The following is a 136,348-nucleotide window of genomic DNA, read 5'->3' on the forward strand; positions in this document are numbered from 1 at the left end:
AGATCTTGGGAGATGGGCCAGTCCTTGCTGACAGACAGCCTCCCAACCTGAAGCAAATACTCACCAGCAACCACACACCACACAACAAAACACTAACCCAGGAACCTATCCCTGCAACAAGCCCGTTGCCAACTCTGTCCACATATCTATTCAGGGGACACTATCATAGGACCTATTCACATCAGCCACACTATCAGAGGCTCGTTCACCTGCACATCTACCAATGTGATATATGCCATCATGTGTCAGCAATGCCTCTCTGCCATGTACATTGGCCAGACAGGATAGTCTCTATGCAAAAGAATAAATGGACACAAATCAGACATCAAGAATTATAACATTCAAAAACCAGTTGGAGAACACTTCAATCTCCCTGGTCACTCAGTTACAGATATAAAAGTGGCAATAGTACAACAAAAAACTTAAAAAACAGACTCCAATGAGAAACTACTGAATTGGAATTAATTTGCAAACTAGACATCATTAAATTGGGCTTGAATAAACACTGGGAGTGGATGGGTCATTACACAAAGTAGAACTATTCCCCCTACTGTTACTCACATCTGATTATCACTACAAAAGTTTTTTTTTCTCCTGCTGACAATAGCCCACCTTAATTGATTACACTCATTATAGTTGGTATGGCAACACACCTTTTTTCATGTTCTCTGTGTGTATATATATAATCTTCCTGCTGTATTTTCCACTACATGCATCCGATGAAGTGGGTTTTAGCCCATGGAAGTTTATGCTTAAATAAATTTGTTAGTCTCTAAGGTGCCGCAAGTACTCCTCGTTCTTTTTGCTATCACTGACAGTAGCCCTTATGAGATACTTTGGATGCTACCACAATACAAATAAATACTGATGATAATAATTCATAGGCAATTATGAATAACCTTATCATCAGGGTTATTTCTAATCCCAAAGAATTAGTCTTACTCCCAGCCAGTATGTATATTTTCCACATGTGTACAAAAGATCACAGATGTAGTACAGAAATATTTGAAATGGCTTTTCTTTTTCTTTCTTTGTTTGTTTCTTTCTTTAGAATTGTGCCTGGAACAGTTAGTTATACAATGGAATTAAATATTTTGATATACTATAAAAATGAGAGATGCTCCCCTACAGTTACTTTGTTTATGTTTAAAGATAAGAAGGCAATAAAAAAAATCTTTAAAAGGTAAATATTTGTCTTGCGGAAAAGGAAAAATACTAATTTATCATAACTTTTGCATAAACTCACTATTTTTATTGCTTGAGATTAGCATTGGTTTGGTTTAATTTTATGCATATCTTTTATATCTGGAGAAAGCTATATTTGGCTTCTTACATGGGCACCAACAGCATCTAAGGCCCGGATCCTGCAAAGATTTATATACTTGCTAAACTTCATGAACTGAGAGTAGTCGCATTGAAGTAAACAGGACTACTCAATGTGCAAAGTTAAGCACGTGCACAAATTTTCACAGGATCAGACCCGCATTGATAAATTAAGCTCTAAATATATTCAATCTTCTGAAAATCTGTATTTCCACAGACTTTACATAGAGGAAGTATGTTCAGGTGTTCTCATAACACTTAAGGCAGAAATAGAAAACACATTTTAACTATGGCTAATGGTCATTAGTTGCCTTATTTTATTAGCGTTTGAGGAACTGAAAAAAATTCACTGAACTCCTGGCTCCAGCTCAAAAAGGGGAGGAGAATTCAGTAGTGGCCCACAATGTCTAAGTTCTTGAGATTGTGTTTTGAACTCTATTTTCTTTCCATAGTGCAGCAATGCACCATCTCAGTTTCCTTTGTTTTGCAGAGTAATACAATAACTTGGTAGTATGTTCAAAGATGAACCTCAGATCAATTGTTTTGAAAAGAATATAACACAAACTGGACACATCTCTGGAACGTTAGAAAGGAATAAATATTGCCAGGCACATTTGCAGTGAGTTTAAAATATCCTGAACATAGTCACTGCTCACCCTGAAGTTAGCTTAGCATTATTCACAGGGTTTATTCAGTGATTAATTTGTGAAATTCCTGAGGGGGAATGGAAGGGACCACAAAAAGAGTTTGGAAGTTGTGGGCAGAGGTAATTTTTGTCTTGAGCTTTAATGATAATGCAAAGCACATGCAAATACAGAAGAGAGCATGGAGGAAATGCATGCATCCTCTGTCTGGGAAGCGGTTGAAAATTTAGATCCCAGCAACATGTAGTTTGGTGGAGGAGGGGAAAATTTCCCCAATTTTCTCCTACAAGCAAGTGGCTGGCTTTAGGACTGTGGTACAGCACATACACATTTTTAAAGAGTGATGTAAGTGAAATAAAACTAGCCCAACAAAAGCCACTCTCAGACTGGAAGTGTCTTGTAATCTGGATTTAACGCACTTCTCTTCATCGGTTTGATTTGTTTCATATGCTGAGGGGAGGAAGGGGCACGAGAACAATGACAGGCCAGTTGTAATCCGGAGCCGGACATCCAGCTCTCTCCTACTACCCTCCCACTCCCATCCTGGGTTGGGGTTGGCCGGTAGGAGACACCCAGGAATTATAAAAGTGCATATGTCCCTTTAAGGTTTGCTTTGCTCCCTGCAGACTTTAGCCTAAACACTGAGATCTGACTTTATTTGTACATGTCTCTCAGCTCTGGGATCCTGCCACGCGGGGGTTTCAAAGGCTCAGAGACCGTCTGGGGTTAGGGGGGCGGGTGTGTGTGTGTGGGGGGGGGGGGACAAACTCATCTTGATGTGAAGAGAAAACTTGAAGGGATTGAAACAACAAACAGGAAATGCCTAGCCCGGCTGCTGCTCTTGCAGATGCAGAGGGGACCAGAGGCAGTTGCAGCGCACTGAGCTCTTCTCCCTAACAGGCACCGTGTGAACGACCGAGCTAGCCCAGGGGATCTGCTCTGCTGCCCCCCGGCCCTGTCCTCCTTCACGGGCTATCCTTGCCACTGCAGCCATGGGCTCCCAGTCCCTCCGTAGCAGAAGCCCAGGTGTCGCTGTCCCATGCGGGATTCTGACAGGTGAGAGAACTCTCTCTCTTTCCTTCTTCTCTGAAGACTCAGATCTGCCAAGTCTCGCTCTTCTGCAGGGAGGCTCCCTTCTTGGGGAGGATGAATCTCTCAGGATATGGCACCAGAGTCGCTTCAAATCTCTGCATCCATCATCCCTAGAAACCTCACTCCGCTCAGAGTGCCCCGGTTTAAGAGAGCTGGGTTTTTAAGAAACGTTTCCTCGCTGGGCGTCAGTCTCCTTTACACCCTAGGATCTCAGGAAAATACTCAAAAAGCAGGAGGGATGGGAGACAATACAAGTAGAAGCTACTGTGCGAAGGGTGGGATATGCAGGAACAACATTTATGAGAGTGAACTTTTTTCTTGGTTTCTGATATGGTTGACTGCAAAGGGCAATGTTAATTGTTCACACTGTGGAAGGCAAAAAAATGTTACAGGGACGATAGCTCAGCCCATTAAGCATGTAGTATTTCCATTTAAGGACTTAATGTTGTTGGGGATTTCTTTTGTTTTGCACAAAAGCGGGGGAGGCAATTCAAGTACTGTGTGGACAACAATTTCTGATATGTTGGGGGAGTTGTGGCTAAAGCGATTGTATTTGGAGAGAGAAAATTCAAGGAAATGGAAATGAGTTGAGGAAGTGCAAACATTCACACAACTGTGGAATTTGGCTTTCTGGGATACAGTTTTCTTACAGTGTGAGCAAGGCAAAATAATTGAGCTGATAAAGTCTGAAATTAACCAATAAGCAGGAAGAAATAAGCTTTATATAAATCTTCCAAATGGAGAGTGACAGGGAGTGGGGGAAACGATAAGATCATTTATATTGTTGAAAGTATTTTGTAATTCTTTTCTTCACTTTGGGATTGTTCTGAAGCGAGATTCGTGTAGAAACCTGAACAAGTGTAATAATCTAGGTTTATCAGGCAGTTGACAGGTAGCACTTTGCAAATGTATATCACATTATTATAACTATCTCCTAAACTATTATTGCATGATCCTTTCCCAAATCCTTATACTGTACTTGGTTTTGTGCAAGTGATGGTGGTGTTTCTTTGTGGAGGGGGGATATGCAGCTGCAGCAGTTTGAAACACTTATCTCTGGACTCCTTTTCCATCTGGAATTGAAAAGTTAAAACTTGTATTGGCTACAGATGATTCAGCAAGAAAAGTGCAAATTTAAATGAAGTCAAGAACTGCAAAAGTTAAGGTTCTTTCATATATGTGCAACCTGGACAAATTAATAGTGTGATTATCTTAACTTTAATTGCCTAACTTTTATCTGACAATTATAACAACATTGCATACACAGAGATTATTTTAATATCAAAACAATGAGGCTTCCTCAAATTTCACCCTTACTTACTCTCAATCTGCTTCTACATAGCCCCTGAGCCTTCTCTCTACTGGAGCTCTCTCTCTTCATGGGCATATTAATGTATTCTTATTATTTATTAACCATGTTTATTATGGTAGTTCCTAAGGACCAACCAAGAATGGTCTACACAGAGTAGAAGTGAAAACACAGAGTAGCAGACAGTTCCTACCCAGGAGAATTTACAATCTAACTAGACAAGCTAAAAACACAGTTTGAGAGAAAGTTATATAACAAAACTATCCCATCCCTTCTTTTCTTACCCCTTCACTACCTCTTCTCTGTTCTTTTCCTCTTGTCCATAACAATTTCTCTATCATTTCTCAGCTGCTCTCCCCATAGCTTTTTGCATTCAGAGACCTCTTTCCCATTCAGGCCCTTCTGTCTTGTTCTAGACTGTTGCAAGTTCACAATTCCAAGATACACTGGTCACAACCCTTCTTCCTACCAGTGTCACCCCAGTCTTGCCTGGAGTCTGCTTTAGCCAGCTACTCTTCATACAGGTTCTGATCTAAGATTAGCAATGAAAAACAAGTTGATGGTGCAACTTTGGTTTGACTAAGGAGAGTTGGGTGACCCAACCGCAAACAAGATATTATCTAATCATAAAGAGGAAACTTTAAAAAATCATGTTAACACACACTATATGCACCTTTATCTTTTTTTATTTTATTTTTTGTACTGCTCAGAGAGCTTGAAAATCAAGTACTGAACTGCTGCATTTAAAAAGAAAATAGAACCCTTTAACTTATCTAGGAAAACAAAACAGCTGCATGCGTGTGTTACCTCTGTGTGCTGCCCCAGCTCTGCACAGATCGCTGACACAGCAGACCCCGAGAGAACCCCCAATGACCACAGAGTCTAGTAAGGTACGAAGGCACTTCGGCCAGGTTTATTGTCAAACAAAGCACAATGATAGTTCCCTCTAGACTTTACTCTACAGGACATACTACGAATATGTGCCCCTTGGCAATGGACTCAGCTCAGTCAGTGGCGGGACTTTCCACTGCCCCCTAGGCTGGACAAAGACACTGCCCCAGGGATGCATTCTTATACACAGGTACAAACAAGTTACACATCACTCCTGACGTATTGAGGTGCAACCCCTCTACGTAACTAGGTGCCACCTCTCACCTTGTACATGTTGGTTCGAACAAAACAACTCTATCCATCATATTATCCTTTTGGCCCTGTCATTGGGATGGGTCAGCCTGTTCCTTGTAATCTGTGTGGAGTGTACAAGTATGTGAATGTTCTGATATCTGGTGTCCAGTACCTTTTAGGTATGTCTCTTTTCGCAGCATCAGCCCTTTCCTTGCCAGCTTCTGTGAGCAGGGCCTGCCTCTGGCTCACAGCTTAACTTTGCTTTATGTTAGCAAAGTCTTGACCATTACTTTAGTTCAGGTCTTAGGCTTCATACCAGGCCTCTGATACCAAGGTTTATATCTCAGGGCCTCCTCTTACTACAACAGGCAAAATAATTTGATATGTTGGGAAGTCAGAAAGTTGACAATTACTTTATTTAAAATTGAAATCTGCTTAAAGAGACACTCTCAACTTTCAGAGTGGTAGCCGTGTTAGTCTGTATCAGCAAAAAGAATGAGGAGTACTTGTGGCACCTTAGAGACTAACAAATTTATTTGAGCATAAGCTTCTGTGGGCTAAAGCCCACTTCATCAGATGCATGCAGTAGAAAATACAGTAGGAGGTGTGTGTTAGTCTCCCTGCCAGTTTATGTGGTTTTACAATCAGAATTTCCTATTTTAAAATATATATATATTGTTCTCTCCCATGTCGGCCACAAAAAAGACCTACACAAATAACAGGGAAACTGTTTAAATGACTGTGTTCAATTCTACAGGCATTATGCTTGTGCTTAATTTTACACAAGCAAGTAGTGGCAAGAGACTAGATCCTCAGTTATGTAAACTGTCATAGGTCTTCAAAGTTTAAAACAGGTGAGGATCTGCCCATAGACTTTAATAGGATTACTCACATAAAAAGGTTACTCAAATGCTTAACTATTTGCAGGATTGGGATCTCTATGGGACAACAGTGAATTTGATAACAGTTGTCAAATACAAAAAATAAATACATTGGAAATACATAGCAAAATATTTCTTTTGGTTATAGTAACCTGAGATGATTAAGAAATGGCACACAATTTTCAGATAGAAATATGACATATGTTGACAATGTCTCTTTAATTGTAGATGGGATCATTATAGTTTAAGGTCGCTATAAACGTAGTTATGGATCATTGTTCCTAATTTGTATAAAGTTTTCAATTTTTTGCTTGAAAAAAGAATCCAGTATCGCTAGAAATGTCTGCTTCTCTCCACTGCACAACAGAAGTGGATTACTGTATATGTGTTGAGTTGCAATCTCTCTTGTAGTCACTATGAAACGTGGCAATCTTTAGTTTAGCAATGTTTAGTTTTGACACACAGAACAGGTCAAAATTTGCATGAACTGAGTATTTATCTATTATTGAGAGATATTCGGCCCTCTCCTGTCCTTTAAGATGCAGCAGTTCCATTGACATCAGTGGGACTGCTGGTCTGAGTAAAGATTACAGGACTGGGCTCAAAGAGTAAAGGAAAGATCTCTAATTTGAAAATATATAATAATACATATAGTTGAGCTGTCAAATAAAAGAGAAGACTTACATTTATGCAGCAAGAAGAAAGTATAAAATCCTTTTACACTTGTTAGTTAAGCGCTACTTATAGCTAATTTTCACTTGAGAACAGCATGAGTCTTGCATTTGAAATTGTGTATATCTTAAGCAGCACAAAGAGGAAAATCCAGCACTCAGCCTGTGTAACTGGCCATGTGCTGAGGAGATGCACAGTGTTAGAGAAGGAAGAAATTTTCTTCCCCCAACCACAGTGCAGCCTCTTTAGATTTCAAAACAACCAGTTATTACGATTGAAAAGATGTTAAACTAAGTGCTTAGGGGTGTTTCAAATTGTGTTAATTAACTCAAGTTGCCTAACTTGATTTTTAAAAAGCACTTTTTTGCATGGTCACTCAACTCCCAGTGATAGAGGTGACCTCTGCAGGGCTTTCACCTAGTTCTGGAGGTGAGCAGTGGAAGGACACACATGCCTTGCCCAACCATATTCTCTGTGGCATGCTGCTCAGCGGCCTCATGCCAAGCAGGGCTCAGAACCATGCAAAGGATGCACACCCCCTATCTGGGTTCCCATATCCAGCCTTGCTCTGGCACAGTGGAACCACACCTATCCAAATGCACAGGAGCCTCTGCAGCTTCAGAGGAGGGAACCTGATTTGTCACAAGCTACCAAAAGCAATGTCTGAAAAATGTGTCACAAAAATCAGCATAATAAATCTCTGAAAATATTCCCTATTCCAATATGTTGGATAAATAATTGGCTAGCTGAAGTATTTAGAGCCCCCACAAGGTCTTATGCTAAAATATAGAAGCATTTTTAAAAGTGAAAAAGAGAAGCAATATCAAACCTGCAATGCAAGGGAAATGAGAAACTCTCCTCTAGTTTCAGGAAAATGGATATCCCATAAATATTAAAAAAGGTGGGAGGAAACTCCTAAAGAAAAACTGAACACAACCCCCACCTAGATTGTACAATTTTGTAATTGAAAAGAATGAACCAATATAAGACCCAATCCTAACTGTTACGTCTGTGCTTAACTTTACACCTCTGAGTAGTGCCATTAACTTGTATGGGATTACACATGCTAATAGTTAAGCACATATGTAAGTGTTTACAGAATAAACCCCATTAAATAGTATCCTTTGCCTTTGTGTGATACTTAGGACTCAGTCTTAGGAATTTAGGAATTGTAATACCAAATCAGAAATGAGGTCCATCTTCTCTATATTTTTCTCCAACAGCAGCCAGCACTAGATGCTTCAGAGGGTGTAAGAACTCCACAGCAGCAGATGTGGGATAATTTGCCCCCCATTCGGTCTCATCCTGAGCTCTAATAGAGATTGGTTTAAACCTTGAAGCATAAGGTTTAACAAACCTCTCAGATTTTTTGCTATTCCTTATAACTCTGGAGATTCTGATCTGTATAAACATCCCATCCCTTTTTGAATCCTGCTAAATTCTTGTCCTCAATGACTTTCAAGAGCAGAGAGTTTCAGTCTAATTATGTGTTGCGTGAAAAAATATTTCTTTTTATCAGTTCTGAATTTGCCACTTTTTTATTTCATTAGATGTTCCCTTGCTTTCGTGTTAGGAGACAGGGAGAAATGAAGCACTGTTCATTATTTTATATACTTCTGGCATGTCTCCTCTGATTTATCTCAGTTCTAAATTAAATAATTCATTTCAATCTCTCTTCATGAGTTTTTCCATGCCTCTTAGTCATTCTCATCACTCTTCTCTGCACCATTGATGTATATATAAAGGGATTAAAATACTTTTTCTATTGTTCTCCCCCCGCCATTCCTTATGCAACCTAACATCATTTGCATTTTTGACTGCAGCTACACATTGAGCAGATGTCTACAGCGATACCCAGCATCCTTTCCTGAGTTGATACATTTAAGTTAGAAGCTTCTAAGGTGCAGTAGTTTACATTGTCTCCTGCACTGGTATGATTTTGATTTGTCAACATCAAACTTCATTTGCCATCATGTTGCCCATTCATCTACCTTGTTGAGGTCTCTGTCAAGTTCCTCATAGTCCCCTTTGGTCCTGATCTAACCTAAATAACTTTGCGTCATTTGCAAATATTGCCACCTCACTAGCCACCCTACCTTTTCCAGGATCTTAATATAGTAAACAACACTGGACCTAGTACAGAACCTTGAGGCACACAGCTATTCACTTTTGGCTATGATGAAAATTGACCTTTTAATCCTTTTTGTCTTCTAGCCAGTTTTTGATAGATGACATTACTTCACCACAACTACTTAGCTTCACTAATAGTCTTTTCTGAGGGACCTTGTTAAAAGTCTTTTGATACATCTAAATAAATTAAGCGGGTTTTCCTTATCTACTACTTTAATGATGTATTCTAAGAGATTATTGAGGCATCGTTTTCCATAGCAGAAACCCTGTTGGCCATTTTTTCCAATACTGTTTAAAAGATTCCGGAATTCAGGGGGGAAGAGAGGGTGTGTGTGTGCGTGTGATGTAGCACTGTATACATGGCAAGAGAACCAAGACAGCTAGAAAATAAAAGCTAACTTCTACTAACCCTGATATTTTATTCACAGACAAGTTCTTATGTAAATGATCTGCACTTAATATAGTTTATCTTGCTTCTTCCAGCTCAATGGCTTTCAATCTGTAGACTGCTGGGGAGGTCTGCAGACTATGTCTAAGATTCCCAAAGGGGTCCCATCTCCATTTGAAAAGTTTTAGGGGTTCACATATGAAAAAAGATTGAAAACTATTGCTCTAGCAGGCCAAATGCTGCTTTTTAACATTTCCAAAGACATAGTTTCATCTTTCTCTCAGAGATTTCGAGGCCAGAAGGGACCAGTGTGATCATGTCATCTGACCACCTGTATAATACAAGCCATAAATATAGCTTCATATTTACCTGTCTTCAAATTTGGCTTGTTGTGGGGACTGTAATATTGGCAGCTTGTAAGAGCCCAAGAACTGCACTCAGGAGCCTTGGGTTCTCTGCCACTGAACTACTGGATAACTTTGGGCAAATCACTTCTCTGCACCTCAGTTTCCCCATCTGTGAAATAGGGGTATTGATACTAACCTCCTTCGTAATGTGCTTTGAGCGCTATTGATGGTAAGCGCTGTATAAAATGTAGGTATTATTACTTATCACTATTAAAGGGAAGAGCCAGCCAGTGGCTATGCTTGTGTGCCCGACTGACCAAGCCGTTCCTCTAGCTTTGTGCTAAAGGGAAGTGGAACAGAGCAAGGCCGTGCACCCGCGCAGGCCCGGCTCTCTCGCAGGGCCAGAGATGCTCCCTCCACCAGGTATCGCAGCCCTCGCGGGGCCCGCACTGCTCAGGGGCAGGAGGCGGCAGGGCGCCGACTGCGCTGGGAGCGGGGGCAGGGGGGACGCGCTGGGTCAGGAGCCCCGTGGCGGGCAAGCGCAGCCCCCTCAGAACAGCGGTGCTAGGGCCACGTGCACCACCCTGATCCCGCTTCCGTCTGTGCCGCGACCACCGCCCCTGCCTCGCTAGCAGCCAACCCCAGCCCCGAGCGCCCACCCCAGCCCTGGCCCCGAGCTCTCTCCTGCTGGCCCAGGCACATTCCGCGCATGCGCTAAAAGGGCGGGGGAAGCGTGCAATCAGCGTCGGCGACGCCGGTATTTTTGTGCGCATGCGTCAGTTGGGTTCGCCGCCGGCTCCCCCAGCCAGTTTACGTAAGTGCGCCGGAAGTAGTCTCAACGTCGCCGCTCCGGGTCGGCAGTGTACGCATGCGCTGTGGGAAGGAGCTGCTTAGCTGGCGCGTACGCGAGGGGGACTATGCTGTCGCCGGGCTGCTCCCGACTGTGCCTTGTCCTGTCCCCAGCCAGTGCGCAGGCGCGTCCCGGTGTCGCTGCCGCTGACTGAGTGTGGATTGTCGTCAGGCGCCGCTCGGATCAGCGGAGCGGTCAGCCCGTTAGCGTGAGGGGTCCGGCGCCAGGCAGCACCTCCGCCGCCCTCTGCAGGGCCTAGAGCCGGCCGGCCCCGTCCCACGTGTCCCCTCCGAGAGGCTTCCGCCCCCGTCCCCTTCCCGCCGAGAGGACGCAGGGTCCCCAGGCCGTGTGAGGCCCCGGGCGTGGGCTGCGGAGCCAGCGCCTGCCCCGAGTGCGGGGCGCCGCGCTCTCCCGTTTCTCGGGCAGGCCGGACAGCGGCAGGATGAAGCTGGTGAGGAAGGACATCGAGAAGGATAACGCGGGGCAGGTGACCCTGATCCCCGAGGATCCCGAGGACATATGGCACACCTACAATCTGCTGCAGGTGGGCGACAGCCTGCGGGCATCCACCATCCGCAAGGTGCAGACCGAGTCCTCCACGGGCAGCGTGGGCAGCAACCGCATCCGCACCACCCTCACCCTCTGCGTGGAGACCATCGACTTCGACTCGCAGGCCTGCCAGCTGCGGGTCAAGGGGACCAACATCCAGGAGAATGAGTACGTCAAGATGGGAGCCTACCACACCATTGAGCTGGAGCCCAATCGCCAGTTCACGCTAGCCAAGAAGCAGTGGGACAGTGTGGTGTTGGAGCGCATTGAGCAGGCTTGCGACCCAAGCTGGAGCGCTGATGTGGCAGCAGTGGTCATGCAGGAGGGTCTGGCTCATATCTGTCTTGTTACCCCCAGCATGACACTGACCCGGGCCAAGATTGAAGTGAACATCCCGAGAAAACGAAAGGGTAATTGCAGTCAACATGACCGAGCGCTGGAGAGATTCTATGAGCAGGTGGTGCAGGCAATCCAGCGTCATATCAACTTTGAGATTGTGAAATGTGTTCTGGTGGCCAGCCCGGGGTTCGTAAGAGAACAGTTCTGTGACTACATGTTCCAGCAGGCAGTCAAGACTGACAACAAGCTGCTGCTAGAGAACCGGTCAAAATTCCTTCAGGTAAAATAGATAAGTAACCCTTAAATCGGGAAATCCAAAAAGAGTGAAGAGTTATACAATGTGACAAAAAGGTGTTATAAGTAAAGTGACATTAACACAAAGAAAATTTAGGCTGACCATCAAGAGAAATGTATTTTTGGTGGGATCTTAAATGATGGGCTAGTAAGGAATGTAGGTGTCCTTTTGTTTGGGACATTTAAATCTAGACTAGATAAAGCAGTAGGTAATTAAATGCCATCTCCCCCCCCCCCCCCCCCCGAAAAAAACAAACAAACAAAAAACAAAAACTTGATAGGGGCTCATTAAGATGGCAAAAACTACAACAGTTGGAAAATTACATTTCCAGCAGGAATGTCAACTCAGTCCTGTTGTGTCAGGCCCTACCAAAGTCACGGTCCATTTTGGTCAATTTCACGATCATAGGATTTTAAAAATAATAAATTTCATTATTTCAGCTATTTAAATCTGAAATTTCACAGCATTCTAATTGTAGGGGTCCTGAACCAAAAAGGAGTTGGGGGAGTGTCGCAAGGTTATTGTAGGGGGGGTTGCGGTGGTACTACTTAACTTCTGCAGGGCTGCTGGTGGTGGTACTGCCTTCAGAGCTAGGCAGCTGGAGAGCAGCAGCTGCTGTCCGGGAGCTCAGCTCTGAAGGCAGAGCTGCCGCCAGCAGCAGAGCAGAAGTAAGGATTGCACGGTATGGTATTGCCGCCCTTGTTTCTGCACTGCTGCCTGCAGAGCTGGGACCTCAGTCAGCAGCTGCCACTCTCTGGCCATCCAGCTCTGAAGGCAGCAGCACAGAAGTAAGGGTGGCATGGTATGGTTTTGGTATGCCATCCTTATTTCTGCGCTGCCTTCAGAGCTGGGTGCCCAGCCACCAGCTGCCACTCTCTGGCCACCCAACGCTGAAGGTAACGCAGAAGTAAGGGTGGCAATACCAGGCCCCCCCTCCCCCAATAGCCTTGCGACCCCCCCCTGCAACTCTCTCTTGGGCCAGGACCCCCAATTTGAGAAACGCTGGTCTCTCCCGTGAAATCTATATAGTGTAAGGTAAAAGCACACAAAATACCAGTATTCACGGTGGGAGTCCAGATTTCACAGTCCGTGACACATTTTTCAAGGCTGTGAATTTGGTAGGGCCCTAATCATGAGTGTTTAATGACAGATTTATTGCTGCTGTAAAAAAAGCAAACAAAAACATACCTGTAACTGGCAGGACTGAGTTAACATTGCTGTTGAAAACTTTAATATTTGTTTCTCTTGGCTTTTGTTGTCTGCATGACCTTAAGGTTTCATTTACTGATTATTTTTCATCTGACTTCTTGGGTAATTTTTAAAGGCGAATGGAAAAAAATAAGAAAAACCAGATCTTATTGGCTTCCTGCGTTTACTACTTCTGGCTTCCTAGATTAAGCAGGTCTTTAATCCAAAATCAAGCTTCCAAGCCTTTGGAGATCCCAGTGCATTAAAAATAGATTCAGAAGTATGAAACCGGCATTTGTTTTAACTCAGTGTTTTAACATGGATATGTATCAGGTTTTATCTGATTTTCAGTGATGACCACCATGTGGAGCAGGGTCCAGTCACTGCTGAAAAGTGCACGCTTCCTACATCTGCAGCATGTGCAATGTATGCCTCTTCTGAAGCATATATTTGTAGCCTTAGTAGGTTTTTCTTTTCTGAACAGTTGGCATATCGTTTCAGAGATGTAACTTTAGAGAGAAAAACAACCCAGCTTTCTTTTCTTTTTTCTTTTCTTTTTTTTTCAAATGTAGCAAAAGCACTAGTTCCTATTGAGGATTACTCTGATATCTAGTTTCAGATGTATTTTGCTCTAGGCCAGTGCTCTAAATCCCAGCGTGTTTAAAGCAAATCTTGAATGATAGAAACATTTTTTTCTATCCTTGCTACATTTAAAGATAGCCGAAGAGATTTTGTTCAATATTTCTGAAAAAAAATCACCTTGAGAAAAAGACTGACGATGGAAAATTTCAGTTCACAAGTGAAACATATAAGACTAAATAATCAGCATGGACTAAATGATCCATTTTTTTCTTCTATCTATAACACTTATTATTGTAGGTCCACTCCTCCTCCGGACATAAGTATGCGCTGAAGGAAGCTCTTTGTGACCCAGCTGTGGCCAGCCGTCTTTCTGACACAAAAGCAGCTGGTGAGGTCAAAGCCTTGGATGACTTCTACAAGATGCTGCAACATGAGCCTGACCGGGCTTTTTATGGCCTCAAACATGTGGAAAAAGCCAATGAGGCCATGGCCATTGATACCCTGTTGATCAGTGATGAGCTCTTCAGGCACCAGGATGTGGCTTCTCGCAGCCGATATGTGCGGCTGGTAGATAGTGTGCGGGAGAACATGGGCACAGTGCGCATATTCTCCAGCCTCCATGTGTCTGGGGAGCAGCTCGGCCAGCTGACAGGGGTAGCAGCTATCCTGCGTTTCCCTGTTGCTGAGCTCTCTGACCAAGAGGAGGAATCCAGTTCTGAAGAGGATTGATGACAATGGCTCACTCCACCCTCCCCTCATAGCATAGTAAGACTAAAATGACAGTCATGGCACTTCCTTTCCAAATACTGCAAGCAGATGTGCCGTGGCATGCAATTTAACTTTTTGAGAACAATATTTTTTAAGGTGTCTGGTTTTGTTCAACACGCTCTACTGGATAGCCATATGTATTTGCACTTGCTGTGGTAATGATGATGATGGGTATACTATAGGTTGGGGTTGACCATTGTTTGCACAAACTACACTCTGGATCACCAAGAGCATAACAAACATATAAAAGTCTCTGATTTGGTTCCTGAAAGCTGCTGATTAGGTATTTTAAAGAAGATGAGTTTCTTTGCCTTTTGGTGAATGTACAAAAAAGGATAATAAATTAAGGGGGAAAAGACACTAAAATGTCACATTTTTCTGCTTTAAATTATGTGCTTGCAAACAGTACTGCAAAGTATGGAAAGCAACGTGTTAGGTATCATATAAAGTATACTGATACTTTTCAATGAGCTATCCAAGGCTTGCCCATCTGAATGGCTATGTTGACAACTTGGTCAGGAACCCAGAGGTTATACCTTACTGATGTAAAAAGGAGTAGATTGTAGTAGGGATGGGAAGAATACCAGATGTGGATCTGTCTTCATCATGAGTCCAGCCATTTGGCTGAATTTGGCAATATTTAATACCATTCTATCAGAAATGGAAACTTAAAAAAAAAAAAAAAAAAAAAAAACCCTGAATTGACAGTATCCCTTTAGACATGATGGCAACTTCAGGCCAAGGTGCGAAGCTATATGTACCATGCTTTTAACATTTCTTTAAATGCACTACCTCACATCCCTGTCATGTGAGCTCCAGAAAATTGTACTATATGCGATAAATCAGATGCTCCAGCTTTAATTAACTGTGTTCTAATGAATCAGCGTTAGGATAATTTGGGCCTGATGCTGCAAGCCCTTACTTGCATGAGTAAGGTTTCCAGAATTAAGTCCATAGTTTCCCCAGGAATCCTTTCGGCAATAGATAAAAGGCTTGCATTACAGTCTCATAATCTGGTATTCTCATGTTTTTAAAAACAGGTATGTACAATACAATTCCTCTTGGAAATAGAAGATCTAATTAGAGGCAGGACTTTGGCCTTTTTGAAGATAATGATGGTTAGAAAAAGTTAACTTAGTTATTTCCCAATTTTATTTAATCTATTTATCCATATTTATTAAAGGTGCTCAGAATTGAGGTGATCAAATGGTAATCCAGTATTTCCTGGAGCTTTTAGTTTTGAAAAAAAGTTTAGCCGGAGGAGGGGTAGGGTGATGAGGAGGTGGAATCTTCAGAATCTGAAACACCATTAAGGCAGTGTTTGGGGCGGGGTGGTGGTGGTGTCAAGAGTAATAGTGTAATTTTTACATATAAATCATCAGTTTTTATCAGGATGTCAGGCAAGGCATAGCCGCAAATTTAGGCTTTTTGGTTTTGTTCTTTAAATACTAACTGTTAAAACTCAAGTTTGGGCAGCCCTTGAGTTATAATTTGAATTAACTTTGCAGTGAGTTGTAGTGGTCTACTTTGGAAATCTGATTATAGAGATCTTGGCCTTAGAGCCCAATCATGCAAGGTCTTGAACACCTTCAGCTCCTATTGTATGTTTATCTGTTTGAAGAATTATAAGTAATCACTGAAATTTTCTCTAACAGTTAGCACTGTTTCACTTAAAAAAAAAAAAAAAAAAAAGGGTGGGGGGACATTCTTGTTGAAAGATTGTAGTTTATCTGGCAAGATCCTGAGCCACTAGCAAGGGTTGGAGTGCCCTCAGCTTATATTAAAGTCAATGTGATTTGACAGATACTCAGCACATGGCAGAACCAAGTTGCAATAAATAGTCTTAAATCTGACAAGTTAGTTTTATAGCACTAAATGGTTTCACTGTGTCTAAATACTGCATAAGTATTTTCTCCCTTGAGATCGCTGTATTAGGCCTGTATGTTGGTAAGCAAACATCATTGGTCATTATTAAATAATGCAATAATTTTCAGGATAACTCTATTTATAATTAAGACCAGATTGCAGCACTGAGCTTGTATTTGGCATGGATAGCTTAAAATATCTTTGCATTGGTATAATTTGTTGAATTTGCTATCCCAGATTGTGGGACAGAAGGGCTTGCTGGTTGTTTCTCATGCATAAAAAAATGAGTTCATTTAAAAAAAAATTAAGGGGTACTACATTTTTTAGCCTTTTGTAGTACATGAAAGGTACAAAGTCAAAATACTGCAATTCCACATTTCTATACTATGTGCCTCTAAGTGTGACAACATGTACTGTATTGTCAAATACAGCTCTTCAAATAAATAACCAATATATCAGCTTTTTGGAAAGGTATAATTCTCAGAAGTGTGAGAACTTACTTTTGCAGTTCAGTAACACTTTATAGTGATTTTGTTTCTCTGCAATATTTCTGTTTAAGTTTAGAATTGGAGTTCTGCAGTGAATGAAATTTATAAAAACATAGATTTTTCTTTTAACTGTTATTGCAGTGCCACTAATTTACTGGAAGAAATATATACTTCCAGAAAACAAGACACCTGTAAATTTGTTCATAAACACTTCTGCAGTGTAATCAAACTCATAAATGATACACAAGTAACATGTAGAAAATGCATCAGGTTTCAGGAAAAAGTGTGTGGAATCATCCTCCAAGTAGATACAGTAATGCAGACCCCCTACACTTGACAGAGTTCTATTGAAGCTGATAACTTTGCAAGTATATGTGCCAATATGGAAAGAACTCTTCATCAAATACCTCTAACTACAAAAGGTAAGGCCTTAAACTTATATAAACCATATACAGGGATACTTCATCCACCACTAGAAGTCAGCAAGTGTTAAACAACACAGCAGTATTACACTACAACTTAGGACAGGACATGAGTACCTTTTCTAGCCAAAACTGCAATGGAAGTAGAGATCCCTGTGCTAGGATTGGGCCAGAACATGGAGGGCCCCACCCTTAAACTTATGCCTTTGGGTTTTCAGCAGTCACAAAGAGGACCTCAGTATTGCCTTTCTGAAAGAAGAATGAGAAGTATAGACTTATATTAACTCTATATAATATGGTTTATGCTGTGGTTACCTTATTGATCACTACTCTCCCCGGATCAGCTGTGACACTTCTGAAGTATATAGGACTTAGCATAGAGGAGTTGGGTGTAGCATGCCTGCTTGTAGGATTGTCATGTTGTGACCTGGCCTATGCTTAACATTAAGCCTGTCAGTAGTCCTTATTTTGATCTGGCAACCCCTGTTCCTGGACTGAATAATTCACTTGGGAAGAACCACTGCTGATCTCAACATGCAAGTGTTCTGGGATTTTCAATATGAAATTTATCATAAAAATATAATATGATCAACTAAAAAATAAATCCACTTGATTATATATCTTATTTTATTTGCTTTGTAACAGCTGTTTTAGAGAAGAACATGATTAACACAGGCAATCATTTATCTTTTTATTTAGCTTTGAGCAGTTTTTTTGCTCATTTAGGCTATTTAAATAAAATGCTATTAATTATAGACATATAAAGGTTATTTTACTAAACTTAAAACACATTTATAGAGCAGTATTACTCAGACCTCAGTGGTTCAGGAGCCAAATTAGCAATCAACATTACCCAAAAGAGCCATTGTAGTGTGAATTCATTTTATATATAAAATACACACACCACACACACACACACTTACAGCAAAATGAGTAAGTATTTTATCAACTACAATTGGTTAATAACATAGTAAAAGCATCCTGATTGGTTAATAACTTAGAATGGTTAATAATTAAATCACACTCTGTTTTAATGCATCTCCTGCAGCTCTTTGCAACACATATTAAAGAGCCACTTGCAACTCTTGAGCCTCAGTCTGAACCGTCTAATTTGAAACATCCACTTAAAAGGTAGACACTAAATCTAGACCAGGGGTCGGCAACCGGTGGCTCGCGGCTCGCCAGGGTAAGCACCCTGGCGGGCCAGCCCGGTTTGTTTATCTGCCGCGTCGGCAAGTTCGGCCGATCGCGGCTCCCACTGGCCGCGGTTCGCGGTCCCAGGCCAATGCGGGAGGCAGGAAGCGGTGCGAGCCGAGGGATGTTCTGGCCGCGGCTTCCTGCCTCCCGCATTGGCCTGGGACCGCGAACCGCGGCCAGTGGGAGCCGCGATCGGCCGAACTTGCCGACACGGCAGATAAACAAACCGGGCCGGCCCGCCAGGGTGCTTACCCTGGCGAGCCGCGAGCCACCGGTTGCCGACCCCTGATCTAGACACAGTGGTAGTGGACTCAGGGATTCATGATAGTGAGCCTTGAAATGTAAAACTTGTTTTGTCAGTTCCTTTTGTTACAGCAACACTGATTAAATAGAAACCATGTAATGATATTAACGATTATATTTTATTGTTGTATTCTTGGGTCTAACACCCTCCAAAAAAACCTTAAGTCCTAGGTTTGGAGCAAACAGAATAGTACCAACTCCACTTATTTTTAACCGTTGAAAATATAGATGGACATATGAATTTTTTCTTCATAATTTGTTACTTAGCATATATTTGACATTTTGTTCTGTTACTTTGAACTATGCATAATGAAAATGTAACCTACTTATAAAAAGTGAACATATGCATGTAGGCTTTAATATTCACTTTTGAATTAGCTCAGCTAGACCACTGTTTACATAACTAAAGTTTTCATATTTCTAGCTATGCTTTCTTAAACAGAAATGGCACAAGTTACCTCATTTTTAGAAGGAAAAATATATCAAATGTCAAATAGCAAAAAGGTTTAGGCTACTGTTCATCTTATCCCCAGTCTGTCATCTGCAAAGCATGGACTATTCCTTATACACACGATCTCTGAAAGTAATTTTCAAAACAATGAAATTCTTGAAGAGGGCCAACAATTTATGGGAATGCTTACTGAGAAATATGAGTTACTTTGGGGATGTAGTTATCAGAAACGTAAGGGAAAGATTTAGAAATACATAGCTTTCGTACTTTTGAGGTAGATTCAAACAAACATGAATTTGGAAGATCATATTTATATAAAGATCTCTAAAGATAGTGAAACATTTTATTGTGTAATAAAGTGAATATTTTGAGGTGTGCAATTTAGATAATAGGTTTTTCTGAGAGGGAATAACTTCAGTATAATTGGTTCCACAGCACCTGTAATTCTCTGTTTTCTTCCACAGCTTGTTGAAGAAGATTGTCACATTCAAATTTTGTGTAGAAAAGTAACTTTATTAAAACCTATGGAAATCCTGATTAAGGAAATCTTTATTCAGTGAGGACTGAAGTAAAGAAAATGCCAAACATTTTAGGTCTTCCAAGTACTATATTAGGTTCTAAATTCAAGCTCCAGGTTGAGAGTTTTGTTTTCTGAGCAATGGAAGGAATAAACACAGGCTGGAGAGCTTCTAGTCTGATACTTGCATAAAGAATTGCTCAATGAATAATGTTTAGTGCTGCCAGATTTTTTGTTTTTGACTTATTTGGTGTGCAATGGCTCTGATTTTAATATAATGGCCACTTGTATTACATGAACTATAAAAGAAATGAAAATCTCTTGAACACAAAGCTAACCAGTAGTGCGAGCTCTTTCAACTGACTGAATTAGAAATATCATGAAGTCAAGTTGTTTTGTAGTCTCCTAATGTAAAACAGTGTTAAGAAAAAAATATTAAATTCTTTCCTCGTGCCATTGTTCAAAAATTATTGCCTTTCCCCATTGCAGCTGAGGACTGTAGAAGGTGGGGGAGTTGATCTCCCTAGTACTGCCTGAGTTGATCTCCTTAGTACTTGATCTCCTTCTGGCTGATCCCAACTGTCAAATTTAGTTCTGAACAACTAATTTTTTGTCATTCACTTTGGAAACTCTGAATTCTGCACACAATGTAGCTGCTGCCATAAAGCTCGAATAAATTAATCATACAGTATAGAAATACTTGAACATTTTTCCAGCACACAAACTTTTAACTGACTTTTTACTGGAAGAACTTCAAAGCAAACAAAATATATATTGCTGCAAGAATATGTAATGCCTTCACATGAAAGACAAATTTAATTAAGTCTTTCAGTGAAGCATTAACCTTCAGATATCTGGCACTTCTATTTGCCAGCCAAAAGAATATTTAGGGGGAAGTTTGTCTTTTTTTAATATGTATTTCTGCAGGCCCCAAATGTTCAACTTTTGTGTGTAGAAAAGACTTGATTTGTAAGGTGTTAAACACTATTTCCTTTTTCTTTTTTGTTTGCCTTAGGAAAAATTTGGCAGCCTGCCAAAATCACAGAACGCTCCAGATCAGGCTAACACTATCATATTAGTAGGCAATACTGCTGAAAACACATGTGAGCTGCCACAGCCGCTTTTGGCAGGAGGCGAGGGACATAGGAAGGGGTATCACATGAAGCAGGAGTTCCTCAAACTCCCAAGATAGCGAAATCCAAGCTGGGCACCCATGTTGTATGGAGCCAGCAGCCCATTACCTCTTGTGAGATAGTTCCACATGGGACAGAAGGTCCCACTTCCTGGGGGGTGAGAGTGGGGGAGAGAGCAAGACAGCTATCTTTTGGACATAGCATATAGTTCCCATCCTCTATTTTGGATAACAGGCTGCTGCCAGCTAACGTGGTTAGTCCTGTAGTTTAACTGGTAGATGTCTGTGCTGTTGTGTTGAAGGTTCATGTTTCAAACCCTGATGATTATTCATTATGGGGAGGTTGTTACAGTTGTACATAAATGGTTTTAAGTTTTGCATACCAAAAAAACTAGGAAATTACATACAAAAATCTGTGTTAAAAGAATATTATTTTTTCAAGCATTCTGAAGCATCCATCTCCCTTCTGCGTATGTATTATGAGAGTCTTTAACTACATCACATACTATTTTTTGTCACGGAATACCTATTTCATTCAGTGCACAGGTTGAATGTTGCACAGACATCTGTAAATCTGGCATTTCCTAACTTTTGAGTGTTTGTCTTTGCAACCTAGATAGATAACCTTTAACAGTTAGAATATATAATTTAGAACATATGGAGCCTTTCACTTCTAGAACATAAGGAAAAATTCAGTTCAGGATCATAGTGACTGACAGCCATAACTGGGGCTCTACCAAATTCACAGTCCATTTTGGTCGATTTCAGGTCATAGCATACCATAAAATTGTAAATTTCATTATTTCATCTATTTAAATATGAAATTTCATGGTGGTGTAATTGTAGGGGTCCTGATCCAAAAAGGAGTTGCATGGGGGGTGTCACAAGGTTATTATGGGGAAGGGGAAGATCTTTTAACACAGATTTTTTTATATGTAATTTCCTTTTGTATGCAAAAGTAAAATCCATTTATGTATAATTGTTACAACCTCCCCATAATGCATGATCAACAGGGTTTGAAACATGAACCTTCAACACTGCAGCACAGACAGCTACCCTTACTTCTGCGCTGCTGCTGGCAGAGGTGCTGCCTTCAGAGCTGGGCAGCTGGAGAGCAGCGGCTACTGGCCAGGAACCCAGCTCTGATGGCAGAGCCACCGCCAGCAGCAGCACAGAAGTAAGGATGGCCTGGTATGGTATTGCCACCCTTACTGCTGGTGGAGCGTTGCCTTCAGAGCTGGGCACCCAGCCAACAGCTGCCACTCTCTGGCCACCCAGCTCTGAAGGCAGCGCAGAAGTAAGGGTGACAGTACTGTGACCCTCCTGCATCTCCTTTTTGAGTCAGGACCCCCAAATTAAGAAACTCTGGTCTCCCCCGTGAAATCGGTATAGTATAGGGTAAAAGCACACAAAAGACCAGATTTCACAGTCCATGACATGTTTTTCATGGCTGTGAATTTGGTAGGGCCCTAGCCATGACTATTTTGGAGGTTGAGTGCCTTATATGAAATAAATTTGTCGTCTCAATTTAGTTCTTAGTGGGCATTTGTTTACATCACACTAGGACCCCAACAAGGGCATTGAATGGACAGGGACCATTTTTCACCCCTATAGCTGGTCCTTCCAGATTAGGAATGAGGCACACTAGGAGAGTTGTGTGAAGATGCTTATACTTCTGCTATTTATTCTGCATCTGTACTGAGAATTAATATTTCCATCTCTAGTACCTTTCATGAGCTCTACATTTAAAAAAAAAAAAGAGAAACCTGCAGTCTCCTTTTTTGGATTCCCTACAGGCACTGAAGTGATTGAACTTATGCCACTAAAGGTATGTCTGCACTTAAAATGCTGCATTGGTGTAGGTAATCCACCTCCTTGAGAGTACTCCTGGGGGAATTCTGTGCCAAAAAATTAAAATATCTGTGCACAATATTTTAAAATGCTACAAAATTCTGCATATGTTATTTATCATAATAACACAATATAATCACTTCAGTTTCAATTATTTTGGTAATTTATGTCAAAATACTTGTCAGCAAATATTCGGCAACAATGCAGAGAGACAAAAATTCCCCTAGGAGTAGATAAAGAGACCCTACGACAGCCCAGTCTTGTTTCTCTGCCCCCAGAGCCCAGCCAGAGGCCAGACACTCACACTCCCTCCCCCTCAAAGTCAAGCCATGGGGCCCTCCCCAGCCCTGACACTCACACCCCCTATCCTCCAGAGGCCAGCTGAAGTCCCCCTACAGAATTCCGTGGACCTACCACTCTCTTCACCAGGGTGTTAGTCTGCTATAGCTATGTCTCTCCAGGGTGTGGATTTTTCACACCCCTGAGAGAGGTAAATGTAAATTAGACCTGGGTCAGTATTTAGTTTTAAGGTTAAAAGCAACAGTTGACATATATCTAGTTGACCTAACAATTTAATACCCTGGGCACTATGGAATTGACTTGTTTAAAATTAAACTATGTGTAGCCACTGTGATTTCTAAAGAATGATGCATATTCCAGGAACGTGTGGGTTGAAATGGATTGTTTTGAATTACAATAAACAGTTTCTGCTCTATGGAACATGGGCCCTCTGAATCCAGTTCCACTGGTTATGATAATCAGTACAGTAAAGTAAACAATTATTTCTGTTCTTACTAATAGTTCTTATTAATTAGCCAACCACCATTACAGGTCAAGCCATCTTGTTTAAAGTAACTCAATGATCATTATGTAATAATTGGCCCTTATACAGGACTTTTCACCAGAAGATTTTTAAGTGTTTTACAAATATAGAAACATTTGTGAGGGAACTTGAACTTGGTTGCTCTACTTCTAATTTTTGCTTGGTTGCTCTACTTTCCCAGGAATTATAAGTGCTGGATGTGGAAGTTCATAGCTTGTGCTGTCCTTCCCCTCCCCCCACCAAGTAGGAGTTCTAGAATGTTAAATTAAATTGGAAATGTTGCAATATGTAAGAAAATATCTTAAATACACCAGATAAATAGATTTTCAACTATACATTCCTAAACTTGACAAAACTAAGATCCACATTCTCTGCTACACCTAGTCTCCGTGCAGTACAGCAAGGGTAGGGTGACAAAGAAGCAAACACAACTTCCTGATTTTTGTGTTTCTTCTCCATTCACCGCAGCATAGTTTAGAACAGCCTGGGGTCTGCCTTAAACAATGGCAGCTGTTAACATCCTCCAAGGAGCTGTCAGCTAGCTAAGACTAGCTGAAATACAATATAGCTTCTGGCATACCCTGTAAGCTGAGGCTGGAAGGAAAGGGTAACTGGCCAGTTTCCAGCCCCTTTGTACTGCTGGAGCTATAAAGTTGAGAGCCTATTGATGTAAGAGAATATGATAAAACTATAAAGTGAAAGTGTTTGTTTACAAGAGTTCATTTCCCTGTACATGCTGGTAGCACTCAATTCTTCTCTCAGACAATTATAGCTTTTTAAAAAAAAGGTGTTGAGCACTTATAGCTCCTATTGGCTTCTGAAGATGAGACCATTGATGAGCATTGCCAAAAATGGAGTAATCTACATGAGCCTGGCAACATTCTGCTCGCTCAGGACAAGCAGTGTCTAAAATAGTGAATAAAATGCAAGTTTTTTCCTAACTAGTAAATTTTCAAGTTATCTTTGCAAGGCTGATCTAGATGTTCTGCTAGGATACTAACTTTCTTGTACTCGCTGGAGTCTTAAATGTACCATGGGTGGGAAACATAAAGTATCAGCAGCAATTATCCATGTATAAAAGCTCTGGTTTTTAGGACTAAATATGAAAACTAGATTTCTCCCATCCTCAAAATCAAAACATCAAAATTAAGGTTTTAAACTTGAAAAAAAATCAGCTTAAATAAATCCTCTGCATGGCTGGTGCCAGTCTACCCTTTGTTTTTTATTAGACAGTGGAGCAACTTTTATAGTAAAAAAGCCAGAGCTTAAATTAAATTAAATTTTCAAGATTGTCAGCTCGCAGATAAAAGGTCCTTAAATAACTACTGAGCATCAAACTCCCCTGCTACAACACAAAAGGTGCTTAAAGCTTCTGCTGCTGGCCAGATTCTCCACCTCCATGCAGTCTGCGGGCATAGATGTTATGGAAGCCATATATTATACATACAACTGAAGATGCACATTCACTGCTTCAAGTTGAATATCTCTTGAAATTATTTTAGCTCTTTGGAGAAATTATCAATTTTTACATAAAAATCTAAAAGCCTCATCATTTTAATTCTAAAATGAATGTGATTTTTAGTCTGAACACTTTCCTAAAGTGTTAATGATTTTTTTCACCTAAGATATTTTTTGAACTAGTTCAACTGATGAACTGCAGTCTGCAATGGCAATAGCAGTACATGTCTATTGAGTATAATGCACTCCAAATAAAGCACACACAAGAGAATTTTCAGATATAGCCACAGCATCATAATATATATATATTGCACTTACTTCAGCTAACTAAGAGGTCCAACTGATAAATTAAGTTCTCAGGGGCTTCATGTGGATTTTTGATGCTCCATGGAGGACTTAAATCCTAGCCCAATTAGTGAATCCATTCACAGGAGGTTATCTTTCACCTGACACCTATATATAACATGGGTAATATTCCTCTTATAAGTAAAATGAAGATAACTAACTAACAGGTACTCATATGCAGTACAGTGAGTTTGTAACAGTCTTTGTTTTATCTGTCACAGACCATAATAGAAGTAAATGTGCTCATACAAAATGTGAGAGAGGGTAGTAGCAAGTTTGGCGTGCCTCAATTGATTTGACAGTTGTCCATCAATTTAAAAATATTATAGTGTAAACCATTCTTCATACAGAACTTGATATATGAAAACATCTGTCACTTCTATTTCTGTCTATGACAAACTCAACATATCAACCTAATTACTACCAAAAGATGACACATTTAAACATGTACCTTCTAAAGATGTGCAGTGTTTTGACAGAGCAGAACAGACTATTCTATGTTGGAACTTAGCATCTAGATAATTGGGGATGAGGAGACGCTTCCATTTGACCTCCATTTACAAGAAGTACAGGCTCTCTTTCTTAAAGAGCTGGGGCTCCTCCCTGGCAAAATTACAACAGTGGAACTAATTGAATATTGCTTTCTTTTCCTATACTGCTTATAGTAATCACTAAAAATCCCTATGCTTCTTGCAGCTGTGACTGCTAGTTATATGTTAAGATTTTTTTAAAAAAATAACATCTCAAACAATATTACTTAGCAAGTTGATTTCTGTGAAGAATTAGCACATTAAAAGCAATGGAAGATAGCAACACTTACAGTGATGCTTTCATGTTAATCTAGATTTGATTCTCACTACCATAATTAGATATTTTCTTCTGTCTCATTGTCTATTTAACATTTAACATAATCTAATTAGCATCTAGGTAAGTATCTTCCCAATAACTACTAATATAGCAAGATACTTCCAAGACATTCATATTGTGTCTAACATAACATATAGGATCAAACCAATAGTCCATCATCCTGTCTTCTGACAGTGGCCAATACCAGATGCTTCAAAGGGAAAAACAGAACAGGACAATTATTCAGTGATCTATCCCTTGTCATCCAGTTCCAGCATCTGGCCGTCCAAGGCTTAGGGACACCCAGAGCATGGGGTTGCATCCCTGACCATCTTGGATAATAGCCATTGATGGACCTATTCTCCATGAACTTGTTTAATTATTTTTTGAATACAGTTATACATTTGGGCTTCAGCAGTGGGCAGGCAGCGCAGCCCCAGCGCCAGGAGGATGAGTGGCGTGCCACTTTCCCCACACCATTCGTAATTTTATAGATCTCTATCACATCTCCCCTTAGTCATCTCTTTTCTAAACTGAACAGTCCCAGTCTTTTAATCTCTCCTCATATAAAAGCTGTTCCATAAGCCTAATCATTTTTGTTGCCCTTCTCTGTACTTTTTCCAATTCTGGCATTATGATATTTTCTGTCTTGTTATCTAACCCAGGGGTTCTCAAATTAGGGGTCGGGACCCCTCAGGAGGTCACAAGTTTATTACATGGGGGGGTTGTGAGCTCTCAGCCTTCACCCCAAACCCCAGTTTGCCTCCAGCATTTATAATGGTGTTAAATGTATTAAAAAGTGTTTTTCACTTATAAGGAGGGTCACACTCAGAGGCTTGGTATGTGAAAGGGGTCACCAGTACAAAAGTATGAGAACCACTGATCCAACCCTTTCCTAATGAATCTTAACATTGTTAGCCTTTTGGACTGCCACTGCATATCAAGCAGGTGTTTTCAGAGAACTATCCACAATGACTCCCAGATCTCTTTCTTGAATGATAACAGCTAATTTAGACCCCATTGTTTTGTATGCATGGTTGGGATTATGTTTTCCAATGTGCATTTTTTTGCATATATCAACACTGAATATCATCTCTTATTTTGTTGCAGTCACCCCGTTTTGTGAGATCCCTTTGTAACTCTTTGCAATATGCTTTGGATTTAACTATCTTGAGTAATTTTGTTTTGTCTGCAAACTTTGCCACCTCACTGTTTACCCCTTTTTCCAGATCATTTATGAATATGTTGAACAGCACAGGTCCCAGTACAGATCCTTGGGGGAACCTGCTATTTATTCTTTCCACTGTGAAAACGGACCGTTTATTCCTACACTTTGTTTCCTATCCATGAGAGGACCTTCCTTATCCTATGATTGCTTACTTTGCTTAAGAGCCTTTGGTGAGGAAACTTTTCAAAGGTTTTCTGAAAGACCAAGTACACTCTCGCCACTGGATCACCATTATCCAGATGTTTTGTTGACCCCCTCCAAGAATTCTAATAGGTCAGTGAGGCCTGATTTCCCTAAAAACATTTGTTAACACCAAAACATATTTATAACATTTTACAATGTGAGCTGGTGTTATGTCCTAACTTATCTCTAATTTGCCTCTAAACCATCTCACTTCACTCATATCTTACTGGGCCTTCTTATTATCAAGTCCAAATTTAGTCCCAAAAACCTATTCTCGACTTCCATTTTAGCACATTTGAGCGTTAGTTGGCATTATTTATTTGTTTGTTTATTTTGCAAAAATTATAGAGATTTCTCAAGTCCTGATGAACTATATATTATGAATAAGAAAAAAAAATTGAAGGTCATTTTAATATTTTTACATGGGACCCACTGCAATGGCCATTAAAGTCAACACAAAGGTTCTCTTTGACTTTAGTGGACGTTGGATCAGGAATATAAACAGTGACTGAACATTGTACTATCTTCCAAATGAAAAACTCAATGTATTATTAGAGTTACCCATTTATTTTTCCTGCAAAAAACATGAATAGGGCTTTTGTGCTAAGAAATTCCAAGAGTGGAGGCTACTTTCCCATCAGACTCTGAAACTTTTTCTTTGCCCACTTTCCTGTTTGCGTTACAATTGGGTTTTCTGTTACATAATTATACAGCATATATGCCATAAGAGAAATTAATGTCACGTCGTAATGAAAGTTAGATGCCTGAAGTCCCGATCCCTGTTCTTACTGATTCCATGGCTCAATATTGAGCCTTATATTGATAACAGTTTTTCATATCACTGCTGTATTAATATTTAACCCCTGTAGAGCCTTAAGATGCATAGTGCATATCCTGCATAAGACTAGGGGGGCTTTCAGGATACCTGCTTGGCTGCATACATTTTTGCTGTACCGTAGCAAATTACAAGTCTGTCCTTAAACATTCTGTTCCAAGGTCAGTTCTAAAAGCTAGTTGCAGTAGGATGTGCAACTGACTTGGAGTTGAGACTAATTCGGTCCTTTGCTCCCTAGGCTAGCTGGGCTTGGGAGGATCACATAAGGATGGTTGCTATTCCTTTTGGAGGACTTTGTCTTTTCCTTCAGCCTGTACTGAGTCAGAGTGAGGCCTGAATGTCTATGTGTTCAGCACATGGCATGGCAGACACAAGGGTTTGTGGCTATTGAGGATCAAAGAAGTGAGAAAAGTAGCTATTTTCAGAAAAGGTTTATGCTGAAGTTCCATTCCTCAAATTACTTCTACTCTACCTGCCTCTAGCCAGCCAAGCTTTGTGGAGATCTTCTCAGAGAGGGAGAAATCCACTGGGAAGCTGTTTGGGAAGATAAATAATGGTGTAGCCTGGACTGGCTATGAACAAGACAAGAGGGCAAAAACGGTTCTTGGGCATTTCTAGTGAGATGCAAACAATATTTTTTAGGTAGCCCTCAGTTTTGACAACTGGGCTCCGATGCTTATATTTCATAGAATGCAGGAAGGGAGTTGTTATATTTTCTTTTTCCACTCTAGAGATAAGTGTAACGGGGTCCCCGGGGTGCATCCTGGACCATGGGACCACTGAGTCCTCTAAACCCACCGGCCTGGGCTATGCCTCACACTGTGATGCTCCACTTACACAGCCATCCTCAGGCAGGTACATACCTAACTGAATTACCTTCTTTCAGAATCTAGAAAGATTCTTGCTGTGACGGGTCAGGCAGTCCCCATTGGTCAAACAGTCTCCATTGCATATGTGCTTTCTCTAAGGAGCCTCTGGGATAGTGGATGAACCATCAATGCCAATCTGGCCAGTGCCCCTTTGTCCTTACAGAAAGTCTGGTTGTAGGTGTCTCCCAACCTTGCGACGTATTTTAATAGCACATATAGCAGTACTTCATAACTTCACATACAATGACAATACGTAAAATCCATCAGGATCTTAATGTTCAACAAATCAAGACTTTTAAAATGATACCTCACAAGGCATACTTTGTACAAAACATATAATAATTATATGACAGTAGTGAATATAGGGGTTCCAGGGTGCTACTTCGTCACAATGAGTAATTGTAGAGTGCAATAGCATTGACTGATGTAGAGCAGTTAATGCCAGAGCGTCATATTCCTGGTAAATTAAAATGGGATGGAATTTTTTTATAGCTCACAGCACAGTCCCAATGCAACCAGCCTCATCACTACATTAAGTTGACTGCTGTGTCTAGCAATTTTTCCTGCAATATTGTCAGAGTATTTTAATTGTATTTTTAGAAGATAAAATGCTAAGCAAAACAGCTGACAAGGAAAAATAACATATATGCAAAATAACGTTTTCAAAAGAAACCTAAAATGCACAGATACAGGCATTATGAGCTTTTCAGTGTGTGTCTGAACACTGATGGATGGAAAACTGCTCTGTCTCACCTGAAAGAGTGACCACCTTGATAAGTCATAGCTTCATTGGGGTTACGATTTAGGTTCTGCTAGGGCTTGATCCTGTACTTACAAGTAAAATTGGGATTTTTTTTACTGTGTGTTGGGTATAAAGCCATGCATCAAGGAGGAAGGTGAGGAGAGAGATTAACAGTCACTTACATGCTTGTGATTTAATTACAGAAACAAATCCTCTGGGTGAAGAATAGGCACCACATACATTGTTTAAGGCCCCACTTCTGCAAACATTTATGCACGGGAGTAGACCTATTGATGTATTCCTAAAAGAGTGCACATATTTGTGTTACGAGCTTTGACTTCAGTATTGTAGAACTTCTCCGATACCAAGACATATCTTCTTAACTGGTTGATTACTGACAACAGAAAGCAGCAGAGTGATACTAATCAAGGATATTATAGCACAGCATTTCTCAAACTGGGGTAACCCCTTGGGGTCCACAAGGGTACTCCAGGGAGTCCGTGGGCCCCGCTGATCAACTCCCCCACCTCCCTTCCTCAACTCCTCCCTCTCTCTCCCAGCACCTCCTGCATGCTGCTGAATAGCAGCGTGCAGGAGGCGCTGGAAGGGAGGGGGAGGAGTGGGGATGGTGCGTGCTCGGGGGAGGGGGTGGAAAGAGGCAAGGAAGAGGAGGGGCAGGGGTGTGAAGAGGTGGGGCCTTGGGGGAAGGGGTAGAGTGCAGGGGGGGGCTGAGCGGGTGGCTTGGGAGTCTGTGAAAAAAAATTAAATCAAATGGGGGGCCTCAGGTTGCTAATGTTTGAGAACTGCTGTTATAGCAGATTTAAACCTGGTGGTAAATTTAAGAAGGTAATGAATGATTTTGCCTCACTAACTTACATCTGCCAGGTATAGCAAGATACCAGCTAAACTCTTCAGCATGAAGCAGAGGAACAATGTTGAAAAAACCTTTGTTTAGGGAGGACTGATGTGAGCGGATGGATAACAGTTAGAAAATGAACTACAATATTTCTGGGAGCTCAGTGTGATAGCAAAAAACTGCAATGCTAATGTAAGAGCTTAAAATATTTCTTTGCTTCCTCCTGTTCAAGTTCATATTTTAGAAATCTGTTCTTAAAATAATATTATTTAAAATGAAATCACTTGATGTGATTAATAATAAATAGGAACATTGAAGCATGGTAGAAAAAATAAGACTGGATACTCAAATGCTACTTGTAATACTTCAAAGAAATTCTCAGGCGCTTATCAGACGTATGTCTTTGTATTTAGGGTAATAGGATATTGTGTAGAGATGTGTAAAGGTATGTGTTTTTAATTTGGGATAAGAAGCCAGCTTACAAGTAAGGGCATTTGGTGAAAAAATGCCATGGAAGAAGTAATACATGCCTGGGGCTTGGTAAAAGTGTAGTGTATGTGTTTATTTCTAGAGACAACATAGCTGACAGAAAGTGCTAGATTAGAAAATGCTGCAAAATGCAAAGCATATAGTGTTCACTTAAACTTAACCTTTTGCATGAAATAATTTTCTGTACCATCACACTACTTGTTTTTTTTAACGGTTTCAATATTTCTTCATAACAAATTATAGCCTAAATAATTTTAAAGATATTCTAATGAATTGCTTCCTAGGCCTGTATACAATAAATATATGTCATCATTTGTCCAACTAAAAGGTCAGGGGACAGAAGTTGGAGCCTGGTTTAGGGATAAGGTAGAAAATGATATGCCAGGAACTAAGGGAGAAAGTGAGATGTGCAGAAGGGAGTGGACCTGAGAGTCCAAACTGGAGAGGGAGCTAAGTTGCTAGAGAGTGGAGTAAAGTCAATGGTACTCATTGGGGGAAGGATATATGAGGAGATGGATGGGAGATCATTGAATGGATGAGTTGAAGAGTTTTCTAGAATTTGCTGTGTGGCCTTCAGCATATCACTCAACCTCTCTGTGCCTCAGTTTACATATATTTAAAAGAGTATAATAACGCTTAACAACCTCACATTTGTAAAGCACTCTGGGAACCTCTTGCATAAGGGGAAATGTGCAAATTGTTAAGAGCTGCATACATACAAATGCCAGTTTACAGATTTCTGAATTCAATGGGCTTATTCAGATGGTTGTACAATTTAGTAGGTGACATTTTCTAAAACTCTGTTGTATTTAGAAAAGTTTTTCCTATTATACAGTCTTATTCATTCATGAACAGATTACAAAGCTTTGATTCAATACATTTCCAGGCTTGATACCACATTATAAAACTATGTTCCAATACAAATCACTTTGTGCAAGCCAGTAAAGGAAGCTTTTATTTTCTGGTTTGTACAAAGCATTTTATTGGGGTTGAATAAGTCATGACTACTGAATTTGGAGCAACTTGCAAGATATATATTTCTTTACCTTATTTTATTGGACAATTGTCTACTTTTAATAATGAAAAGTCGTTTTTCAGTGGACTGGAGTCTATCCAAAAAGTCAGTCTTTTGCTCCTCAAAGGTTAAAGATTAAGGAATACAAATTGGAGGCAATATTATACAAAGGTTCTTTTGTAGTCCAGAGAAATAAAAAGCCTGATTTAAACTGTACTGAAAGGTTTAAAAAGTTGAAAACTTTTTATAAAGCTTTATCGGAAATACAGACACTGATATTTTGCCAGCTGGAATTAAATACAATGTGAACTCCTAGCATAACTGTTTCAGACTTCTGCTGTGAGGCTATAGCACTGTGTCGCCTAAGTTCACAGAAGATCATCGTACTACAGATGGATATTTTCTTCCATGTGGAATGTTTGTGACTAGTCCTATTTTTCACTAAGAAGAATACTAGTCTGATAAATAATAGACCAAGACTGTACAGTTCAGTGGTGACACTATTACAACCCAGGCAAAAGTTAAAGTGTGAAGCTTCTCACACTTATCTTACACAATGGAGAAGTCTACTTCCGTGTTCTTGAGCCACCAGCTAGTTATTAGCATTTCTGTGAGTGAAGTCTAGTGATAGGATCCAAGTACTGAGAGGCCCTTCTTGTTTCTATCCTTAGCTCTGCTTTTCACCAATTCACTTGGTTAAGCAACTTCTGACTGTGACTTATTTTCTACGTCTATAAAGTGAGGATAACAACACCTACTTTTGTGAAGAGCTTTGGACCTCTGTTTCAGAGTTGCTTCATGTCCTCAAATGAAAGGTGCTTTGTAAGTGCAAATTGGTGGTTTTCTTTGACTTCTTTTTCACTTCAATCATAGCAGTGAAGCCCAAATAAACACTCCCAGTCAACTGTCCATTATTGCCATTTCTAAATAACTCTCTTCAGTAATTTGTCAATAACTTGGAAATTTCTTTTTTATCCTATTTATTTCCTATTTTCATATGGACCATAAGAGCACTAATGGAATAGGCAGACTTTTACAAGGCAATAATTTGGTTCCCCATCAGCATAAACTAATGCACAAGGCACTCAAGAACTCGATTATTGCCTCATAAAATGGGGCACCCATCCTAGTATCACTTAATTATAAAAGAGTGCATCTTATAAAAATATGTTGATAAGTTCTCAGGTATTCAAATATCCTTATAATGGCATTTGATGCATTATGTGTTGCACAAAACATTATAGCAGTATTTTTTTTCCTGTATAAGGTTCCTGATTGAACTTGTATACTCTGTACAACATTTTAATCTTCATCTTAAATTTCCCTGTTGTCTTTTATTACCCAGAATCATGGTTAGATAGCTGTTGGATTTTCCTAGCTGCTTTTTTGTATTTTCCTAGGGTTTTTCAGTTGTATATATTTAGCTTTCTAAGAGGTGTTTCAGTCTGTTTTGTTCTTTTTCATTGCACTCAACCCTTTTCGTTTTCAGCTTCTTTTTACGAAGTGTCAAACGTTAAGCACCTTTGTACCATTGTGCGCAAAGACTGATATGCATATAGGTTTGGTGTTTGGGGGCCAAAATTGAATACAAATAAGTATGAATTTGATCTTTCCACAAGCTGTTGGGGAGGAAGATGAACATGAAGCCAATATGCAACCTGTTAGATGTAAGGTACAATCCCTCTTGTGCTCCACGGCTGACTTGGGGTTGCAGGGCTTGGGCTGCGGGGCTGTTTAATTGTGGTGTGGACATTCGGGCTCAGGCTGGAGCCTAGGCTCTGGTACCCTCCCCACTTGCAGAGGTGAGTTCCAGCCTGAGCCTGAACACCTACACCACAGTTAGAACCATAGATTTATAGACTTTAAGGCCAGAAGGGATTATCCTGATCATCTAGTCTGACCTCCAGCATATTACAGGCCACAGAACCTCACCCAGCCACTCCTGTAATAGACCCATAACTTCTGGCTGAGTTACTGATTTAAAGACTTCACATTATACCATTTACTTTAGTTCAAACCAACAAGTGACCTGAGCTCCATGCAGCAGAGGAAGGCAAAAAATCCCAGTTTCTCTGCCAATCTGACCCAAGGGAAAATTCCTTCCCTACCCCAACTATGGTGATCAGTCAGAACCTGACCATGTCTGTGACACCCACCAGCCAGACACCTGGAAAAAATTCACTCTAGTGACTCAGAGCCTTCTCCATCTAGTGTCCCATCTCCGACTGTTGGAGATATTTGCTCCTAGCAGTCACAAGATGGGCCACATCCCATTATAGGCAATCTCATCATAAACAGCCCCACTGCCTGAGTTCTGCAAGCCTGAGTCAGCTGACATGGGCCAGTCATGGATGTTTAATTGCAAGGTAGATGTACACTATAGGACAGATTTCAGATCTGACCTTTAAGTTTTTTTCCTGCCTTTTGCTGGTTAAATCAGTAACGAAGGGCATCTCTTCTGGGTGATATGTGGTGATTTCTTTTTCCTTCCACAGCACAGCCATGTGTCCAGTTGTGTGCTATCATTCTGCCTGTGTTTGCATCAGTCTATTCTGGGAAAATCTGGGCATTTTTCAACCGTACTTCAGCAGAAGATAATGTGCCCAGAGGACATGCACACAGAGTGGCACTAACATTAAATTATTATGATGGTTTTCATAATTATAAGGAAAGGAAGGATTGAGAGCAGCAGAATAAGGACAATGGACTTCAAAATGTAGACTTTAACAGACTCAGAGAACTGGTAGGTAAGGTCCCATGGGAAGAAAATTTAAGGAAAAAAAGTTGTTCAGGAAAGCTGGCAGTTTTTCAAAGAGAAAATATTAAAGGCACAACTGCAAATTATCCTAATGCAAAGGAGAGACAGGAAGAAGAGGAGGAGGCCAGTATGATTCCATCAGATGCTGTTTAATGACTTGAAAAGCAAAAAGAAATCCTACAAAAGTGAGACATGGACAAATTGCTTGGGATAATTATAAAAGAATAGAATAAGCATACAGGGACAAAATCAGAGAGGATAAGCCATAAAATGAGTTATATCTAGTAAGGGACATAAAGGGTAATACAAAGAGGTACTATAAATACATTGGGAGCAAGAGAAAGATGAAGGAAAGTGCATGGAAGAAGAGCTAATAATAGATGATATCAAGAAAGCTGACATGTTTAATGCCTATTTTGCATCAGTCTTCATTAAAAGGTAAATTGTGATAAGACAGTTAACAATGGACTTAGAGTGAATGTAGGTAAGACCAAGGCTAAGATAACTGAGGGAGGAGGACTCTCCATAAACACTATCACAGACAGAGAGCTTAAAAGACTGAAAGACTTTAAATACCTAGATTAATAGTTGCTGATCACTGTGCCCTCAGGATTGATGCCTAGCATCAACCTAAAGCTGCTTGGTGCAAATGGTGAGAGCCAGTTCTGTGGGACAAAAAGATGCCAATAAAGTTAAAAACTAGCGTGTATAAAACTGTAAATACAACCCGTCCTAATGTACAGACCTGACCAGCCACAGGAAAGGAAATCAGTACGCTCTTCAACATGGAAACAAAGATGTTGAGATGGTCAAATGATTGAATACTCTGTGATAGGAAACAAACTGAAGTTGTAAGCGCTCTAATGCGGGTTGCTCCAATTGGAGAAAATTGAGGGGGGCTATGCTAAATTGGTATGGGCATATTCAGCAGTGACCTGAGAGCTATCTCGGTTGGATGGCTCTTGCAATGATTGTAGATGGAAGATGACAAATAGGGAGACCAAAGACTCGGTTCATGGATTGGATATCAGCAGATCTCAGAAAATCCAATCTGTATGATAATCTGGCATACAATCATGTTTCAGAAGAAAGCTAAAAAAGTCACCTACCCCAAATAGGGAAGTGGCAAGAAAGAACAAGACTGACCAGATACTTAATACAATTAATATTAACAATAAGTGGGAAGGAACACAACTCAAATTGGGAAAGAATGGGTTAAGCGATGTTTGAATAAGTTAGATGTATTGAAATTGGCTGACCCTGATGAAATTCATCCAAGGGTGCTTATGAAACTAGTTGGAACCATCTTGTAACCATTAGTAATTGTGTTAGAGAACTTCTGGAGGACGGGTGAGATCCCAGAGGATTAAAGACGGGAGACATAATACCTATCTTTAAAAGGGGGATCAAAGACGACCTGAGGAATTATATACCAGTTGGCCTAACTTTGATCTCTTCAAAGATACAAGACAATTCTTTAATAATTTGTTCCAGTAAGCACCTAGAGAATAATAGATTTATAAGTAAGGCTAAGTTTTTATCATGGGTATTTTTAGTAAAAGTCATGGAACAGATCATGGCTAATAAACAAAAATTAATGGAAGCCCGTGACCTGTCTCTGACTTTCACTAAAAATATCCCTGGCCAAAGGAGTAGGTGGGTTCAGCACCTGCTGCTGCTGGGGCTCCCTGGTCCCCCACCACTGCAGTGTGTGAGAACTCTGGAGTCCCCCCGCCCATGGAGTTGGGCTGCTGCGGGGTCCTCTCACCCTCAAGGCAGCTGAGAGCTGCAGGGTCCTCCAGCCATGGTCACGGCTGGGGAGCTGCCGGGGTCCCTCCACTGCCCACCATGGCTGTGCAGCTGCAGGGAGCCCTGCCGCCGTGGCTGGGCAGCTGAGGGGTCCGCCAGACCCTCCTGCCCCGTGGCTGAGCAGCTGCAGGGTCCAGTAGCACCCTGCCAGGTCCCTGGTGTCCCCCCACCAGGGAAGGAGCTGAGAGCTGCGGAGGTGGGGCTGGCTGGGAGTTCCAACCCCAGGGCAGAAAATGTCATGGAGGTCAATAGCAGTCATGGATTCTGTGACCTCTGTGACATAATTGTAGTCTTAGTTATAAGTAATAACCAACAAGGATTTGGAAAAACAAATGATGCCAAGCCAATCTAATTTCCTTCTTTGACAGGGTTACTGGGATGGGAGGGACATCTTGATTTTTAGTAAGGCTTTTGACACAGTCTTACGCGACATTCTCATAAGCAAAACATGGAAATGTTGTTTAGATGAAATTACTAAAAAGTAGGTGCAAAACTGGCTGAAAGATCGTACTCAGAGTAATTACCAATGGTTTGCTGTCAAAGTTGGGAGACTTATCTAATGGGGTCTCTCCGGAGTTTCTCCTAGCATCAGTACTCGTCAATATTTTCATTAATGACTAGGAGGCAAGCACAGAGTGTAATTCTGAGGGATCACTGACTTCATGCCCAGGTCCATGGAGTCCCAGGCAGTGCTCAGGCCACAATAGTTATCCAGCAGCTCACCTGAGTAAACTGGGAAGGGTCAGCTTGCAGGGAGCCCCACTCCCAAGGTTCCTGATTGAGGCAAATATCCAGCCCCCTGATTGGCTGAGGAGTGCTATATAAACCTGGAAGTTGTCTGAGCAGGTAAAGGAATCCCCTGGTGGCTATTACTGTGGAGCCCTCCTGCTTACCTGACTCCTGGTTCCTGTCCTCCGTCCTAACCCAGACTTCCATCTACTCCCAGTTTCTACTGTCCTGTCCTACTCCAGGTCCCTACTTCTCCACCTTAGCCCTGACTTTGTCTCTGGCTGTGGCCCCTGGATGGGCACCTGACGCTGTCTTTGGTTTTGACCGTTGGCTCTGACCACTAGGCATGGCTCCTGCTCTGACTACTAGGCATGACTGCCCATGTCCTTGTCACTGAAGTAATAGGAAATGAGGAGGAACAAAGCTGAGTGAGAAAAGGAGAATGAACAGATCTTGTCAATTTTGAAACTATCCCAATTTTTTTCAAAATGAGAAATTCATTGAAACCACTCCTTTCCCATGGACAGTTTCAGTTTTGATAAATCTATATTTTCTGATGAAAAAATGCTTTTTTGAAAAATTCCCAACCATCTTTAATAATCTTACTTTTACCCATTACGGAGAGTGTTAGGGTGTCTAGGTTCCTTTCACTGACTGTGTGCTGAAGTTTAGTATTACAGCTTTCTGAATTGCATTAGAACACAGTTTGAACTTGTAAGAAGGCTCATGTATGTATTTCCTTTAATTTTCTGTACAATAAAAATATAGCTGATGTGACTGTATTCTCCATTTGGACAATGTGGTATCAAAACTCTATTCAAATTTCTTCTAGTAAGTTTCTAAAGACCCAATTCATCACAAAAAATTCTGTCTTTACAAGGAACATTGTCTACAGTATTGTGAAGCTAGACAACTTTTATTTTCCTCTTTGTTTTGTTAATTGAAATGAATTGGGTCCTAACACCAAGTGGATAATTTTATAAAACTCTGTAATAATCTTTCAAGGATAATGGTGGAAGCCTTATCCATGAAGATAATTGAAACAAAGCATGGCAAAAGATGCTATCAGGAACAATTCTATATTAGCAGAGTACTAGATTTCCCAGTCTTATACAGGAAAGCAACTCTCATCTCTGTTGTAAACTGTTGAAATTAAGCGTTACACAGGGAATAAAGAGGGTCCATTACTAATTCCAGTAATTCTATTATTATTTCTATTATTATCTGTGGAATAGGAATTATTATAGTTGTGCTTTGAATTTATATAGAAGCATCTTTCTTCCAAGCAGCACTATACAAGCATCCCAGCTTGGGACTTTAGCACCCTGTCTGGTTTGAGCCAGACCCACTAGTCTGCTGTTTTTATACATAGTTGTTTAACTTCAATAAATATTTAAAATTATCAAATACTTTTTGCAATGAAACTAAGTTGAAGTGTATAATTGTTTACTAAAATAGTTGTAATAGCATGTAAATAGTGCTTGATCATTTACCTTTTTCTTGATTCCTTCACATTAGGTTACGCTTCCACACTTAATATCTGATCTCACACCACAGAGGTCAGTGGGAGTTTTGGCATTGACAGCAGCAGGAAGAGAGCCTTTTAGTCCTAGGGCAACATTTACAGTATTGAAATTTAGAGCAACTTTCACTGTTACTCTAGATTTGCACCATTGTCAACAAGAACAGAATCTGGCCTCTAAACTCTGCCTTGTATACTGTGTGGGGATTCTGAAAGTATGAATGAATGGTCATCCTTGTTTGGTCGTTAGATAGGTCACTTCCCCTAGTTTTGCAATAAGGTCTTGGCTTTGACCTGTAAACCTGATATCTTGACAATCTGGCCATTTTTTATATACATATTCATCAATAGGGTCATTGACACAAAATGCCAAAACACAAAAGGGAGCTAGATAACATATAATTTCTCATTTATGGTCCTGATTTCAGTATTTCACACTAGTATTATGTGGACCACCAGCTCTGTCTGCTTGAATTTTTTTACACACTCATGTTTGAAAACATGCCACATGTTTAAGAATTGATAAACTTTAATAATTAAACTAGGAGAAGTCAATCTGAATAGTCATTCTCCATCATTGAGTGGCACTGACATAACAAAACAGTATGAAGTTGTCTGTGGCAAAGAGACAATCCATAAGAGGCTAATGGTTAGCATTCTGGTAGTGCTCACAAAAATGAAGACAAATACTTTCATGATAAGAACATGTACTTGAATGAGAAATTACTGTTTCATCCCATAAATGAAATATTACAAATAAAAAAGCATGTTCATATTTGCAGACAGTCTAGACAAGACAATTGTAGTATTACAAGAAAACCATTTTCTTCAGTCCAGCATTCTGAAATTTAACTTGGCTGAAAGCTCTTCACATTATCCTTCATGCATACATTATGATATATATTGAAAAACAGGTTCCATTCAAATTGGCAATTCCTGAGCTTAATGAGGGCAATTTTTGTGACTTTTGTGACTTCATATTTTATATTAGAACTGCAGATAGGTGAAACCCATGAAAATGACTGTAAGCTAAGATCCTCTTTGATACTAATTTACATGCAGATGAAGAACTTTACATAATGAAGTCTAATTTTTAGACACAATGGTCCCCACAACAGACGAATGGTACAGTAATGTAAAAAGGGTAATGCTCTCCAGGTATAACTGTGTGTGAATGTGAAAGGGAATGGGGAAGGAATCCACTCCAACATACAGTAAATAAACAATCAACAAACAACACAAACTATAAAGGAAGAAAGGTTTTGAGCTTTCCGCTGAGGACAGAGCTGGCACCAGCATAGCAAGCTGGTGCTTGGGGCGGCACATGGAAGGGAGCGGCAGGTCCGGCTCTTTGGTGGCCATTGGGCAGCGGGTCCCTCACTCCCTCTTGGCAGGAAGGACCGGCCACCGAATTGCCGCCGAAGACTGAAGTGGAACCCTGGAGCCAGCCTTGCCTGAGGAGTACCATAGATCTTCTCTGGTGAATCGGGAGGAAACATTTCTGTTTCAAGCCCTCGGCAGAGAAGGCTTTGCGTCCAACCTTTTAATCTTATGCCTAGTAGGCAGTAACTCCAACCTTAATGCTAGCTTGGTTTCTGCTATCCTCACAATACTTTTCCCTGTCCCTCCAAAGTCCTTTATTATCATTATGGCTCCAAACAATATTCTCCCATCCATTTAACATAATAGGTATATAGAGATTTTCTCTGAGTGTTTCATTGGTGTACCCTGTTGGGAGTTGGTGGACAGGTGTGATATCATTAAAATACCCAAACTGGCCAATTGGAATGAGACTTTGGAGAATCAGCATCCCCACCCATACCCTAACAATATGTAAAATCTATAATAATATTTCACCTGCGTATGTGAGGAACTATCTCCTTATAATCTGTTGTGATAACAGATCATTTCAGCAGCAGTTTGTGTCCCTTTCAGTCACTTGTACCTTATTTTCCTGTGTAAAAGCTTGGGAGTTGTTCTATATTCCAAAATGAATTGAAATGAAAGGGGAATGAATTGAAATTATCTGCTGGGCCAGAAACATCTTGTGAGATAGGGGACGAGAGAAGAAATGGGTCCAAACAGTTTGGGGATTTTTTAAAAAAATAAGTAGTATAAAATAGTTGAAAATAGGTATTTATATCCTAGTACTTTCTTTATCTCCTTTAGAAGAAACTAATTTTCCTAAAGCAAGGATATATATTGGCAACCATCGATTCACTGGATCGTGGTGTACGTGTAAAAGGTCTAGTCAGATGGCTGATGAATCCGCTTATGGCCGAGAAGCCCAATTCAAGAGCGACACAGCTTGTTACAAGTTTCACAGATCTATGTGTTGTCCGAGCTAGAGTCCAAGATTACAGTATGCTGCTTTCTTCTTTTTTGTTTTGCTTCCATCCTCTGGATCAAAACCACTTCATCTTGAGCTGCACCGAGTGCCAGATGTTCCCTCCAGATTGAACGGGCTTCTGTGCACTCCTTCCAGCTGTCTACATTGATGTTGAATGACTTCAGATCATTTTTGTACACATAATGGTACCGCCATAAAGGGTGACCACACTTTCTAGTGCTGTCTTGAATCTCCCTGTACAAAATATTCTCGGGGATATGACATCCTCCCTGACATGACTGAGCCATCGCAACCTCCTCTTGTTGATAGTAGTTTCTAAGTGTGTCAAACCCACACACTTCAGCACCCGATGATCAGTTGGCAAGAGCAAATGGGACAAATGCCCAGTTTTGCCAAAAAAGTTGGGACAGCTGGGACAGGTCTTAAAAAAGACTGTCCCAGCTAAAACTAGACATATGGTCACCCTATCCTTAGCTCACTCAGCCAAGGAGGGGAGAAGGCGTCTTCCCTCCAAGAGATCTCTTCTGACTCTGAAAACTCTACCAATGTCTCTTCCCACCTGACCACTTTCTTCTTGTGCCTTTCTACCAAGGGCGGCTCTAGGCATTTTGCCTCCCCAAGCACGGCAGGCAGGCTGCCTTTGGCGGCTTGCCTGCGGAGGGTCCGCTGAAGCCGCGGGACCAGCAGACCCTCCTCAGGCAAGCCGCCAAAGGCAGCCTGCCTGCCGCCCTCGCGGCGACCGGCAGAGTGCCCCCAGCGGCTTGCCATCCCAAGCACGCGCTTGGCGTGCTGATGCCTGGAGCCGCCCCTGCTTTCTACTTACTGGGTTAATTAGCCCATCCTCCAGCCCATCCTCAGTCTATCAGTTATACACAGCTTTGCCCCTTAAGTTTACTCTGGGGCAGTTTAACTGGTAATCCACTGATCAGAGTGCAGGTACAACCACTGTTGCCCAGCACTCTATCACAAGGAACAAGCCAGACTCTAATTGCAACAAGTCATTCAATTCGGCTATTGCAGAAACAGAATCCTCATTATATTTTTGTTTAAAAATTAATGATTAATTTTTACAAAGGAAAATTATGAAACTAATATTAACCAACATTAAAACGTAATTTAGTTGCTTAATATTTTTTTCTGCTGTCAAAAATGCCATTTTGAACAAAATGGCTGCCTCCAACAGCAACCTCAGTAAAATCACTTTTAATCAAAATCACAGTGGTCACTTTACTCATGGTCTTGATTGTATAAATAGTTACATAATATTGCATGTTACATTGAATTTTTTTTTTAACAGCTCTGCTTCACCTCTGTGCATCTTTCAATGTTGATGTCAAAAATGCAATGATGTTCAGTGGCTCTGTGGAGGACATGTTTGGGTATACGGTTCAACAGTATGAAAATGAGGAAGGAAAATGGTGAGTTTGTTTTTCTAAATAGCATAATATCCTTATTGTAAACTATTTAATAACAGGAATAGCACACATTGGAACTGTATTCTGTTCCATAATTTCAGTAAGTAAGGGCTTCTTTAGTCATGGTAAATGTTTCCTTGCTTTGTACAGTTGTCTCTAATGGGTTCTGTCAGTGATTGTCTCCATTGGTTATGCCAACCTGCAGGAAAACTTTTGGATCAAAATATTAAATAATACAATACCGTTTTGTTTGGGCTAAAAATGTCTTCTTTGATGATTATATTGCTGTTTGGTGTTTTGGACCCTCTGCTCATTGCTGCTACATTCTGAAATAAAAGGTTTATTCAGCCAGATTTGTTGCTGTCTTTGCTTCTTCAGAATGATGCCAGGCTAGATGTTCCACTGAGATGGCAATGCTATGAGAAAGCTCAAATCTGAGAGGGGACCATCTCCTATGCACTGAGAGTGGAATTCAGAATAAGAGTATCCCCATCCCATTACTTGTCCAGTGGAGAGGGAGTTAATCCTCTCAGCAGCTGCACCTTTGAGAATTATTCCTGTTCCCACACTGGTTGCTGGTTGGGTAGAGGATTGAATTGGGGGTCGAATGACCCAATGAATTGGGAATACTGAAGCATAGCTCTGTAGCATTCACCATTCTGTGTAGGTTTCCCTATTTTTGAAATGGGTTTCTGCAGCAGTCTAATATTTCTGCTGAACAAGATAGGAAAACAGCGAAGGACAATCTACGGGTTTGAGGCCCATCTGGCTATAGATATATTTTGCTAGATCAGGCCATCAGTATGTAGTGCCTTCACTAATCTTACATGCAAATGTAACAACATAGCCGCAGGTTGTTGATGAGGCCATGTACAATATTACTGTCTCACACTCGCTATTACAGAATCACTAGAAAGTATTGAAAGTAATGAAATTGCAGATGCCACTTTTAAAATACTATTTCATGATTTTCTGGCTTGTGGGTTCTTTAAATATACATTCAGGTAAATGTCAGGCCTACCCTGTCCTTCCTTGACCTGGACTGGCTCTTTAGGATACCCTACACATCCCAGAAATAGGGATTTTGATAAGTCAGCTCCTTGGAGATGTAACAGGCTCTTTCAAAAATAGAAAATACAAACCACAGATGATAAACTTCCAGTGGCTAAAAGAAGGCATAAGCCCAAAACAACCCCCTGGATTCAAACATCCCCAAAGTTCAAATTCAGAGACAGACATAGGTGCTGCCACATGCACTGGCTTGACGTGGTTTCCATCATATCCAGGGTTTACAGTTTGGTTCAATGGCTCTCAGCACCCCCACTATACAAATTGTTGCAGCACCCTGGAGACAGATGTGCAATTCATCCCTAGTTCAAAGTGGGTGTGTTGAGAGGCTGTATGTCTTTAAGCATTTAAGTAGTCCGTGGTATGGCATCAGCATGTTATACAGAACAGGAAATCCGTACACTGCTTAAAACTAGATTCACAAAGTTTTATGATAATGTAAAAGTGTGGAAACACGTATTAGGTACTGCAGAGTTAAAGATGTTTAGCACTCTGAGTTTCCCGTAAATCTATCTTTGTGTCAGGAAACCAAAGAATCACCTGCAGAAACCCTAATTCAACAAGAAAGCCTTTCTTCAAACCATTTATCGACGTGCTTATAGTTCCTATTTCAAGCTATATTAAACAAAAATTAATGAGAAAACAAGAATTCTGGGCAGGATCCTGCTGGGTTGTGATCACCACCTGTGAGATGTCAAGCATCCTCAACTTTATCACCTTACAGTTTCTGCTTCTGAAGAAGATTGGTTGTAGAAAATACATGTAATGTGGCATATGAAGAAATAGCGTGAGGGAAAATATCACCCTCATCCAATATGTATTCAGAGCATTTTATTTTGCAAGAAAAGTTATTAGTTAAAACACTCTGCGCAGATCCCATTGAGTCAAGCCAACTTTTGTTTGCTTTAGGGATAGTGTACTGGAACTGCACTTGTAAATTGCTGTGAACATATCCTTTGAGCCATATTTTCTGATTTGTTTTCTTTTTGTGGGGGAGGGGGGCTTTTTTAATCCATACACTAGCTTTTACATATTATAGTTCATATAGCTTATCCCAAGCCTCTGAGCTCTTTCTTATGGTTAAAGGTAGATGTCTCAAGATCAGAAAAGTGATTTCTGAAAACTATACCACAGTAATTTAATTGTCCAGAAATATGCACCTCTAATTTTGTTTGGGGTCCCTAGTCAGTGTTGCTTATGAAGATAAAACTGCTGATAAAACTATTTAAGCAGTCTCTTTATCTCTGGAGATCAGTAGCTCTCATTTTCACTGCAGACTTTTATTGTGGATCTAAGGGTGAATATTTAATTGCAAATGCTTATAAGATATAGGATGTGAAAGGTTACAAAACTATAAATCCAGAGTTTATGATTATATCAAACTCTGAAAAAGCCCAACAGTTTGTCAGAATCCTAAAAATGTTAGCTTTAACCCTCAATCTCTACATAGCCATTATTTTATATGAATACTGAAAGGGAAGACCCATATCTTTTACACTATTTCTTTAAATTACTTAAGGTCAAATTCTTCCCTTGGATGCCTGTAAATATCTATCATTCCGTAGACCAGGGATCAGCAACCTTTAGCATGAGGGCCATCAGGGAAATGCGCTGACAGGCCGGGACGGTATGTTTACCTGCAACTTCCGCAGGTTCAGCTGATCGCAGCCCCCGCCACTTCCTGCAGCCCCCATTGGCCTGGAACGGCGAACCGCGGCCAGTGGGAGCTGCAATTGGCCAAACCTGTGGACACTGCAGGTAAACAGACCATCCCAGCCCACCAGCGCATTTCCCTGACAGGCCATGTGCCAAAGGTTGCCGATCCTTGCTGTAGACCATTCATAAATTGTAATTTAAACTAAAATGTAAAAAAAAAAAAAAAAAAAAAAGAGGAGAGGAGAGAGAAGATGTTTTAAAAAAGAGAAATGGAGATACTTGTTCAAATCTTTTGTCCCCCAAAATGTCCTTATTTTCCTTTGGCGTTGTCTTTTCCTCCACACATCCATGAACACATACAGTCACACACCTCTTTCCTTTTCTGTGTTCCTCTAAAGGAGCAGAAGATAACATGGTTACTTTTCTTTGTCTCTGAACCAAAATATGATGCCATTTTTTCCAGCTGTCTCTCCACCCTGCACACTTGTGCAGAGCTTGCTGCAGATGGGCTCCCCAATAAGTTTTATAAAGGTGCATTATACTCAATACTGACTTTCATGTCCACTAATGGAACAAAAGGAAGAAATGTATGCTTTGAGGAGAAAATTTATGTAACTTATTTCATTTTCAGGGTACTTATTGGTTCTCCATTAGTTGGCCAACCCAAGAAGAGAACAGGAGATGTCTACAAATGCCCTGTAGGGAATGGCAAATCACCTTGCATAAAACTGAACCTACCAGGTATGAAATAAAATGGGGGTGACAGAGGACTATCCTTATCCTGTGTGTGGAGCTCCCATAGAGGTGACATCTTAGCAAGTTGATGGCTAAATTTATGTATTAAAATTGTTTACAAAAAAAGATAGCTAAATTTGTGTAGCTAAATGCTTACGTTCTGGGGGATAAAATAACTCATGATAATGAAATAGGAAGTCTTTCAGATCAAGTTGCATATTTGAATATTAATAACAATAGTATTCTGAAGTCTCTGTAGTGCCCTATGTCTACATGAAATGTGTTGGTGATTTCAGTCCATTTGATGGTGAACCATGGCTATGTTACATAAACACCATTACAACTGGTACTAATTGACGCTGTCTGGCAGTCCCTACAGAGAGATCAAGGGCTAAATTGTCATGGAGTAGCTTTTCAGTATCTGATCCAAACCCCACTGAAGCCAATGAGAGTCTTTCCAATTACTTCAATGAGCTTTAGATGAGAGTGTCACTGGCTAGAAGTGGTCTCACCAGAACAGGGATGAAGCAATTAATATGTCAATTAGAGTAAGCCTGGATTGCCGCCATAACTGTGGCTGGCATTGGGAGATCCTTGATATAGACAGGAAAAGAGTTACTGTAAAGCTGAGTTTTACCAGATTTATTATTTAGTTTTAATCTTCACTGAAACCCCTTGCATATCAGTGATTTATTTCGATGTAAAAATCTATAACTTATATAACAGCAGACTTCTATACAAGATGTAATGTTTATTTGTTATAACTGGCAAAATTGTGTGAACAGTAATCTCCTGCTTTCATTGCACTGCTATTTCTACGTTCTTTTGTGGTTCAGGAAAACTACTTGAGACAGTGACCCAGACAAAATTCTGGGATGAAAGCCAGTTTTTGCATTTTTACTTGTTCATTATACTCCTAATCACTGTTCCGGGGGGAGGAGGAGTGCTAAAATACTTGATAGAACCAAAAACAAGCTGTGTTTTATGTTTGGAAGCGTTATGCCAGAGGACATATAATTTAACATCTTTTCACATTTCTAAATACTTAACATTTTGATCTATTTATAGCTAACACTTCAGTTCCTAACGTCTTGGAAGTAAAAGAGAACATGACTCTTGGAACAACTTTAGTGACTAACCCAAAAGGAGGCTTTCTGGTAAGAAAATAACTACATTCCTAAGTTTGATAGGGAATTATACATATCCCAAAAGCTTCATTATCTAACTTTTAACTCTTTCTATTTCTTAAAGGCTTGTGGGCCACTCTACGCTTACCAATGTGGACATTTGCATTACACAACTGGCATCTGTTCTAACGTCAGTTCCACATTTGAAGTTGTAAATGCCATTGCGCCATCTGTACAAGGTATGCATACCACAGTAATGTTCTCATGTGTTTGAAAGCATTAAGCACTGAACAAGACAAATGTCTACACACAGGAGTACCAAAAAGCATAAACTATTTTTCCAAGCTACCAGCATTACCAAGTTAAGTAAATGTTTTCATTGTCAGTATATAAGCTAACTTCTTGCTACTTTTGGAATAAATATGCAGTGTAAACAATCTCTAGAATGCTATGTAATGTCCAAACATTATTGCTAAAAATAGTCTTGATGGTCAGAAGAGTTTATTTAAATAATGAAGGCAAGTTACTGAGACATCTAACAAGCCCAGGCTGGTAAGATATACATTACAAAATCTTAGGATATGTTTAAATGGAAGAACTAGAGTAGGAAAGTAGGAAATTGAAAAGTTAAGGGTTTACCTTAATAAAGATCCCAATCCTGTAAACAAACGCATGCTTAACTTGTATCCAATGTTCTACTAATGTTAATGGGACTATTCACACATGTAAAATCCTGGGGCTAAAATGACAAGGCAAATATTGCTGAACACCAGTTTGTTTTAGACGTGTATTTTTAAAAGTCAGGCTTAAATGTGATGTCTACAATTATTGGTGCAATGATTATGTATTTGACACTTGTTTGTGACAATTCTCGTCTGGCAATTTATGTTGCAGAATGTAAGACCCAACTGGATATTGTCATAGTTCTTGATGGTTCTAATAGTATTTACCCATGGGAGAGTGTTACAGAATTTTTAAACCGCCTTCTGAAACAAATGGACATAGGCCCTAAACAAACACAGGTAAAGTGATGCGTGATATTATTCTTGTTTGCAGAAAAATATGGTTTACGGAAAATAAAACGAGAGGAGAGTCCATACAGAATAAAGTGAGTTTATTACAATGAGGAGTCAAATTCAAATAATTATTTTATCCTCACCTTGTCAGATTTGCCACAAAGAAAAAGTTACTTCCTGCTCAAACCCACAGCTTCTTGGAAACACTGTTCAAACAATACCTCTATTACAGGGTGAGGCAGGCGAACAGCAACCACAGAAGAATGGCTACTGCCTCATGCCCTCCGGCCTTCACATACAGGTAGAATAAGGGTGTGAGAGACAATCAACTCTCTCCTCCCCTCTATTCCCCAAGCTTAGCCAATGGCAGCAGGAAAACAGAGAATCTCTATGCCTCTGCACTCTTTCCCATCAAGGCACCATCTCCATGTGTATACTGGGTACAGGCAAAGCCTCAGAGCAGCCAAGCCTGTCCTGCTCTTCCTTCCTCTTCTCAGGATACCAGAAGTTGTCCTTCCCCTGCCATCAGATCAAACCTCCCCACTACTGAGCTAGGAGGAAGGCTGTGAGAGCATGGGAAATTTAATTCCAGATTACTAAAATTGCCCATCAGAAAGGCCCTGACCAGTTGAGATCCCACCCCTCCCCCCTCACTGGGGAGATCCTGATAGTCTCGGACTTCCCCCCCCACCCCCTCCCAGCCTCTTCACTCTCCCTGGAGAGACCAGTACCACCAGGATTTCTCCCTGCTTCCTCTCCCCTCCCACTGGAGAGACCGGGACCAGCTGGGACCTCTCCCCTCACTTCCCACTGGAGAGACCCTGACTGGTCAGGACTTCTCCACCTCTCCCCTCTCCCTAGAGTGGCCAGGATCTCTCCCCCTTTCCTCTCACTGCCTATGGCCAAGGAGTGTGGCTGGGCCCCCTGCCCCTCTTATCTCTATTTTAAACAGGGTAGGCCTTATTTTACTCTCACTAACACTGCTTTAAATTCTATTTGATTGGATTTGTACAACTGCCTCCATCACAATAATTTCTGAGCACTTTGAAATCCATGCAGTTACACTGATTTCAAGCCAGAGTTCCACAAGTGAAAGGAGAATTGGGTCCCTGCTGTACACTGTGGTTTAGAACGAATTTATAATATGGCTTTGGCTATTCATTTTACAAAACCATGTTCTGATTGTCTGCTTGGGGCTTTTTGGTTTATCCTCTCCATGAAAAAATGGTCATCACAATTATGGCTAGATGAGGTTTCATCTTCTCACTATAACTAAGAAATAAATTGAGTAAAAGGGGAAGGAAAGAAAAAGTCCTCCATTCTCTATTTTAGAATGATATTTTAAAGCAATAGCTAAAACATTCAGGTACAAAGAGCCAAAGTTTGCTATATATGTTTTTCCCACAAGAACTTCCTCCTCCTCTCTCTTTTCCTAACTGAGTAGAGTGCTCAGCACAGTTTCTCAGGCAGCTGGCCTGCTTTTAAGTTGTACTTGTACATCAGACACGTAATGTATGTTTCCCTGTTCAGCATCAGATGTAAGAGTTCAGCTCCAAAGCAGCCCAGCTGCCGCAGTTCAAAGCAGCTCAATTGTCTCAGCCATGGCTGATGAGAACAGAAGCCGAAATGAAGGAGAAATGTGGCATTCTGCTTTGAAGTTTGGCCACTTGAGAAGCAATCATGAGAGGGGGTGCCCAAAACTCAAATTGAAAGGTGACATTGCTATTGCTGGTCATGCGATCAGCAGAGCTGCTCAAGTGGCTGGGCCGAGTGTGGTTGCTTTTTCTGAATGGTGGGGAGAGAACTGAAGGAATAGGGGGGAGGAGAGAAGGGGGGAAAAGGTCATGGAGAAAATAGGATGAGAAAGAGAAACAGGAGGAAAGAAACAATTAAAATGTGGAGTAGGATGAGAAGCTGCAAAGCAAAGAGAAAGTTAAAATGGGGATCATGAATAAAGGAAAAAAGCATTACTGCTTTTTTCACACAAGTTCTTTTTTTCCCTCCTGTCTGAACTATTTCCTATGGCACAAGCCTATGCCGAACAGAAAAAAAAAGTTTCATTAAAACTTTGGAGCCATATTACAATGATTTTAAAAGACTCTCAGGCCTATTTTATTGCTGCATTAATTCACACTTTGGGGGCTATGGGCAAGTGGTTTGTTCCTCATGATGCCCCTCACAGACTGAATCAATGGGCTAATAAAACATGCCCCGTGGTATCTTAATGATCACTTTTATTTCCAAAGGACAGAAAGGGCATTATATGTATAAAAATTATTGCAGCATTTAGAAGCTTTTGTAAGAAGGGAAGATTTAATGATGGCTTAAAGATCATTATGTTTGACTCATTAGGGGCAAGATAGACCAAATAAAATAGCATGGAATAAATCAGACTTTGTCATTTCTGAGGAAAGTTCAGCTGGTTCTATATATGTAAAAATGGACCATCTGTTATTGCTTTTCAGGCTTTTTCAGTTTTTAATCTCATCTCAAATAAGTTGGCTAAAACCAATCATTTTCTTTCTCTCCCTCCTCCACATCCCAGTGAGGAATGTCCTGGCATTTCATTGCTTTAAATTTTACTGTTTGTTTTTTTAAGAATACAATTGTTTCCATGTATATTTATTAGGACAGCTAACTTATATACTTCAAACAAGGGAATGTATTTATTAATAGAAGGAACAACAGTATATATTGCCTCAAAAAAGTTTTGTCTTAAAATAGAATGGTCAGAACATAGAACTTTTCCTTGAATAGTCTCACAGCGCTTTTGCACAGGAACTTGGGACAATTACAGAACCATTCCCTCATGGAAAATAAAAATGTGTGGAATGTAAGGGAAGAGGGCAAAGACATGTTCAATAAGTCATGAGTCAAAAAACATGTTCAATAAGCTGTGGTCAGTAAAGCTGGGAAGAAAAATGTTAGTTTTTCTCTGGCAACACAGAAATACCGCCCCCTAACTAATAGGATCCTAGTTCACATATGTAAACCAAGCAAATCAAGACTCATATTACAAGTGAGATCGGGATTAGTAGTCTGATGAGGTATGGGAGTTTGGACAGGATCATGGTCCCACTAAGGCAAGGTTACATCAGTCAGATGTGTGCCCAGTATAAAGGCCCCCAAAAGCCCAACCTTCCATTCCTATTACAATAGAGATTTATGTCTCATTTTAAAAGGTGAAACTGATTCTGTCACTTTGCCGAAGACTGTAACAATTTTCTTGAAAAACAGTAAATTATCCCTGCCAGAGATGATGTATCCTTGACACCTTGGACTAGATTGTACCAGATGACCGTTTTTTTTCAAAAATTCTCCCAGGACAGGATTCCTCAGAACTCCCAAAAGATCATCACATCTTCCTCCTTCATATTTTTACAAGCTGAATGCTGTGCTATACTATCAACACACGCAGTGTGATTTTCAGAAACAAAGTGTAAACAGTTTCAGCAAATGCTCTTAGTATACATTTCTCAAGAGGTGTTGTTTCATTCCATAGTTATGGGCATGATTTTCTTTAAAAAGGGAAAACAAATGAATCAATTCCTTAGTCTGTCACCCCTCTTCTCTGCAAAAACAAGCACCCATACATACATGGGACATTCCTGGGGTGGGGTGGTATATGTGGCAGCCAGCATCCTTTCAGCTTCCCTGATCCCGAGAGCAGCCAGGGGCCACTATGGCCCCTTGCGCAAATTTGAGCAGCCTGAATGCTGTGATCTTATTTGTGCAGGTAGTAATGGTCTCCTGGGAATCATTCCATCAGCCTAGGTTTGCTGGAGTGCAGCTTGCTCTGCCTATACTCATTCATGGCCCCAGCATGCTCTTGGCCTGTCCCCTTAACTTTTTGCCACCCAGGGATTCCTTAAAACACAAGGGAATCCACAGCTGATTGCTGAAACAAGCCTCTGTCCCCTTTGTGCTGCTAGAGCAATGAAAATACAACCAAGCAGGGAACAGGGATGTGGCTTTTTGAGTTTATCACAGGTGAATGGGGAAAGTTTTGAGAGCCCCTTGTTAAAATATTCACAGTACCTGAAATTATTTTATGTGCAAGAGCCAGATCACGACTGAATAGAGCTAATTTCCATGTACCAATTTATTGGCTGCTACTACATGAAATGGAAGATAAGGGGGATGAAGCTCCATCATGGGTTTAATGGTTTTATCTAAGCCCTGGTCTACACTACGAGTTCAGGTCAAATTTAGCAGTGTTAGATTGATTTAACCCTGCACCCATCCAGCATGGCAAACTCAGCAGCACAGGTGACCATGCAGTCCCCCCAGAATATTTCTATGCTCCCCCTATCATCTCCATCCCTGAGGTTATTGCAGATTAGAAGTAGAAAAAAACACACTCACAATGACATGTTTTCCAAGCTCATGCAGTCCTCCTGCACTGATAGGGCACAGCGTAATGCATGGAGGCATTCACTGGCAGAGGCCAGGAAAGAATTGCTGTGTTTGCTTAATGCCAAAAGTACCATGCCTCGCTAGTGATCCTGCTTGAGCCAGGACACTGTGTCACATGCACTCCGCACTGTGTCAGCCTTGGGCAGGGGCATGACCGCTTTGTGAGCAGAAAGACCGTAGATATAGACATTGCATTAGGTAGCTTCTGTAGCTAGAGAAAACATTCCAGTGCATTTGGAAAGTCTGTGGCAAAAAAAGAGAAGCCCACAGCGTAGTGGTTATAACTTATCACGTTCACCTAACACGCAAAAGCCCCGTATATATCCACGTTCACCTAACATGCAAAACGTCCCTGGTTCAAAACCAGGTTGAAACAGGTCACTGTTCCTTTTTCTGACTCCCTTCCTGCATTTTTAGTCTTAGAACAGACCGCGCTGTGAAATTTTACTTTGAATTATATCAATTATGAGTTAAATAATATGGAAGCTTTCTCTAAGTTATAGTCCTGGATTCCTTACTCTTTCAGCTGCTCTGATAAATTAACATTTTTGTTAAGGGCAGAAGAAATTTTTCATGAAGCTTTTTATAGGGACTAAATGCTATCTAGGACTCTGAAATAATCTTAATGTGGCCCATAGACTGCAATCCTTCGTTCTGGATTTGTCATTCCACAAGTTGAACTGCTCCCTACTACTGTCCAGCTTCATGAGCCATGGAAGCAAGGGGCAGGCTGGGGTAGGTGCAACTGCACGGTAATGCCGGCTGGACAGCCTGAGGCAGAAGCCTCCAGCTGACATGATATTTCAGGTAGGACTGAATCTCCATTAGACGAAACTTAAAGAAGAGAGTGACCTGGAGTCACTCCCATTGGGTGCTCTAAGAGAAGGATAGCCATGTCTGTCCAGGCGCCCGTGATCGACCTCACTGAGGTCTGCCAGCTGAGTGTGGCTGAGTGGGACCCCGGCAGGCAGGAGCTGGTGGACGGAGCCCCAGACCAGCCCCACTCAGCCCACTCCTGCCGGGGGTTCCGATCATCCAGGCTGAGCGGGTCCGGAGGACGGGACCCTGGTAAAAAGCGTGAAACAATTGTCTGCTGTTGCTTTCATGGAAGGAGGGAGGCCTGATGACATGTACCCAAAACCACCCGCGACAATGCCCCATCAGGCATTGGGAGCTTAACCCATAATTCCAATGGGCAGCGGAGACTGCGGGAACTGTGGGATAGCTACCCATAGTGCACCACTCTGTAAGTCAATGCTAGCCACAGTAATGAGGACGCACTCCACCGACTTAACGCGCTTAGTGTGGACATATGCAATAGACTGTATAAAATCAAATTCTAAAAAATCAACCTAATTTCGTAGTGTAGACATACCCTAGGAAAAATAAATCACTGAAAGCCAGCTTCCTTTGACTGGGCACATTTCTCCTTCAACTGCGGTTAAAACACATGCCACAAAATTAGGTGCATTGTAGACAAGGGGTTCAGAATTTAATCTTTGACAAGGGATACAGTTTTAGCCACACGTCTCCTAAATGCCATGTGTGCCTCAGTAGTAAATGCCATGTGTGCAGTTAATGCCATGTGTGCCTCAGTCTCTTGTGTAAACTAAACAAGAGTTACACATTGTGCAGAATCCACAGGGGGACACAGCCCCAGGATATTCCTCATTATGGGAGCAGAAGGGCACATTTTTAGAGGCAATTTTAAAAGGGTGCAACTTATCTTAATGGGGTGAACTTATATATATTCTTCCTTTAGAAACAGCAAGCAAATCTGAGATGCAGTAGTTAAAGGTGATGTTAGGATTTTCTGTTTTTGTCATATCCCTTTATAATCATTCATACCCCTAGCAGGACCATGGGGTTAATGAGACTATTACAGTGTCAGTGTTTATTTTATCACAGTATAGGATATATATATATCCCATACTAGCATTATCAGTCTGAATGCTAGTAAACAAAAACTTTTCACAAGCCGAGGAAAATGTTATAAAATTGTCTCAGAAACACATCTATAAAGCAAGTCTAAAATACACACCAAGCCACCTATAAAGTAATATGACTGTATAAACGTTATAGAGGTCTTATTGATCCTCAATACCTAACTGTTACAGTGCTTTTAATAATAGATGGGTGAAATATAAATATGCCACATAATAGTGCATTACCCTAAATAATACCAATAAATCGTAAAGCTTAACATAAAATTGAAATATGCTAATGGAATATTGTGTGGATTTTTCCCAGTAAAAGCAGTCAAGAACCTGCCAAAACATTAAAAGAGACTGAGATGAATGAGGGAAATTAATTAATATTTAGGAATACTGCTTATCTTTTTTTTATTCTACATTCTGTTTTTGCAGTGGGTTCCCTCAGGCATTTGCAGATTGGCTGTAATTCAGTGTGTCAAGCTCTCACGCAGACTTGTCCAGCTGAGGTCTTCTTGGGTTTCCCTTCTTTCCAGTAGCCGCCATTTTATTCAAGTTCTCCCCTTTGGCACATGTCAAGCATAAAGAAACTATTGGTTTGGTTTACCTCCTGCTGGGAGAATGGCCTGAGCCTGGACTACCCTCCCTGCTGTCCCTGAAATCAGAGAGCAAAGATCTCCTACTGGGGCCTGGAAACATTAGTGATACTTCTAATTTTAGTATAGATAATATATTGGATATAACTGAAATGTATTTTAAAAGCATTATAGTATTATTGGATGTGAAATATGTCCTCTTACTCCATAGGCAGTTGTGAAAGTGCACCTGAAGCTAGACAATTTTTTTTTTTTTTTAACAAAAATGGTGAGAGGAAGACTCTCTATAATGTGGTAGTTAAGACACTGGCCTGGCTCTGGATTCAAACCAGAGTTTTTCCTATCTCAGTTCAGACTTGAATCTGGGTCTCCGAACCTCTGGGCAAATGGCCTAACCACCAGGCTATTAGCTATATGGGGGTGGGTCTAGCTCCTACTGCCTCCTCCTCCCCTTCTGTGAAAGATTCCAAAACCAAATTTTGAAACTTCAGTATGTTTTATGAAACACAACAGTTGTTTTCCAACCAGATCTACTCACATGCAAACTATGTATTTATCTTAGGAGAAATTCACACCAGGCAGGACTAAAGCTGAATGAAATTTTTTGGATGAACTTTTTTTTTGGCAAAAAAAAATTATCTTCAGGTCAACCTAAACATCTCATGAATATGTGTTAAATTCACTGAATTGTTTTGGCTGAAACAAACAAAGACATTATCTGAAAAAGTCTAAATGTTTTGCTTTGACATTTTCTAAACAAAATGCTTCACATTTTTTATTCAAAATTATTCTTTAAAAAAGATTATAAAACATCAAAAAAAATCAAATGTTTAATTTGGAGTTGGACGAAACATTTCATTAGGCCTGAATAATTATTTTTCCTTTTTTGTTTTATTGGAAATTTTGAAAATTTTTCATTTTGAGTTGACCTGAAATGAATTTTTTTCCTGATTTTTTTTGGCTGCCAATCAGTTACTCACACAGCTCTACCCAGGACATGTGTTGTGCATACCCATTGCCCTGGCCTTCAGCACAGGCATGTATTTAACCCATTGAGAGAGACTGATGATCACAAAAATGTTCATTACTAAGGGATTTTTTTTAACAGAAATTGCTTGTTTCAGGTTGGAATTGTTCAATATGGGCAAGAAGTAGTCCATGAATTTAACCTCAGTACTTACACGACAACAGATGGTGTACTGAATGCAGCCAAGGCGATAAAGCAAAGAGGTGGAGCACAAACTATGACAGCCCTTGGAATAGATACAGCAAGGTAAGTGCATACCATTTGATAAAGTGAGGATAAGTTATGGTAGAGATGAATAAAATCAGATGTGTTTGTAGATTTGGTTTTTATAGATTTTGATTTTGCAAATCAAAATCCGGGGTAGTTTGCATCTGGGTTCCATTGTATCTGAATTAGCAAAGTTTTAGAAGGAGGGATGGACAAAAAGTCCTGATTTTGTCCTGCCTTTACAACAGTTCTCATGCAGTCCCTCACAACTGCAGCCACCTCTTGGGTAAAGGGAAGCAGTGAACCAGCACAGAGAAGATACACTGAACAACCCCCTAATCTTAAGCAAAGTGCTGAGGGATCTTTCATAACCATGCAGAACCGGTTAATTTGCTTTTTAAAGTCTTGTCTAAAATACCTCCATACAGTAAATTACAGGGTTAATTGTAGTGTTAATTTAACTTTCTCAAAAGGACATAGGGATGAATTGAATCTACCAGGATTTGAACCTGCAATTTCCAAGGAGTCTAGAGGTTTCACATATGAAGTATATACTTTATAGTGCTGAAAATTTACCTTTGTATCTATAGTAAAATAAGTGTTCAAAGTTCCTTCTGTGCATCTCCCCTTTTTCCATTCATCTGCTCTTTAGCTGGCTGCTTTGGGTTTTGCCTAATTTTGGAAGGACGGAAAGATGGAGAAATTTCATATTTATTGGAATGCGTTTGTTCTGTTTACTTCTGGTATGATGATCATTTCTAGCTTTTTCTCTATTTAGGCTTAATACTAAAGCTATGTGAATAATGGAGTTTTTTAGTAGTAGATTTAATTTAAATAAGGAGTAAATTTAGAGTAGAGCCAAAAACAATTTTTGTTCAGTAAATAGGAAATTTATAAAAAATCATTTTGACAAAATGAAAATATTTTGTTTTGATGCTGACCATTTGTAAAGGTTTTTGAATTTTTAAAATAAAATTAAAGGTAATTTAGAAACAAAAACTCATTTGAAACTAAAAAATTAAAACATTTCATTTAAAAAATGTCAAAATGAAACATTTTGATTTTTCCAGAATTTTGTTTTTTCTAAATAAACAAGTCAGCAAAATTCACAAAATAGTGTGATGTCGCCAGAGCTGCATTATTTATTGAAAAATAGTTTTGGCTAAAAATTTTACTTGGCTCTATTTAACACATCCTTATGCCTGTATAACACATGCAACTTTGTGTATATGAAAGATTTATATTTTTAATTTTTCCCATGCTGGTAAATGTTCTTTTTATTTTTTCCTATATAAACTTTGTTTTTTGTATCTTATTTTTGTTAAGTGTGGAGGGAATTTGGGTGAAAAAATGGGAGTTGAAGACTGATACTTAGTATTCATTGTCTGTCTATCTTTTTATCTCCCTCTCTACCTACAGACATGGCACAGATCTACCTATCTAACTAGTCTGTTTATATTGCTCCGAGAGCGACACTATCTGCTTTAATTGTTCTATTATTGTATTTAATAACATCACAATCTACCAAAAAGCCCCTTGGCAATGCAATTTATTACATTATTTTGTTCTCATCTGTAGTTTATTCAGACCTCATCTTCTACTCATACCTTAACATCCTATTTCAGTCAGGATCAAAGTGTTCAAATGGGATGGGGGGAGGAGGAAGCAACCTCACTGAAGGGAAGGTTAATGAGCATAGCAACAGTCACGGGTGCTTCTAAAGCTGAGTGGTAGAGGGGTTTGTTACTGATGTTTCTGCTTCTGTTGCTCTGCTCAGTACTGTGATACTCTTCAGTAAAACAAATCCTGTAGTAGAAAGCTGTAAGAGCCATTGTCTCAGACTCAAACTTAGAAGAATCTGTTATTCCATTGGATGCTGAGCATCAGAAGCTTCTGAAAGTACTGGCTCTCAAGCACTGAGCATGCAGGGAGAATTAAAGTCCTTTTTTCTCAATACTGTCACTTTAGGAATCCTCCCTTACCTGCAATACATGAATTCTGGCTTCTGCTGGATAGACAATAAATGCAAAATCAGACTCTCATACAACTGATGTGGACAGCTGTTTGATCAGCACTGTGAATCCATCAGGCTAGGCTGTGAGGTAACTGAAAGAGACAGAGTTCACAGTACACCTAAAAGAAAGAGAAAATAATGTAGGGGTGAGATTTTCAAAAGTGTTCAACATTGATCTAGCTTTGCTCTCATTGAAGACAATGTATACTGCTACATACTTCAAAGAAGAATAGCTGGTGAACATGTTGTATGTTATTTACAGACACAAATACCTTACAGTGGGTAGGAAGGTCGCCCAACAGGTCTGGGTCAGGTAATTAGAAACAGATTTACAGTAACAATAGAGGCACAACATAGCTGGCTGGAGATGGATTATGCAGTTTCTCAGAAGAATAGAGCAATGCTGCCATAAGAAAATACATTGTAAACAATAGGATCAGAATTAGGCCAGTGCTGAGAACTTTTGAAAATTCCATCCATTATGTTCTTCTTTCTTCTCTTCTCCTTTCTGTCTGATGTTTGTTTTTCTGTCATAGCAGAATTGCTATATTCTTATAAAACAATTCATTGCCCATCTTCAGACAGCCATGTTGTGCTACAGGTGTGACTATTAATCTCACTCTGATTACCTGACCCAAGTATTGGCAAGTAATTACTAGATAGTTGGGTGACCTTCTCGCCTATTTAAAGAATCTGTGGCTGCAAACAAGAGACAGTGCATTTATCAGATATCCTCCTTTGATACAAGCCGGAGAAACCTGTGGTTTTGGAACAGAAAGTCCTGGACTCCATTTTCCAAGCACCCTGTAGATGAGTTTAGTTGATGACTGTGCTGTCCCTATGGTTTTATTACACCATGAAACGTTAATTAATGAATAATTAATTAGTTTGTAAAAATCTTTGGCTAAAGACTGTTATAATAATAATTGGCATTTATATTAACATTTGATCAGATTAAGCATTTATGCCTCCCCTCTGCTTATTCGTTGCTAACAAGTAGTTTAGTTTCTGATCCATTTTTTAAAAATTCTGTGAAATCAGAGTGGTGTTTTGCTTTTCTATATTCTATGCATGTTGCCTAAAGGCAAGAGGCATTCACTGAGGATCGTGGTGCACGAAGAGGAGTAAAGAAAGTAATGGTTATTGTGACTGATGGGGAATCGCATGACAACTACAAATTAGCAAACGTGATTGAGGACTGTGAACGTGAAAACATTCAGAGATTTTCTATTGCCGTAAGTGAAATGATACAGGGAAATGTAGATCTTAAAAGCATGTTTCATCTTTTAAATTGTAATGCCTGTTAAAAAAAGTTCATTTCACAGCATCTTTATGGAGCTATAATTGCTCGAGAGAGGGGGAAATAAGAGAAACTTAAAGAACATAAAATATATCTTTCCAATTTTATAATACATCAGAAAAAGCCAATCAATCCATGTGTGTGTGTGTGTGTGTGTATGTATGTATGTATGTATGTGTGTAGGAGAGGAAACATGTAAAATCTATTTAAGAGCAAAAGCGAATCGAGTGGGTTAGTCTGAATCATCCAGCAACTTCTTAAGAGACTTTATCAGGTTTTTAATCATTTTATTCCTCATTGATCTCTGCAGTTAGGATACCGAACCTGCTTTCTCACGGAGTGGGGAATGAAGATGAAATTTGAGATTTTATTTCCTATGTGAAAATAACCTATGCAGAGAAACATGAGGTCCTTAAATATTTTTGTGTGTGAACTATCTACTGTAACTATACACTAGAATTAGTCTCATTATATTTAACTAGTTGATTTTTTAAAAAGTACTTGGTTTATTTTTAATCCCTCTTCAGGATCAAGTTTCTCTTTACTGCTCCTAACAGGAACACCACAGTTGTATTGCTTCCAGGTTTTGTAGGCAGAGCAGATAACTGCCAGATCCAAGAATCCATTTCCCTGCTACCCCCACTCATGAACAATGCTATCAGGAAGTACCCTTCCTGCAAGGCCAAGCAGCTCACTGCTAATTGTTCAAATATTAAACATCTGTGTGACTAAAAGGCACAAATCACAGGTTTTTAAGAAGAAAACAATATTTGGTTTTAGGCTGCCAGTGTTTTAATAGTGGCAGATGGTAACACATGAGGCTTTGGTGCTGGTTTCCTTCATTTAGCAAGAGTTCACCAAATTAAAAATCCCATGTGGAGCTGAAATAGTTATTGATGGGCTCTAGCAAAATTCAGGCCTCTATCTGGATCTGTACTTCCCCAAAAGCCAGAGGGAATAGGACCTGGAGATAAGTTTCTGGCCCATCGCTAGTAGTAAATAATACTGTAATCCACGAGGAAAATTTTATCTAAGAATCTAAGAGTGCTTTACAAAGTTCAGTTAATTAACCTTCTCAACATCCCTGTGAATTAAGGAAGTCTCCCATTTTTTAGTTGAGTAAACTGAGGCAGGGAGAGGTTCAGGGGCGGCTCTAGGTATTTTGCCTCCCCAAGCATGGCAGGCAGGCTCCCTTCCACGGCTTGCCTGCAGGAGGTCGCCGGTCCCGCAGATTCGGTGGTATGCCTGCGGGACATCTGCCAAAGCCGCAGGACCAGCGGACCCTCTGTAGGCATGCTGTCAGAGTCTACCCTCACTTGAAACTGGGGGGTTTCAAAGTGAGGACCCGCATGTTTTCCCCCACCCCAAAATCCTAGGGTAGGTCTCCCTTTTGCTGCCACCACCTCGGTCAATTACGTGGGCCGGGACACCCCTGTTTTCCCCCCTCCCACTCCCCTTTCCAGAGACGTTCCCTGGGGAAATACAGATCAACTCACAGGAGGGAAACCTCTCCCCTCCCTCTCTCCTAGCCACTGGAAAGATATACACCGAGTCAAATCCTTGACTCAACACAAAGAGGGACTTACCTCCCCCTCCCCTTCCCTAGTCCTGGAAAGAGATACCTGATTCAAACTGCTTGAATCAAACCCAGGAGGAACTATCTCTTCCCCCTCCCTTCTCTGCCCGGAGATAAGCTGTCTCCCCACCAAGAGAGAATGTCTTAGCCCCTCCCCCTATATCCACAGTAGAAGGGATTTAATCAAATCTTTATAGAAAGAATTTATTAAAAGAAAAACAAGAAAAGACAGAATCTCTATGAGTCCAAGCTGGACACTCATAGGGTATAACCTTGCTAAGTTCTGGAGAGAATCCTCTCTCTTTCTCAGTACAACAAAACCAGGCAGAATTAAGAATAATCAATAACAAACACACAGAATTGCAAACATAGGATTATTAGATAATGACACAAAGTATCTTTCTAATACTCACTATCTTGACTAGAAGAAATTAGTTCAGAAAGGTAGAAACTTGTAGACTTGATTAAAACATCTGGACTCTTGTAACTCCAACGGCTAAAAAATACACACATACAGAGGGAAAAAGTTCCCTCCTAGGAATTTCAAGTTCTCTTTCCTGATTGGTCCTCAGGTCAGGTGCCCACCAGGTACTATGCTTTAACCCTTTACTAACTATTCATGACACATGCCACCGAAGGCAACCTGCCTGCCGCCCTTGCTGCGACTGGCAGAGCGCCCCCCGTGGCTTGCTGCCCCAGGCACGCACTTGGCATGCTGGTGCCTGGAGCCGCCCCTGGAGAGGTTACATAATTAACAAAGACCTCACAAAGTTGGCAACAGAGCAGGGAACAGTACCATTCTGTAGAGTCTAGTCATTAGCACTGCATAGAGGTGCCCCTTATTGTTGTTTATTTTTATAATTCCATACATTTTCATGACACTTAAATAGAAGAGAGTACTCCTGCCCCAAAGGGCATACAATCTATGGCCCTGATACCACAATGTGATATGAGCTGGTGGACCCTTGCACCCGTACAGGACCTCACTAAAATTGTGCATCCCATGTAGGGTTGTGGCCTAAATTACGATGTAACTCGATGGGTGATTTAGAAATGTTGTAGGATATAGGGAAGGATGAGGGTAACAGCAGTTATAATGTCTGGCTGGGCTCCCAGGACAGACCCGCCTCTCCTGGTACCTGGCTCTGTGTCTTCCTGAGGCAACATGTGTGGGGGGGAGGGGCACAGGATCGCATGCTCCCTATACCCAGATTTCTGCCAGAGTTCACACCAGAATGTGGCCAGCAGCAGTTTTCTGGCACCATGCAGGAGGGAAGGGAAGGGAAGGGACGGGATCTGCTTCCAGCCGCAGGGGAGGGGCAGAGGGAAGAGATGAACTGGCCTCTGTCTTTGCAGATCTCATCTCTCCCCCCACACACACACACACACTCCCCCATGGCTGGAAACAGCTTGTCCTTTCCTGCCCGCACAGTGTCTAACACCTCCAGGCTGCTGCTGGCCACTGACATAACCCAGCTGCCTCTGGTCCTCCAGCTACAGTGCAGGCAGGAAGGGGTTAAGCCTAAGAATGCCTTGTGCACAGGGCCCTGTGACTGCAGGGGCTTCAGCGAACCCGGCTCAGCATGGGAGGGTGCCTAGGGGACGGAGCAGCCCCATGCTCCCTAGGCACAGGACAGGACCCAGGGCAGGGAGAGGACGGATGAAGAGGGTGCTAAGCCCCTGCCCAGCGGTGGTGGGGGAGCTGCTGTGGAGCTCAGCCTGTGCCACCACTGGGCAGGGCTTTGGCACATTCAGGGCTTGGCTCCTCCTGGCCAGCGCCCCGGGCCAGAGGTTTTGGGGCTTTTCTTGGGCGCCGGCCCAGCCAGAGGCAGTGGGGGAAGGAAGGAACCTGCCTGCCAGGCTGTTGGTGAACTGAGCGCTCCGACCAGGGGCTGGTTCTCCGCACAGCTGAGATGGGGGGGGGGGTATGGAGGAGTAGTGGGGCTTGGAGGGGTGAAGAGGCAAAGCAGGGAGAGGACAGTTCGAGGAGGAGCAGGTAAAGGGCTGATGGGTGGGCAGCAGAGGCAACATGTAACCAGCCGCCACGTGGCACCTGCCTACACTCACCAGCCACTGCAGCTCACAATGCACAGCCACTGCTGGCTGGAAACGGGGCAGGGGGGTGGAGCCCTGCTGGCTGAGAGCCGGCACGCAGCAGGGGCTGCGCTGATGGACCAGCAGGGGGAGCCACCAGCCCTGCACACCGCATCTTTGTCCCTTCCCCACCCATGCACACCCCTTTCCCCATCCTCAGCTACTGGACCCTCCCCCCCACCAATCACTGCTGGTGAATGGGCAGCTGGGGAGCAGGGATCCAGCCAGCAGCAGGACCCAGAAGGACTGATGGGGGGAGACATAAAATATGGGACAATTTGCCTGTTTTTAAGAAAAAGTCAGAACACCTGCAGGAGGCAGGGGTGGCTCCAGGCATCAGCACGCCAAGCCACTGGGGGCGCTCTGCCAGTCGCCGCAAGGGCGGCAGGCAGGCTGCCTTCGGCGGCTTCCCTGTGAAGTGTCCGCTGGACCTGCGGCTTTGGCGGACCTCCCGCAGGCGGGCTTCGGCGGACCTCCCGCATGCATGCCTGTGGGAGGTCCACCGAAGCCACGGGACCAGCAGACCCTCCGCAGGCAAGCCGCCAAAGGCAACCTGCCTGCCATGCTTGGGGCGACAAAATGCCTAGAGCCGCCCCTGGCAGGAGGTCTTAAACATGGGACTGTCCCTTTAAAAATGGGATCTCTGGTCACCCTAACTAAATGTGTACTCCTTGAAGATACCAGTGGGAACACAGTTGAGCTTTTTTTAAAACCCCACTCTAAATTCACACTTCTACGGAGGTTTCTGGATATATATATATATATATATTCCCTTAAATTTGATGTTTGTGCAAATCTTTTTTGTTTGTTTGTTTTTTTAAGGGAACATGAGAGTTTGTGTCAGCTTCTAGACAAACTTTAAAGTTAATATTCATGATCTCACATTACCAAAAGTGCTTTTCTGACACTGTAGGGCTAGTGTTAAGTGGATTGAATTAAGCTAAGGTACTATTTCCCAGTATGCACTGACAATCTGCCTAAAATGTGTCTTTAAAATATGTGCAAAATATATTCTTGACATTTTTTATTGCCTTAGATTCTTGGTAGCTACAGCAGAGGAAATTTAAGTACAGAGAAATTTGTAGAGGAAATAAAATCAATTGCAAGTGAACCTACTGAAAAGCATTTCTTCAATGTCTCAGATGAATTAGCTCTTCTTAGTATTGTTGAAGCACTTGGAGAGAGAATATTTGCCCTAGAAGGTATGAAATTTCTTTAAATTTTAATGTATCCTTGCATTATGACTGAAGTAAATAATGGATCACCTACTCTTGGGGATGTATTTTACTGGTATTTTTTAGCATGCTAGTCATACAACTGTCTTGCAGTACATATCAGTAAGGGTAGATGATGTGAAATGCTATGCTCCGAGATTGAGTAGATGGAGACAGTAGTCTGGAATAAGTAAAGAAGGTCACTATATTAAGCACCATTGCGGTAACACACCAACAGTACCAAATCACTTCCTCCTAGATTTATTTCTCTGAAACTTTACCTGGAGTTTGAAGTGTTAAATGCAATATGAGACTCAATGGATCTCTAAATTTCTCCAGGTCTCATTTTACATTTCACTGGTGTTTGCTGGGACAAGGTGATTTTTGGAAATTATTGGGAAAGGAGTGCATTTTGATTTAAAGGGTGAAATATTTTACCATGTCTGTCTAACCAACATTTTTCTGTAGTGCCTCTCCACACAGTAGTATATGACTACTTCCTAAATGCTGGTTAGTTATTGATTATAACTAAGGCTGTGAGTTTGTCACGGAAGATTTCATGACTTTCTGGGACCTCCAGGACTTCTGCATTGGCTGCTGCAAGGGCAGTCTTGGGCCACCAACGCTCCCTCCCCACCAGCAGCAGCAGGAGTTTGGGTGTGGGGGGGCTCAGGGCTGGAGGTTGGGGCATGGGACAGGGTGAAGGCTCTGGGTGGCACCTACCTCAGGGAGGCTCCCCTGAAGTGGTGACATCCCTCAACTCCTAGACGGAGGCATGGCCAGGCAGTTCTGCACACTGCCTCCACCTGCAGGCACCACAGTTCCCAGACAATAGGAGCTGCAGAGCCAGTGCTCGGGGTGGAGGCAGCACGCAGGGCTGCCTGGCCACATCTCTGCCTAAGAGCTGAGGGAGGGTGATGTCACCTCTTCCAGGGAGGTGCAGAGCCAGGGAGGAAGCCTGTCAGCCCTGACAACTGCCCCTGCAGCAGCAGCAGGGGTGTTGGGCAATGCACTGCTGCCTGCTCCCCCCCCAGCACCAGCAGGGGTCGCGGGCCACCCTCCCCCAGCACCTGAAGTGGCCCTGGGATGCCCCCCAGTCAGCATCTGCAGTGCCCCTCAGGCCATCCTCCACCCAAGATTTAGTCAGGGGTGTATAGTACAAGTCATGGACAGGTCACAGGTCATGAATTTTTGTTTACTAAAAATACCCATCTTTTACTTTTACTAAAAATACCCATCACTAATGCATAGCCCTAATTATAAGATATTACTTTGCCACACAAGATAGTTGGCCAAGGAGATAGAGCTGCACCAAACTATTCTTTCCTTTTGGAAATGTTCATGGAGTCCAGATTTTTAATAGAGAAGATCCTTTGTGTAATAATGGCTGCCGCATCCACCATCCAAATCAGCCCACATCCTCTATTCCAATCAGTCAATATTGTGTTTCAAGTGTGTGGCTAGTAACAGAACATCAAGTTATTTATTCATCTTCAGTTATAGCCACTTTTCAAAAGGATTACATTGCCATGCAGAGCAGGGAAGTCATCTGTATATACTTCACATTTCAATATCTCAACTTTCCAAATAATTGGAATGGGATTATTTATGGCTAGACCAAAATATATTATTAACTTTAATGTCAAGAAATAATATAAATACAAGAAATAATTTATAAAAAAAAATAAATTAGAATTCCCACTATTTAGACACATTTAGACAGCTTGTTGTTATTAAAGCATTTAGCTGGATAAAGTACCAATATTTTTAACTGGATTGTTTTAAAATATTAGACAGCTTCTTTCAATTAAGTGTTATATTTTCTTGTTTTCCTTTCTTGGCTTTTGAAGACTTCTAATTTTCTCACTTTTAAACTTTGTTTATTTGAGGAAGGTGAAATAGTGGCCTTCAAAAGGCAAAGGTTTATCTAAACACAAGAGAACATATCAGATATTGTTACATACCTCAAAGAAAATGTAGCCTTTTCTCCAGCAGTCTTGTAATTTCTTGTACATTGGATCAAGATATTGAATGTTTTCAAAATGATACAAAAAGACTTTTAAAATAAGCTCCTGTTTGACACAGGAAAAGAAAACTTTCTCTTGTATGCAAAAATGATGTTCAGGCAAAATTAAGGTTAATAATTTAAACAGAGAGAAGTCAGGAATTGAAAAATTGAATCAATCCTCATCTGAGCTGGGCTTATATTTTGTGCAGCTAGAGAGATGGGGAGGAAGGTGGCTCTGAAAATTCTTTCCAACCCACTGATTCTGGTCTGGCCAGGGGCTGAAACCCAAGGCCTGTTCTGAGTTACATCACCTGCTGAAGTCCCGTAAGGACTTCACCACACCCTGTAAGGGTAAGACAGATCACTGGCTGTGCTGCATTTTCCTCTCTGTGGGGTGGGTGGGGAATGGCGGAGTGGAGCTGGCTATGCTCTAAGCCATCTGCACCACGGAGAAGCTTTGGCTGCTCCTTTAGGGAAGCTGGGTTTGGGGCCAGGGCCGGCTCCAGTGGTTTTGCCACCACAAGCAGCCAAAAAAAAAATAAAAATGCTGCGATCGCTATCTGTGGCAATTCAGCGGGAGGTCCTCCGCTCCGAGCGGGAGTGAGGGACCCTCCGCCGAATTGCCGCCGAATACCTGAAAATGCCGCCCCGCTCCAGAGTTGCCGCCCCAAGCACCTGCTTGATAAGCTGGTGCCTGAAGCCAGCCCTGCTTGGGGCTGAGGGTCTGGACCAAGGTTCTACAGTAACATCGACTGAGACACTTGTGGGGTTGGAGGAAGCATGTTTAATAATAAAACCAGAATTTGAAAATACTAAGAGCAAAATCCTGCCCCCTCTTCCTTGGCATGGGAGTTCCCCAAACTCAGCAGAAGCAGTGCAGTGCAGTTGCTCAGAGGCAGCAGAATATGCACTAAGGAGCCCAGTTCCCTGGGAACCCCTGTGTACCAATGTGCAGTGTAAGGGGCTGTGTGGGGGCTGGACAAGGTGGATTGTGGATTCTGTGGTCATTGCCTCACACAGAGCCAAAGACACAGCTGGAGTTATTCCAGTCTCAGAGCTGCAGCATCAATATGCCCTCAATATTGCTAGGGGAGGGGAAGGATTCACTTTGTCCCTGCCCTTGGGTAGCTTCCCTGTGTCAAACACCGCTTCTTGGTTTTGGTGCTGGCTAGAAAGGGTTTGCTAAATGTGCTCAACATGGTTGAGTTATCTTCTGCAGCACAGCATGAAACTTAATGTTTGAAGCGCCTGACTTTAATGTGTTTAAATTCTAAGTCTAACCAGCATACCATTAACATAAATCTTACATTGTATTTCCTTGCGGGTTTTGTTTGTTTATAAAAAATGACAAAGGAAAAAAAACAGAGAGAGTGCAAAAAACAAAGCCAAGAAACACTGCACAATTCAATTCTGTGCCAGAAAATGCATTTTTGTACATAATCTTTTTCGTATGACTCTAAGTCTCATGGCATGGACTGTGGTTTTAACAGCAGTTTTCTGTTTTACCCAACCTTTAGGTTGGCAGAAGTGTTTTTGCACAAAACCTCTTTTGTAGAATGTTTCGCAGTTTAAAAAAACAAATGGAAAATTAGAGTGGGCACCATTCTCTAATCTATATTCACAGCGGTAACTGTAATATAGTCATCTACACTAGAACAGGAGCATCCCACTTTACCCCACTGGCTGCAGAGAGGCCAGCATGGGGAGTTTAAGGCACAATTCAATTCTGAATCTTTTAGGGGGGTTGGGATTCAAAATCCATTGTGTTTATCCCAGTTTAGGGTTTTGGTGTGGAAGGTTCACATGACTCTAACATTAATTATTCCTTTCTGATAGGGCATATAAACCCTGTCCCTGGCTGGAAGGGGTTAACTGGCAATCTGAGGCTTAACTAGCCATACCCTATCACATCTTAGTTGGCCATTAAGCTTGAAAGGAGAGTTTAAAAAGGGGAAGCCCAACAGTTAGAGGCTGATGGGAAAAGTGGTACAAACAGTCTGTCCTGTGGAAGGCAAGGAGCCTGCCTGGAGACAGGAACCCTAATGAGCTGCAGCCTACCTGAATTGCTAGCATGGGGAGGAGTATACTAACCCCTGGACAGTGGTGGTGTTTGAGACACAGGAACCTGCAAAAAGGTGTAATGAAAATAGTAGAAACTGAGGAACAGGTAGCTGAGCCTGGCTGGGCTGAAGGAATGGTTGCTTTTCATTAGGGCTGTCAATTAATCACAAAAAATTAAAACTCAAAAAATTAATTGCAATTAATTGCAGTTTTAATCACACTGTTAAATAAGATACCAATTGAAATGTATTAAATATTTTGGATTTTTTCAAATATATTGATTTCTGTTGCAACACAGAATGGCAAGTGTACAGTGCTCACTTTATATTATTATTTTTATTACAAATATTTGCACTGTAAAAATAATAGATAAAAGAAATAGTATTTTTCAATTCACCTCATGAAAGTACTGTAGTGCAATCTCTGTATCATGAAAGTGCAACTTAAAAATGTAGATTTTTTGTTACATAATTGCATTCAAAAACAAAACAATGTAAAATTTTAGAGCCTACAAGTCCACTCAGTCCTACTTCTTGTTCAGCCAATCGATAAGAAAATAAGTTTGTTTATATTTACAAGAAATAATGCTGCCCACTTCTTATTTACAATATCACCTGAAAGTGAGAAGAGGCATTTGCATGGTGCTTTTGTTGCTGGCATTGCAAGGTAGTTACATGCCAGGTATGCTAAACATTTGTATGCCTCTTCATGCTTCGGCCACCATTCCCGAGGACATGCTTCCATGCTGATGACGCTCATTAAAAAAATAATGCATTAATTAAATTTATGACTGAACTCCTTGGGGAGAATTGTATATTTCCTGTTGTTTTATCCACACTCTGCCACATATTTCATGTTACAGCAGTCTGAGATAATGACCCAGCACATATTGTTCATTTTAAGAACACTTTCACTACAGATTTGACAAAATGCAAAGAAGGTACCAATGTGAGATTTCTAAAAAGATAGCTATGGCACTTGACCCAAGGTTTAAGAATCTGAAGTGCCTTCCAAAATCTGAGAGAGACGAAGTGTGAAGCATGCTTTCAGAAGTTTTAAAAGCGCAACGCTCTGATGGGGAAACTACAGAACCCGAACCACCAAAAAGGAAAATCAACCTTCTGATAGTGGTATCTAACACAGATGATGAAAATGAATATGCATCGGTCCGCTCTGCTTTGGATCGTTATCTAGCAGAAGCCGTCATCAGCATGGACGCATGTCCTCTGGAATGGTGGTTGAAGCATGAAGGGACATACAAATCTTTAGCATATCTGGCATGTAAATATCTTGTGATGCTGGCTATAACAGTGCTATACAAACGCCCGTTCTCACTTTCAGATGACATTGTAAACAAGAAGCAGGCAGCATTATCTCCTGCAAATGTAAACAAACTTGTTTGTCTGAGCAATTGGCTATATAAGAAATAGGACTGAGTGGACTTTCTAGGCTCTAAAGTTTTATATTATTTTATTTTTAAATGCAGTTATTTTTTGTACATAATTCTCCATTTGTAAGTTCAACTTTCATGATAAAGAGATTGCACTTCAGTATTTGTATAAGGTGAATTGAAAAATACTATTTTTTGTTTTTTACAATGCAAATATTTGTAATAAAAATAAATATAAAGTGAGCACTGTACACCTTGTATTCTGTGTTGCAATGAAAATATTAGAAAATGTACGAAACATCCAGGAAAAAAAATGGTTTTCTGTTATTAACAGCACGATTAATCGTGCGATTAATCATGATTAGTGATTTAATTGCGTGATTAATCATGATTAATGCTTTAATAGTGCAATTAATCATGATTAATTTTTTTAATCACTTGACAGCCCTACTTTTCATCTTTTTGTTGGATTTTGGTAACAGGCTCAGAGGCCCGGAAGGTGTTGGATTTATAAAGTGGTCTGACCAGAGGACCAGAACACTCCTCTGGCCAGAGTAAGCCAAAGAAGGCACTGGGGAAAATGAGGCAGTGTTGCTGTGTTACTATATCCGGCCACAAGTTGTGCCCTGGAGTGGCAACTTTGCTACATTTTCATTAAAGCTTCCTACCATTTTTTGAGAATTTGAGAGTAAAACAAAGGTTGCACAAATAGAGGTTTTACTGTTTACTTAGCTCAAGTGAAAAATAGCTGGACCAGTTTTGATCAGACATACCAAACATATTTACCATTGGGCTGAGGTCAGTCCAAACATTATTTTAAAGCAAATTATAATACAATACGATAGAATGGATATAATGTACTAGAGTGGAAACAGCTTCTTGTTCTTAACAGTAGCACTAATTACCCAGGGCATTAAGTCTGTAACGTTCATTAAATAATGATGCACCGTAAACTGTGTTTAGTGAACGGTCTAGTTATTTGCATCATCTCATCCCATCAGGTCAGAGTTTTCATTATATTATTTTATCCTGAAACCCATAACATGTTTAAAACTTAAAATGTCCTGTTTGATAGCTACAACAGACCAGCTGGCAGCTTCGTTTGAAATGGAAATGTCTCAAACTGGCTTCAGTGCTCATTATTCCCAGGTAAATGGACTGTTTAGATGTAAAAAATATTTTTAGAAGGGAAACAGCTATTTATTGCTTAATGCGTGGATTTGGAATTAGGATTCCTGAATTCTGTGCAGTTTTGTTACTGGTTTGCTGTATCACATTTTGGAGCTCTCAATTACTCAGTCATTTGTAAAATGGATGTAAAAATATTTATAAGAATAAGTATTTCCCGCACAGTGTTTTGTGAATCTAAATTAATTAATGGTCACATAGCACCAAGAAATCAGCAAATGATTTTCTATAAATGGAAATTGTTGTTATTGTATTTTAAAAGTAAGAGATGTTATGCCATCTCTTGGAAGGATTTCATATTATTAAATGACAGTTTTAACCATAAAATACTGAAATATATAAGTTCTGTATTACTAAAGGTATAGTATTTTTAATACATTGACTATTTCAAATACATAAATTCTAAGTGGTAAATATTAATGGAACATCAGTGCAGGGTACTGAAAACTGATAGTAACCAGAAATAATTAACTCTTTATTTATTTTAGAAAATAATAATGTTCCCATTGTGATGATCTAGACAATGTACAAAATTAAAATGTCAATTAAATACTAGGCCCAAAGGATGGAAAGACCTCTACCCTAAGAAAAAAAATAGAGGCAAAGGAAAACAATACAAAGAGAGAGGGAATGAACTGGCCAGTTCATCAGATAAACTGGCCCATGTGAAAAGGCCTTCCCTCCCCCCCGGGTTTGAATGCAGTTAGAATTTAGCATTGGTGAAAACCTGAGCAACAGACTTAGTTTAATTTGACCTTGCACAAATACTCTGTTTCAGAAATATGATCTCCCCACTTTTACATTGAGGGATATAAAATATAACACAGTAATTATGATTCAGAGAGATCATTAGCCCTTGCACACAGATATTATCCAGACTGCCAGCCAAAGGAAGGCTTAAGATCCATTTGGTACTGTATATGGTTTCAGTAGCCAAAGGGTCGAACTGCCAAGATCAGAACCTCATTGCAGGAATGGATTTGTTGCTATTTCAGCAGACTAGAAATGGGACACCTTTACTTTTTCTGGAAGGCCAGATTGACTCCTGCAGGCACAAAAGATCAGTGGACCCACCCCCAGAGGGTTAAAATCCATCTGGAGATCTATAGAAGCACTGTACTAAGAAGCTACCCAGGAATGGCATTAAATGAGTACACTTCCCAGCTGGCTTTGCCCTGGCTACTTTTGCTGTCTTGCTTATGCTATCTGGCTCTGCATCCCTCAGTGGAATAAGTTCCACTTTGCCTTTAATCCTTTGGCCCAAAGTTGTTAATAAAAATGGGATGAAAAGTGACTTCACTTTATGATTGTGAGGAACTACTAATGCATGAAATGCAAGGCTAAATATTGCAAGTATATGTGAAACAAAAATCAAAGAATATCAAAGAAAATCCAGAGATAATGATTATGGTTCCTGTGAAGAGCAATTTTTTTTTCTGTATGTAAGGACTGGATCATGCTTGGAGCAGTTGGAGCATATGACTGGAATGGGACAGTAGTCATGCAAAAAAACAGCATGGTTTTAATGCCAAAAAATGATACATTTCGTGACAAGTCTTCAGAAAGAAACGAACATCTTGCAGCTTATCTAGGTAAGATAGATGATCCTGCTGAAACCTTTGACCTATGAATTTTGTGTGTTCCCCCTAAAACTCTTCCAAAAAGATATTCCCTACAAAATACAGTCCTGGCTTCCAGGTGGCCAGGAAGATTTGGCCTCCAGGGGCATGTCTAAGATATAATATTTTATCATATTAGAATCTGAGTATGACCGCTCGAGTTAGAGAACATAATATGACCATAACTCTGCAGTCAATGTAGACCAGGAAACACCCAAACCCTTTGAGTCAGTCTAGACTGCAGTTAAGAGCGAGGATCCCAGCCCGAGCAGATTGACTCGTGCTAGTTTGGCTCAAGCTAACATGCTAAAAACAGCAGTGTGGACATTGCAGCACCAGCGGAGGCTCAGGCTAACCACTTGAGCTCAGTCGCAGGGGAGTTGAGCCAAAGTAACATGAGTCCATCTACCTGGGCTAGGAGGCTGACTTTCAGCTGCAGTGTAGATATAATGCTGACAGACCTCAATCATCGGCAGGCAGGACTGAACCAGGGACTTTTGGAGCTTAGTAGTGCATGAGCCTCTACAGCATGAGCTAAAAGCCAACTGGCTGTTAGCTAAGGCTGCAGAGCAGACTCATTTAACTCTCTCTAAGTGATCTTGGTGCCACTAGGTGGGACAGAACACCACACCCCGGAAGAAACAAAGTTACACTTGTATGTGTTTTTTACCAGTATTGGACCTTAAGATTTTGATTTTGAATCACAGAAATTATCACTCATGCAGTCTGCAAATGTTACATCTTGAATTATTTTACTTCTCCTAGGATACACTGTAAATTCAGCATCGACACCTGAAGATGTGCTATACATTGCTGGGCAACCTCGCTATAATCACACAGGCCAAGTTATCATTTACAAAATAGTAGGAGAAGATGTAAAAATACTACAGCGGTTAAATGGAGAACAAGTAAGCATGTATTTCACAGTTAAAATGTAGGTAGGATATAGTAAAAAAAATCTGTTCACAATGTAATTTGAATAAAAACTATGGATCGAAAAAGTATCATAGGGAAATTGATAAAGTATAAGATGTTAACATGCTCACAGGATTCTCCTGTCTGCTAAGGAATGCAAAATGGACTTAAACCAACCAGATATTTCCCCAGGAGAATTCCCCATGTACAGGGAATCTCAGCCAGTGTATAGCTAGTGGAGGTGGCATAGCCACCTCCTATACCAGCTGCTACTCCTATCCCTGGGGAGGAGTAGGTATGGCAGGGCAGAGCAGGGGTGTGATTGAACTCCACTACTACAAATTCTGCAGCACCTTGTACTACTGGTGAAAGTTAAAGTAGGCCCCCTGCTGCTTTAACTTCCACCAGGACTGGGCAGCCAGGGACCAGGGAGTCACAACCTTCACTGCTGCCATTGTCAAGTATGCCTGAGAACAGCTCGGATGTGGTTAAGAATTGTGATATTTGTATACTGAAGGCAAGAGAGACCTTTTTAACACTTATCCAGATTTCATACTGTGTCATCACAATGAACTTTTATTATGATTAAATTTGTAATACATTACTTTAGTAGAAAGCTAGAGTCTAAGTGTATTTTTGATACACAATTTCAGGTCTGTCATGCAATCTTCTTTTAGATGTGCACACACACATACAGAGATAAACACAGAAACACCCTACATTAAAAGAACATTTAAGTTGCAAAGTTACACACTCAAAATTTAGGAGCTATCCAAATTAAGGGTATCTGTGCAACCTTAATTCAGGCTCTATGTGCATATGCATTGTGATATAGTCTTTAATTCCATGATTGCATGCATTTTTTTCCACAGAAACACTGCCTCATTCAGTGCGCAAGATGGATGTCACTCATTTTATGAACAGCTATTCAATATTTTGTTTTCTTCTCGTTCAGTGTGTGGCCCCATATCTTATTTATTTTACGTTAATCAAACCCCAATTTTCCAGGACCTCATTCAACTGCTTTAACAAGGAGTAAGGCTGCAAGTCTGTCACCGAGGTCATGGAAGTCACGGATTCCGTGACTTCCTGCGACCTCCGTGACTTCTGCAGCGGCCGGTGCTGCTGACCCAGAGCTGCCCGAGCAACTGGGGCAGTCCTGGGGCCAGCCACACCAGACAGTGCTCGGGCAGCCTGAGGCCAGCCACCCTGGTTGCTGCTGGAGCAGCCCCAGGGCCAGCTGCTCAGGCAGCCCCAGAGCCAGCCACACCGGCCACTGCTTGAGTAGCCTGTGGTGCCCAGGCCTCCCCAGAGAAGCTGCAGTTCCCAGGCCACCCCACCTCCAAGCACCAGCTGTGCCCCAGGTCACCCACTCCTGCCCTGGAGCACCAGCGGTGCCCCGAGCACACCCATCCCCCCGCTGCTCCAGAGCAACAGTGGCACCCCAGAGCACCTCCTCCCCCCAGAGCAGCAGCAACACCCTGGAGCCCCACCCAGAACACCTAAGATTTCATCAGGGGTATTTATAGTACAAGTCATGGACAGGTCATGGGCTGAGAATTTTTGTTTATTGCCTGTGAACTGTCCATGACTTTTACTAAAAATATCGCTAAATCTTAGACTTAACCATGAGACACTCCTTTCTCATCCTGTAATCCCAGCCTCATTCACTACACATCTTCCAACTTCTGCAGCAAATAAGAGAAGGGTCACTACACAACCCTGATCCTTCCTCAGAGCAGATCCATCTGGTGCACTGAATGAGGCAGGAGTCCTCTGGAAAAACTAGTATGTGGTAATGGAATTAAAGACTATATTAAAATACAAGTGCACAAGGGGGCCAAATTAAGGGTGCACAGGCAACCCTAATTCTGGCATTTCCTAACTTCTGAGTGCTTGGCATTGCAATCTTATTAATAGCCTTTAATCAGGTTTTTTGGTGGAGGAGAGGGAGAGGGGATTTCCTAGGGTTTTTAAAAAAAATAATCAGAAATTCCATCATATGGCATCATATTGTTCATCAGCTGAGCTGGGACCTTTAGATCCACTGTACAGATTTCAGCCTCTTGAACTAATGGAGTAAAGGATAGCAATAGCAGGTTGTCATCCTCTATGGGAGCAGCCCCAGAGGAGGATGAGAACACACACTGCCAATGGGTGTCATAGATACTTGCTGACAGCAGAGGGGTGGTGAGACTCAAAAGTCTTGCATTCCATTCCAGGCTTTGAAGGGGAGTGTACTCACAGAACCTTCTGCCTGTTTTCTTACCCAAGCTCGACCCTTTCGGTCCTGTTCCCTCCCATCTGTACGTGTCCCAGACTTTACTCTTCCCCCACCCCTAGCTCCTCATCCCATCCCATTCTCCTTGCCTTCCCAGTCTCCACTCCTCAGGCTTCTCATGCTATTCCCAGTCTCTTTGTCAAGCCAGCACCACGCTCCCCTCTCTTCCCAGCTCCACATCTGACCTGTCCCAACTGGATCCCAGTGCCACTCCCCATCCTCCCACACACATACAGAGTTTTCCTCACTGTCTCCCTGTCCAAGCAGTGCCAGCCTCTCCTCCATCTCCCCCAACACCAGCTCCCAGGCCCACTCTCCTTACGCAATAAATACTAGACTCTCCCCCCAACTCCCAGTCATAGTTTTTTCTCTTCTGCCTCACGATGCTCCTTGTTCTAAGTTGCTTCTTTCCTTTCCCCCAAGTCTGGCTTTTGTGCCCTCTGGATTTGTGTCAGAAAGCTTCCTCTTCCATGTTGTCTGGGTACCAGCAGAGAGGATCACTGAGAGCACCAGAGAGACAGACTCCTCACTATCACTTCCAGAACACCCCATTCCACAGCGGCAGAAGCTGCAATTATAGGGAATGTCTGGCTTTGATCCCCATATCCCTGGGCTTCAGCATGCTCATTTTCTTTGTGGGGATGGTGTATGAATAGTCTGGTCACACGTAGGAGTTATGGAGGGTGGAGCACTAAACTAATGCGCTATTAAAACTAAAACCAGATATTTTTCAAAGGCTTATAACTTGTCCATATTTGGGCAGATTTTCACGGGAAGAGCAAAAGGCACATCCCTGGCAGAAAGGCCACTCCCTATCAAATTTCAATTCCCTGCCCTAAAGCAAGGGGGGTGCTAGAGCAGTTCAAGGAAAAGGCCCCCACATTTTTTCTAAAGGGCAAAAAACCATTTTTATCTAGTTGGATTCTCAGAAATTGGTGAACCATTTTGGCTGAAATTTTCCAGAAAATGCAGCTTAAGGCAGAAACCTCACTTGTAAAATTTCAGCCCAAATGGTTAATGTCCCACAAAGATATATGCAACTGAAAACAGGGTCTTATAATGGGAAATGTTGAGCCTCCGTAATATTAGGCAGTGCTATCAGTCTCGCCTATAATAAATTGTTGGTATGTTTTTATTACAGATTGGGTCATACTTTGGGAGTGTTATTACTACAATTGACATCAATAAAGACTCATTTACAGACATTCTGCTAGTTGGAGCTCCTATGTACATGGGAACTGAAAAAGAGGAACAAGGAAAAGTGTATGTGTATTCTTTGAACAAGGTAACAGCAATTCAGTTATTGGCTGGGGAAAAGGGATATGCTCATTAGTTTCTTTGGATCCCTTATTTGAACAAATAATTTGATTAAAATCTTGACTTGGGGATACTCAAATGACAGAAGGTGAGGGAGGTGGCCTACAAAAAGAGGAGAAAGAAAAATATTTTTTTAATGACAAATCTAGTTAAATTACCAGCACACAATACAGAGTGGTTCCAGGGAATCTAACGTAGTATTTTATATGGCTCAGAAATGCATCGTCAGTAGAGCTGGGCGAAAACTGAGTTCAGCCCTCATTCATACTTCAACTTTCAACCAGGTTGTCAACATATTAGGAAAAAACCTTGCTGTACCTGGGTTTCCTGAGTTAGTTACAACTGCAGTGAGGATGGAACTTGTTGGGTCTTTCTGCTTAAAGAGGAAGGATGATTAGAGTGCTAGCCTGGGTCAGAGGAGAATGGGTTCAGTTCCTTGCTCTGCCACATACTTCCTGCTTGACTCTGGGCTTGTCCACATGGGGACACTCAGGGAAATTAATCTAAATTAATGGTTGAAGGAGATTATTAGTTAAATCACATTAAGCCCCTTTGTGAACACTCTGAATCAGAAGTTAAATAGCCTTTAGCTTAAGCTAAATCAAATTAAGGCTGCTTTAATTCTGAATCAAAGTGTCCACACAGGGTTTTAATCCGGTTTAACTAATCCACTTTAAATTCATATCTTTTCTTACTCATTATGTTGCCTGCTTTGCTGGACATAGTCACACAGCACAACAATCAGATCCTACATCCAGATCTAGTATTGTTACCCCTGACAGCCTGGAAACTAGCTATCCGACATCCACTGAAAGAAAGTGTTCAGCGGAAGTTCAGAACATTCTGCTCCAAAGCAGGAAAGCCTCAACTAGACTGACTTTTATAAAGCTAAGTGGAAGAAGTCTTTCATATGGGTGTCTCATCACCAGCTCCCCAACAATGCCCATGTCAGCAATATTGGACTATTTCCTAACCGTGAAATAAATGACTTTCTATTAGTTTCAGAGGGATCCATCTAACAACAATATCTATGCATCACCCTCCTATCCAGGGCCACACTGTGTTTTCTTACTCTGCAGTGACCAGATTCCTTACAGGCCTCTTTCATGTTTTTTCTACAGTTCAGGAGCTCCATCCCACTTGGGACCTCAGCATAGTATTAATAAGGTTGATGGCTTCCCACCTTTGAGCCCTTAGCAACCTGTTCTCTGTACCACCCATCTATGAAGACTGTCTTTTTAGTAGTCATTACATCAGTTTGAAGGATAGGGGCGACTCAGGTCCATAGGTCAGTTCTTCTATACAGTGTTTCATAAGGACCTCTTTATTGTCAGGTCCAGCTTCCTGCCCAGAGTTGTTTCAGAATTCCATATGAACCAATTTATTAATCTCTGAGTTTTCTTCCATGAGGTTAACTCAACCCTAGAGGAAGTTATACTTGATGTAATAAGGGCATTGTCAAGACAAAATCATTCATCAACACACGTAGGCTGTTTGTGACCTTTGTTTATAGGGTTAAGGATCTCATAATATCATCATAGAAAGTATCAGTATGGGTCTCTAAGTGTATAAGAGTATGTTACAGTTATCCAGGTTAGCTCCACCTAGCCACATTACAGCTTATTCCACTAGAGGTCACACAGCCTCTGCTATCTGACTGAAGAATTTCCCTATTTGTGAAATTTATAAGGCTGGCAACATGGAGTTCAGTCCACACATTAACAGGTATTCTTTGATACAGGCTTCCAAATCAGATACCTACTTTGGTAGGACTGTCCTGCAGGATTCCTAGTGTCCACTTCTACACAAACAGAAAACTGCTTGATGGCCATCACAAGTGGAATCCATATGAATAATCTTTTGAAGAAGAAAGCATGGTTATGTCCCTTAGAGTAACTGTGACTCTTTGAGATACATTGTCCACATGGATTCCACAACCGTCCCTCATTCCCTGCTGCTATAGAGACCTACTCCTCTGGCCAAGGGTGGCTCTAGGAATTGCGCTGCCCCAAGCAGGGCGGCGCGCCGCTGGGAGCGCTCTGGCAGTCGCCGGTCCCGCGGCTCCGGCGTGGACCTCCCGCAGACGTGCCTGCGGAGGGTCCGCTGGTCCTGCGGCTCCGGTGGATTTCCCGCAGGCATGCCTGAGGATGCTCCACTGGAGCCGCAGGACCAGCGGACCCTCCACAGGCATGCCTGCGGGAGGTCCACCGGAGCCGCCTGCCACCCTCCCACGGCACGCCGCCCCAAGCGCATGCTTGGCGCGCTGGGATCTGGAGCCGGCCCTGCCTCTGGCATTCTGTATTGACAAACGAACTGAGGGATGGTTGGGCATGCTCTGCCCTTTATGCCCTCGGGGGAGTGGGGTGGCTTGAGGACATCTAGAACCTGGAACAGCCCCAATGGACCCTGATGACCAAAAAATCCAATCTTGCATGCATGGGGTGACTATTTCAGGGGTAGTAAACAACCCATACTTACCAAGACTGGAATTACAATATTCAGGACAACTGCCATTTGTGATCCAGAATAAACCTTGTTATATCTTTCCAGTTCAGGGAACTTCTTTTGGAGAGAGTACTTGCAGCACCTTAAGGGGTTAAGTGGTTTAGTTAAAGTACCATACAGACACTATTAGGATGCTGTGCCTTCCTATGGTTCATTACTTCAGATAGCTGTCACAGACGGACAAACACACTGCACATCTCTCCTTTCCTGCTTAGAGTCAGCATGGGAGCCAGAGTTTAGGAACCACAGCTTTTCACCATATATAGAATAATATTTTAACACCACATGGTTTCTGTTAAGCAATTTAACTTTGTGTAATGTATCTGTCTTGAGTCCACGTGCTTTTGAAAGCCTGCTTTGCTGTAAAGTCGATGGCAGTCCCTAAACATTACATTTATCCTTTTCACAGACAACATTTGAATATCAGATGAGCCTTGAACCTATGAAGCAAACTTGCTGTTCATTGTTAAAGCACAGCTCCTGCAAAAATCACAAGAATGAACCTTGTGGTGCGCGCTTTGGGACTGCAATTGCTCCAGTAAAGGACCTCAACCTTGATGGGTTTAATGACATTGTAATAGGAGCTCCTTTAGAGGATGATCACCGAGGAGCTGTGTACATATATCATGGCAATGGCAGTAGTATAAGGAAAGAATATGCCCAGGTAGGAGTCTGTGATAGAGTGTACAAACCCCACGCTGGGCTACAAGGATTAAGGGATTATTTTGGGCTTAGCCAGCCCCGCTCTGCCACACCTGCAGCAAATGCTCCATCTGCTGGAGGAATTAAAAGGCAGTGAATTAGCTCATTTAAGTGGCAGATCTGGAGGTGAGCTGGGTGGCAGATCTGCAGCCCATAGCTCCAGCAGAGCAGAGCACAGGGAAGCCTAAGACTCTGACACAGCTGCCCAAAGGGGTCTTCCCTGAGGGAAGGGAGGACCCACCCCAGAGACAACCAGTGAAGGAAGTATCCTGTGGACCTTGGACATTGGTAACCCCCTCTTATTGTGATTTGGGTTTCCCCACCAGGGGAGAGTCTAGGGCTAAGCCGATCCTAGGAGGGTGGATGAGAGGAAGAGGCCCAGGGAGGACAGCTTTAAGCAGCCTGGGTTTTCAGATTACTGGTAGCCCAAATGGTCCTGGTAACCCAACTGGTAGCCCAAATGGAGCCTGGTGGAGTGGGAGAGCCTGGGCTCTCCTCCCTGCAATTCCCTTGGCAGTCAGGAGTTGCAGCCATGATGACTAGGCTACGCTCCCCAAGTGAGGACCATTACAGAGTCAAACATATAGATTAGCAGCAGTTATAAGAACAGTGTGTTTTAACAGACATCCTTTCGTTAGGGTGGAGTCATTACTCCTTTACAGGGCTGCCCAGAGGATTGAGGGGGCCTGGGGCAAAGCAATTTCAGGGGCCCCTTCCATAAAAAAAAAAAGCTGTAATACTATAGAATACTATATTCTCGTGGGGGCCCCTGTGGGGCCCGGGGCCTGGGCAAATTGCCCCACTTGCCACCTCCCACCCCCGCCCCAGGTGACCCTGCTCCTTTCGGGCTTGATCCAACTCCTATTGAAATGAGTGGAAGTCTTTCAATTTACTTTGGATTAAATCCTTAGTTTCTTTACTATAGCACTCAATCCAACTGTAACTGTAACTATTGACTTCAGTCAGAGTTTGATAGGCCCCAGTGAAGTCAATGGGAGTTTTTCCACCAACTTCAGTAGGGTCAAATTGTGACCTCAGCAACCTCGACAGCTTCCTTTTAAGAATGCTAAGTACAGTTAAACTCATTCTGACTTTACTAAATATGACTATTATGAGCTATAAGCTATTTTCTTATTTTTATCATGTCTTCTATTGTGTTTTCATTAGAAACCTTCTAAATATGCTCTGTATGGATAGATAAAGGAGACACTTAACAATTCCTAAAAGATCCAGTGATGTAGCTGGGTATTTTATATTGTGCACATCACCATGGTAACTCTTTTAGAAGGTCTATAACAGGGCGGCCAAACTTACTGACCCTCTGAGTCACATAAGACAATCTTCAGAAGTTCGAAAGCCAAGGTGCAGCTGCCGGGGCTTGGGACCTCAGCCCTGTGGGAGGTGCCTGCTGGAGCTTCAGCCCTGCTCCTGTTGAAGCCCCGAGCCCTGGCAGGTGTACCCTGCAGAGCTGAAGCCTCGAGTCTCCTCTCTCCACTGGGCAGTAGCCCCTACCCCACCATCCCGCTGTGAGACAGAGGTCCTGAGCTCTCCCCCTCATTCCCCCCGGTCTGGTAGGTGGAGAATGGGAAGGTGCATGGGGGGGCTCTATGAGCTGCACTTTAATGGTAAAAGAGCCGCATGTGACTCACAAGCCATAGTTTGGCCACCCCTGGTCTATAATGAAAATCCAGTGTTAAAATTCTAAAAAGCCTATTCACACCCAACTTATGCATCCTTAATTTATTTATATGAGTTATTTTATACTAAATAAAACTATTAATTCTTTTTCACAGCGTATTCCATCAGGTGGAGATGGGGAAAAAGTGAAATTTTTTGGTCAGTCTATACATGGAGAAATGGATTTAAATGGTGATGGTCTAACGGATGTCACCATTGGAGGACTTGGTGGTGCTGCCCTCTTCTGGTATGTATATTAAAAGCATTTGTTTAAAGGGGAAATGCCTAAATCACCTGTAGATTGTTGGCTGTTCTCTGTTGGTAGACTAAAGTTTTCATGTTGACTGTTTTCCTTATTCCCTGTAGTGTTGTATTTATTTAGAGGGAATAAAAGGGTCTAAAGAGTCATAGGCATGAATCTGACCTGAAACTTTCCAACATTAAACAGAGTTAAACAAGGTTCAGGGTTTGGTATACAGAGACCTCAGCCTACTTAGTACATGCTATGGCAAACAAACCATCAAGCATCCTTTTATTAAAGTTACAGAAAAATAAGGAAAAGCAGTTAAAGCATTTGAAATGCAAAGCATTAAATAAGGTTTTCATTTTAACAACATTCCTTGTTCCCTGGAGAGAGTCTTTAGAAGGAATTCCCACCTCTACCCCATCCCTCTCCATACCGTGTTTGACATTTTTATAGATAGTAATAACTGTTCTCTTTGGGAAAAGAGATGGGCTAGAACTGGAGCTTTTGTTGTCCATCCTTTCCCATTTCCTAGAAGACACAACAAGTTGGACACACACACAAAAGTGGGAGAGAAAAAAATAGCAAAGAGAAAATACAGCTTCTCTCACTTGCAGCCTCACTGGTGGAGAGACACAAGCACTGCTCCTGGTCTTGTCAGTCACTCCAAGACCTGGCAAACTTGTACCAACATTGGGCAGTTTAGGGTATTGCATTTATCTTCCTGTTTTGTGTCAGAGGTTTAGACCAGTGTTGCAAAATATATAGTGTTGACCAACTAAGCCAGACTCTTGTTAGACGGAAACAAAAAAGGAGAGGAATAGGAAAGAGAAGAAATAAGGTGGGGAAAGGAAAGAACATACAAGTCTCACATCCCAGGTAGTATTTGGGATTTATCCAAAGCCAGTGGAGGTGATGATGTAATCTGGTTCCCTCTCTCAAGTCTGGTCTAGCCAGGACAGCTTTCAGGATTAGTATGAAGAAGGTTGGGGTCCCAGGAGACAGTACAGGTAGCAGCCACAATAGTGAAGCTTGCTCCTTTCCCAGTCAACCAGCATCACAGTAGCTAGCTTTCCTCCTCAAAGTCTCTTTTTGAAGACCCCAAAAGCGGAATGATGAGCAGACTAGCCTCTTCTCTCAGTATTGTCCATTTATTAGGCCTAGTTTCTAGAACACCAATTTTGGTTTACTGATTTTCAGTTCTACACTTTTCTTGTTTACCAAACAGGATCTTAACACATTCCTTGAGTTATATTGATAGGCCTTTTTGCTCAGGCTAATTTATTTTTTCTGTCGCCTTTTTGCACCTTTTCCGTTCAACATTTGTTATAGGTTATTGTGACATCTTTTAAACTTACCCTTACTTTTTATGTTTGACCTTACAATTAGGGTAAATTTGTAGGCCCAATTATTATTGTGTGTGTGTGTGTCCATTAAAATAATAATAGGTGCTTAACTTGTGCTAATTAATTAACATACACACTCCAGACTGAAGGGTGGTATATTGCAGGAAAAGGATGTATCTCACCTGTGTTTGTACTTGTTTCATCTCATATTTTAGTATTATCTATGGATCTTAATATTTTTAATGTCTCTGTGAGAGGAGGAATAATGAAAAAATGAAACTTGCTATATTATAAAAGTAAACATAATTTTAATTTTTTTTATCTAAACAAAAAGACCCTATTCTTTTAGAATGTAGACAAAATAGAACCTACAACATTTTCACTGAACTAACTGTGGCTTAATATGTAATGGCAAACTTAAGCATACATTACATCCAAGGTCAAAAGAATAAATAACAAATCCCGCACTTCCTGTAATAATAGAAATCAAACATATAAAATCCTGTTCTAATTTAAATGAACACCTGAGACTAAATTCAGTATTGGTGATGAGTTGTGATTACTGTCTGAATGACAGCTAGTCTGTTCTAAGCAGATCTTATGTTTGGTTTCCCCATTTTTCTTCTTCTTCCCTCTTCCAACCTACTTCTTTGTCTCATCCAATTGTCTTGTCTTTTAGGCCCCAGTTTTGCAATGAAACAACTCTCAGTGGGTAAAGTTAAACATGTGTATAAGTCTTTGCAGGATCAGGGGCCTTAGACTGTCTCTCTTTGGGGCAGGGACTCAATGTTAACCCCAAAAGTTCAAAATCATGAGTCAGGCTCCAAAAATCAGCAGATTTTCTTAACAATCATAAGAAAACTTTAAAATTATAAGTATGGAGTCGTCTTATTTACATTTTGGGTTTTTAACCGTTAAGGTCCCTTGGGTTACATTTTCAAGCTTTTCTAGGACTAGAAAAGGACTAGAAACTTACTTTTTCTTTTAAATGACAGCTAAGATTCTTACCTACTCAGTGATCTGCAGGAGTGGGGCTTTAAGCAAAACACCAAATATCACAAGACTCATGACAAAATCTTAAGACTTGGCAGCATGGAGACAGTCATTTACTATATATGCCTGGTACAACGGAGGCCTGACCTGGCTGAGGCATCTAGGTACTACACCATTAGATATGTTAAGTCATAATAGTGAAAGCAGATACAACTTCTGAAGCCAATGAATGTTGTTCCTGTTTATACTGGGCTGGATTTAACCCTTGAAGTCAATTAAAGTTTCCATAGACAAATCAATGTCGTCTTGTAAAAACAGAGGACAGAAATCATCATAACAAATAATCCTTCTCCCAAGACTTTACCAACCAGAATGTTGGACTTAGAACTACTTTTATTTTTTGCTGTTAATATATTTTATGTTGCCTCAGTGTGGTTTTAATTTGCTGGTTTTTACATGTTTTGCAAACATCAGAAAAGTAAGAAGTAAAAACCATTTTGGATAAAATTTTCAAAAGCACCAAAATGACTTAGCAGCGTAAGTCCCATTTCCCTTTGACTTACAGTGAGATTTAGGCTCCTAAGTACCTAACAATCTCTTTAGAAAATGGGACTTAGGCTTCTAAGTCACTTAGCTGCTTCTGAAAATCTTATCCTTTGTGCATGTCTATAGAAGGTCTGAAAAGTATTCCAGTAACTGCTCCTTTCCCATTATACAGTATACCTTTATAGTATGTAAAGCATATGTCATTATCTGCCTATATCACTATATGTATGTTCAGTAATGTACAGTATTGCATAGTTTGACAACTTTGTTTTTAAAATGCTAAAAGATTTACATTATTATTTAAGGGTCTTCTTTCCTACTGGTGTTTTCTTAAGGTCTCGTGATGTAGCTGAAGTAAATGTTTCCATGAATTTCACACCCAATACAATCAATATCCAAAAGAAAAACTGTAATATGGATAAAAAAGAAACAGTATGCATAAATGCCACAATTTGTTTTGAAGTCAGACTAAAGTCTAAAGAAGATACAATATATGAAACCAGTAAGTAGACAGCACCAAGTCATCGAATCTTTGCATGAAAACCTGCTCTATTTGCATTTGGGTTTGATGGGTTTGTTTTGGGTTGTTTGTTGTTTTGGTTTGTTTTTTGGTTTTGGTAGGTTGGTTTGGGTTCCCTCCTCCCTTCCCCCCCCCCAAAAAAACAGCATGCAACTATGAAATGATTATTTTTTAAGTTTGGTATTCAAAATTTATAACAAAATTAAAATTGTTAAAAAAAACAAAAACCAAAAATAAACTGGGAGAGAAGAGTAGGGACATGTCTATTGCTTATAATCCTATCCACATAGGTTGTATTATTTCAATTATCTTTGCAGGTATACAGTATTGGGCTACACTTGATTCACAAAGACAGATACCTCGAAGCTTGTTCATGGAAAGTCAAGAAAGGAAGATACAAAAAAATATCACTGTCAAAGGGTCAGAATGTATTAAACATAACTTCTACATGTTGGCAAGTAAATCATATAAAGTGGCTATATTTTCTCATTGTTACACTACAGTTATCTGTAAGTGCATTTTTAGTGCATTAATGCTAAGATAGATTAAAAAGGCTCCTTACAGTCACAATAATTGTCAATAGCCAGTATACACATTATTAATCCAATTTCATAGTACACCTCTACCCTGATATAACGCTGTCCTCGGGAGCCAAAAAATCTTACCACGTTATAGGTGAAACCGTGTTATATCAAACTTGCTTTGATCCGCCGGAGTGCGCAGCCCTGCCCCACCCCCGGAGCACTGCTTTACCGCGTTATATCCGAATTCATGTTATATCAGGTTGTGTTATATCGGGGTAGAGGTATATTAATATTTCTTTCACTATATATTACATTTTCCTAGCTCAATTTTTATTTCTTTGCTATTTATATTTAAAAGCTGAATAACACAATTGGACTGAATTCATCAGCCATGTAAAGGATGGTGGATGACTTAGATGTGGGCAAAAGAGTCAGCTGGAAGATGTGAGATGAAAGTGTAATTTGCACATGTAACTCTAAATCTCCATAATTAGGGTTGGGACAGAGTATGTGTGAGATGACCAGAGCTAGACCTCTTTACTATAAAAAAAGAAATGTAAAGCAGTTAGTATGAAAGGTCCATTATGATAATTGGTTTTATAGAATCATTAGGGATTTACACTATTTAATACCTATTCTTAAAACATCTAGCGCTCACTGCTCAAAAGGATTTAGGCATTGTTTATACTGGGCATTGTGACTGCCCCAACTGACTCTTTACTCGGGAAAGAATGAGAGCACAAGCATGAAAATGACTCTGTAGCCTGATGCTTGGAGTGCTCACCCAGGACGTGGGAGACACAGCATCCAGTCCCCCTGCTTCAATGATACTTTCATTATTTATCCACAGTGCAACATCTTAAACAGAAGAGACAGAGAAGCTCCCTATATCAGAATATCCCAAAGCCTAATGGTTAGAGCACTCTTTTGAGAGGTGGCAGCTCCTCCTCCTCCTCACCACCCTTCAAGCTGCTTTGTGTAAGCTCACCTTGGGAGCCCAATCCATTAGGCAGCCTGTGAGCACGTCTACTGCATCAGGCCTCTTGGGCGAGTTAGAGGGCCAAACACCTTTCTTCTCCTGGTCCGTGAATCATGCAGGGTCTTAGGTGGGAGATAGGCATCTGGACGCTCACAGGGAGGCAGCAGTGCACATGCTCAGAAACACAGGTGCCTTGGGAGCTTTTACAGTAAAAACTCAGGTGGTGGGTGAGTTTAGATGACTACAAGGTCATTGGGAGTTTTGTGTATCACAGTGATCCCAGAACTGGGACCTAGGCACCTAACATAGGGACTTAGGTGCCTAACTCCTTTTGCGCACCCAGATCCTAGCAACTCCACAGTTGCTTGCTGAAAAAATTACCCTACTGGTAATTACTGGCATAACACACAGATTTGCTTGAATGTGCAATATGTGTAAGAATAATGGGCACAAATTCATCCCTGGCACAAAAGAGCACTCCATTCATATCAGTGAGCCTCGTATCTGCCTATTCCAGGGCTGCCTTTGGTTTATTGAGAAGAATAAAAGTAACTATAAATGTTGACGCTTTTAAGATGATCTTGAATGATCGTGCATTGGTAGAGGGATGGACTAGATGACCTTTTGGATTCCTATGGGACATGTATTTTGAAGGTTTTTGTTTGGAAACATGCTGGTTTGTCCTCATTAGCTAACTACACCAAGTTGTTCCTTTTTCAGATATTTTTCCTACACTGTGGCTCAGGTGAGAATATGACTGAAAAATATGGCACCTGGGGGGTTATCCATATTTATTCTCCTTTAGCGGCTTCCATACCAATGATGGTTTTAAGGGAAAATTTCATAACAACAGTTTCATTTCTTTCATTTTTAGGACAAGCCTGATTTTCAGGACTCTGTAAAGGTTTTGTTGGAGTTCAATTTTTCCGACCCAGAGAATGGTCCCGTTCTCGATAGCAACCAGCTGAAAGCAGTGTATAAATGTGTAAGACATTAAGGTTCATTGCTAATATCTAGAGTATTTAAGATGAGATTCACCCCCTCCAGACAGCCCCTGCAAGGCCCAGAGCTGGATGGCTTAGTCCATGAATTGGCTAGGGCTGGTCAGTGATGGTGGAGGGGCTAGGCTGGGAAATGCATTCTCCATGAAACCTCCATTGGTGGGGACTTTGACTTCAGTGGGATTTGAATCAGGTTGTGAAGCTCTAACTGAATTTTAAAGCTGAGTGACCTGCCCACATAGGACACTTAATGAAAGGAGGCAGCTGTATCTAATCTACAAACTAGAGCAGGGGAATGTGTCAGGACTCATTTGTACTATTCACAATTTTGCCACTGACTCACTCTGTGATCTTGGGTAAATCACTTAACCTTTCTGTTCACCCATTTATAGGTATCCCTCTTCTGCAGCTGGGTAATAACACCCAACTATTTCACAGGGCAGAGGGAGGCTTCATTAACTAATACCAACAAAGGTCTCTATGACAGTCATACAAAAGGTGTTTTATAATGTAAAATATGATAATGACTTGAAATGCTGATACTTAGATTTTGATTATACTTATAACCAAATGTGAATACAACTATCAATATTATTGTTGCAGATTTCTTTCACAAAAGACTGTGGAATCAAGAATAAATGTATTACAGATCTGGTTCTGATTATAACTGGAGACAGGTAACTATACTGAAACTTAATATAGCTGCCATACTAATAAAATAGAGATTCTGTGCTCTAATAGAATACCGGTGATTAGTGTTTTCTCAATCAAAGACAAAACAGTATGAACATGGAAAAAGTTCCATTGCTTAATTTTTTTTTAATCAGTTTGGAAAGTAAAGATAATTAACCCAACTCTTTTATTTTATTTTACAGTCCCTCTCCATTCATCATAAAGTCAAGCAATGATAAGTTCTACGTGTTACTGTCTGTCAGGAATAAAAAAGACAGTGCTTATAATACCAGAGTCTTAGTACAGTACTCTCCAAACATTATTTTTGCTGGAATTGAGGTATAGATTTTTTCAATTTATCACAATCTGGGTTGGTGGAGAGATTTGAGGGGGTTGCTGTATTAATCTGCTAAACTAGGGACATCGGTTTGAGAATTATCACGGGACTAAAATTTCTTAGGCCAGCGCAAACCAAGCACCATTATGGTCTTTAAGGAAATGGGTGAGAAACGGTACTGTTCAATTGACGATGGTGCCAGAGCAGTGAAGATACATAAGGCCTAAATCTGCCTTCACTTACACCAGAGAGATGGGTGGGTGAGGTAATATCTTTTATTGGACCAACTTCTGTTGGTGAAAGGGGCAAGCTTTCAAACTTCACAGAGCTTCTCCTCATGTTCCTCAACTTTAGCCTCAACACCCTGGTTATCTTCTCCAGGCCTGAGGAAGAGCTCTGTGAAGTTTGGAAGCTCATCCCTTCCATCAATCAAAGTGGGTCCAATAAAAGATATTACCTCACCCACCTTGTCTCTTTTATATCCTGGGACCATCATGGCAACAGCAGCAAAGCAAATTCACTTACATCAGGAAGACGGTGTAACTCTTTTGACTTAAAGGGACCATATTAATTGATATAAATGAGAGGAGAAATCAGTTCCATGAATGCAGTCTTGGAGGAGGCTCTGCATCAAGTCATCATAGTCAAAGGGCAAGAAGGAGCATCTACATCAGCAACAGTTGAGGAGAGGGAGATTATGAAATGCATGGGAAGGAGAGAATAACAATATGTGCTTTGCTGACGTTCTGATGTCAAGGGCATGGGGAAGCACCTTATGAGTTAAAACAAATATTAATAATAAACATGATGACCTCCGGGCTATAGAAAGTTAATGATAAACAATTCTGAAGTTACCAAGATGACCTGTTTGATTAGAGGTTAAGAAAAACAATTTTTCTTCCTCCTCCTTGTAACAACCTTTTATGTACTTGAAAACTGTTATCCTGTCCCCTCTCAGTCTTCTCTTTTCCAGACTAAACAAACCCAGTTTTTTTTCAATCTTTCCTCATAGGTCATGTTTCCTAGACCTTTAATCATTTTTGTCACTCTTCTCTGGATTCTCTCCAATTTGTCCATATCCTTCCTGAAATGTGGTGCCCAGAACTGGACACAATATTCCACTTGAAGCCTAATCAGCACAGAGTAGAGTGGAAGAATTACTTCTCGTGTCTTGCTTACAACACTCCTGTTAATACATCCCAGAATTAAGTGGGGGGTTTCGTTTTTTTGTTTGTTTGTTTGTTTGTTTGTTTGTTTGTTTGTTTGTTTGTTTGTTTGTTTGTTTGTTTGTGATTTTTTGCAACAGCATTACACCATTGACTCATGTTTAGCTTGTGGTCCACTATGACCCCCAGACCCTTTTACCCAGTACTCCTTCCTAGGCAGTCATTTCCCATTTTGTATGTATGCAACTGATTGTTCCTTCCTAAGTTGAGTACTTTGCATTTGTCCTTATTGAATTTCATCCTATTTACTTCACACCATTTCTCCAGTTTGTCCAGATCATTTTGAATGTTAATCCTATTCTCCAAAGGTCTTGCAACCCCTCCCAGCTTGGTATCATTCACAAACTTTATAAGTGTAATCTCTATGCCATTATCCAAATCACTGATAAAGATATTGAATAGAACCAGACCCAAAACTGATCCCTGTGGGACCTCACTCATTATGTCCTTCCAGCATTACTGTGAACCACTGATAACTACTCTCTGGGAATGGTTTTCCAACCAGTTTTGCACCCACTTTATAGTAGCTCCATCTAGGTTGCATTTCCCTAGTTTGCTTATGAGAAGGTCATGTGAGACAGTATCAAAAGCTTCACTAAAGTCAAGATACACCACGTCTACCACTTCTCCCCTAGCCACAAGGCTTGTTACCCTGTCAAGGCTTGTTACCCTGTCAAAGAAAGCTATCACGTTGGTTTGACATGATTTGTTTTTGACAAATCCATGCTGACTGTCACTTATCACCTTATTATCTTCTAGATGTTTTAAAATTGATTGCTTAACTATTTGCTCCATTATCTTTCCGGGTACAGAAGTTAAGCTGACTGGACTGTAATTCCCCGGGTTGTCCTTATTTCCCTTTTTATAGATAGGAAAAGGGTAACTATAGTGCCAGTTTTCTGGAATCTCTGTAGTCTTCCATGACTTTTCAAAGATAATCACTAATGGCTCAGATATCTTCTCAGTCATCTCCTTAAGTATTCTAGATGCATTTCCTCAGGCCCTGGTGACTTGAAGATATCTAATTTGTCTATGTAATTTTTAACTTGTTCTTTCCCTATTTTAGCCTCTTCTGATCCTACCTCATTTTCACTGGTAGTCACTATGTTAGACATCCAATCACCACCAACCTTCTTGGTGAAAACCTTAACAAAGAAGTCATTAAGCACCTCTGCCATTTCCACATTTTCTGTTATTATTTTTCCCCTTCATTGAGTAATGGGCCTACCCAGTTCTTTTTCTTCCTCTTGCTTCTACTGTATTTGTAGAATGTTTTCTTGTTACCCTTTATGTCACTAGCTAGTTTGAACTTATTTTGTGCCTTGACCTTTCTAATTTTGTCCTGACATACTTGTGTTAGTTGTTTACACTCATCCTTTGTAATTTGACCTAGCTTCCACTTTTTGTAAGACTCTTGATTTTTAAATCATTGAAGATGTCCTGGTTAAGCTTGGGTGGTCTCTTTCCATACTTCCTGTCTTTCTTATGCAGTGGGATAGTTTGCTCTTGTGCCCTTAATAATGTCTCTTTGAAAAACTGCCAACTGTCTTCAGTTGTTTTTCCCCTTAGACTAGCTTCCCATAGGATCTTATCTACCAAATCCCTGAGTTTGCTAAAGTCTGCCTTCTTGAAATCCATTGTCTTTATTTTGCTGTTCTTCCTCTTACCATTCCTTAGAATCGTGAACTCACCATTTCACGATCACTTTCACTCAAGCTGAAAATCAAATCTATTTGTCAAAATCAAATCTAGAACAGCCTCTCCCCTAGTAGCTTTCTCCACCTTCTGAAATAAAAAATTATCTCCAATACATTCCAAGAACTTGTTGGATACTCTGTGCCCTACTGTGTTATTTTCCCAACAGATGCCTGAGTAGTTGAAGTCCCCCCTCACTGTATGGTGACACTGTACTGCTCTCCATATTTGTAAAGATGCTTTGGGATGAGAAAAGAATTCTTTTGCACGTATACAGATTTTAAATGCAAGCCCTATGCATTTTGTGAAGTTCTCTGTACACTTTCACTGATAAACAATAATAGTAACTCTGATATAACTTTATATAACAATATTATGATAAAAATATTTGACACGTTATGAAACAAATGTAGAAAGTCATATCCATTAATAATTTGAATTTTAAATTATGATGATGGAAAGTGACAATTATTACAAAGAATATATGATGTACTTCTGGACTGTTTAATTTTTAATTAAAACTTTTTAAAAAATTTTTGCAGATAAAAGTGAAATCACTCTTGTAATGCTGTGACTCTTTCTGTCTAGGGTATACAGAAAGATAGTTGTGAATCCAAGCACAATATTACCTGTAAAGTGGGATACCCTTTCCTAAAGTCTGGAGAAGAGGTAGGAAACTGTTAATGGAATATTTTTGGAGAGGGCAGCAGCTCTGTATGGCATCTGCCCATCCTGATCAGTTATGTATTTATGCACCAATTAAGGTTTCTAGATGTAAATAAATCTAAAATCTAAATCTCAAAAAACTCATGTCAATGAAAAAAGAACTCCCCCTCCCCGCCCCCGGCCTCAATGTGCTTCCCTAAAATAATACTCAAAAGGTCCCCTTTCTAATAAAGGTCTAGATCTTGTCTCTCTATGGAAATAGTCATGTAGGACCCAGGAAATGCCATGATGTGTGTGCCCCCACCCCTACCCCCGCACACTTACCTCAATTCTTCATAGAAGAAGCCTAGCCTAGGTTCCTCTATAATGAATGGGGAGAGATAGGTATCTTAGAATGTGATTCACAAAAGCCATGTGAGAGAGGAGTGTCCGAAACCCTGCCCTTCTCACAGAGGTAGTTGTCTCATTCCAGGATGCAGCGACATACCTGGCTCTGCTAGTCAACCACAAACAGAAACCCCTTTCTTGCAATCAGGCAGCGTAGCCACCTAAGTTGTTTTCTGTGAGAATGAGTTAGGTGTGTGCCTCACTCCACACAAAACAGGAGGTTAAGGTGACACCCACCTTATAACGTTTAGCTCAGTGGTTATGGCACTCAATTAAAGAGCAGGGCACTATGCTTTGGGTATCCCACCTTCCAGGTGTATGCCTTAGCTAGCAAGCTACAGAGTCATTCTCTCTCTGTTTCTGGCCCTATGGTTCTTTAAGAATTTATCCACAGTGAAAAAACTCCAATGGGAGAGACTGAAGGAGCTCCACATTGAAATATCCCCATCAGGCAGAAGAGGGAGTTGAGTCTGGGTCCCCCACATCCCCGGTGAGTGTGCTAACCACTGAGCTAAAAGTTATAACATTGTCACCACCACCACCGTCTTCTCCATTTTAAATAGGATCCAACCTGATAATCAGCCTTTGAGCACACCTACTGAATCAGACCTCATATGCGAGATAGGCAAACGTCAAACTGTCCTCAGTTCACAGATCGCTCTGGGGCTTACTCAAGAGATAGGTGTCTGGATTCTTCTAAGGGTTCAGCAGGAGTTTTGTGGATCACAGTGGAGTCTGAACTAGAGATTTAGGTACCTAAATCTGAAATTTAATCCCCTAGTACTTTGTGAATCCCACCCCTTGTACTGCTACACTAGCTCCAGGTCCCTACTAACTCTGTCCTGGCTCCTTGGAAGTGAAGCATCAGTTCTAGAGATGGTGTTCAAGGCAGTTCTCCAGCACAGAGTGGCTTATAATCTCTATATTAATGATGTAGCCCATTGCTCTGTTTGTGGTGTGGAAAACTATATTCATATATTCCATGAGTGACCTGGCTGAGTTTATAAAATATAAATTAGCTAGATGAAAGAAAATGTTCTATAACCGCAACATTTTGCACCAGAAATGTACCTAGAGACCTGGAAGAAAAATGTTTAAACAATTGTAACCAATTTATTTATATTTTAGCAATAAATTTCTGGTAGCCCAGATGTATTTTTTGGTGATTAAATCAAATGTCCAAATGCAGCATTTTAAATTGGGACTTCAATATTTGTAAAATAGCTTAAAATAAGGACAATAAATTGCATTTAAATTGCTCTAGGATAAAATATCTTATTTGTTTGGGGTACACCAAATCTTATGCAGATATAATAAATTACTTTAGAGACTCTCTCACACACCAACATACACACTTTTCCAATTCCAGTCTCTGACCGGTAGCAACTAGATAAGATGTTCTTACCATGTAGACAAATCAGGACAAAACCCACTACTTAGTGTTCGCATTCACAGCTTAAGAGTCTTCTAATTTTACTTTCCAACTGAAATTGCCAGTTTGTCTGTGGCTAGAGTCCTTCAATTCCCACTCAATCTGAAAACCTAGATGTTTCATACCCTCATTTGCATTCAGATATTAATTCATCTAATTGGCTGACAAACAATCCCAGCAAATTCCTGTTCTAGGCCTCTTCCTGGCTTCCTTATATGCTCAAATTGCCCAGACAATGTTCTCTGGATCACTTATACTAAAGTTGTGCACACAATTAAACCAATGAGAAATAAAGAGCTTGAATTCAAACTCCTTAAGATTAACAAACTGTAAGCTTGTTATATCACATAATTACCAAATGCTACATTTTCATTAAACCAAAGCAAAACTGCTACGGTGTAATCTGTCTAGTGATGCTGAGAGATGCATTTAGAACAGAGCTTCCAAAACCTTCCAAGTGACCATGTTTGGCTATATTGGCCTTAATTATAGTCATCAGTAAATTGTTGTAAAATTCAGGATTATTTATTTGTTTAGATTTATTCCATAGATTTAAAAAATGCTTTTTCAAAACTCTAGGCACCTTTGCCATGTATTAAAAGTGCCATCACATTAATATGAACAAATGAAAACCCAGCAGCCTCTTCTAAATGAGGAAGGGAAACAGCCCACTCCAGCTTTACTACCAAGGCTTTGTGTACAGATCCCGCCGCAAAGGCCTGACAGCTGTTGTACCAGGCTCTCAGGATCAACAGATGTAGGATTCTTAAATCAAGGAAATTAAATTTACAAATTGGAATTTAAATATGGAATTTTATTTTAATGACCTTTTTTACACACATTATATATTCAATTTTATTCTGGGTCACCAGTTTTGAAAAATTGGCCCTGCAGTGTAATAATCTGATTACTATTGGATTTCCTTCTCATTTTGGGCAAAATCCTGAAGTCCTACTCATTCAGTTAGAGGGACTAAAAACTGAGTATGGACGCCAAGATTTTTGACTTAGGAATTTAGCCAGTTTTCATCTGAATACATTTTAATGTTTAGCTCAGTTTTACTCTCCTTTTCTTAGTATCTTTTTAAAATGTGTTTTCTCCCCCAGATTTCTTTCAAAATAGTATTCCAATTCAATGCTTCTTATCTTCTGGAAAATGCTACTGTTCAGGTGTATGTAACAAGGTTAGTTACCAAAATTACTGCTTTTATATCTCAAACTTTCCTTTTAGTCACTGTATAGCTTGCACTCCAGCTGGTATGACAGAGATTTCATTTATTTATTTATTTTTGTTCAAAAGAGAATATTGAATGTCTAGAATGGCCCGCTTTACAGATGTACAGAACTATTGGTTGGTTTGAGGCTATCAAATGAGGTGGATTCAATAAATGGACATTCATTCATAGAGGCCAATGAGACACAAGTGACTTAGATTTGCTAGCCTCAACCACAGAAGACATCTGTTCTGATCACAAAATTACCGTACATTGTAATACAGTTTGCAATCTCTGCCCAGGAGAGAGGCCTAGGCCTCAAATAGAAATGATGTTGCAGCAAGTCAAGATTGAGGTGCCTTGCTATAGCTGCATGGGTAAATTGTACTGCACCTGCCTGTAATATATGCTGTCACAGGAAATTACAGGGATTGTGTGATAGAGATGGCCCCTACTTGATATAATGTAGCTATTTTCAATCTACAGCAGTTTGTATTCTCATTTCTACAAGGGTGTAATTTTGATTTTGGCCTAATGCAGTATGTACTTTTTACTTACTGGAAAGAGCCATTTCAATTTATTTTTAAAAGACCATAATTAACTTGAAGTGGCCAGTGAGGTTTTTTATATCCACAGCTGCAGGTATTTCAGTCTCTCAGAGCCCTCCCCACCAACTATACGTATTGTGTACTGAGGAGTATCATAATCTGACCAGAGTGCTGTGTGTTGTTCTGTTCTAGTGATAGCGAAGAACCACTTGAGACCCTGACTGACAATGGAGGAGACATTACAATCCCAGTAAAATATGAAATAGGATTAAAATTTTTCAGGTATTAATGTTTTTCTGCACTTAATTTTCTAGTATGGGATACAGCAAACCATTTAAAGAGACTATGTTAGCTTGTACTTGGTAATGTACACAAAAGACAAACATTGGTCTCGTGAATAAAAGGCAAAGGGATTATTGAAATGGACCAGTCACTGTCCGTAGCAGACTGCAGCCACTTTTTATTTATTTTCATGTGACTTATAAGATGACTAGTGCAATAGCAGCTTTCGCTGTTCATTCAGAGGTGTGTCAGGTGTATTAGAAAGCACAGCTTTCCCCTCCCAGTGAAAACTAGCATTATGTATTGGCCCGCTATTGTATTTTATTTTTAAGATTTCATAAATTAGCCTTAATTTCTAGATTCTCAAAAGCCTTTTATCAGTTCACATATACATTTTTCACTCAAGGGTTCTGCCATAGTAAAGATATATTCTTTGCTCTCAGGAACAGCTGAAATTCAGTTGAGTTCTATCTTTAGAAATATGTGTACAGAGTATGTCTACATATATCAATATGGGATGTGCTGTCTGTATATTTGTATATGTAAATTATTAGGCTAAATTCATTCCAACTGGGATTTTCAAAGCATCTTAAGGCAGTTAAGTGCCTAACTCCCTTTTGTGCTTCTGAACATTTCCCCCTCTTTGTGTTATTTCATTGACTTAAATCATCCCTAATAAATGGATGTCAAATCTATCTTTGAATATAAGTCCTACTCATATGAAACAGAGCTAAATTTGGCCCATCTGTTTTTATCCTCCTTGCTCTTTTCTTTTTTTTAACTAGGATTCTGCCCATTTTGCATGGCACTAGGGTTGGCATGAAGTACTACTCAACTTGAGCAAGGCAGTGTAGAATCAGACCTTGAATCCATCTTTCTTTTATGAATGATTTGTTCTGAAATCGTTTTAACCAAACAAGGGATTTGTAATGTACATAATATTTAAAAAGACAAGCACTTCATAGAAAACCAACAACTTCTGCATTAATGGAAATAGTAGCACACTTACTGTAACAAAATTAGCCCTGGAGGATTAACTTAAAGTAACAAAAAGATCTTTATAATTAACTTGGAGTGCATGATTATAAAGGTTTTGTTATTTTTTTTAACCCACAGTAATTTCAAAGATCCCAAAGAATGCCATATTATAATTGCAGCAAATGATACAGTTTCTGCTTATATTAATACAACTGAGAACACTGGGGATGAAGTTAACATAAACTATACGGTAAGTAACAGGAGCTACAATGGCATTTTAAAGGGACTAGTTCTATGTTTTTGAACTTGGTTGAATGCATTTATGTCCTTTGCTAACCTAATACCTAAGTGTCACATATGCAACATATTAAATCTCCTACAGCAGCATTTTGTGCTTTTTGCTTTCAAAATATTATATATCAGCAGCATTCAAATGTGATCTATGGGCCATGGAGCCATTCCAGATGGTCAATGGGAAAACATGCCATTGAAACTAGAAGCTGACCTTAATTCATTACAGTTTTCATTTATTGTTGAGAATTGATATTTCCAGAAACCAGCCAGCTTTGAAGAAAGGAAGTACAATGCTCTAAGGACTTTGCATTTCTAATTAAATGAAGATGGCAAAGTAGGATAGTTGGGCTGGAAAAGACATTTAGTGGGTTATAAATCCCTCACATTGTAGCAGGATTGATTTTAATTATCCCTAAAACATCCCTGTTTCCCAGTTTTAAATCTAGCATTGAATATTAGTCCTATCCATTTGAAAAGTCTGAATCAGCAACTTTCTGTCTGTAACAGATGGGCCTTGGGAAAGGACTAACTCTTTCAATACAGTAATTACAAAGGTGAATCCCTCTGTTATATTATATCCCCCCATGTCATTGTTACCCACCCATACTATTTAAACATTAACATTTAGATACAGTATTCTCCAATCTTTGTCTTAATGTTAAAATTAAGAGAATGTTTTAGGTGGGATTGTCTGATTTCTAAACCCTTCCTGACTGAATAAAGGCAGGAGCTGAGGGGCTGCAGAGCAGGTAGTCAGAGATCTGATAGAGTGTCCCTGCTACTAGCTTGGGACCCTGCTTGTAAGTGATAGTCCTCCTCCCCACCCACTCCTGCAGAGTGCCAATTCAGAAGGAGCAGAAATTTGTGTGTGAGTGAGAGAGAGAGAGACTGAGAAAGAGAGAAGCCATGGTGATATCAGAAACAAGTCAGACTGAGCTGAGATAGGGAAGGAGTGGAGCTGCAAGTAGGTTGTTGCTTTAGAGCTGCACTAAGAGTCTTTGGGGAAGAACGTTCCTTTGAGCCAGCCAGTACTGCTGCCAGAAGCCATTTCCTTTTCCCAACAATGGCTCCTCTACTGCTTCCCAAGTTAGAGCATTGTTTTGGACTTGAACACGGAGTTCAAAAGAGAAAGAAAAGTCACTAGGAACTCATGTAAGTCCTAAAGGAAAGCAGATGAGCCATACAAGGGAGTGACAAGAAATGTAGAACATGTCAAAATAGAAACTCAGACTGAATCCTTTCTTTCTTTCTCTTGCTTTCTTTCTGCATCTACCTATTTATTCATCAGACACACAGTAAACTGTATTTGCTAATTCTAGAGAAGAATTAATACCTGTCTGCTGCTGGAATAAAAGTAATGGAGCTCACATCATGCTCCCTTTCACCATTGGCTGACTACATAATTATGAAGGGTTAAGTTTAGAGGTGAAAGCAACAAGGATGATGCATGGTGGGTGTGTGCAAATTGGAGGATTGGGCCAAAATAAATCTGATGAGGTTCAACAAGGACAAGTGCAGAGTCCTGCACTTAGGAAGGAAGAATCCCATGCATCACTACAGGCTGAGAACCGACTGGCTAAGCAGCAGTTCTGCAGAAAAGGCCTGGGGATTACAGTGGATGAGAAGCTGGATATGAGTCATCAGTGTGCCCTTGTTGCCAAGAAGGCCAATGACATATTGGGCTGTATTAGTAGGAGCACTGCCAGCAGATCAAGAGAAGTGATTATTCCTCTCTATTCGGTATTGGTGAAGCCACACCTGGAGTATTGTGTCCAGTTTTGGTCTCCCCACTACAGAAGGGATGTGGACAAATTGGAGAGAATCCAGCGGAGGGCAATGAAAATGATTAGGGGGCTGGGGCACGTGACTTATGAGGAAAGGCTGAGAGAACTGGGGTTATTTAGTCTGCAGAAGAGAAGAGTGAAAGAGGGATTTGATAGCAGCCTTCAACTACCTGAAGGGGGGTTCCAAAGAGGATGTAGCTAAGCTGTTCTCAGTGGTGGCAGATGAAAGAACAAGAGGCAATGGTCTCAAGTTGCAGTGCGAGAGGTCTAGGGTGGATATTAAGAAACACTATTTCACTAGGAGGGTGGTGAAGCACTGGAATGGGTTACCTAGGGAGGTGGTGGAATTTCCATCCTTAGAGGTTTCTAGGACCCGGCTTGACAAAGCCCTGGCTGGGATGATTTAGTTGGTGTTGGTCCTGCTTTGAGCAGGGGATTAGATTAGATGACCTCCTGAGGTCTCTTCCAACTCTAATATTCTATGATTCTGTGTGGGGGGAGGGAACAACCCACAGTCAAACACCAATAAGATAAGAGAGCAGGAAATACAGAGTTGTTCTCGTTTCTTGTAGATTGAAAAAGGTGAACCCTTTCCAGTGCCACAACTCACTCTGCAGATTTCATTCCCCAACTTGACTTCATCCAAAAACCCCATTCTCTACCTAACTGGATTGTCATCTTCAGATGTAAGTTATGACTATAAACATGAATTCATCTTCATTTTATTTTAAAGTTTAAATGTTGTTCTTCTTTTTTTGTGCTTGGTGTCAGATAATGGAAGACTCAATTTGATTACATATGGGCACTTAAATTTAGCTTTGCTTGCAATCTAAATGATAACCTGGATTTGGAATAAGAGGTAAACCTTCTTAAAGAATTTCTAGAAATGTAGCCATTCACAAAATAATGCCTGCCTAGTTTTATTTAATGGTGTTTCAACAATAGTTTGAAGATATCAAGATTAATTTCATTTATTGTTAAGAGTGTGGCATAGTGTTTAGGGCACTGAAAGGCTTCAGCAGCATCCTGCTTTTTACTGAAGCATGTAGCTACATGCACAGTACCTACCACCACCAATGGTGTGCAGTTTAGATATAGCCTAAATTACCTCATAAAAGACTGTCATATTTGTAATGAGAAAGGTAATATAAATAATATGCTGTCACCTTCATTTTGCTCTTCTACACTCTGGTTATTAACAAATGTATAGAAATGGGTATACTATAAAATGATCTTGTTATTACAGTTGCTAAATCTTAGGAATACTGACCTGTTTCTGGAGCTTTTGAATATTATTATTTTAGACCTTTGGGCAGTAAGAGAGATGGTTTTTTTCCTAACAGAATGCAGTCTGCCAAACCAGTCACCCTATAAATCCATTCAACTCTGGGATGCAGTTTGAGCTGGCAAAAAAAAAAGAATTTACAAAAGATACAGTTATGGTAAGCCTGTCTAAAATATGTACATTCATTGCAGTATTTACCTGGAATGTTTTGAGTAGAATATTTCTAATAAATACTGTTAAGACATTGCTCCATATAATTTCATCTAGTATATTTTAATAGCTGAAGATGTTACCTTTAAAGGTAACATGCTATAATTTTTATTAGCTCTTGCTGCAAAAGCTGCACATGAAGCTGAACTACACATCCTTGGGCCAGATCTTCGACTTGTGTAAATCATTATAGCTCTGTTGATTTCAGTGGAACTATGCCTATTTACATCAGTGTAAATCTTTTATCCTTGTCCTTCTAGTCTAATGAAATAAATATTAAGTAATATTTTAAAGGCCTGAACTTCCACTTCCTGGCCACTTTGTTTAGTCATTTCCAACTATGCAAAGTAGTTAGATGGGGTGGGATCTGAGTTACTACAGAGAATTCTTTCCTGGGTGCTGGCTGGTGAGTCTTGCCCACATGCTCAGGGTTTAACTGATCGTCATATTTGGGGTCAGGAAGGAATTTTCCTCCAGGGCAGATTGGCAGAGGCCCTGGGAGGTTTTTCACCTTCTTCTGCAGCATGGGGCATGAGTCACTTGCTGGAGGATTCTCTGCACCTTGAGGTCTTTAAACCACGATTTGAGGACTTCAATAACTCAGACATAGGTTAGGGGTTTGTTACAGGAGTGGGTGGGTGAGATTCTGTGGCCTGTGTTGTGCAGGAGGTCAGACTAGATGATCATGATGGTCTCTTCCAGTGGTTTCCCCAGGAATTGAAATTAGGGGTGGTGTTTGAATTTATGTGGGGGAGGACCAATGAGATATATAAAAGAGATATGAATAAAGTAAATGTTTTGTTAGGATAATGCAAATTTAACATAAGGATAATGCAAGTTACACCAAAACACATAACAGGTCTAGATTTCTAAAAAAATATAATTTTTTTTAAAAAATGTATTTAATGTAAATTGACTTTTGAAAAGTAAGCTATCATGGGATAAGAGAGAAGTCCTCTCATGGATCAGTAAGTGGTTAAAAGATGGGAAACAAAGGGTAGGAATAAATTATCAGTTTTCAGAATGGAGAGAGATAAATAGTGGTATCCCTGAGGGGTCGGTACTGGGACCATTACTGTTCAACATACTTATAAATGATCAGAAAAAATGGGTAAACAGTGAGGTGGCAAAATTTGCAGATGATACAAAACTATTCAAGATAGTTAAATCCTAGGCAGACTGCGAAGAGTTACAAAGGAATCTCACAGAACTGGGTGACTGGGCAACAAAAATGACAGATGAAATTCAATGTTGATAAATGCAAAGTAATGCACATTGGAAAACAATCTCAACTATACATACAAAATGAAGGAGTCTGAATTAGCTGTTAACACTCAAGAAAGAGATCTGGGAGTCATTGTGGATAGTTCTCTGAAAACAGCCACTCAATGTGCAGTGGCAGTCAATGAGTCCCAACATTCTGTTTGCTTTTTTAAATTGTTGAAATCATGGTGGAATTCCTCAAGGGCTTCTTTTCCATGGTTCCAGATGATGAAGATGTCATCAATGTAGCACAAGTAGAGTAGGGGCATTAGGGGACAAGAGCTAAGGAAGCGTTGTTTTAAGTCAGCCATAAAAATGTTGGTATACTATTGAGCCATGTGGGTACTCATAGCAGTGCCGCTGACTTGAAGGTATATATTGTCCCCAAATGTGAAATAGTTGTGAGTGAGGACTAAGTCGCAAAGTTCAGCCACCAGGTTTGGCATGTAACTAGTTCACAAAACTGGGGGGGGGGGGAACTCGGGGGGCGGAGGGGGAGTGTAGGAAAATCACTGGTCCCTTCTGACCTTAAAGTCTATGAGGCATTCTGATCTGTTACATTTGCCAGGCAGTTTACCCAGATGTAAATGGCTATGTAAGGTGGAAAGTGATTAGGTCCTCCATTTTAAGATTGTTGCAAGTTTCTGCAAAATCAATCTACCAAAAACTGTGAATTAAAAAGTAAGTTTGGTTATTTCTGTGTAACTTTTTTTGTCTAGCCAAGCTCCAGTAATCAATATTCTTTTAGTGTTAATAGCACATATAACTAAACTATAGCAAATTACAAATCACTAGTCTATACATAGGTTGTTTTATTCTAGAGAGTCATATTAAAATGTTTATTTACTAATTCCTGTCCATAAACTTTTAAACAGGACTCTGCTACATACAACTATGCATCCATTAATTGTACTCTGGCCCCATCTGATATAACTCAAGTGAACATTTCATTACGATTATGGAAACCTACCTTTATAAAAGTAAGTAAGCCTTCTCCACATTCAGTATAACTATGGGTTTGAAACAATATTAAGCCAAATATAATGCTTAGACAGTTTTTTTTTAATCTTCAGTCGTCTAGTACTTGAAATTGTTTTCTTACTATTTTAAGAATTCCCTTGAAATTAACCTACATATATTCTGTTACTGAGGTACTCAGAACATCAGAATTAAAAATGCATTTTCACCAGAGCTATATAGAAAAGAACTATTATCTACATGTGATGTGATGCCTCTGTGTATATGACCAAAAATAGCATTCAGATTTTAGCTAACATTTCACATTGCATACTCATATTTCAGCAATTCAGTTTTTCAAGATTCCATTTCCCTTTAAATATCTAAGCTTTGCCTTGTTTTTTGGAGATGAATTAGGCTCCACTCCTGCAAACGCTTATGTATGCCCTGAACTTGATGCTCATTAGTTATACCTGCATGCTTAAGGTATTCACATGCAATTTTTGCAGAATCAGGGCTTTAAATATGTGTGTCTTCATTTCATATTTTTTTGTTTCTTTCCCATAATTTTAACTATACTTGGGGTTCAATCCTACACGTACTGAGAGTGCCTGGCATGTTGCAGGATCAGACCATAGGTCCATGTGCATTATTTCTCTGTCTTCACTGTTGTTTGAAACTTTAGCATCATGTGCAGAATTAATGTGCTGTTTACCCACTCGTCTAGATTCATTCATAAAATTGTTCAATAAGATTTGACTTAATAATCCTAATAGCATCCCACTATTTCTCTCTGTGATTTTTCTATTTATCATTCCATTTTGCTCTCCTACCACCTCACAACCTGAACCTAGTTCTATGCTGTTATTCATCTCTGGAATTTCAGTCTTAAAAATATTTAACATAAACAGTGGAGTCTGTTTTCTTCCAGGCAAGTATTCACAGTTTAAATTTCACTGTAAGAGCATTACTTCAGAGTGAAAACTCATTGCTGATTTTGAGAGGAACCAATCAAAAAGAAGAGGTATGTGCGACCCTAGTATCTGACACCCATTATAGGATTTACCCTGTTAATGACATGTTTGATATGTTACCTGCCGCAGCGAACCACACTTCTTTGAGGAAGAGGTCTATAATTTTCTATCTATTTCTATCTACTCTATTCAGAGTAAAAAAAAAAGTCAGAACTAGCTTAAAATAATATTGAATGATAGAAAAACTATGCTATTTATCAATTTGCATATGAAGTGTAACTAATCTGGAGCTAACCATTGCAGTAAATTAGTGCTTCCCCTATCCATGTGGATATGAGACACTTAAAATAAATCTTTTAAAAACATTAATAATTAAAAAGCAGCTGTCCTAGGTAGTCTTGGGAAAACAAATGTTCTTTAGAAACAATTCTGCTTATTTGCAATATTTTCCTCTAATTCTGTTTCCTCCTCTTCATTACCAAGAATATTTTTATGAAAATAAGATTTTATTTCCTAAAGCTACATCTATCCTGGCTGTGCATTCCTCATTTGCAATAGCTCCTATTGCCTGATCAACTCCTATTAAAGTACATTGCCTGTTAATTGGAGCTAGTATAATCATCTCTGCTATCCTATCTTCTTAAGTTTGTAACTTTTATTTAACTCTTTAAAACATCTTAGAATAGATTGTATAAAACTATACGAAATAAATTGATTATATTGTTTTCTAGGGTAATTTCTGGTTTGTGTAATAATGTATTAGATAACTACACTGGTAACCCTGGGTAAAAAGCTTACTGTATGTTACTGTGCAGTGCCCCCAAGAATTTCTGAAAGAGTGACCTTCAGAATGAATTAGTTCTTGTACATATTGCTTTGAGAACTACAAACTGATTACATGCCAGTGATGAGCCATGAGCTTTTTCTTTCTTTTACTATATACATTCCTTTTAAAACACAGATTAAAATTTAAACCATAATCTAAAATGCGGTTTGGCTTCTCTTGAGGATAAATGGAGCTACCTCTACAGTGTCATATGAATCAGAAATACCTTGTTTTAATTATAAGAAGTTATTGAAATTAAATGTTTAGTTTACAAATTTTAAGGCCTTGCTGCACAAGAGAGTTGCACTGTTTTAACTTAAATTAGTTTTTTGAACCAATTTAAGTTTAAAATGGTGAAAGGCCCTGTGTGGACATTCTTATTTCAGTTCAGCTTAAACCAATTACAAATAAAACTGAAAAAACAAAATAAGTCTGGTTTAGAATGAGAAGATTTTCTACACAGTCTTTTATATTGATTTAACTAAATTGGTTTAAAAATCACAAATTTAGTTAAACCTCTGCAACTTTTTCATGAAGCTAAGCCCTTAACATGCTCTTCTGAATCATGGAGCAAGTACTGTAGACACTCCATAGTGTGAAGCCTTTCCACATGCATTTTCAGTACTCATGAATGAACACGTCTCTTTTTTAGGAGCTTAATACAAACTTAAATAAAATAAATATTTCCCTGTATTACTAAAAATCCTTTCTGAGAATCATTGATAACCATTGATAAACATGGAAATTTTATGCCAAAATTATACATTTTTTGTGACAGCCCTCACTCAGGGTTGGTTGGTAGGGGAGTGCTGCCTAGTAGTTAGGTTAGTGACATACAGAGAGCTGGTTGGTAGGTGAGCCCTGGCCCTAGGGTGACCAGATGTCCCAATTGTATAGGGACAGTCCTGATTTTGGGTCTTTTTCTTACATAGGCTCCTATTACCCCCCACCCCCGTCCCGATTTTTCACATTTGCTGTCTGGTCACGCTACCTGGCCCTCCCACTCCACTGTGCTCCAACCGAGGGCTCTTTGAGGGCTATCCGTGTTCTGACAGCTAGGGAGGCTTAAGGCAGCCCTCCCTGGGCCACTTCCTATCACCTCCCTGCAATTGTCCCAAGGTCACCATCTGGGGCAACTGCCTCCTTCTGGGGTATGGCCCAGCCTCCTGGGCCAGCTCAGTCCAAGGCTTTCCCCTGTTGGGATAGTTCAAACAAAAATTAAGGGGATCAGTCCAGTCCAGAGTTCATATGAGAGGGCAATGCTTCTCTCTCAGTGTGTCTCTGCAGCAGGCCCTCCCTTCCCTCAGGGAGGGGCCTTTGGGCAGTTGTTTTGCCTTTCCCTCAGCTCATCTCCCTGGAGCAGCTGGTAGCAGGTCTGCTCTTCTCCCTGGTCTGCCCCCAAATTAGCTGCTCTCCTGCCTTTTTCTTCCTTCTCCAGATGGTACATTTGCTACAGGTGTGGCAGGGTGAAGCTGGCTGAGCCCAGAGTAATTCCTTAACCCCTGGTTGCTCAGTCTGAGGTTTGTGCACCCCATCACACTTCAGGAAATATAGTTCATTAGAATACTACAGTCACTTTGGGTACGTCCAGACTACCCGCAGTATCGGTGGGTAGCAATCGATTTTTCAGGGATCGATATATCACATCTCATCTAGACGCGATATATCGATCCCCGAACGCGCTCATGTCGACTCCGGAACTCCACCAGAGCGAGCGGCGGTAGCGGAGTCGACACGGGGAGCCGCGGACGTCGATCCCGCGCTGTGAGGACGGGCAGTAAGTCGGAATAAGATACTTCGACTTCAGCTACGGTATTCCCATAGCTGAAGTTGCGTATCTTACATCAACATCCCCCCCTAGTGTAGACCAGGCCTTAGTAGCAGAATTGTGATAAATAAAACAGTGACTGCTAATTAGAAGGTACTTTGCAGTTTGTTGTAGCCATGTTGGTCCCAGGATATGAAAGAGACCAGGTAGGTGAGGTAATGTCTTTAATAGGACCAGTTTCTGTTTGTGGAAGGGACAAGCTTTCAAGCTTCTCAGAATTTCCTCAGATCTGGAGGAAAAAACAAGAGTGTCTGAGCTAAATACAAAGTGGGACAGATTGGTAAGCATAAGTAGGGTGACCAGACAGCAAGTGTGAAAAATCGGGATGGGGATGGGGATGTCTATATAAGAAATCATGATTGTCCCTATAAAATCGGGACATCTGGTCACACTAAGCATAAGGGATTCACTCATGCTGTAGGAGACCACTTAAAATGAAGTGAGCAATTAAGGATCAGCAAGCAGTAGGGTGTGTTACAAATTGTTGTAAGGGCCATAAAAACCAGTGTCTCTAAGTCTGTTTTTTAGTGTCCAGTAGAGTTACAAATTTAAGTTCCAAGGCTCATTTTTTGATGATGTTGGGCACGTTTCTTTGAGGATGAGGACTGAGAGGTCAGGTACCCAGTGATCATTCTGAGAAAAGTGTTCACCTAGAGGTGATAGGGTATTTCTGCCTTTTATCATTTTTCTGTGTGAGTTCATTCGAGGGAGTAGCAGTTATCTGGTTTCACCTACATAATTGTTCCTGGGGCATTTGATGCACTCTGAGGTATACCACATGTTATGATAGGCATGTGTGGGACCCATGAATCTTGAAAGGTTTAATCTGGGGCTACCAATCATTGTAGCTGTGGAGATATGTCCACAGGTTTTCCATCTGTTGTTCTGTCAGGGTCTGGTCACACTTTGAGTTAGTATGTCCTGGTCCGTGGGGAGGTTGGGTGTTGTCTGAAGGCTAGAAGGCAGGGTTTGGGAAAGATTTCTTTCAGGATGTGGTCCCCATCAAGTATGGGTTATAATTGTTAGATGATGTGGGGTGATAGGTAACAACTGGAGGTGTGTGGTCAGTGAGGTTTTTTCCCCCTATATTGAAGCAGGTTCTTCTGGATATTTGGGTGGCCCATTCCATGATACAATCTGCTTCTTTGGTGGCATGTCCTTGTTTAGTGAAGGCAGATTTAAATGTGTTTAATGTGTATCCCGGACTTCCTATTTGGAGCAAATTCTGTGGTATCTGAGTGCCTGGCTGTAGATAACAGATTCCTTGGCATGTCTGAGGTGGTTGTTGGATCTGTGATGGTAAATGTAGTGATCCGTGGGTTTCTTGTATATAGTTGTCTGTAGGGTTCCATTGTTGAATCTAATCATGGTCTTCAGGAAGCTGGTGTGACAATGTTGTAGAGAGAGTTTGATGGCTCGGTGGTGGCGGTTGAAGTTGTTGTAGAAATCTATGAGGAAGTTTAGGTCATCTGTCCAGAGGATGAAAATATCATTGATGTATCTCAGGTATATCACTGATTTTTGTGGTGCATTTTTTCAGAAATTCCTCCATGAGGTGTCCCATAAAGAGGTTGCCATCTTACTAGTCATTGCTGTTCCCATAGTTTGGACAAAGTGTTTGTTGTTAAATATAAAGTAGTTGTTGGTGATGATGAGTTTGGCTATGCATTTGGGGTGGATTTCTGAGTGCTCATTATTTTATAGGTATTTCAGGCAAACAGTGATACCATCATGGTGAGGGATGTTGGTATATAGGGAGATGATATCCATGGTGGTAGGGATGGTATTATGAAGGAGGTTGTTGATGTTGAAGAGTTTCTGGAGGAAGCTTGTAATGTCTTTGAGGAAACTGACCCTTTGTGTGAATTTTACACATCTTGTGAGACTTTACATAAATATCAATTTTCACACTGAGGGTTAAATTCTCTCTTTCTTTAAATTCTACCCACAAAATGAAACTATAGGGTTCTTTTGAAAGTCATACTACAGTATCTACAGTAGGTGATACACGTTATGCTACTTTGTTACCCAGAGAAAAATTTTTTTTACCATTTACCTTTTGAATAATTTTCACAGATCATGGTTATAATTTCAAAAGAACTTCACCCTGGCACCATCCCTTTATGGGTCATTTTACTGAGTGCCTTTGCTGGACTCTTGATTCTTGCACTTCTTATATTTGCATTGTGGAAGGTAAGCTACATATTTATTTGTTTTTATGTTTAGATTTTTACATAGATGTTTAAGGGCTCAGTCCTGTGTTCTTGCCATTAGAACTTGACAAACATCATAAATCCCTAAATTAGTAAAATATCATAATAAATACTTCATGAAATTTCATTTTTCCCTAAGTAAAATACACCATTCTAACCACTTGGGTACAATCAATATGTGCCAGTTTTCTAACAGCGAGGTTTCGTTAAAATTAGATTCAGTTAGAGTTCTTGTCAGAAAAAAGTGGGTTCTGACACAGTTATGCTTAGAAAAAGTGCCGATTTGCACTTTTGTCCTACTAACAAGAAATTCTTCCATCTTGTGAAATAATTTCTAAGCCAGTTCAGTCTGGTCATACTTCAGAGAATCAAAATAATGAAAGTTTCACTGAAATACCCTAGAGCCACTCTGTGGAACACCAACACTGATTCACCACAGTGAAGTTGTTAAGGTATACAATACAGAATGGTAAATAATTTTAGCTAACCATGCCAGGTTTTTCCTGAGTTCCTTGAATTTTGGGTTGCTTAAGCTGAAATACAGTCTCAAAATTTCTTAAACATTTGGAAAGTCAAAGCACCTCTGAGGGTCAGGCCCCAAATACCTACTCACAGATATCACGCCTTAACTCTAGGTATGTATGGTTTGATCCTGAAAAGTTATGAATACTTCTTGAAGGTTCTGGGTGCCTTCCACTCTCAGTCAACTCAGTAGGAATTAAGGTTTCTCAGCATTCCACAATAAGCATTTAAAACCTTGCAAGACCTTTAATGATCCAAAGCCATTTCTAATAACTCTTGAAATAGCCCATAGTTGTAACCATAAATAGTAAACTAAGATTAGAGTTACTAACTTTCCCAAGCAAAATTTCTATACCATGAAAAGGGAGAAGAGTCAAACTCCATAAAGTCCACTTGCTATTGCCAGTCTGTTTTATACATTACAGCAGTATCTTAGAGAGATGGTGCTAGTAAATTTTTAGTATTGGTACTGATTCATAACTGGTTTCTCTTTTAACAATAAAACTGTATACCTTAGGCTACATTGTTTTAAACTGGGAGTCTTGAGGTCCATATCCAAGAATCCACATATAATTTCACACATTCATCCATGCAGATACACTACTGCACATGTACAGTCATTTGAACATATAAGTAAACTGATTACATTCTTAGCTAGCCATTTACACACACATAGTCACTTGATTTGCACGTACACTCGTGGTAGGCACAACATTTTGCTCATATTTCTTTTGATATCAACCTTTTATTTTTATGATATATATATAAAAATATTATTAGGCAATAAAATCAAAAGTGAATAGTGATTTTTGGGTGCCCGACTTGAGACCATTAAAGGGGCCTGATTATCAGAAAGTGTTATGCATCCACCATCTGAAAACCAGGCCCCTTCAAGGTGTCGAGTTTAGCAACCAAAATCACTAGTGAATTTCAAAATGTAGGTATTATGTGTCATTAGTACCTATTAATTGATTCTTAATCATTGCAGAATTAAAATTAAGTAACAATAAAAATACCTCCAGTGCTTACATATTTACAAAATCAGCAGAACTAGTAGAAAACTAACAAATACCTTGACATGTTGGGGCCAATTTTCAAAAGTGGCCCCCGCTACCTTTGCATCTTCAAAATTACACATCTAAAATTCACAGATGATTTTAGACATGAAATTACCAGATTTTCATACACAAAAGCAGGTTTTGTCTGTGCCATGTTGCAGGTTAACAAAAACTGGCCTGTTAAGTGGTGATTCTGAGTGGAATTAATACGCTGTATAACTAGCTGTCTGTTGCCCTCATAAACACTGAAAAATATAACATTATATTTGTTATTAGCTGAAAAATTAAATGAAGAGTGTAGCATTATAAAAATATTTTGTTATTGACTTCAGGTTTGATATTCTTCAGCAATTCAAATTTCATATTATAATTTAAAGATAGATACATTCTGTTTTACTGCTGTACTTAAATATTTTGCCACAAGTGGGCAGTCTTATCAAAACCAAAACTCAGTATGTCAGTAATTAGTATGTATAGCCACTGGAAAATCTGGAATTTAAACAGTAAACTAATATTTATTCAACAGTCTTCTAGTTTGTTTGAAGACTTGACAAATCTTTGACACTTTCTGTCAGCATAACAATGATTCAGCAATCATTGTACATTAACTTTGCTCTCAGTTCGTCTGTTAGTGTGAGATATGTCATTATTGTTCCAATCCATTAAAACAACATTGTACTTCAGTGATAAGTGAATTTGTATCATCTGTAAGCATTAAAACAATAAATAACAACATTTAAGCTTTGCCAAATTGTCTCATATGTTTCTAAAATTCCAGTTTTGAATTGCTTCCTCTTTTTTCTGCCATATACAGGTTGGATTTTTCAAAAGGCCACTAAAGAAGAAAATGGAGAAATAAAGAATTCTACCAAAGGAGAATATGTTGCAATTAAACAATTATCTGTTCTCAGGTCTGCCTCAAATATATGACTGTAAAGCTATAAATATAGTTATAAATGTGATGGTCACAACATTTTCTAAACTCCATCATGGACTAATCAAGGTGTTGTTTTTTAAAAAGAGAAAAAAACAACAACAAACAAATCAAGTATATAGATGGATGTTAAAAAGGGAAAACAACAACCCTATAGTATTTTGTAATATATTAGGAAATACTGTATTTTAAGCTGTTACTCATTTTTGGAGAGTAATTCCATTTTAAAATTCTGGGTTCTTTTGCATAGGGAAAATAGTCTCTTCATATTTTTTATCAAATGAAGTAATTCTTCAGCCCAAATTATGCAAGAAACCAAGTTGTAAGTAGTAATCATAATCTCTTTACCACATGTTCCTTATTTTCAAAAGAACAAAGTATTCAAAAGTCATTTCTCATAATGGACTGGCAATTGGCTAAGCCAGACTTTCAAACCTTGAGCATGCACCAAATATAGTCGGGTATATTTGACAAAGGGATGATCCAGAGGAAAGGAGCAACTGCAGAGCTTGCATGAAACGTGCAATTCCAAGGGCTTTTCTTCCCTCTTAATGTAGTTCATCCAGATGTACAGAGGCCATTCCATGAAATACATTTCATTTAACAAAACTATTCAGGATTGATCCCTTAAGTCATACAAGTGTCTGAACCAAAATCTGACTTTTAGCAGGCCTGTAAAATTATGCTCACAATAATTACAAGCACAGCTGATTGCACATTTTTGCAAATAAGCAGATGTACATTTGGACTCACAAACTGATGTGCCCATCAATATTGTATGTGTTGTGTTTTCTAGATGCAACCTGAAAATTTGTCCCTCACTGTGTATGGTGGAGAAGCTAGTAGGGTTGTTTCTTGAGCTATCCATGAAAAGTTACTGTGTAGCTATTTAGTTCAGTAGGTTAAAAGTTCCCAACCATATAGTTTATCAAAAGAGCAGTTAGAAAAGCACTGACAAGCTTTTTGTATTACAAACCACACTTCATTTGTTACTTACAAGTTTAAAAACTGATGCAAAATTTGTTCACTGATTAAGCATTTAACAAATGATGTTTATTTTGTATCAAAGATTTAAAATGTTATATAATACACTGAAACACAGATACTAAAAGTATATTTCTCTAAACCCATTTAGAATGCTAATCATTTTTAATATAAAGCTGCCTCTTTCTTTCACCTGGGTCACCTTCCTTCTATAGAATGAGCATATGTGGATATGCCTTCATCTTCCAAAAGTAGCCCCACATTTAGACAATGGAGTTTATTCATCTCCTTGGTACAAATTTCACTGAAATGCAAAAACCACTGCAGTTTTTCCAAAGAACATAACAGGCATATTTGTTTTATTCTTTGACAATAGTTTTATCCAGTATACTGTTACTTCTTAATATGAGTGTATATTTTTCTAAAAAAGTGACCATAGGTTGAATTATATATGTTGGCAAATAGAGTTCTGGAAATTTAGGAGGTGCTTCATATTTGAAAGAGGATATCAGGGAGTAAATCATGGAGTCCCTTGTATCTATTCTTTGGCTTATATGGTAGTCACTGGGATGGGTTGAGACTCATGAATATAGCAAGTATGAGTTAGTTTGCAAGTGTTTGTAAACTTTATTTCATATGCAAGAAAAATTATGATTGCACAATCATAGCCTGACTGGAATTGCCCATGTCTAGTATTTTAATGAATATAATTCATTAGAAAGTGTGGCAGAGTCACAACATGGACTTTATAAATAGCTGCATCTCTGCTGTCCCATGGAGTTTATGAAATTTGGAGTAATTCCACCAAAGTTAATGGACTTACTCCAAAGGTACACAGGTATAACTGAGAGCAGAAGTCCCTCAAATGCAGAGGTGCTCTGTTGTTGTGGTGATGGACAGAACTAGAATTCAAAGAGTGGTGTATAAAAAAAAAAACCCTGCTTCATTCAGTGTGCAAATTGGTCAGCAGTTGAATGATGAAAAGGTTCACTCATTGCACAATGAAGATAAATATTAAACAGCTGCTTCATTGTCTGCAGTCCAGTTTGCACTTGATAGGAGTACAGGTTTAGTAGCTAGACATGGCCACATAGCAATGATGTTATCTGTCTGAGGTACTTAGTATGGTGATGAAGGCCATATATCTCTTTGTGTGCCTCCAATTATTAATGTGTTTATCCTCACACCATCCCTGGGAGATGGGGAAAGTGCTATTATCGATATTTAGGCAGAGATATTGAGTGACTCCCCTATGGTCACACAGGAAGTCTGTAGCAGAGCAGGAACTGAACCCTCACTCTCCTGAATCTCTGTCTAGTGCTTTAACCACAAGGCCATTCTTCTTCCCCACCTGTGATTAACTGCTGTATAAAAATGCATATGTTATAATATAATGGGGCAGTGCTAAGATACGTAATTTTAACTGTAGCATGTCTTGACTTTTAAGTGCTTCACGTTGCAACTACGATGATCTGTTAAGCAGTATTTGTAATGAAATGTTACATTTAATGCTGTTATTGACTAATATGCATCAGCAACCATGTTAGTTTTTGTATACAGTATATTTTCCTAGAGAAAGAGTACATAAGTATTCTTCCTAGGTTCAGCACTTTTCCACTCATTTTAGTCACACTTTGCATCATACATGCAATAATAGGCTTTATATAGTTGCCTTTCTTCTCTGTTTGTACCATGGCGCTTTCTTCCTGCTCATTCTGGCTCTCTTAGATTTTCAATTTAAAAAAAGAAATGATTTAAACATAATAATATGTAAAGTAAGTACTGCCATGGAATTCTTCCTTATCACATAACCTGCATTAGCAATGCACCATTTCTACTCCATAGAACCTTTGCGCACACCATCACACAAACACTATTACTCTGTCAAGTATCAGAGGGGTAGCCATGTTAGTCTGGATCTGTAAAAGCAGCAAAGAGTCTTGTGGCACCTTATAGACTAACAGACATTTGGGAGCATGAGCTTTCGTGGGTGAATACCCACTTCGTCGGATGCATGTCCCAAATGTCTGCTAGTCTATAAGGTGCCACAAGACTCTTTGCTGCTTTTACTATTACTCTGATTACACAAACCATAGAAAACTCCATTGAAACCAATGGTGCAAATATCAGAAACATTTCACTGACATTCTGCATCTACTAAAAAGGTTACAAAAAATACTCTACTTCACATATTAAGGAGCAGCAAGTTGCAATATGATTCTAATAATTAACACTTGGTGGGTTGGGACTTTTATTATTTTCCTCAGCATGACATACAGGCAGGGCACTCAAAATCAGCCTGGCAGAACGTGCATGAGAACTGTCTCTGGACAGACAAGCAATTCATCAAAATCACATTCTCTGATCTCTTGGAGCCAAATCCTGTTCCCATTGAAATCAGAAGAAGTTTTGCTGTTGATTTCAATGGGAACAGGCTTTGACATTTGGAGAGGAAAGAACAAAACCACTCAAGCAAGGGCTATGTTGCTTATATCACAGGTACCAAAGGCTGCTGACCCATGTGAGAAAGTCAGCAGACATCTGATCTTTGTCCATTGCAAGGGAGAAATCACAATCCATGAGGCTAGAACAGTCTTTGTACCATTTTCAATGCATAAGTGCATCTGCAAAGGAAATATGAAGGCTCCAGATTACCTTGAAGTCCTCAGTCCCTTAGTTAGAATGCTCCCAACAGTAGATGTCCAGAGTCCAGAGTCTAGAGCAGGAATCAAAAACACTGTTTAAACACCTTCTGTCCCAGCCCCCGCAGGACTCCTGGCCAACTTAACAGCACAATACACAGCACAAAGCCTTTGTTTAAATTTGTTAGCATATGTATTGTGCTGTTAAACCCATATTAAAGAATGAACGTCCTCCCTAGCTGTGTTCTGCTCCTTTAAAGGTGGGGGCTAGCTGTGTTCTGCTCCAGTGGGTGGGGGCTAGCCTCCCCAAGTCTTTCCAGTACCCCATACCCACTAAAAATCTCTTGCCAGTACTGCGTACTGGAGTGTACCACCCTACTTGCACTCCTGGCTGGCCCTGCCCTTATCCCAAACCCTATGCCAAGGCTCGCAAAGAGGTCTTCAGTGGGCAGCCTTATAACTGTCTTCTGCAGTGCCTGCACTAAGAGAGGTCTTCCAGATGGACTCAGGGCTTTTGAGGCCTGGTTACACTGGTCCAGTGTTTTTGCCTGGCATACAGAGGCCGGAGCAGGGATAAGGATTGCACCAAGGTGAGCTATATGTTTTAAGTTTTATGCTTCTGAACAACCTAATTTTTCAAATCTTCTATCAAATACTGCATACAGGATCATCCTAGCTACAAAACCTATTTTGTAATTATATTGCTTGTTATTTTTAACTAAAAGTGAAGGCAAAAAGATGCACATATGAACAGAACAGAGCTCTTGCAAATGCATGCACCTTATCAGAAACTTTAAGTGAAAATTTCTCCCAGGCCCAATTTTATCCAACTTGTGCATTTTTCTCATTACTTGAAAATGTGAAGACTTGGCTGGATTTCTGCCATGAGTCCATCTCACAGTGTAAAGCACTATGTACTCTTTCAGCTTAATGTAAATGATTAATAATAATGTTTTTTAGTAGACCCAAAGAAAAATAATGCATTATATAGGATTTTTAATTATGTCCTCATTTATTCATAAACTTGTGAACAGTTCATCAGCTGGTGTAAATTGTCATAGTTCCATTCCATCAGCTGCGTATTTACCCCTGCCTAAGTAAGTATTTGGAACATGAATATTTGTTTGTAATTAAAGGCAACATTTTAAACATTGATATCTAATGCACACCATCAAATATGCAGACAAGACATTTTGAACATGCAAATGCATACTTTGCACATACAGTGCATGCAGTTCTTTTATGGATGCAACTTAAGCATCAGTGTTTGAAAAACTGACCTCATATGTTTCTTTTAATCTGCCCTGAAATTTTGTTGCTGTCACATAGCATTAAATTCCTCCACCACTAGTTGAGATTTTCCAGCTTTTTGACTTATTATTTTAATATTGATGGGGATCTTATCCCACAGAATTTTTGTGTGAGGCAGCTAAAGAACACTACATGCTGATGAAAGGCACCATACTGTACATATGGTGATGGCAAAAGCCCTCTTTCCCAAACACCATATATTTAGGGAGGAGTTAGAACCTCAGTCAAAGTCACAGATGGCTCATTAGGCTGACATGGTTTAAGGCACATCAGTGGTACACCAGAGAGTGACGTGGCTAATATCACATCCAACCATCTTTAACTTGTCTAACCCTGGGAATCACATACCTGTTTTGCAGGTGGGTGAACTAGAGGCTGCCTTTCAATGTGAGAGCAAGCGAAACACAAACCCACCACCTTCAGGATGGTTATCAACTGCCTCAACCACTCAGCCACCACACCTCTATAGAGCCTTACTATAGACTTTAAAAAAAGATGTGTCTTGGAAAATAGTTCAAGCAGGGCACCATATGAACAAAACATGGCCATAAGTGGTGGCAGGGGGAGAGAGACCAAAGGAGAGAGCACCACTGTTTATTATACCACTTAACAGTAATAACTATTGAAATTTTGCACACCTTTTAAGAGAGGAAATCGTAAAAAAAATCCTGTTAAATTCTGCATGTTTGCTTTTCTTCTGTAAAATTGTTCCATATCATTTTATCAATAAATAATAACAATGTTTCCAGCCTGGTTGACTATTTTGTTTGTTTGATATAATGTTGCTCCCTAGGCATTATGAAGGAACCATAATATGAGAACAAAGGTGTTTGTCATGTGGATAGAAAAAGTATTGTAGAAGTACGCATTGGGGCAAAACTATAAGAGCAAGGAAATTTCGGCCATTATTAAGTATGAAATTACTGCAGCTAAAATAACGTTATAATATCTGACATCCCGAGCCAAATTTTCAAAAGAGCCCCTGAAGCTGTACACATTTTGTGTACACACACCATTTTGGAAACTTTTAAAATACCAAGAACATAAGAACAGTCATATTGGGTCAGACCAAAGGTCCATCCAGCCCAGTATCCTGTCTGCCGACAGTGGCCAATGCCAGGTGCCCCAGAGGGAGTGAACCTAACAGATAATGATCAACTGATCTCTCTCCTGCCATCTCTCTCCTCCCTGTGACAAACAGAGGCTAGAGACACCATTCCTTACCCATCCTGGCTAATAGCCATTAGTGGACTTAACCTCCATGAATTTATCCAGTTCTCTTTTAAGCATACACAAAACATTCATACATCTACACAGTATGTCTAAACTCCTAACACTGACAAAGTTTCACATCACCATGGACATTAAAAATGAAAGCATATTGTCTCATGTTATCTGTCCCTCTGGCCAATCCACAATTGTTCCCTGCAGTTTGTTCTTGAATACTGAGCTGTCTTGTCTAATCTAAAATGACTCTTCACCTCCTCCACAGCCTATCAAAATACTTCACATAGAATTTGCTGGAAGGCAAAGATAGCAACTTTTGTTTCACAACACAATGTTTTTGTAAAATGTAAATCAACTACACTACTGCATTTTTTTTTATCTAAGTGACCTTATCAGATAGAAACCGGCTTCAACTGTGACTCAATATTAATAACATCCTGTCCCATGTTGAGAAAATGTTTACCAAGACTTCTATGATGTACATGTCTAATAATAAGATCTGTCTGAAAAAATTCCATTGAAAAAACATTTTGAAAAAAAAATGGGATTGGGAGAGGATCACAAAATTTTTTGCAATTTTTTCCCCATTTTCGGGTCTCCTTTAATGACATGACTCCATATGAATAAAACAGATCAGAATTACACCCTCAAGTAAGCCTTGTAGCATATTGTATTAGTGACACAAAACTGGATCTAAATCAATCAAATTGAACAATCCTAGTCCTGGAACCTGCACACTTTAAAGACACTGGCACTGTCCAGTTCACTTCAGTGAGTGCAGGATTAAACCCTGTAAGATTGTAAACCACAAAATGAAGGGGCTATGTCTGCTGCAGCTACACTGCTTTAGTGTTTTAAGTGTAGACACACCATCTCCCCAAGAGGCGGTAGCTAGGTCTACATCTGGTGGGGTGGGGGTTTAGGTCAGTTTAATTACGTCCCTGTCAGGTGTGAAAAATTCACACCCCTGAGAGATGTAGCTATACTGATGTAATTTTTTCAACATAGACCAGCCCAAAGACTAAGAGAGTTCCAAAATCATAGTAAAAGGGTTATATGGGCAATCATCTGAACACTGAAGAGATATAGATACAGCTACCTGATCATTCTTCTGATAGAAGACAGTCACTGTACTCATGGTTAATACTTACATAGCACTTTGTAGATGTAAAATGCTGTAGCTAGACTGGCCCCTTGCAATCTTCCTTAAAATAAGAGGAGGAGTGAGCAGACCAGGGAACAAACTGTGACCCAGCGTTACAATTCAGTTCATGCTTCTCCCTTTTTCTCAAGAGGATGTAAGCCATGCTAGCCCTTTTCCTGGTCTGGCTTACTTCCTCTTTAGATGCACTGGCTCAACGCTGCTGATGGGGGCATGAGGGGGCTGGAGGTGATGAAGCCCCACCACTTCACATATGGAGGAGGAGAAGTAGACTGGCAGCTTCCCCATCTCAACAGGGGGAGATATTTGATTGACCAGAAGGGGAAAAACACACCCTGGGATTCTGAAAAGAGACGACGGGAAGAGGCAGGCTTGGTTGCTCTGGGACCTTCATTGCTCTCCTTATCTGGAACATATATGAGATTGAGTGTGTTGGTGGATGACAGGAGAATTCTCTCCCTCTCCCTGCTGCAATTGGTTAGGTTCTGGGGGCAACAGAAGTTTGATGCCTCTTGCACCCTGCCTGGTCTTATATTTGGAGCTCTCTAATGGAGCTTTGCTGTGGTTGCTGCCCCATTCTCCCTGCCCTCTAATGGAGATGCAGTTGGAACTGTGTTTCCAGGATGCAATGGATCTGATAGATTGCTAATTTTGGGGATTAAGAAGGAATTTTTCCCTTGGAACTAGATTGACAAGGTGTCCAGTGGGTCTGTGGTGGGAGGAGGGGATATTTTAGGTTTTTTGCCTTCCTTGTAGTATCCTGGAGGCCATTGGTTTTAGGTTGATAAAATGTCAGGATGGATTTAAAAGTTGTAAGTTTAAAATGGAGTTTGTAACCTTGTCATAGCTGGTGGCCCATTTCCAGTGTGGGTGAGAGGCCCAAAGAGAGCAGCTCCCAGAGATAACCATGAGATCCAGGAGATAACTGATTGACCCTAATAACCTTGAGAAAGAAGGGGAGATCTTAAGCCTTCACAGACTCAGGTATCCTTCATCTATACCACAATATATATTATTATGTGTATGTAGCTGAGCAGTTACCCTGCTCCAAGGGGAGTGGGGGAGAGATGGGTTGATTGGGGAAGAAGCCACAGCTGTGGCCACACCCAATCAGGCCACACCTGGCCCTGTTGTAAGAGCTCAGGGAGGTGCTGGGTCAGTTTCTCTCTAGCTTTGGAGAGAGAAGTGTCTAGCTGCCTGTAACACAAGGGTACCTGAAGCAGAGCAGTTCTGGGGAAGGGAAAAGGAGCTGGAGAGCTCCAGCCTGGCAACTCCCCATGCTGAGGCCTTGGTAAAGGCCTAAGGAGGTACTGGGGCTGCAGAGGCTGCTGGTCCAACCCCCTTGCCAGTGATGAGTGGCCATTACAGACTGCAATCTGCCCCAGGGAAAGAGGGCAAAATGATGACTGGCAGTAGCCAATGAGGCTAGGTGGGTGTGGGGGAGGGAGGGGCTTGAGGTTCCCCTGAGGAGGGGAGACTTAGAGTATGGGGTGACTGCTGTAAGGCAGCACCCCAAGGTAAAGGGAACCAGGGTCCTGGATGGACACGGGGGCTGCGGCAGGTGAGACACTGGCCAGCAGGAGGTGCTCTGGGGCTGGAAAAGAAGCTAATTTCTGGGCTGACCAGCAGGAGGCACTGCAGCGGTGAGTCTGCCATCTGCTACAGTGTACCACAATTATTCTTGCAGCAAAATGACTAACCAAGTACTATTTCATGAACTACAATTGGTTAATAATGTAGTGAAAGCATCCTGATTGGTTAATAATTAAATCACTGTGTTTTAATAGCATGTGCTGCAAAGAGCCGCAGAAGACATGCTAAAAAGCCGCTTGTGGCTCGTGTGCCGCACTCTGAGTATCACTTTTAGATTAATCTCCAACAATGAGCACTCATTCCAGGTTCCGGCAGGGCCAGCACCAGCCCAGCAAGCAACGAAGGACCAGCTGCCGAATTGCCGCCGAAGACTGAAGTGGCGGCAGTAGAGCTCCCGCAGATCATGATTGCAGCTCTTTTTTTTTTCTTTTTTTTTTTGCTGCTTGGAGCGGCAAAAACCCTGGAGCCAGCCTTGAGTTCCAGGCACCCTTAACAATTGCTTTTAAACATACAAATGCTAGTCTTCCTTCCAAATTGCAACACCAGCACCAGAAAAAATGTAACTAACATTTAATATAACCTCCTGCCCGCAAAGAATCCCCATTAGAATGTCCCTCTTGTAATACCAGCCTCAATTAAGGTTTTATCATATAAGCCAAGGAGAATATATGGGCCTTGCCATATACCTTGAGGGTCAACAAAGGCAGGTTATTACCAGAAAGAAATAATTACTGTGTAATAAAAAATTATTAGAACAATTACTTGTAACAGTTCTTTTGTTCTGTGGGTCAGATCTTCAGATGCTCTTCTGCGCTGCACTGCTGATGTACTTGCTGTGGGAACCCTGACTAACTGGCCAAGGAAAGATCACTGGAGTGGTTGAAAGCCAATATAGGAGCTCATTCTCTGCACAACTTCCCTGCTTCCAGCAGAGAGGAAAGGGGAGCACGACTAGAGGAAAGGGGATGTGGTTGGGATACTCATGTCATTCCCGCTCTGCATTTCCAGAGCCTACGGCCTGGTGCAAATTAGATCATCCCTCAGGCTAACAGCACAGCAGGTACTGGTAATGCATACACAGAACAAGATCAGGGCAGTGCTTAGGAGAGCTTGACGCCACCCTTCCCCACCCTCTCTGATTTATGTTCTGGGCATCGGGTCTATGCACACCAGGCAGCATCTGATTCATAAGACTCATACTGGCAGTGTTTCCACCTCTTGTGATATTTGGTATTTTTTCTTAAGCCCCAGCAGATGGAGGGAAGTGCTTATCTGGCAATCTCAGTGCTCATTTAAAGAAAGAATATATTTTAGCCCTCATAGTTGTGGGGGGAACTGATGCTTAGTGTGCACTAAGGCAAATAAAAAGGATGCAAACATATATAATTTGGTTTTTTAAAATCATTTTAAGTCTCATGAAATTTGAATGCCTAATGTTTTAGTTTGGAGTAACTGATGAAGAACTGTGAATCGAGTTGATTCTGTCAGAGAAGGGTGTGAAAAGCAGTAAAATAGAAAAAATAGATTAAAAGTATTCGTTTAGCTATTGGGCCATGCCTATGTTTTCATGTTTTGTAAATCTGTGGTACTTAGAATCATGGAAATGTCGAGCTGGCAGGGATCTCAGAAAGTTGTCTAGTCCAGCCCCCAGCATTGAGGCAGGATCAAGTATGCCTGGACCATCTCTGACAGGTGTTTGTCTAATTTTTTCTTTAAAATCTCCAATGATAGGGATTCCACAACCTCTTTTCGAAGCCTAGTCCAGTACTTAATTATCTTCATCGTTGAAAAATTTCTCTAATATCTAACCTAAATCTCCCTTGCTGCAGTTTCAGCCCACTACTTCTTGTCCTACCTTCAGTGTATTTGGGGAACAGTTGATCACCACCTTCTTTATAATAGTCCTTTACATATTTGAAGACTTATCAGATCTCTTCTCAGTCTTCTTTTCTCAAGACCAACCATGCCCAGTTTTTTAACATTTCCTCATTGGATACATTTCTAAACCTTTTATCATGTATGTTGCTCTCCTCTGGATTCTCTTCGATTTGTCCACATCTTTCCTAAAGTGTGGCACCCAGAACTGGACACAATACTCAAGTGAGACCTCACCAAGGCCTAGTGGAGTGGAACAATTACCTCCCGTGTCTTAGCTACAACACTCCCAAAATGATATTAGCCTTTTTCACAGCTGCATCACATTATTGACTCTCATGCAATTTGTGATCCTCTATAACCCCCGGATCCTTTTCAGCAGTATTACACCTAGACAGTTATTCCTCATTGATTTTTCCTTCTTCTGAATATGAACATTTTATAAACAGAATTTCCACTCCATTATCCAATGGATTAATGAAAATATTGAATCGTACTGGACCCCATGGGAATCCACTGCAGCCATCCTTCCTGTCTGACAGCTAACCATTTATAACCGTTCTTTGAGTATGTCTTTCAACCAGTTGTGCACCTACATTACATTAATTTCATCTAGACTACTTACTGCTGCAGAAAATAACTTGGGGGGAAAACATAGTAAGATTTTTCTTTAAATGTTAGACATTTATTTGAATACGCTTATTATCTGCAAGATTGATAGACAAGAAAGAAGAAGTGGGACCGCTAAACACTGAGGATGGAGTGGAGGTTAAGGACAATCTAGGCATGGCCCAGTGTCTAAACAAATACTTTGCCTCAGCCTTTAATGAAGCTAATGAGGCGCTTAGAGATAATGGCAGGATGACTAATAGGAATGAGGCTATGGAGGTAGATATCACCACATCCGAGGTATAAGCCAAACTTGAACAACTTAATGGGACTAAAGCGGGGGGCCCAGATAATCTTCATCCAAGAATACTAAAGGAACTGGCACATGAAATTGCAAGCCCATTAGCAAGAATTTTTAATGAATCTGTAAACTCAGGGTTTGTACCATATGACTGGAGAATTGCTAACATAGTCCCTATGTTTAAGAAAGGGAAAAAATGTGATCCAGGTAACTACAGGCCTGTTAGTTTGACATCTGTAGTATGCAAGGTCTTGGAAAAAATTTTGAAGGAGAAAGTAGTTAAGGACATTGAGGTCAATAGTAATTGGGACAAAATACAACATGTTTTTGTACAAAAGATAGACCGTGCCAAACCAACCTGATCTCCTTTTTTTGAGAAGGTAACAGATTTTTTAGACAAAGGAAATGAAGTGGGTCTAATTTACCTCGATTTCAGTAAGGCATTTGATACGGTTTGACATGGGGAATTATTAGTTAAATTGGAAAAGATGGAGATCAATGTGAAAATTGAAAGGTGGGTAAGGAACTGGTTAAAGGGGAGACTACAATGGGTCATAGTGAAAGGTGAACTGTCAGGCTGGAGGGAGGTTATTAGTGGAGTTTCTCAGGGATCGGTTTTGGGACCAATCTTATTTAATCTTTTTATTACTGACCTTGGCACAAAAAGTGGTAGCGTGCTAATAAAGTTTGCGGATGACACAAAGCTGGGAGGTATTGCCAATACAGAGAAGGACCAGGATATCATACAGGAAGATCTGAATGACCTTGTAAACTGGAATAATAGTAATAGGAGTAATAGGATGAAATTTAATAGTGAAAAGTGCAAGGTCATGCATTTAGGGATTAATAACAAGAATTTTTATTATAAGCTAGGGACACATCAGTTGGAAGTAACAGAGGAGGAGAAGGGCCTCGGAGTATTGGTTGATCACAGGATGACTATGAGCCACCAATGTGATATGGCCGTGAAAAAAGCTAATGTGGTCTTGGAATGCATTAGGCGAGGTATTTCCGGTACAGATAAGGAGGTGTTAGTACCGTTATACAAGACACTGTATTGTGGAGGTACTCCCTTCTCTTCATGTGTCATTATATAATGCCTGCATCGGTAACTTTCACTCCATGCGTCTGATGAAGTGAGGTTTTTTACTCACGAAAGCTTATGCCCAAATAAATCTGTTAGTCTTTAAAGTGCTACCGGACTCCTTGTTTTTACAAGACACTGGTGAGACCTCATCTGGAATACTGTGTGCAGTTCTGGTCTCCCATGTTTAAGAAGGATGAATTCAAACTGGGACAGGTACAGAGAAGGGCTACTAGGATGATCCAAGGAATGGAAAACCCGTCTTATGAAAGGAGACTCAAAGAGCTTGGCTTGTTTAGCCTAACCAAAAGAAGGCTGAGGGGAGATATGATTGCTCTCTATAAATATATCAGAAGGATAAATACCAGGGAGGGGGAGGAATTATTTAAGCTCAGTACCAATGTGGACACAAGAACAAATGGATATAAACTGGCCATCAAGAAGGTTAGACTTGAGATTGGACAAAGGTTTCTAACCATCAGAGGAGTGAAGTTCTGGAACAGCCTTCCAAGGGGAGCAGTGGGGGCAAAAGACATATCTGGCTTCAAGACTAAGCTTGATAAGTTTATGGAGGGGATGGTATAATGAGATGGCCTAATTTTGGCAATTAATTGATCTTTGATTATTAGTGGTAAATATGCCCAATGGCCTATGATGGGAAATTAGATGGGGTGGGATCTGAGTTACTACAGAGAATTCTTTCCTGGGTATCTGGCTGGTGAGTCTTGCCCACATGCTCAGGGTTTAGCTGATCACCATATTTGGGGTCAGGAAGGAATTTTCCACCACGATTTGAGGACTTCAATAGCTCAGACATAGGTTAGGGGTTTGATACAGGAGTGGGTGGGTGAGATTCTGTGGCCTGCATTGTGCAGGAGGTCAGACTAGATGATCATAATGGTCCCTTCTGACCTTAAAGTCTATGATTCTATGAAGGTAAAAATCATAAGGTTTATTATTAATGCTCACATTACTGGGCATAGGTAGGTCAATTGCTGATGTCATATAAACTTACCAAAGGATTAGTTGAGACAGTGCCAGTTCTGCAATTGCGAATACACTGAAAACTATTTTATCTCTTGAAGTTTCAGTATATCTTTAAACTGACAATATAAAAACACTACTGGACAAATCCAGCGCACCTTAGTCACTCAAAAGACCTATTTGCTTCAACTGGAGTTGTAATTTGGTTTGAAGTGTACTTATCAAAGGATTAATAACCTCTTCAGCTCAGACTATAAAAACAGAAGCATGAATAGGTTTTTGATTTCGCACATCAGAAAACAGTCCATGTGGTTTCAAAACAAGAATTGTCTAAAAATGGATGAAGAATGTAAATACAAAATATTTTGATGGAAAAAAAAATGCCAGCCTGCTCACAATGTACTTAAAGCTCTTAACTGTTTGGCAGAGGAGGTTGGTTATTGTTAGTTATAAGGATTAAACTCTCATTGGAACTGTACCAAGGTTAACGCTTTAGTAAATGTGCTGAATGTACGTAGAATAGATTGGGGAAACACATGCATTGTTTCAGAGGTGGATAATTCACTGGGATTATACAGTATTTGTATCTAACTTTTTCAATGTCTGTGTCACATGCTAATGAAGAAATTCCCCTACAGACATGAACCTCCCCTTCGTGATTACATGAACCATGTCCGCTCTCATTGTAGACCAAATAACATCCTTGTGGCAGCTCTAGCATTTGCTTACATGGCAAACGAATAGGAGGGAGGGAAGTATTTCATGCTTGTTTTAATTCAATTTAGCAACTGAAAACAGGGAAGAGACTGCCTCATATAGTCTACATGTGTGCCATGAACCATTGGTGGTCTGTGGACTACAGTATGGGAACCACCTCCACACAGTATCTGAGCACTTGGAAATCAGAAGTTTCAGCTCAAAGTAAAGTGGACTGAGGCCCAAATTGCCATTTTCATAGTAACTTTTCAGAGTACAGTCCCACTTTAAATGTTTTCAAAGTTCTCCTACATAGATTTTGTGACCAGGGTCCTAGTGGGGAGCCAGCTGTGGTCACTCAATTAGGGTGAACTGCAAAGAATGGGGCAGACAACCCCAAAAAGCTGGTGGATATTCCACCAAGCCAGCATAAAACAGTTTTTTTTATTGCCTTACTGGTTACTCACAAGTCCAAACAACACAGTTCCCTTGAAGTGATCCAGCCTCAGGCCTCATTCCAGCACCCACGTCAAATATGATGAAAATTTCTGTAAATCTTATTTCATCATATAAAAGAACAGGTTCTACCAATCCCAAAGGATCAGACATATTATCTCCTAGGTTAATGAATGTTTCAGATCTTATCCAAATATATGCTACAGCCAATTCTTATTAACTGGTCTAAAACAAATAAAAGGAAGTTCTTCTTCACGCAACGCACAGTCAACTTGTGGAACTCCTTACCTGAGGAGGTTGTGAAGGCTAGGACTATAACAATGTTTAAAAGGGGACTGGATAAATTCATGGTGGCTAAGTCCATAAATGGCTATTAGCCAGGATGGGAAAAATGGTGTTCCTAGCCTCTGTTCGTCAGAGGATGGAGATGGATGGCAGGAGAGAGATCACTTGATCATTGCCTGTTACGTTCACTCCCTCTGGGGCACCTGGCATTGGCCACTGTCGGTAGACCGATACTGGGCTAGATGGACCTTTGGTCTGACCCGGTACGGCCATTCTTATGTTCTTATGTTATGTTCTTAACTAAACTAGAATTTATTAAAAAACAAGAGAGAGGGAATATGGTTAAAGAATCAATATACATACAGACATGAGTTCAATTCTTGAGGTTCAGATTCACAGCAGAGATGGTGAGCTTTGTAGTTGCAAGGAGTTCTTTCAGAAATAGTTCATATTTCATAGTCCAATGTCCAAATCTCATATTCAGGGTGTACCAGCATAACTGGGACCTCAGTCTTGTGACTCAAACTTCCCCTGATGAAGTCTAAGCAGATCTAAGATGAGAGAATCAGGATCCAAGGATCTTTTATACAATTTCATGTCTTTTGACAAGCTGGAATTTCCTCAGGGAACAAAAGGTAATTAGGATGATTTTGAAGGAGGTCTATCATTGGTACTTAGCTATACGAATTACCATAAGGCCATTTGCTTGTTCTTCCACCATTCACAGTACATTCAAAGAGAGATGAATATTGAGATATCCCATGTTTACAAATCATTTAAATGCTAGGATCTTCTTTTGACTACTGAATTATCAGAATACAGCATAGACAGGGACTGTTGATTACATTGTGGACCCTACTCAGACATATGTAAATATACAAAAACACAAACATTATCTTCCCACATGTCTTTTGAGGGTTATTTATTTTGCAGGATGTTTAACCCTTTCTAGCCATGCTTCACAGATGTTATTTAGCTCAAAACAATTTGATGATTTTCTTTAGCCATAGGACAAAACAAATGTTGGGCTATAGTTTGTGTGCTTTCTCTACATAAAGGACACATCTAGTTTCTTCAATCCTATATCCTCCTTCCCAGCTGTTTTGTATCTTCGCTCATTGTCAGAGAGTCAAGTACAGGCTGACAATTAAGCTTTATAACATTCCACAATAGTCCACTCCTGATCTATCCATCTTTCTCCGTTTGTCAAGTTGCTTCCTCTCCCTTTCAATCCTAACAACTCTTGTAGGAGAGTCAGGGTATTTGGTATTAACTCAGACCCTGTATTTATGCTTACTTTCCCTTGAGAAAATTTGCTTCCTGAAGTGAATTTAAGTGATTCTCAAAGTGTTAGGAGTGAGAAGATATGTGGCTTGAAGCAAGGAATCAATACAGTTGGAGGAGTGACATGAGAGATGGAAATCAAGGTCTTCTAATAAGAAAATGACCTTTTCAACTGAGAACTACGATTTGGAATAGGCACTAAAATCTTCCAGTCACTGACATTTTAGGGGAAGAAAAATAACCTGGCCAGATGTCTCTAATCCACACTGCCTGGAGTGTGAAGGTTGCCAATAAACAGTCTAGTTTGTGAACAGTGCAGTGAAATCACAGCCAATGAAATTCACGAATGGGAAAGACAAACTGTGAATTCCATTTTGGCTATTCTGAAGTGTCAAATCTTCATGAGCAAAATATTTCTGCAGGATTAGCCACTATGCTAGTTCTGCCTTTTTTCCCTTATCCTTATCATTACATATAATTGTACAAACACAGATGCCAAAAATATAAAAAATAGTTCTCTGAACAATTCATATTGCCTGTGTGAATTCAACTGAGTAACTGCACTTCCTCATTAGTACAGAGCTACTCATTATGCTGTGTGTGTTAGTATATTTTTAATCTCCAGGTATATTCAAAGTATGATATGACAGAACCTGACTAAATTATACAGACAGATAATGTATTATTGGCTTCTAAAATTAAAAATATAAAAAGACTCAGATATCACAGATCCTAGTTTTGCCTGCTGTCCACTCACTAGACTGCTGCGAGGGGAATCGAAGCCTCTGATGCTCTGGATCTCCTGGGGCATGTTAAGCTTCTGGAGCCTCAGCAGCCTGCAGAGATGGTTTCTGCCTCAGCCTTTCTGGCACATTTCCTGGGTACTGACTCTGTCTGCTACTATTTCTCACAAGTGGAGCTCTCTTTATGTTACTATTTTTTATTACAAATATTTGCACTTTTAAAAGGATAAACAAAAGAATTTTATTTTTCAGTTCATCTCATACAAGTACCATAATGTAATCTCTTTATCATGAAAATGCAATTTACAAATGTCGATTTTTTGTTACATAACTGCGTTCAGAAACAAAACAATGTAAAACTTTAGAGCCTACAGTCTACTCAGTCCTACTTCTTGTTCAGCCAATCACTAAGATGAACAAGTTTGCTTACATTTATGGGAGATGCTGCTGCTTTATACTGATGCTTCTTGTTTACCATGTCACCAGAAATTGAGAACAGGCATTCGAATAGCACTTTTGTAGCCTGCGTTGCAAGGTATTTACATTCCAGATATGCTAAACATTCATATGCCCCTTCATACTTTGGCTACCTTTCCAGAGGACGTGCTTCCATGCGGATGATGCTCGTTAAAAAAAAAGCGTTAATTAAATTTGTGTCTGAATTGGGGGAGAATTGTATGTCTCCTGATCTGTGTTTTACCCATAAGCGATATATTTCATGCTATAGCAGTCTCAGATGATGACTCATTTTAAGAATACTTTCACAGCAGATTTGACAAAATACAAAGAAGGTACCAATGTGAGATTTCTAAAAATAGCTACAGTACTTGACCCAAGATTTAAGAATCTGAAGAGCCATCCAAAATCTGCGAAGACGAGGTGTAGAGCATGCTTTCAGAAGATTTAAAAGAGCAACACTCAGATGCGGAAACTACAGAACCTGAACCACCAAAAAAAGAAAATCAACCTTCTGACTCAGATGATGAAAATGAACATGCGTCGGTCAACTCAGCTTTGGATCGTTATCAAGCAGAACCCGTCATCAGCATGGACGCAAGTCCTCTGGAATGGTGGTTGAAGCATGAAGTGATATATGTGCATCTGACACGTAAATATCTTGAGACACCGGCTGCAATAGTGCCATGCAAACACCTGTTTTCACTTTCAGGTGACATTGTAAACAAGACTTAGGCAGCATTTTCTCCTGCAAACCTGTTTGTATGAGCAATTGGCTGAAGTAGGACTGAGTGGATTTGTAGGCTCTAAAACTTTACATTGTTTTATTTTTAATGCAGATATTTTCTGTACATAATTTTACATTTGTAAGTTCAACTGTCATGAAAACGAGATTGCACTACAGTACTTATATTAGGTGCATTGGAAAATACTATTTCTTTTGTTTTTTTACAGTGCAAATATTTGTAATAAAAAATAAATATAAAGTGAGCACTGTACACGTTGTATTCTGTGTTGTAATTGAAAACAATATATTTGATAATGTAGAAAACATCCAAAAATATTTAAATAAATGGTATACTGTTATTTTTTAACAGCATGATTAATCTCATGATCAATCACAATTCATTTTTTTTAATCGCTTGACAGCCCTATCAAGAATGGCATTAGTTTCACACAAAACTAATATATCTAGGGAACATTTATATATTTTGGTGACAGGTACTATAGAAAACCCTAAAGTAAGTATATAGGTGGCTAGATTCTTGTGATGTGGATTGCTCTACTGGTGATCTTCTCCTATCTCTAATTTAAAAGAAAAAGTAATCTGTCCAAAATTATAAAAATGAAATGGACTGAAATGTTTTTATATGATTAAATCCTGCTGAAACAGAAGAGAACACATTTTCACATTATTGGCTTAGAAACAATGAATATGGGCCAGAACCTTCCCCTCACCCCAGAACTGAACCATGCTGAACTTTTTCCTCATATTGAGATAACACCATTCTTCCTTGCTATTTAGTCTTCAAGTGCCCCTGCCCCCCCCCAGCTGCTGATCCCTTAATTTAAGAATTTTGAGACACATATCCAAGCTGAATGTGCTGTGGTTCATTCACTACCTTTTAGTATAGGGTTTTTTTTCTCAAAAGCAGCTATCAGAGCGGGATCCATACCCACCATAGAACAAACTGATCTCCAAAGTCCTTTAACTTGGGTGAAGCTATGCTAAGGAGGAATGTGGCCCAGTGTCTGTATAATACAACCGAAGAGAATGGGAAATGGATGAGATGGCACTGTTTTCCTATCATATGTAAGATACAGCACCAGTTTATATGATAACAATACAGTAGTATCAAAAGCTTCTTAAATCGGCTTAAAACTGAAGCATTCCCATTTAAGGTCACATTTTAAAGAGTATGCTATTTGTATGGCACTTATTCAACCATGTTCTATTCAGTTTATGTGTGGGAGTCAAAACTCCCTTTGCCTTTGTCGGTGCATGCGGAACTATTTTTCAGCATGACGTGTGTGAGAGAGAATTTCATATCCTTAGGCCACATTTACAATGAGAGTGGTGTAACTGAGTCTAGGACATAGGGAAACTGAAGGTGAGGCACTTGAGACACCCTTGCTCTCTGGGCGTTGTGTTTCAGTATGTTTTCCCCATGTCTGACCACAGGAATGGACATTGGTAATCATCTCTTACCATAAGCTTCATGTACAGGGATGCTACGCTTCTCTGTTTGTTTTATGCTGTAGGTTTCTAGATTTAAATTAAGTGATTTTTTTTCTTTTAGTAGAGTCTACTGCCATTTCTCCCTTTGCCTTGGGCTATATTTATACCAAAGTATGGGGCATTTCTCCCACTAACCATATGTGTGCTTTTATGTGTATAAGCATAGTCTAGAAGACCAGGAGTGACCAGTGCAATGCCACAGATCTCCTGGCTTGACCATGCATTGTATTCAGTATTGCAGCTGAAATCTTCCAGTGTCTGTACATCTTGAGGGTGTGTGTTTGCATGTCATAGTACATCTCAGCGAAGGAGAAGCTGAGTGACTGTATTCAGAGAGCGATGTGTCAATCTTAGTAAGTGACTGAGTATTCAGGGGAAAAGAACAGGAGTTCTTGTGGCACCTTAGAGACTAACAAATTTATTTGAGCACAAGCTTTCGTGGGCTACAGCCCACTTCATCAGATGCATAGAATGGAACATATAGTAAGAAATATATATACATACAGAGAACATGAAAAGGTGGAAGTACCTTCTTGTCAACTGTCTAAAATGGGCCATCTTGATTATCACTACAAAAGGTTTTTTTTTCTTCCTCCTGCTGCTAATACCTCTTCTTACAGTTTGTATGGCTACTTCCCCCTTTTCATGTTCTCTGTATGTAGGGTGACCAGACGTCCCAATAAAATCGGGACTGTCCTGATATTTAGGTGTTTGTCCCGCGTCCCGACCAATCTTTGGTCTGAACGCAATTTGTCTCGATATTTCGTTCCGCCTGCAGCACTCGCCTTCTTTCTTTCTTTCTTTCTTTTATTTTTTGCTGCTCCGCCGGCAGCACTCGCCTTTTTTTTTTTTTTTTGCTCTGCCGGTGGACCCCCCCCTCAATGTGTCCTGATATTTTCTCCCTCTCATCTAGTCACCCTATCTGTATGCATATATATTTCTTACTATATGTTCCATTCTATGCATCTGATGAAGTGGGCTGTAGCCCACAAAAGCTTATGCTCAGATAAATTTGTTAGTCTCTAAGATGCCACAAGTACTCCTGTTCTTTTTGTGGATACAGACTAACACGGCTGCTACTCTGAAACCAGTATTCGGGGAGGATGTTTAAGGGTTGGGTTAGTAAGTAACTATATGTTTTCTGGGAGTAAAGCTAGTGACTCAATATGTGGGTTCATGAGTATGTATGTCAGGGTTAGTAAGTGGTTGTGTGCCAGGAAATAGGTAAACAATGGAAAGATATTCATAAGTGAGTTATAGGGCAAGTCCCTCCTCCCTTTTCTCAGTTATGGGAAACATTTCATTTACTCCGGAAGCAATGCTGGTGATATTTTCAGATCAGGAGTATGTTCAAACAGAGCAAGATCCCAGTACAACCACCCACATTTAGTTTTTTTAATTCCCTGCTGTTCCTAAAGAATCAGTGCCCAATATTTATAATTAGTTGTTGAGCAGATTCATCTGTGTCAACAGATCTGTTCATTTTAACTTGGAGTGCTGATTCAGAAGTTAAAATAGAAATTAGGAACTGGGAGAATATTTGTTAGACCAGGGGTTGGCAACCTTTCAGAAGTGCTGTGCCGAGGCTTCATTCATTCACTCTAATTTAAGGTTTCACATGCCAGTAATACATTTTAACATTTTTAGAAGGTCTCTTTCTATAAGTCTATAATATATAACTAAACGATTGTTGTATGTAAAGTAAATAAGGTTTTTAAGATGTTTAAGAAGCTTCATTTAAAATTAAATTAAAATGCAGAGCCCCCCGGACTGGTGGCCAGGACCCGGGCAGTGTGAGTGCCACTGAAAATCAGCTTGCGTGCCGCCTTCAGCACGCGTGCCATAGGTTGCCTACCCCTGTGTTAGACTATTATTAAAACAGAAGCTAAGGGCTTGTTTACAGCTAAGGGTTTATGCCATTTTGAAAGTAATCCTTATTCCAGGATTACTCCAGGGGAATTTTACCAATTGTCCCCATGTAAACAAGCCCTAAATTTAAATTTACTCACCAAAGAATCATTGTTATAGAAGATTCCAAAGGGAATGAAAAAAGGGAGCAATGTGAATTTGGACACATTAGAATTTTGGGAAAGAGAAGGGGAATATTTGTCCACTGCTTTCAATATATTCAGATAGTGGTATTAGTGCTAACTGGCTAAAAACAGCATGGGTGTCCAGCATCTTACACTGGCTTTCCCTGTTCAATTTCAAATCTGTTTCCAATCCTGACCTTTAAATTCTCAGTGGGTCTAGACCTTTGTTGTGTTAAAGACACATATATGGCATATTAACTAGGACACTGCTCACAATGTCCTGTGTACTCTATAGCAACTGCACTCAATTCTTCAGCAAGATTCTTAGATTCTGCGGTACTCTAGTATGGCAGAATGGAAATTCTGTGGCAGATTCATTTAAAATAAAAGATATAGGTTTTTAATTAAACCTGAGATTAAATAATCTGTACAGTATGCACTGTTGTTTATTTTTATGGTAAACTCAGTTGATTTTACGTCTCTATTTTCAATTTTTTACTTACTCCTTAAGTGAAATGATGAGTTCGCATCTCTCAAAACTATTGTTTCAGGCTGTCTATAGACTGAAGAAGATAATATTGTTTATAAGGGCTAGAAATATATATACAGCATGTTTGTGGATATAACGCATACAGAGACATACATGAAAGCTCAGATTTTAGAGCACAACTCTGTTGGTAGCAAATCCCATGGTGAAAGAATCACAGTCCACAGAACACATGCAGCCCTGATGCAGGGTTGACGGTGCACAAAGTCAAATATTCAGCAGCAGTCCTAGGGTAGCCTTTCTCAGTGGAAGACCCCTTGGCCATACAGTTTCCAACAGAGATGTTGGGAGGCTGAGCCCAGCTCCTGCTACATGCAGAACATGCAGCACCACTCATATCTTTCTGCAGGATCCAATATATGGTGCCAGCTTAGTGAAAGGAGCTGCGTATGCTGGTGGAGGGGAACAGATCTTAGATCAGGTTAATGAAGGGCAGTGTATGGTGAGGGGATATGTCCTGAGAGGTTGTGTGTGTTCGATTCTTTGCTTGCATATGCAGCTTAATGGGGTAGGGTGTGTTTGGAGGGGCAGGTTAGTGTACGGTGGAGGGGCAGGTTAGTGGGCCGGGATGTGTTTGGAGGGGCAGGTTAGTGGGTTGGGGTGTGTTTTGAAGGACAAGTTAGTGTGTGGTGGGGGACAGGTTGGTGGGGTGAGTTGGAGTGTGTTTGGAGGGGCAGGTTTGTGTGTGTGTGGGGGGGGGGGGGGGGGTGTTTGGGGGGATAGATTAGTGGAGGGTGAGTGGGTTGTAGTGGTGGGGTGTGGTTGTGTGTGGAGTTGCAGGTGTGTGTGTGGGACAGTTTATTGGATTGGGAGTTTTTTTTGTAGGGTGGGTGTTTGAGGGGCAGGTTAGTGTGTGGTTGGGGAAGGTTAGTGGGTGGGGTGTTTGGAGGGGCAGGTTAGTGGGTTGGGGTGTGTTTGGAAGAGTAGGTTAGTGTGTGGTGAGGGGCAGGTTAGTGGGCTGGGATGTGTTTGGAGGGGCAGGTTAGTGTGTGGTGGGGGACAGGTTAGAGGGGTGGGGTGTGTTTGCAGGGACAGTTTTGTGTGTGGTGGGAGAAAGGTCAGTGAGTTGGGGTGTTTGGAGGAGCAGGTTGGTGTGTGGTTGGGAGACAGTTTATTGGATTAGGGTTTTTGTAGGGGCAGGTTAGTGGGGTGGGGTGTGTTTGGAGGGGCAGGTTAGTGTGTGGTGGGGGACAGGTTAGTGGGTTGAGATGCATTTGGAGGGGCAGGTTAGTGTCTGGTTTGGTGGTAAGTTAGTGGGGTGGGGTGTGTTTGGATTGGAGGGGCTAGTTAATGTGTGGTGGTGACTGGGTGGTGGGCTGGGGTGTTTGGAGGGATAGGTTAAAGTGGGGGAGACAGGTTAACGGGTGGGGTGTGTTTGGAGGGGCAGGTTAGTGTCTGGTTTGGTGGCAGATTAGTGGGGTGGGATGTTGGAGGGCCAAAGTTGGTGTGTGGTAGGGGGACGGTTTATTGGATTGGGGT

The 136,348-nt window shown here is 40.5% G+C and overlaps 2 protein-coding genes across 5 annotated transcripts; both read left to right on the plus strand.

Annotated features, from left to right (window-relative positions):
• Positions 1–2,752: 2,752 nt before the first annotated feature.
• On the plus strand, positions 2,753–121,675 carry ITGA1 (integrin subunit alpha 1). 4 transcript variants are annotated; one of them, XM_039543411.1, is made up of 32 exons: positions 2,753–3,023; positions 42,864–42,984; positions 46,337–46,446; positions 47,509–47,597; positions 47,692–47,806; positions 48,462–48,589; positions 56,651–56,799; positions 59,859–60,009; positions 64,781–64,946; positions 71,493–71,566; positions 73,053–73,197; positions 73,990–74,132; positions 77,562–77,705; positions 80,652–80,906; positions 82,738–82,868; positions 86,086–86,252; positions 86,588–86,724; positions 88,648–88,758; positions 89,378–89,451; positions 89,650–89,785; positions 93,293–93,373; positions 96,296–96,372; positions 97,143–97,232; positions 98,349–98,460; positions 100,861–100,974; positions 101,632–101,730; positions 103,922–104,026; positions 104,935–105,027; positions 109,708–109,824; positions 112,239–112,335; positions 120,532–120,668; positions 121,583–121,675. In XM_039543411.1, the coding sequence occupies exons 1-30, from the start codon at positions 2,960–2,962 to the stop codon at positions 112,281–112,283; spliced, it is 3,543 nt and encodes a 1,180-aa protein (XP_039399345.1). In that variant the 5' UTR covers positions 2,753–2,959; the 3' UTR covers positions 112,284–112,335; positions 120,532–120,668; positions 121,583–121,675. The 4 variants fall into 4 exon arrangements, with proteins under 4 accessions (XP_039399345.1, XP_039399346.1, XP_039399344.1 ...); XM_039543412.1 differs by lacking the exons at positions 120,532–120,668; positions 121,583–121,675 and adding an exon at positions 119,868–119,958; XM_039543410.1 differs by lacking the exons at positions 120,532–120,668; positions 121,583–121,675 and adding an exon at positions 117,655–118,039.
• Positions 10,700–16,971, plus strand: PELO (pelota mRNA surveillance and ribosome rescue factor). Its single transcript, XM_039543414.1, has 2 exons — positions 10,700–11,929; positions 14,012–16,971. Exons 1-2 carry the CDS (start codon positions 11,204–11,206, stop codon positions 14,441–14,443), a joined length of 1,158 nt encoding a protein of 385 aa, XP_039399348.1. The 5' UTR covers positions 10,700–11,203; the 3' UTR covers positions 14,444–16,971.
• Positions 121,676–136,348: the final 14,673 nt, after the last annotated feature.

Source organism: Mauremys reevesii, linkage group 6 (genome assembly GCF_016161935.1).
Source record: "Mauremys reevesii isolate NIE-2019 linkage group 6, ASM1616193v1, whole genome shotgun sequence".
Lineage (NCBI taxonomy): Eukaryota > Metazoa > Chordata > Testudines > Geoemydidae > Mauremys > Mauremys reevesii.

Excerpts from the sequence above, each read along its gene's own strand:
- ITGA1 (XM_039543411.1), top strand. The coding sequence starts at position 2,960 with ATGGGCTCCCAGTCCCTCCGTAGCAGAAGCCCAGGTGTCGCTGTCCCA. Across the intron at positions 47,598-47,691 it reads ACCCAAAAGGAGGCTTTCTG|GCTTGTGGGCCACTCTACGC; the intron begins GTAAGAAAATAA and ends TATTTCTTAAAG. Across the intron at positions 48,590-56,650 it reads TAGGCCCTAAACAAACACAG|GTTGGAATTGTTCAATATGG; the intron begins GTAAAGTGATGC and ends TGCTTGTTTCAG.
- PELO (XM_039543414.1), top strand. The coding sequence starts at position 11,204 with ATGAAGCTGGTGAGGAAGGACATCGAGAAGGATAACGCGGGGCAGGTG. Across the intron at positions 11,930-14,011 it reads ACCGGTCAAAATTCCTTCAG|GTCCACTCCTCCTCCGGACA; the intron begins GTAAAATAGATA and ends TTATTATTGTAG.